Genomic DNA, 144,179 nt, shown 5'->3' on the forward strand with positions numbered 1-144,179 from the left:
GAAAATCAAGATAATCTTTCCCACATAATTTCCCCCACATTTCTTCCCTTGATTGATGGGAGTTAACAGCTCACCCTTGGTAGATCATTTTAAATTCATCAGATAAGTCCTTAGATCAAGATAATCAAATCACCCTAGATCAACCTAGTGGCTAGGTAAAGTGAATGCGCTCTTTAAAACTGAATTTTAACACATTCCCTCCCCCTCAATCTTCACTATATCTGATGTGAGTGCTTCTGCAAGAAAGAGGTAGGAAGGGAACTTGAAATTACTTGAGAGTCTACATCCTGCTCCACGGCCATCCGTAGCACCTTCACATATTTGACATCCTTTCAATTTCCTCAAGTGACTCACCCAGAGTTACACAGCCACAGTAGCTGGTCTCCTAATATCTCTTTCTCAAGGTCTGATAATATTTCTTTCTTTCTTCAATTCATTTGACACATAACGAGAAAGACTGCTGTGCTGGAGATTGTTCCATATTGGTGACAAAAGGAGAGAAAGAGGGAGAGTATCTGCCAGTGACTGAATAGAGGGTTTTATTTTTGTGATCTTTTCCTTTTCTTCCTTCTTTTCAGAGTTCACTTTGGTTGCTTATGCACTATAGGACTGGGAAGGCTTGTGCTTACTTTTCCCTATAAGGATAGAACATCTTGGGAAGCTAAGAGTCAGGCCTGCCTCTTATCTAGAACTGATCAGGAGGGAAAAGGCCTAGAAGCAGCTGGGTTGAAACAAGAGAAGTAAAGGTGGACTTTTTCTCTTTGTCCAACCTTGCCAATGGCAGAGTCAGCTGAGCCTTTCATTTGGCTGTCAGGGAGATGCTAAAAAAGAGAAATCTCTGCCTTTTGAAATGTGGGGGGAAATTGTGTAGGAAAGGTTTATTGGGTTTTTTTTTTTTCTGACTTTTTTCTCAATGTGTATGTGTGTGCAATGGAAGGTGGGGATAAATTAAGGAGCAAATATGGAGATGATATAATAATCTCTCCCTGTTTGCATTACTCAAATTCTACTTTCTTGCTTTTTTGGTGTTTTATTTTCTACTCTATTCAGTTTCCTAAGCCACATATGAACCTCCAAAATATATGTAATCATTTCCAATGATTTATTTATATGTTATAAATATTTGAGTGCCTACTATGTACAAGGCATTATGCTAGGTCCAGCACTAGATAGCTAAGATTTGGTCTACTTCAGGGTCTGCAGTCTCATAGCAAAAGTAACTCACAATCATGTTTGCTGACAGATTGGCAAAAGTAGATTTTACAAGAGAAAACATTTTAATTCTTTAGTGCTCACTGGCAGTATCTAAATGTCACAGACATTTAGCTCAAAGGAAAAACATATTTTGAAATAATGAACAATTAAATGAACACTTTTATCAGAAACAAAGATCTCAGAAGAGTTTGCTCACGTGTGTGTCATAAGTCATGAAAGGAAAAGTGAGTTATGCCCATACCATATGTGAACTATAGAGCTACGTGGTAATGTCATCTGCAATACAGATGCTTCATTTAAATTCAAATTCTAACAGTGATAGTTTCAATAGTTGGTATTGTGGGCTATATACATGACATGAAAAAATCATATTTGAGGAAGTTCCTGAATTCAGTAGATAGCTGACTTAGAGTTGTAAGGTCTCTTCCAACCCTAAGATACTAGATTCTATCAGGACACAAATGTAGTCTTTTGTAATAAGAACTTGAAGGGGAAATATCTACAGTTAAACATTAGTGTTTAATGTTGTATTGTTATCATTTTGGATGATTAAGATGACCATTATTTTGGTTTCATAAAATGTGTTTATCTGTTTATAGTGGTTGACTGGCAAGATCTTATCATTTACTGCCAAATTTCTGGGAGCAAATAAAGGAAAAAAGAGTATCGATCAAAAACTATAAATAAATCATAATCATTATTCCTTCCATGGAGTGAATCATGTCATGGGTAACAATCACAAACACCATCATTCGCTGTTTTATTTTTTATCAGATGCTTAAGTACCTCCCTAAAATAGGATCCAATCAATATGAAACAATTAGAGTTATAGTTTACAAAAGAGTGTCTGAGTTGTTGGGAGCCTCACAAAGGAGGGGAATATTGATGTACTGTTTTAACTATTACTAATCATTTGTCCCCAGTCAGGCAGTCTCCCTGGTGATTCAGTGCAATTGCCTCACTTAGAACAAGCAGATTAGTCTGGCACAGGCATTTGCTTCCTCTCCGAATTCCCTATTTTCCTGGATTTGAGGTCTCTGAGCTGCGCCTTCAGGAAACAGTCAGTCATCAGAGGTCTGCTAGAAAAGAGAACTCGGAGAGGGCCCATTCCCGCTGCTTGCTAAAATGATAGCCTTGTTCTAACCTAACACGTTTCATCTACATAAACTTATTAAGTTCAATTCAATTCAGTTTTGGGAGCCTCTTGTATGGTAGGAGGTATTCAGTCATTGCCAAAGTCAATATATTAAGTCTGATTGTTGAAAGCAGGTAGTTTCCCATAGAACCATGTGTCCCTATTTCCTATTTCAGTCAATTTCTGACTCAGTGGTAGGAAATGCCAAAGGGAGTTGGCAACAACGGCCTTTTCTACTTACAATAGATTTTCTTTTATGTACTTTGGCTATTTCTCCAATGTTGTGTTTAGTGGTATTTCTACTGTGTAATCAGATTGGATAGCTCTATAACAAGGTGCTGATCGGCAAGAGAACTCCACGGTAAATGGTTTCCTCTCTTCCCGCAGTTCCAGAGGCAACTGTGCAGCCAGTCTATTACCCGGGATATGGAGTCCTCAGAAGGAAGTGGGGTTCTCATCAGCATTAGAACTAAGTTTCTAGGACATCCCTGGAATTTGGAAATTCCTTGAGCCTCCAGTGATAAGTTGAGATAAATCAGGCCTCCCAAGGCAGTCTGGATTCAAACATCCTGTTTCTGCACTGCTTCCTCCCCACACCCTCCTTGGCTGGTGAGAAAAAGAAAAACCCCTCCTGAGGCAAAGAAACGAGAACAATTTGCTCTAATTTTTTGCTACATGTTTAAACCTCTGGGCTTCAAGTTGCATGAGTCTCTCTATTTTTTGTTTTGTTATTATTACTATGTCTTTTGACTTTTCCTCTTCTGTGGGGGGATGGTTGATTTTTACAAAGAAAGAAGTATGCGGCTTTATTTTTTCTAATTTATTTTTAACCCATAAAGAAACACTGGAATATTTTTTCTAATTGTTGTTCATTAATTGTATAACCTTGCAAGTGTCACCTGAATTCCTGTATCTTATAGATTCTTTATCTATGAAAAAAAAAGTCAATATCTGTTCCCTTTAATTTGCAGAATATTAACACTGTCAATTATTTTAGGCTATTTAATAGTAAATTTAACATTTTAGGATGCACTATTAGTTTTCAAATATCTAAAAGTTAAATATAAAAATATTTAAACCATACTTACCTTGATTCCCTATGTTTATATTTCATGACACTTGAGATTTTGTGGATGGTAAAATATTTCCCTTGTGTAATATCTAAAATGATGAGTTTTCATATTTTAAATCTTTCTTGAAAAGAAATACCCCCATATTAACTTATATGAAACTAAACTAGTTTCAGCTTTTATGAATAAGTTGCATATTTTTAATTTTCACAAGAAAAATGTTTTAGTTAATGGCTCTTTCTTTTCCATATCATTTCTCAATCCTCTTCCACTGTCCTTCAAAAGAAGAAAAAAAGTACTCAAGGGCTTTTTTTGATGTTTGGATATTACTGTTAACAGGGAAATATTACAGACTGCCTAACCCACTTCATAAAATCCACATCTGAAATCTCAAGCTCCACCTCTGCCACCCAGCCTGACCATGTGTGCTGATTTCTGGCAAAGTAGAAAACAGAAGAGTTCTATGAAAGGTGCCATCTCATTTCTACTGGCACATTCTGAGTTGGCCCTTAAGGAGAGCCTTCATATAGATCTAACACCATTCACAGGTCCTACTTCTTGCCCTAAAAGTAAAAGTACCTGAAAATTGTAACAACCCTCTTACCCTCTCAGCAGACTAAATGTCTAGTAAATGAAGGATAGGATTCAGGACAACAGAGGGACAAATCTCTTCACTGGAGGTCTCATTCTATATTGGAACAGCATGAGTTCCTTAAACCTTGTCTCAGGCCCTTACAGAATTTAAAAATCTTAAGTAATATTACTTCACTTCTCTGAACCTTGGTTTCCTCACTTAAAAAATGAGGGTAACACCTATTTTGCAAAATTGTAATATAGATTAAATTAGTTTGATGTGACATGGCTGCTATAGAAATTCTCATTTTCAGATCACCTATCAGATTATTACAGGTAGTCCTGGTTCGACAACCAAAGCTAAAACGTTGATCCATACTTACCATAAACAATTACAAAAACAAGAATATTCGTATACCATTCCATCATTTACCATGCACGTTCACCTAAAGAATACCTTCACTTATGAGTATTCAGATATTAAGCCTGGGCATTTTGGGGGAATTTTGATTAAAAAACATTAAGCAGTTGTGTGTCAGACTTTCAGCAAACTGACATTCACTAATTATTTAACACATCTACACTGAGCACACATAATATGTGCTAATGCTGCAGTTCTCAACCTTTCAGTCTCAGGACCCCTTTACATTCTTAAAAATCACTGAGGACCCTAAAGAGTCTTTGTTTATGTGGAATATGTCTATTGATATTTACTGTATTGAAAATTAAAACAGAAAGCTTTAAAATATTATTCATTAATTCATTTAAAAATGTCAATCCATTAAAATTCATTAAAATACAATATAAATCCATTACGTATTAACATAAAGAACATATTTTTATGAAAATAACTGTATCTTCCAAAACAAAAAAGAAAATTAGTTTGAAGAGTGTCATTGTTTTACCTTTTTCAAATCCTTTTTGGCTTAATAGAAGATAGCTGGATTATTTGATATGTTTTTGCATTTGATCTGTTGCAATCATCATACTTCATGTAGTTTCTGGGAAAGTCCACTATATGCTTGTGAGAGAATGAGAATGAAAAAGGTAGAAAAAAAAGTCTTATACTGTAATTAAGATATATACCTCATGTTTTTCTGTACATCTTAGAGATCCCCCCACCTCAAGAGTTCTCCATTCCACACTTTAACCACTGTGCCCAGTTATCACTCAAGATAATGAACGAGTAATGATTACCATGTCATGTGCTAGGTGATGGGGCTACACAGGTGAACAAGAGTCCCTGCCCCTTAAGGAGTTTAGACTCCAACAGAAGAAAGACAAATATTTACAAAACTGTGCTATTAGTACCACCATGGGAGTAAATAAATACAAGATACTATGGGAGGTTAGAGGGTACCTAGCCCAATCTTGGGAGATCAGAGAAGGCTTTTAGAGAAAATAATGGCTAAACTGAGACTTAAAGGAAAAGACAGGTAAGGAATGTGAGTATAAAAGGAGAGTGAAATATTCCAGACATCGGGAACAGCAAGGCATGGTAGATAGGCCAAAAATGAGAAAACGTATAAGTAAGTTTCCTGAGGGAAAGTTTTATGACTTGAAAGAGGGGACTGACATAGATTTAAGTTTAGAAAGGTCACTCTGGGTACGATGTAAAGAATGAGTTGTAGTAGAGCTACAGACAGAAAGGCTATTGCAAGAAGTTAAGGCAGGAGATAATATCAGCCTAACTGGAATAGTAATGGAGATGGAGAGAAATGGAGAGATTAGATAGAGCTGAGAAGGAAAAACTGACAGGACTTTGTGATGGCTGTAGGAGGTGAGAGAGGGAGGGGCTGAGAATAATATCCAAATTTCTGGCTTACACAACTGGCTTGATGATGATACCATTCAGAGATTGAAAACATAAAAACAGGCATAATGAAAATAAGTAGTTGAGTTTGGTATATATTGTTTTGAGATGTCTTTGATCATTTAGGACAGATATTTTAAAGACAGCCAGGTATGTAGATTAGTAGTCAGGAGTGAAAACCGAACTAAAAATTTTATTTAGGAGTCTCTAATGTATGTGGAGGTACTTCAAAGGTGCACGGAACGAAAGATAATGCGAAAATTTCCATGCGCTTTTTGAAGACCCCTCATATATGGTTACTGAAGAAGCCACAGGAATGAATGAGACCACAAAGTGACAGTGTAAAAAGCGAGACAGGAACAAACTGACTAGGACAAAACTCCGAGTCACATGTACATGTATGTGACAGGCAGAAAGAGGTCCTGGAAGGTAAAACGAAGAAACCAGAGATGTAGAAGGAAAACTAGGAAAGTGTGGCTTCACAAAGCAAGGGATGTGAATGCAGAAGACCGTGGTCACTGCATTTGAATGCTGCAGAGAGGTCAAGTAGATTGAACAAAGAGATTTTGGTAACTTTGTAGAGAATTTCACTGGAGTGGTACAGGCAGAATCCAGAAGGTTGTTGAATAAATAACCCATTGAGTAAAGTTCTTGGGAAGTTAGGAGGAGACAGAATCCAGAGAACAGTCAGAAAGAGATGGAATACAGGGAATAGGCAGAGAAATGCACCTCAGATTGGGGGTGGGGGCACCTAATCCATTGTGACATTTGAAAGGATGGGTGTGGATGCAGGTAGGCTGATGAGTGTGGAGGCAGGAAGTTGCTGGAGTTCCTCTGATGGCTTCTGTTTTTTGCTGAAAATAAGTAAGGGAGATGGTTTGAAAACATTAAATAAAATCTGAAGTGGCTGTCATGGAAAATGCGAAAGAGAGCTAAAAAGGGAAACAAACATTGCTTGGCAAAGCTGAAGACCCACTTAAGGTTGGACACTGTAAATATGTAGCAGAAAAAACCTACATGGTCTGTCCAGAATTTCAGATCAATTTTCTTTTTTGAACCTGTTTCTCAATCAGGAGGTTAAGATCTAGGCTATATTTTATTAACAAATGTAACACTGTAGACAGTACAAGAGCAAGATCATAAAACCAACACAATTTTCTCTCTCATTTTTTCTCCATCTTCCCATAGAATTTGCATATCATACACACACACACTACAATATTGGCTATCAAACCTCCTATGGAGAAAGTCCCACAGGACATCATAATCTTATTACCTGTAACCTCTCATGTAACCTCCCATGTAATTTCCAATGGAAAGTAGTGAAGCTGTTCCTGTGTATGGTGGTTTGTACGACAGCACGAACAAATCTCAGGTAAGGAACTTATTAGTATTATTTATATTAAAAATTCATCCATTTCCAGAGCATAATATAACACAATTACCCTCTTTCATACCCATTAACAGATCCTGCTCCAAGAAATATATCAATAGAGACAGGAGGCAAAGAATTTTTTCTTTATAGACTATATTATGCTAATAGTAGTATTTAGCTTAATTTAATATTTAAAATGATCTATATGTACCTAATATTTATTAAGCATTTACTATGCACTGAGTTATTAGTATATTTAACTCACACAAACGCCCCATTAGATTAGGAAGATATGTTATCCTCCCTTCTACACTATCTTTTCCGAAATAGTATGTAATAAAATCTCCCAAAGTAAAATTTTCCTTTGGAATTTCAGAATAAAACACAATGATTGGTTGGGCAGATGAGTTGTAACAGAGTTTACGAGCAATTCAGGAAAAATGTACAGTTATGAAACAGCATATATCAAGAAACAAAATACGTTGTTTCTTTAGATAAAATTTCCTTTCTAAAAATTATTTGGGAATATTTCGAGTATACAAAAGAGTATAGAAAGTAATAACAATTGAAGATCCATGTACCCTCCACCTACCTTTTATCTCAACATTTTGCCACATTTTCTGCAGATTACTTTTGGTGGAAATAAAGCATTATAGATACAACCGAACCATTCCTGTTACAGTCCCTTCTCTTCTTCTCTGGAAGTAACCATACAAATATCATTTCCTTATATGATTTTTACAGTTTGAGCTCACATTTTTCTTATTCTTAAACTTCTACTTACGGTATACCATATACAGCTTCCTGCAACTTGCTTTCCCCCCCCAATATTATGTTAATGAACTCTATCCATATTAATTACAGTAGCTTTAGTTCACTGACTTTCATTTAGTATTTTGTGCATGTCAGTTTGCGCAACAATGTAACTTATTCATCCATTCTCCTACTAGTGACGTTTGTTTCACTCATATAAGCTATGCTGCTATGAATGTTCTTGTGCATGCTCATGATAACTTTATATATATGTATATAAAATTCCTTAACATGCAGTTTAACAGGAAAGACAATACATGTGCATGAACGAAGAGCCAAGTGAGGATACTTTCACTAGAAAGCATTTGGGGAAGGTTCCAATGACAGAGCGACATTCCCGCTACAGTACGAGATCACACAGTCTTAGCCTTTCCTTACTCTGCTACCCAATAGTTTCACGTGTGTCCATTCATTTCCTCAACTAGAGCGTAAGCTCCACGAGGACAGAACCGGGCACCCACAAGGTGAGCAATACGAGTGTGGCCGTGGACAGTCTGCAGTGGAGGCTGCAGCCGCCGACCTCTTGGCTGTGCCAAGCCACTAGAAAGTGACAGCGCGAGAGAAGTGTCGCGGCAACCAGGGCCTAATTTCACTTTCCACCCGAAAGTCTAGGAAGCCGAGTAAGCGAGCTGGATCGGGGCACAGACACCTGCCTCGAAGGGTCTCTTCACGTCACTCACAAAGCCGCCAGCTAGAAGCCCAGGCCCCCACAAGACAGTGTCTCGATTCTCTTCTTCGAGCCGCGCCTCTTTGCCTTACGCCAATTCCGTAAGGAGGCGCTGAGGCCAAGCGGGCGGCTCGCGTAGCTCCAAAATCTGACGCGAAATCGCGCGGGGCGGCACTGACGGTGGCCATCTTTAGTTCGGGCAAGACCGCACCCTCGCGCCCCACGCATAACTCCCTCCCAGTGTCCCCAGGATTTTCACCGACTAATGTAACGCGGTTCACTTTAGAGGCAGGGTTGAAGAAACATGGGAAGAGGCCCGACTCTCCACGACACCGGAGGTGCCAAATCCGGTCAACTTAAACATGGCGGCTAACCCAGAGCAGCAAAACGGCGCTGACCCCGATGAAGTCATCTTGAAACGGAGCGAGGCGATGGGGCAGGGGCTGGGGTAATCTCGCGAGATCGAAGCCAGCCTCCGCTCGGCCGGAAGCCCTTTCTGAGGGGGCGGGGGCGGAGGAGGGCGCGGGAGTCTAGCGAGAGCCAGTGAAGGAGTCCGCCTGCTCTCGAGTGCGTAAGCGGGGCTGCGGCGCCGGGCGGCTACGCCGCGGAATCGGCGTAGGCAGCTTTGGAGAATCGGCGGGCTGGGCTGCGCTGCGCCGGGGCTGGGCGCGGAGGGGGGAGGGGATGTCGGTCAGTGTGAGATCCACTGCTGCTGAGGAGAGGAGCGTCAACAGCAGCACCATGGGTGAGTCTCAGCTCGGGCCCGCCGCGACTCCGGGTCGGCGGTGCGGACGCGGGGAGGCTCTGCGGCCGTCAGACCGGGTGGGGGGAACACCCTGAGGCGAGACGGGGGGCAGCGGCGGGGGGAGGTGGGGTGGGGACGGTGGCGGGCCCGGGGTGCGGCGGCGGCGGGCCCGGGGGGAGGGGAGGCGGCGTCGGTGACAGTTTGAATTGAACGTGAGGAGAGCCGAGGCGGCGGCGTTTCCTGTGCCGCGGCGGGCGGGCCCGGGGCGCGGGGAGACATGAGCCGCGCGGCCTCCGCGGCCAGAGCAGCCCGCGCGGGGTCGTCTCAGCCCGGCCCTTCGTTCCGTCTCCTCTCGGGCCCCGGCTCCCGCGGCCCTGCTTCCTCCTGTCGCCGGCCGCGACACCCTCGGCGGAGGTCCCCTCCTGGGGGGACGTGTGTGCGCGCCGCGGCGAGGGTGCTGTGTGGGCCGGCCCCGGGAGGGCGGCGGCGGGAGGGAGGGAGGGAGAAGGATGCAGCGGGCGAGGCGGCGGCGGAGGCGGCGGCTGCAGCCCCAGCAGCCCTCCCCTCCTCTCGGGGCTGCCTTTCCCCGGGCACAGCCCAGAAGGCCGGTGGATGGAGGATCGGGAGCCGGGAGCGGGGTTTGGGCTTAATTTTTAGGGAAAGAGGGAGGAGAACGTCCGGGAAGGGCGCCCTCCGCAGGAGGTGGAAAGGGTGGGAAGGGTCCCTCGGAAAGGGAGGGAGGGAGTGGAGATACGGACTGGGGAAGTTTAAGGAAATTGATTTTTGAAAATATTTCAGTATTCTCAGATATTCTCTTAAGAAGCCCTTTCATTTCCTTTCCTCCCCCACGTATTGGAAAAAGAACAGGCCATTTCATTCACATTTTCCACTCCCGAGTTCCATTTCATACTGTGTATATAGTGTGAAAGAAGCAACTGAAATTTTTCTAACTCATTTCCATTTGCTAAGTTACTTTTTGAGAGTACACTGTTTCACGTCTCGGTTTTTATAGTTGTAGGAAAGAATTTGTGATCTCCAGGTGTTTGCTTAGTTACTGAAATAACTTATTAAATTCTTGCGAGTTAATTGTTATATATAGTTGAACTTGAAGAATTATTTTTTGCCTTTGTTATTTCGATGAAATGGAAGAATATCTTCTTGAGTGCTCTTGAGAACCTAAATGAACAGATAATCTAGATTCGCAAGCATTTCACTTGTTTTACATATTTATGTACATGCAGGGGATGAGTGTATAGTCAGTTTTAACCCCTAATGTTTATGGGCAAGTTGGGGAGGAAGCTCTTTAGACTGTAAGTGTACAGGTCGGGATGAAATTTATGGAATACTGATACACTGAAGTATGGATATAAACAATTACTAAGTCAGTTACTGCTGCCTGGATTCCTTATTCCTCCTAACAGCAAAGGATAGGGAGATGGGAAGGGAGCAGGAAACAATCTTTCATCCCACCCAGCTGTTCAGCGGGTGGGACTAGAGGAGATAGGAGTTGAGAGGGGCTGTGAAAAAGTGTGGAAGTTACAGAGATGATTTGCACGGTAGCATATGTCATTCTGTGATGGGACAACATGATGAAGCCAGGTCCAGTTAATGTGAGTACAATTATTAAGAATATCACTTGTGCTTTTAAGGATTACTGAATTGAAGTTCATACCTGATTAACAATTTATTATGTGTTTATGTTATGTTGATTTTAACTTACAGAAAGGATATATTCTTCTAGTTTAGTTTAACAATTTTTATTTGATGTGTAGATAAGGTTATTTGATACAGTTTGTTATATAATTGGTTGTTTGGATTTGCACATTTTTCCATAGAAAGAGTCTTAAATAAATCCATACCATGATAGTCTGAGATAAGTTAGGACTCCTGACAGACCTTAGAGCAATTTAGAAAGTTATGCTATAACAGCAACAAAGCCTGGGGACGAAGGTGGAAGGAGGAAGAGTTAGATAGGTAGCTTCGAAGGTCTCTGTAATGGGGAATGATCAGATGAGGGGACCAATCAGAATGATAGTGGTAGAGCAGCTTGGTTTCAGACTTATTAAAATTTGGTGGTACACATATTCATTGTATGAGTATTCTGGGAACTGCCAATAGAGTATTGTTACCTAAGTAAATTGCCAGCTGAGAACCATGCTTCATATTTTGACTTAATAAGCTATCTTCAGTTTTTGATTAGAAATTGAAATTTTTAATTTTAACTTTAACGGTTCACATAGTTTACTAAGTTGTGAGACAAAAATTTTTGTGTATTTCTTTTTCTGTACTAAGTTTGGACTGTAAATGATGTGAGGTTCATTGTACAATGGAAAGTGATGTAAAAAAATTGTGTTTTTAAGGAGTAGAATTTTTAGGTAGCTTAATTATGGGTTTGGTTTGCTGGATGAGAGCATACTGTTAAATGTAGATTCTTGGACTCTCCACCAGTATTTTGCAGACTGCAGGTTGCAGCCCATTAGTGGGTATTGCAATCAATTTTGTGAATTTCTACTAATACTTGAAAAAAAGAAAGAAAATAGCAGGACATTGCACTTAGCATAGATATTTTTGAGGCGTGTTAAATTTTGTTTTACAAGTAATGTGTATTGGGTTGGATGTAATATTTTTTTTTTAAACTAGGGATTGTGGCCAAAAGTGCATTATGGTTTTTAAACTTTAGTGAGAAATTGGTAATGGGTCACAAAAATGATTACATCATGTAATGTTGAATATAATAATTTTATCATGATTTGAGCATCACTTATTGCACACATGTAGTCGTATTGAACACTGATATACAATCAATTATGTTTTAATAAAAAAAAATAAAGTTCATGGTAGGAGTTGGAGGTCTTTGAGGAATATGTTTATAAAGGCTGTTAAATCCATGTGGCTTTTCTTATTTTGGAATCATTTATTCTGTACTCTTTTACCTAGTGTGGTTAGACAGATCTGGGGGCCTACTCTTGCTTGAGAGGAGGTTATCCTCCAAAGACAGGTAGAAATCAGGGTGGGTCCTAGTAAAGAATAGCATTCAATGACTGGTCTAGGCCTTGAGGAAAAATGCTTTTTTCTTTGTTTTTGTTTTCTCTTATCTTTTTGCATCATCAGAGATCTGGAGACTAAGTTATGAGCATGGGTCTGGGGGAAAGGGTTCAGAGTGGCAGCTTGGCTTGCTCTCAGTGTTGAAGGCCTTAGGCCAAACACACAAAAAGTTTTTGTGATTCATACTTGGTGCAGTTCAGCTTTCTGGAAGTAAGGATTACACGTAGGGGTTTGAGTTCAAAATCTTAATGATAATGGAAGCATATAGTATAATGATTAAGGACATGGGCTTTGATGCCAGATATGGATTTATATTCTGGCCTTGCTACTTACTAGATGTATCAGTCAGAATAGGTTAGGTTAGTGCTTCTCAGACTGATGAAGGAAGGGCTTTCTTTTTTTTATTTCTAATCCACCGTGGACTGATATCATTGTCAGATATAATAAAAGTACTACAGATATTTTAAAAAATGAAGATGGAATAAGAAAGATACAATAAATGCCCTAACTTTTTATTATTAGATCCAATAGACAACATTATTTTGCTGTAACAATTTCCTTTTTGTACTCTCAATTTCTATACTTCTCTGACATAAACTGATAGACAGTTCACAGACTGGCTCACTTGTACAGACCAAACTTTGAATAGCGCTGGGTCAGACTATGCTGCACTAACAAACAGCCCAAAAAATCTCAGTGGGAGTAGCTAAAGATAAGTTCCTATTTGTTCTGCCATGCTTAAGTTTAGCCACTTTATTTTAGGCCAGCGTTTCTTAACTTCAAAAGTACTGTACTTTGAAGGCTGAGGATAGTAAATAAGTATCCCCTCTGATTGGGGGTATAGCCTGAAGCTGCTCCTGCTTACACTATTTTGAAGTTTTAAAAATCTTAAGTAATCATGAGACATTGGCATTTTATTCTATATTCGTTTGCTTTCTCCTTCCCCACTAATCTGGAAGTAAAAATTGATTCTCCTGAGGATGTAGCATGTTAATTTTGTTGTTTAGTTTAGCTTGGGGTCACAACTGAGTACTTGTGATAGCTTCATTTGAGGTGAGTTTCCAGGTCAGAGTTTTTCAGTCTTGGCACTATTGACATTTGAGGTTTTACAATTCTTTGTTGGGTGGGGGGGGCTATCTTGTACACCGTAGGATGTTTGCCAGCATTCCTGGTCTCTGCCTACCGAGATGTCAGTAGCACATGATAATCCAATCGTGATAATGAAAAAATACCAGCAGACATTGCCCAATGTCACGTGGGGGGTTGGGGGCTTGAATCACACCCCTAGTTGAAAACCACTGCACTAGGTGATGTGATCACGGGCCATTGAAGGATTGTAGAAGATGGCGAAGAAGGAAGAAGTCTTCCTTAACCATTTTACTCCGTAGTTCTTCCTCCTCTAATTCCTGTTACTTAATGTTTTTAGTACTTGTATTAACCAAACTTGGGAATCAGAATCACCTAGGTAGGTGTTTTTTTTTGTTTGTTTGTTTTTTGATAAGTTTGTCATTAATTAATGTATTTTTGCAAAACGTAATCATTAATTACCAGACACACAACATTATGCTATGTCAGTATTTTCTGCAGTATAATTGATGACCCCATATGTGAAAGGTCAACCATGGCCTCGAGTTAAAAATGCAGATTAACTGGTTCTCACTACAGACCAACTGATACACAATCTCTAGGAGAGGGGCTCAGGATTCTGCATTTCCAAGTTTCCCAAATTAAGAAACTTCATTGAGGTATAGCTTTCATACAGTAAAATGCACAGTTTTTTTTTAAAAAAAGATTACTGGTAAGAGTATCTTAACCCTTGGTGTTGTCAGCACCATGCTCTCCCAAGTGAGCTAACTGGCCATCCCTATATAGGGATCCAAACCCATGACCTTGGTGTTATCAGCACCACAGTCTCCTAAGTGAACCACGGGCTGGCACCAAAATGCACAGTTTTTAAGTGTTTAGTTCAATGAATTTTGACATATTCTATATATACACAGATACATCTTGTTGCCTTTATTCCAGTCAAGATACAGAACACTTTCACAATCCCAGGGTTTCTTGTGCCCTGTTGCAGTTATCTCCCTACTGCTCTAGGTAACCATTGATCTCATTTCTAATAGCCATAGATTAGTTTGTTTTTTTTTTTAAACAGCTTTATTGAGATATAATATATACACAGTTGACTCATTTAAAGTGTTTTTTTCTGGGTAGCTTTTAAAGTGTCCCCCCCCCCCGCCCCCAATTTCTTTATTATGTGAGATTTCAGATTTGCAGAAAACTTAAAAGAATAATTTTAAAAAATCACCTTGATATGTTTAAAAGAATACAGATTCTAGTAGTGTTCCAGAGTTTGATAAACAGTAGGCCTGGGATGGGGCCCTCAAAATCTTTGGCTCTGACTGACTGTTTTTTTGGGAAAATCAAAACCATTTTTTCCCAGTTTTACTGTTCTTTATAAGTGTAATTGAAATATCCCTGCAGTGGCAATTTGAAAGTTTTGTAAACTTTGTTCATTGATTTAACAAATATTTGACTCCAACAAATACCATATACCATGAAACAGTCCCAATCAAGAAAGCTGTGGCCTATCCCATGGATCTTATAGTGTTTATGTTTTTATTTCTGAAATTGCTTTTTAAAAATTTTCCTTGGGAGTTTATTTTTGAATAGGTAATATAATCACATGGTTCAAAATTCAAAAGATTAAAAAGATATGTAGTGAAGTCTCTTTCCTGTTCCTATCCCCAAGTCACCCAGTTTTCTACTTCTCAGGCAGCCTCTGTTAACAGTTTCTTGTGTGTTCTTCCAAAGGTATTTTTTGCATATGGAAGTAAGAAACATATATTCTTTCCGCCCTCACCTTTGGTAGCTTACCTTGTTTTTTTTTTCTAATTAGTATATCTTGTATTATTCCATATCAGCACATACAGTGCATTCTTCTTTTTTATAGCTGCATAAATCCATTATATGGCATCTTAGTTCATTTGTGGTGCTATAAAAAAAGCACCTGAGACTGGGTAATTTGTAAAGAAGAGAAATGTATTTCTCACTCTTTTGGAGGCTGGGAAGTCCAAGATCAAGGCACTGGCAGTGGTAGGTTCAGCGTCTGATGAGGGACAAATCTCTGCTTCCAAGATGGCATCTTAAATGCTACTTCCTCTGGAGGGAACGACTGCTGTGTCCTCACGTGGCGGAAATGGCAAAAGGGATGAACAACTTCTTTGCATCTCTTTTATAAGGTCATTAATCTCATTAATACTAAAATTTCAACAAATGAGTTTTGCTATTACAAACCCTGATATGATGAGTAACTTGGGACATTGATCATTTCACATGTGTTAGGATCTCAGTGCTTTTGAAGCAAGGAACTATCAGTTGAAGTGGTAGTATTGATGTTGTCATTACATCAGTAATGTATTCATGTTATATTACTGTAAAATTCATGTTAATATTGGTAATATTGATGTTAAGTCATTGGTTTAGGACTTCAGCATTCAAGTTCATTAATTTAACAGATATATTTTTTACCTTGCTGTGTGCTGGGCACTGGGGAAACTGATTTGAATGTTTTAACAGTAGAAATAGATGCATTGTGGTTAAGAGCTTTGGTTCTGGAGTCAAACCTGTATTCAGATCCCAGCTCTTAAAGCTTAACTGAACCTTGAACAAATAACAGAATTTTTGTTTTCTTCTCCATAAAGTTGGAATCATAAGATTATTGGAGAATTAAATTAGATCATACACGGCAAATCCTTAGCATGATGCCTGCCATATAATAAGCACTCAGATGTTAGCTTTAAAAAAGTCAGAGTATGTTGCAATTGACAGTTTACTTTTCTGCTTCCACTGAGTCTTAAAGTCAAGGACTGTGTTTTGTTCACTTTTGTATCTCCAGACCTGGCATGTACTTAGTAAATAATTTATGATATGATTTAAAGTTATGTAGTGCGTACAGCGAGAGTACAGAGCAGGATACCTTTTCCAAACTGGAGAAGGTGAATCTTTAAAGGTGGGTAGGAGTGTCTCGGTAGAAGAGGAGGAGGAAGGATATTTAGACTAGGCTGAGAAATCATGTTAGTGACAGGTTATGAGGCTAGTGAGGTCAACAGTCCTGGCATACTGTGCTAAGGATTTTTTCTAATCTTTATTGAAGGGTTTTAAAAGAAGAGTGGTAACAGTGAGAATTTTGATAATAATTCTCACTGGAGGGTTGGATAGGCCCCAAGGTGGGGCCAGTGAATTGAGGGAGGTTAATGCAACAGTCCTAGGACTAAAAGATGGACAGAACTAGGACAATTAGCAAATGGCAGTAAGGGGAATGTTATGAGGTATTAGGGAAGATGTCAATGATGAGTAATGAATCCAGAATATGTGAGCTTTATGGTGTGAGTGAATGGGTAATGTGTAGGTATCATTTCTTGAAATGGGTCATTTAAAACTTGAAATTGAGAGGTCTGGGGGACATTAAGTGGGCATGTCTTATAGAGTCTCAATACTAGGAGAGACGTCTAGGATAGAAAATAAACATTTTAATATTATTGTAAATATATTAACTTGTGCTTTGAATTTTTATGTTTAGGAAGTGAATTTGTGAGCAGTGTTGAAGGAAATTGAAATAAAATGATATGTGTGAAACTTCCATGTCCTTCAAAGTCAGACTGAGGTCACCAGTTTCTTGGATAGTTCTAAAATGTTTACTTATTTTAAATTTCTACTGGTACATTTCACAGCGCGTTTGTTTCAAACTAAGGGTTATGTTAGTGTTTCTTTGAACGAATGACATTTTGTATCCTTATATATATTCAAATTGTCCATTCAGATTGTAATCAAAGAGTTTTTCTTTTTGAGGAAGATTTTGGTATGTATTGTGTATCAGTTTTAGGTAAATACTGTAAATATTTTGAGTGTGTTCATTATATGTGTAAGAGGAGGCGAAATCCTCATAGTAATTTTATGTTAGTGCTTTCTATTTATAATATTGTTAAAAAAAAAAAATAACCAGGAGGTCTGGCTGGTTTGCTCAGTTGGTTAGAGTTGGTAACACCAAGGTCAAGGGTTCGGATCTCCCCACAGGCCAGCCACCCAAACAAACAAAAATAACCAGGATATTACCTCATTTGTTACATGTAGCATTCTGGGATGTGGTTTGATCTGTACGTGGAAAAATTTTCCATTAATGAATATACTTTCAAATATCAACATTTTAAACCATTTTTAATAATAAAGTAATTTAATCGATATACGTACTTCCTTTTATGTTTAATTTAAACAAACTAACCATGAAGGGAAAAACTATTAAATTATTTCAATTATTGTGAGCTAATTTGTGTTTTTTCTTAATTACATATATTTTTTTTCACGATCGTAATTAGGGGTATACTAGTGGTTAGTGGCTCTAAACCCTGGTAGGACATTGGAAATGTTTCCAGTGCTTAACACAGTTGGAGGCTCAATTATTCACTAAGTGAGAGGTGGGGTGCAGAAATTTGCACTTTGAGTATTCTAGGTAATTCTGATGAACAACCAGGGTTGTGAAACTCCAGTGTATATATATTGTGAGGCAAAATATATAAAAGTACTTCGTAAACTCTTAATTTTTATACAAAAAGCAAGGTATTATTCACTTAATATGTTAATTACATGCAGATTATTTTAAATATGTATATGGCATTCCAATATTGTTATAATTTGCCTAGCCATTTTATTATTTTGGGAAATTTCATAGTTTCAATATTTTAGAATTATAAATAGCATTTTAAAGGGTATCTTTAAACAAACCTCTTCCCCCTTCCTGTTGTTTTCCTGGGATGTTTTGTTAGTACCATAAACTTGCTTTAACTTACATTTCTTATATTGTTTTAATTTACATTTCTTATATTACTCTAGGGAGATGTTTGCTATGTATAAACTGATTAGCTTCCCTGCTTTCAGTGTAATATACTGGACATTTTAAAATCACCGTCAGTAATATTTGGTTTTGTGCTATGGAGTACAGTGTGGGGTTATTAAGTAATGCAATATGACTTCCTTTTTTAAAAACAAAACAAAACAAAACTGTGGATAGCTTTTGACATTTTTCTGCTTTTCATGGCAGTACCTACCTTCTGTTCTTGAAGTTTGTAGTTACCCAGCTGGCTGTTACAAGTCTTTGTGTTTTGGTTGGTCAGTTTTTTATTTCCTGGTTTATTTCTGTATTGGGGGTCTGCTCTCTCTTAAGCATTGAGCTAGATTTACATTTCTGGTTTCCAGCTGTATTCTATATAATCGATGTGCTAGGTGTAAGGAAAATAAATTTAAGTAGGAATGATTCTTATTCTGTCCATGTATAAAATAATGTACAAATGGAAAGAACTACCAACATGAAAATATGTAGGTCATTGTATCATTGCCAGGAAGGGTGAATCAGAAATAAGAACTTGGCACAAATGGTTGAAATTAGTGATATTATTAGAAACAGTCAGTCCCGTCTAGTTTTGTATTAGAATGTAAAGGTTGGTCTAATACAGAACAATTAGGAGTTACTTTAGGGAGATGATTAATTCAAGTGTGAGCCAACAAGATAACTGGAATGACTTAGCTGGCAAGTAGACCCACCAAAAATACTTACGTTTGTGTTAGAGCATGGTGCTGTCCTTTTAGAAAGATAATTACGTTGACATAGCTCTTTCTTTTGAAATTTGGGATAATTTTAGATTTTCTGAGAAATTTCAGGACCCTATCTTTTTGAAAGTTAAATATTTGGTCAACATGGAGGAAATGTAGAAATTTGCATGTAGCACAAACATGCATATATATATAGCACAGTATATGAAATAAATTCACCGTCAACATTAGAACTGGCTAGGGCTAAGGGAAATATCCAGGGAATAGGGAATTTATGCTTGATGGAAACATCTTTTATTTGAATCTGTGTTGAAAGTTTTTGGGTAGAGCTGGGAGGTTCTGTTGCTTTTTAATTGAAAGATGGGTATTCTAAGTATAGTTTGTCCCTAGTGGATTCCATTTAACAAATGAGAATCTAGCCAAGATGAACAAAGGATCTTCTTTCCCATAGAGTAGTTTCCTCATTGGTCTTATTGTTTCCATTCTCTTCCCACTTCATTTAATAAATCTTCATGAGATTATACCTAAAGCACTATTTTTATAAAATAATTTACCTGTTGTCAAACTTTAAATATCTTTCCATTATTTATATTATTGGCTTCTAGGGTTCTTGTTAAAAATACTCTTTCTTGGGCCCTACCAGCAGTATTTTTATTTCCTACTTCTAGCTTGAACCTGGTATCTGCATTTTTTTTTTCCCCCTTGCTGGTATCTGTCTTCATCAAAAGCTTCCCAGATGCTTCTGATTACAGCCTGGTTTGGGAATCACTCATCTGCAAGACAGAAGTTGGGAGGCCTTAGTAGTAGCTATCATCTGTTGCACAACTGCTATAACAGCTGTCATTTATTGGATTTTTTATATGTAAAGTACCAAATCCTTTATATTAATTATTTCATATATAACTTACAAATAACCTGATAAAGATGTTACTTCAAACTAAGGCTCAGAATCATTCTATAACTTACCCACTAAAGCACAGCTCTAAGTTATAGCAGATACTGGAATTCAGATTTTTAGCTATACTTATACTGCCTTAGGATTGTCTTATATTCTTTAATTAAAAACTTTTAGGCAGTCATTTTAGGGCCTTTTTGAGAGCTTGTTTGGAGGTTCTAGCAGGGGAGCGCAGCTACTCGTATACCCTTGACCGAAGAACGGTCCTCTCCTCTAGCGGGGAAGGTCGTCCTCTTCGACCGAGCGCGCAGCTTCGGGAGGGACGCACATGGAGCGGTGAGGGAGGAAGGGGACACCCGCCTAGCCAGCCAGATCAGCCGAATCAACCCTGGCGATCAATGGGGTGACAGATGTTGCAGCCAGATCGCCCTCACATCCATTTTAGGGCCTTTTTTATTTGGCCTTTCCTCCTACTCAGATGGCATTATGTCTAGAATTCTTGCCTCTGCTTATGATGTTCTTACTTATCTTGAAGTCCCATCAAGGACCAGCTCAAAACAACCCATTCAGGGAAACTTTTCCCAACATATTTGAGTCCTTGATGATCCTTCTTTTACCTTGAACTCCTATAAGACTACTCTTTTAAGCAGGTAACAGCATAGATGCACTGTCAATTTTTTGTGTATTATCAGTTACTTATGTTTAATATTATAAACATTACTGGTAGGGTAGTATTGCAATATTGTGATGGTGGCATGCTTTTTTGAATTCCCACTGATCTCTAGCTTCATTGTCTATAGTACTGATCTTGGATAGAGTGTTGTTTTTATAATGAGAAGGTGAAGACGTTTGCTATGGAAAAAATTAGAATTTGCAGTTTGGAGGTAACAGAAATTCAATTGCTGTAATAGCTCAACCAGGCAGCCTTTTCAAATATTTGGTTATAGAGTAAATTTATAAATATACAGAAACATTTATAGTTTATTAATCATTTCAATACTAATATAATTTGGTTTGCTACACCATTTTTTAAAGTACCTTCCTAGGAACAGTATTAGTCTGCCAGGACTGCCATAACATAATACCACAGGTCGGGTGGCTTAAACAACGGGCATTTATTTTTCACTGTTCTGGAGACTGGAAGTCCAAGATCAAGGTATCAACAAGATTCATTCTTGGTTTCTTCCTCTCTTATATGGATATCAGTCCTATTGGATTAAGGCCCTCCTATTATGACCTCGTTAACCTTAATTACGTCCTTCAAGACCTTCTCTCCAAATATGGTCACACTGGGGGTTAGGGCTTCTCAACATATGAATTTTGAGGGGACACAATTCAGTTCATACCAGGGATCAAATTTCTATTTTCCTATATGGCGTTGTAATACAGGGAAGCTATAGAAAATTTTGAAAGAACAGGTAACAATGTTTTATTTTCATTTATATTTACTTATTTTTATTAGGCAGGCAGTGCTGGGATTATTACCAGTCAAACATTTTATGAGCCATGGAATTGGATATTTTGACAAGAAATGATTTTGATGTCTTTAAGAAGCTAGTTTAAGAGATATATTAGCTACTGGAAATAACTTGTATTATTTTACAAAATTGCTATGTTGTGTTCAGAAAGCTACAGTAAAATACAGAGTTTATGTATGTCGTGTGAGGGCACAGGGTACACTAGTGTTTGATTAAAATGGAATAAAGTTAATCCTTTTAAAATTTTGAGTATGTTCTTGATACTTTATTTTAATATGCTGTTTTCTTCTATATTTTCATGAGAGTTCAGGATTGGAGATGTATTAAGTCATTTCATCTAATCGTGCAAACAGTGCTCTATTTCCCCCTACAGTCAAGTGGATGCCTAACTCTGAACTGTCCAATATGGTAGTCATGAGCATATATGGCTCTTGAGCTCTTGACTGTGACTAATATGAATTGAAATGTGTTGTAAGGGTAAAATGCAGAGGATTTTGAAGAAATTTAGTATGAAAAAATAATATAGAATATCATTAATTTTGTATTGATTGCATGTTGAAATAATACTTTGGATATATTGAGTTAAAGAAAATATATTTTTACAGTTAGTTTAACCTGTTTCTTTTTGCTTTTTAATGTGGCTACTAGAAAATCTAAAATTACATGTGTGGCTTGCTTTGTATTTCTGATGGACAGAGCTGACCTAGCCTATATTAGAAACTCACTACCTTCTGAGGAAGCATATTTCGTCTTTAAGTTGCTCTTGCTGTTCGTTACTTTTTTGCTCCTACTTTTGTATGGAGCTGAATGTTTAAAGGTTCTCATTTATCCCTTGAGACCAAAAAGATAAGTCTAATCTCTTTTTTTAATATTATTTAATAGTTGGAAGACAGAACTCTCAGGTCTCTCTGAGTCTCTGGTAGATAAATATTGTAACCTTTTCTATTTCTTTTAACAAGGTTTATATAGCAGAAGGCTATATGGTCATTACTCCCGTCTTGAACTTTCTTCATTCTATACATATTCCTGCTGACACTAGGAACTGAATGTCTTGTGATCTTAGAATTGCAGATCAGAATAGGTTTATCTTCTTCTCGTTCTACATGCTATGTAAGTCTGTTAATAAGGCCTAAAGTTAAATTACCTTTTAGGGAAACTTAATTTTCTTATTGATTTATGAAGCATACTGTCAACTAACACATCTCCACCTTTTCCTCTTGTTTGCTCTTTTTTTTTTCACCTTGCTTATTCAAAACTTTTTTAAAATTAGAAGAACTTGTTGATTGAGTAGGCGAAATGTGTCCCACCTCCCCTCTTGTTATTTCTGCAGTCCATCCGATTGTTGCAGTTCTGATATTCATAAAATTTTCTTTCTGATTCCAGTTGGGGGGGCATCGCACGTGACTTGGATCCACATATTTCCCATATTGAATTTTATTTGGATTCTGAGTATGCCACATGAAGTATTTGTTACCTTTCTCAGCTTTTATCATTTGCAGGTTTGACAAGTGTACTTTCTGTGTTTTCATAAAATTACTGAATAATGTTATCTGGGCTTTATTGAGGAGATAAGATCTTTGGATCCTTGTGGTGTATAATTCTCTTGAAGTTGACATAGAACTAACCGGCTATTAATCAATCTTGTTTTATTAGTATTCCAGCCTTTATTTCTTTACCTTGCCTATATTCACTTTATAATTGAGATCTTGTCAGAATAATCTCCGACAATTTATTCTTTTGTAGCCTCTAATCTTGTCAGAAAGGGAAACTAAAGAACATCTGACTTATCTGTTAAAAAAGTAAACTCATACTGACTTATGGTGAACATGACTTCATATTTTTTCTACGTGATTTTTTTAAAAAATGGAAATGCTTCAAGTTCCTTAATAATAACTTGGAAAATGGGGAATAGTAGAAAACTGCATTACTCCTAAGCCTGGTTAGCAAAATACAATTGATGTTAAAATTTGGGGGCATTTCCCTTCAGACTTTTTCTTTGTAAACTTTTTAAAAAGTTGTAATGATGGTGGCACACAAATTTTATTTTTCTTGGGTAGAGACTTGGGCTAAGTCATATGGTAGGTGTATGTTTAACTTTTTTAAAAATTGCAAATCTCTTTTCCAACATAGTGATAACATTTTACATTCCCGTCAGCAGTGTATGAGACTTCCAGTTGCTCCAGATACTCACTCGCTTGGAATGGTCACTCTTATTAATTTTAGCCGTTCTAGTAGATTCATTATAATTTTTTTAGTTTTCATTTTTAATTTTAAAAACTTTTTTATTTTCATTTTTTTTGGCACTTGGCTGGTATGGGAATCTGAACCCTTAACCTTGGTGTTATAACACCATGTTTTAACCGTTCATTTTAGTTTTAATTTTTTTTATCTTAACATTTACTTGTACATATTTGTGAAGCACAGTGTGTCATTTCAATCCATGCATATACTGTACAATGATTCACTTAGGCTAGATAGCATAGTTTTGTACCCGTTTTTGTATTTTCTAATATCTAATAATGTTGCGGATCTTCTGTGCTTATTTGCCATCCTTGTATCTTCTTTGGTGGTCTGTTGATATCTTGGGTTCATTTTTAAGTTGGATTATTTGTCTTATTAAGTTTGTAATAATTTTAGATAGTAGTCCTTTGTTGGACTACTAATACCGTTTTTCTCATTATGATGTTATCCACTAATTTTAGCATCTGTCAGCGATTCTTGCCTGTGGCAATTACTGCTGTGCTGTTTATCTTTTTTTTTTTTTTTTTTTGCTGGTATGGGATCTGAATCCTTGATCTTGGTGTTATAACATTATGCTGTAACCAGCTGAGCTAACCACCAGCCCTGCGCAGTTTATCTTAATAGAGATTTTCTGTTTACATCATGCTACATTTTTAAGTTGGGAATCTATTGTAAGGAAGAGCTCTTTCTTTTCATTTATTCATTTATTCATTAATTCAGTCAGTATGATATTAGTATGAACACATGAATATTAATCTTATCATTGTTTTGTTGCTCAAATTGTCCATTGGGAGCTCTTTCAAGTTGGTTCTTGTTCATTCTTTTAAAATGCCCCATCATTCCTTTGAGCACTTCCTCACTTTCTGGTTCATCTTATGTTTTTCCTGCGTAAGCCCTGGAATCAACCATTGTCCAAGGAGTCCAGGTTCCTTTTATTTGAGAGTAGTATTTAGCAACCAAGATTTGAACACTAGAAGTGCTCATTGCTATTGGGGTGTCATTACTTCTAGGTGTTTTGAACAGGCAGAGGTAGAAGATATATGTATTTATATACATACACAGTTCTATTTTATTTTTATACGTGTGTGTAAATATTTATGTATATGTATATTAAAAACCATGAATTTATATGGGTACACCTATTCCAGTCTATTAATGCAGGGTTCAGTCTACCCTTTCTCTTTTCCTTATTTGTAACTCCTTTCTCAAACATTGATAAACCTGACTCTCATCCACAGTTTGTTTGCATATTTGTTAAATTCTATTGTACACATACATGTAGCTTCAGAACTGCTGTTATAAATATATTTACTTAACAAGAGTGTAGTATTTGTGTATAATTCTTTTTGTCTTTAGCCTTACACTATACAGTCAAAATATTGTTTTCCAAAGTTACTTATGTTCTTTTCTTTCCTACCCCCTTAAGTGTCTGTCATTCATTTGAATTATAGTTTCATTTGTTACTGTTACTATTCTATATTGGATTCTTCTCACATCCTGGCTGATTTTGCTTTTTTAAAATTTTTTAATTTTATTATTACTTTATTATTATTATTTTATTATTATTTGTTTACTGCTGTTAATAGTCAACTCTATAAAACAGTAAAAATATCCCTCCCACCTTTCTTTTACTTTATTCTAATTCCACCTGTCTTTCTACCACTTTCCCACCCATGCATAGAGGTAACCAATCTCATGAGTTTCTGGTTTATTCTTCCTATCTTTTTCCACAACTTAGTAAGATACATGTAAGAAAGGAGATATAAACATTATATATGAAAAGTAGTGTATTACATACTATGTGCTTGTTTTTATAACAGTCTTATTGAAATATAATGTACATACTGTAAAATTCACCCCTTTAAAGTATACAATTCTGTGGTTTTTGGTATATTTAAGGTTGCACAGCCATTGCTGCTGTTTACTTTTAGGACATTTTTATCAGCTCAAAAAAAGACACCCTGTTCTTATTAGGAATAAAGACACCCTGTTCTCATTAGGAATCAATCCTCATTCCTTCCTTTTCCCAGGTCCTGGCAACCACTAATGTACTTTTTCTCTGAATTTGCCTATCCTGGACATTTCATATACATGGAATCATAGAATATGTAGTCTTTTGTGACCAGCTTCTTTCACTGAGCATAATATTTTCAAGGTTCATCCATGTTGTAGCAAAGCTCAATAGTACTTTATTCCATCTTACTGCTGGAAATTATTGCATTGTATAGATATTGACACATTTTGTTTTAGTCACTCATCAGTTGATATAGACATTTGGGTTTTTTCTGCTTTTTGACTATTATGAATAATGCTGCTGTGAACATTGGAGTACACATTTTTGTGTGGACATACGTTTCCAGTTCTCTTGGACATATACTTAGGAATAGAATCCCCAGATCATAGGGTAAGTCTAGTTTAACTTTCTGGAGAACTGAACTGCCAAACTATTGCCTAAGCAGCTGTACCATTTTACATTTCCCACTAGCACTATATAAGGATTACATTTTCTCCCCATCTTTGTCTACACTTGTTATTGTCTGTCTTTTTTGTTTTAACTGTCCTGCTGGGAATGAGGTGGTATTGTTGTGGTTTTAATTTATATTTCCCTAATGACTAATGATGTTGAACATCTTTTCATGTGCTTATTGGCAATTCGTGTATCTTTTTTTACAGGAATGTCTATTAAAATGCTTTGCCCAGTTTTTAATCAGGTTGTCTTTCTGTTGCTCAGTTGTAAGAATTCTTTATATATTCTGGATATAAGATTTTTATTAAATGGATGATTTGCAAATGTTTTCTACAGTTTTACAGGTTGTCTTTTCGTTTTCTTGATGGCGTTCTGTGTAGTACAGATGTTTTTCATTTTTGATGAAATCCACCTTATTTACTTTTTTAATTGCTTGTGCTTTTGGTGACATATTTAAGAAACCATTTCTAATACAAGGTCATGAAGATTTATACCCATGTTTTCTTCTAAGAGTTTTATAGTTTTAGATCTTACATTTATGTCTTTGGTCCATTTTGAATTAATTTTTGCAAGTGATGTGAGGTAGGAAAACAAAACTTTATTTTTTTGTATGTGAATGCCCAGTAGTCTGAGCACTTTTTGTTGAAAAGGTTTGTCTTTTTCCATTGTCTTGGTTTGGTAATTGTATGGGAAAACAGTTGACCATAAATGTAAGGGTTTATTTCTGGATTCTCAGTTGTATTCCATTGATCTATGTCTATCCTTATGGCAGTACCAAACTGTTTTGATGACTGTAACTTAATAGGAAGTTTTGAAGTTAGGAAGTATGAGTCCTCCAACTTTGTTCTGTTTCAAGATTGTCTTGGCTGTTCTGGGTCCCTTGAGTTTTTATATGCATTACAGTTTGTCAACTTCTGCAAAGAAGCCAAACTGCTTTTGATAAGCATAGCATTAAATGTATAGATCAATTTGGGGAGTATTGCCATCTTAACTATATTAAGTCTCCCAGTCCATGAACAGAAATATCTTTCATTTATTTAGGTCTTAATGTATCTACTAGAATATTTACAGTTACATATGTGGTTCACCTTATATTTCCGTGGGACAGTGCTAGTCTAGGCTCTAGGCCATTCTTGCTTAAAAAGAACGCTGCTTCTTTAAAAACTTATACTGTTTAGCAACAGCATTTTCTTCCCCTTCTTAAATTTGTCAGTTACCACATCCCTGTTTTCTCTTGTTAGTTAAAGATGGTGCCTGACATTCAGTTTTTCTTTCTGCTCCAAGCTACATCATCATTCTGGGGCATTTTTAGTGCCCATATGTAAAACTCTTTCAGTAAGTTAGCCTCAGTTTCTTGGTTGTGCTTGAGCCATCATTTTAATGACCCTATGGGGTCATGGTCTGGAACTGTTCCACCTCTAAAATCTTAATTGTATGGCCCAGTCTAACCACACCTTCACAGTCTTTTAGTTGTTTTACTTCCTTACTTCCTACCTTCCATCCTTGATTCCCTCTATTTTTGTTCACTGAATTGTTTCAGCTATACTTGACAACTTCTCTGGATCCCTTGTACTTTTGTGCACCTTTCCTGCAAAATAACAGTTTCAAACGCATCCTATAGCCTATTGTCTTATACTCAAGTTATGGATTGTTACTGGAGAAAAAGGTCACATGGCTTCAGGGATAAATTCAAAGATTTGTTGGGCTGGCTGATTAAGCTCACTTGGTTAGAGCGTGGTATGGATAACACCAAGGTCAAGGGTTCGGATCCCTGCACCGGCCAACTGCCAGACAAAAAAAAAAAAACACACAAAAAAAGATTTGTTGTCTTCAGCATTAACTAGGTGGACAGAACTGCTTGGCTGCCGGCTGTGTATTTCTAGCCTCTCTCCCTGTCCTTGTGGTTGCTGTTTCACATCTTTATCTCTTAGAATTCCTTAGTCTACCCCTAGTGCTCCCTCCTCTCCCTTTTTAGGATTAGCAGGTGGTTTTATCTCTGGTGCTTAGGAAAAATCCTGTCCTTCACTTCATAGACATTATCTGCATTTTTACTTACCTTCTTCTCTTCAGCTACTTGTGTACTTGTCGTTTTCTATTAGCATTTAAATAGGTGCAACTATATGCTTTTAAAAATGCTTAAAAACCCCCCTCGCACACTGTTAATCCTCTAGCTTCTACTTTATTTCTCTTCACAGATAAGCAATCAAAAGGAATTGCTTACACTCACTGCCTGCAGTTTTTCTCTGCTTATTTATTTTTAATGCCTTCTTCCCCTGTCTTCCCACCAGTACAACTCTAATAGTGGTCCCTGATGGCAAGTAGTAGGTTTTTCTGTATCCTTGTATGACTATTCCAGAGTATTTGGTACAGTTGACCACTTCTTGATAAAGGCTGTTACACTTGATCTCCTCTTTGAAATGCTTCTGGGAACTACTTTCCTGATTCTTCTTTTCTCTCACCTTTTCCTAGGTTACTTTAGGTGGTGATGGTGGGATGTTGGTGTTGATCCTTGGCCTGCTTCCTACTCTGTGTACTGTATTTGGATTCAGACACATGGCTTTGATACCATTTAAGTGTTGATGGCTTAAAATGTTTAATATCTGTCTAGCCTAGATGTCTCTAGAATTTCTAACTTTTATGTATGCAGCTGCCTGCTAGGTATCTTGTTTCCCTAAGCTTAGCACCCGAAACTCAAATAATTCCTGCTTTTAACAGTTGATATTACCATTCATCCAGTTGCTCGAACCTAAAATCAGAAATCTGAATCTTACCACCTCCCACAAGTTAGTTACAGAGACCTGCTTTTATCTCTTTAATATCTAACCCAGCATTGTCTGATAGAAATTTAATACAAACCACAGATGCAATTTAAGCTTTTCTAATAGCCACATTTAAAAAATAAACAGATGAAATTAACTTTAGTATATTTAATGTAACCATTAAATCTAAAATTTTATTTCAGCATGGAATTAATGTTATTAATAAAATGTTTTTTATTCTTTTTTTCATACTAAAATTTGGTGACTTTTAACTTACAGTACATTTCAGTTCATACTAGCTAAATTTCAAGTGCTCAATCGCCACATGTAGCTAGTGGCTACCTTAATGGACAGGAGAGTTCTAACTTGTATTTCTCTTAATTCTGACTGTCTCTATTTTGGTTCAAGTCCTTATGGCTCCCCAGGGCTATTGTAGCAGCTCTTGGGATTGCCATTTTCTCTTCCAGTTAGTTCATCTTCAATATTCTTGTCAGTGTTAATTTTCAAAAATATGAACGTACTCTGCATGTGGATTATTGTGATTGTGCATCCTTCTGCTTCAAATCCTTTAATACTCTCCATAAGCTTTCAAGATGGAGTCTAATCTCAGTTGCTTAGTATGGCCAACAAAGTCCTTCATCATTTGGATTTTGCTTAACCCCCCTAAGCTGCAGCTCCTAAACTCTGAAAATGAGTTGTTTTGAACTGTTCCGGTAAAGAACCTTGCTGTCCTCTTGCTTTTGGGCCTTTGCAATTAACAGCTCATCTGCCTGAGACCCATCTTCTTCAGCACCCACTCTCATCTCTCATCAGACTAAGGCCCACTAGTCCTTCAGGATCTGAAGGATTCTACTCCAAGATAGGATGAAGCACCCTTCCTTTTTTGTTCTCATAGCATCCTTCTGTGCTTTCCTTCATCATAGCATTTATCACTTTATTGTAATTGCCCGCTAACTTATCTGACCTCCCCATTAGATTCTTAGCTTCATAAACAGGGACCTTCTTTTTATTAGTTTTTATATCCCTGATTGCTAGCACACACACAGATGCCTGGCATGTAGTAAGGGTCCAATAACTATGTTGAATGAACGAGTGAGATAGTGAGGTTAGTAATTGTAGAAAGTTAAGATCTGAATCCTAAGTTCAGAGCAAAGAAAAGAAATCTGTTTAAATTTTAAGTTATTTCATTTACATATACTTATAGAGTTAAATATTAAAATCTTTTCAATAGATTAACCAAGAGTCTAGAATAGGATTAAGAAGATGAAAATTGGTTCATCAGTACACAGTTGCACATCTCAGTAAAAAGAGAGGAGCTAAAGGCATACAAACTAAAACATGAACCTTTAAAATAGTTGGAGGGTTAGAGACATAAGAACTGATATTTAGGACTTGCCTATGTAATCTTATAATGTTTTAGTGTTCTTGTTATTTTTAATCTAGAATCTAGGTATGTTTAGACCAGTTATATTTTAAATCTTTAAAACATTTACATGGTGAATGAAGTTCTTCAACTTGTCCTTTGTGCTTTGTGAGAGATAGTAGGAATTTGACTAAGCTGGTGGTAGACAGTTTATATCTATGTGTATGATGTCAGTCTTTTGTTAGGAATGCTTAAGAGTAAACTAGTGAATTTCTGCATCAATATCTTTTCCTTTTGTAGCTGTAATTGTTTTTCACATTTAGAATTACTTAAACTTTAGCAGAAATAAGTTTAATTATTTTTGTCAGAGTGTAAAGCAATATACAATATACATATGGTATATTTTAAAATTCAGAGGGAGCACATTGAACTTAATGTTATTTAGGTAAGATCAGATGTCTGTGTTTTAAAGTTACTGATGTAGACCTTGGATCTTTGTAGCCTGGTTGATTGATTGATTGGCAGCTGGCCAATAAGGAGATCTAAACCTTTGATCTTGCTGATTTATTTTCTAATTGTAGCTACTAAGGGGAGAAACAATTCTGGGCATATTACAGTAATTTGGGGTGTGTATTATTATTCCTAACCATTTAGTTTTTTTGCTGAACATCTCATTTTGTGAAGATAGGGAAGAGTTGAAGGTTTGTAGCAGATCCTTCCAGGACCATGTTTTAATTTTTCTCAAATTCTGGTTTTTATTAGGCTTCCATTCTGTTACAGCCACACTCAGTTTTTTGTTGCTACCAAAAAGCATATTTATCAGTTTTCAAAATAAGTTGCTACTTTCCTTTATTGGAAAATTTGTTACAGCAAATACTAATATTCAAAGCTTTAAAAATGATAATGGGATTTTAGATATCAAGATTTGGGTAACTTTATTCTTTAGAACAAGAAAAAGTAGCAAGAGGAACATAAAGAATTCTTAAAAAGTTTCAATAATCTATAGACCCTGTTTGGAGTATCTTGTTCTTCAAATATATTTGATTTGATATCTAGAAATAAGGCTAGAGAAGTTCAACACTGAAGTTACTGGATATTGTATTTAAGTCGATTTTTCCTTCATGCAACAGTTATTATAGTTTGAGTTTTCTTAAATGTGAATTTGACATAGAATATTTGACATTTTAATTAAAGGATTTTTAAAATATGAGCTTTTAGAAAAGATGACTTGATAAATGTTTCTTCTTACATAACTTATATTTGAAATCAAGGAATACTTTCAAGACCTAAGGGTATTTTGGTAGTAGCCTGGGCAAATATGTTTTTATTTATATTCACATACTTATAAATGCCACAATTGTATTACCCACATCTATAAATGTTTCCTTATCCAGGGTTTATATTTCACACTGGCACTCTGAAGATTTTATTTGTGCAGAAAAGGAATCAGTGGGTGGTTAAATCTTCTGAATTACAGGCTGTGGTTGATTTTAGAATTTGGGATAAGGAGAGATTCTTATGAGACTTGAAGAGTCTGTATATTTTATTCAGCCAATGTTATAGTATTAGTATATTCTCTAAATAGTATTTTGGTACCAAGTATTTTCAGGTTTTTTTTTTTTTTTATTTGATGGGGCACTTTTATATGAATTCTGGGATAATTTGTTTTGAAGAAGTAGCCAAACCAATCTGCCTTTCATTTTTGGACAAAGTTTCTTCCTTAGAAGAAATTTTCCTTTGAGTGTAGTCGTTCACCTTTTTTGGAAGCTGCATATTAGCACTTTGTTAGGAATGTGGAGATGAAGATGACATGTTTCTCTCCCTCTGGGAAATCAGTCATATGGGGGAACTGACAAGTAAAATATTTAAAAATTAAAATAATTCAATTTTTAAAATCATTTAAAGTGTTGCAATAATTATGTGCAAAGAATTGTCTACTCGAAATCAACTGGTCACTCCTCTTCCTCACTATGTTGCTAAGACTGCTCCAGGACTCTGTCTGGATCCTCTTCTTCTTTTTTTTTTTAATCTAAAGTCTCTCTTTGGGAATCAAATCCCCTCCCAATAAAATCTATACGCAGATGATTCCTCAGTCTATATTTTCAGCACCAATCAACCCTGGAGTTTCTGAACTCAGAAACTGGTTTATCCTTCTTATATAAATACATAATAGGCATTCAAGCTTATGTATTCAAAACTGTTTTTGGTTTTGACTGTTTTGGCCCTCACCACTCAATCTTTTCCACCCACATTGCTCTCTATTTCCCTAAGAAGTATCACCAGCCATTGAGTTGTTCAAGCCAAAAACCTAGGAGTTATTTTTGGTTTCTGTTTTCTTCACCTGTCACATCAGATCCATCAGCAATATCCTGTCAACTCTACCTTCAAAACATACTCTGAATCCTTCTCTCTCATTGCCTCCATACCATCTTAGTACAATATACTCTTTCTTTTTCGGACTATTGTAGTAGGCTCCTTACTAGTTTCTACTCCCTCACTCAGCAGTGAGAGCTATCTTTAAAACACTAATCAGGTCACTTGCCTATGAAAAACCCTCTGTGGCTTCCCATCATGCCTAAAATAATGTCCAAACTTTCTGCTTAGGCTGAGTCCCACATGATCTAGCCCCTGCTTGCCTCCCTGGCCTTGTTCCTATCACTCATCCCCTTGTCCACAATTCCACTTCATTATTGTTGACATACCTTCTTTTTGTTGCTGAAAGTACCAAGTTCATCCCCACTTTAGGGCCCACCCCCTTACCTGGAGTGCTTTTGTCCCTTTTCTTAATTCAATCCTAAAATACTACTGTGTGCCAAAGACTGTTCTAGTTGCTGAGAATAAAGCAATGAATAAGACACAGGGGCAGTCCCTGGGGCGTTTTTGTTAATGTCTTTTGTCTGGTGGGTTCCTTGAAGGTACAACCTTCATATTCTCTGAAACTTGTTCAACTCTCCCACATGGCTTCTTTTTTGATGCCACAATTTATGTAATTCACTTAATTTCTGCCTTAATGAAGTTTGTATTTTAGTTGAGGGCAGCGTGGGGTGGAGATTACAATAAACAAGATGAGTAAAATGTATATTAGATGATGGTTAAGTGCTAAGGAGAAACATAAAGGAAGCAGCCAAGTGTTGGGGTGAGGAGTGCAGTTGTAATTTTAAATAGGATGGTCAGGGCAGGCCTCTCTGTGAAGGTGACATTTGGGTCATCATCATTGTCATCATCGTCATCGTCATCATCTTCATCATCATCATTTGTTCCAGGCAGGGAAAGCAACAAGTGCAAAAATGAAGTGAAAGCATGCCTGGTGTGTTTGGGGAATAGGTAACAGTAGGGCCAGATCTTGCAAGGCCTTGTTAGCTAGTGGTTCTCAGTTTTGGCTGCAGATTGGAACTATCCGAGGAGCTTTAAAAAATACTGATGGATGGGTTCTACTGCCAGAGATTGATTTAATTGGTCTTGGGGTGCAACCAGGGCATTGGGATTTTATAAAAGCTTCCCAGGTGATTCTAAGATGCAGCTAAGATTGAGAACCACTGTAGGCCAGTATTAGGACTTCAGCTTTTACTTTTGAGGGAAATGGGAACTAGTTGGAGGGTTTTGTCACAGGAAAAGTAATTTTGTAATTAATTGACTTCAAAATTGGATTTTCATTTATTAAATTTAATTACTTTAACTACAAAACCACAATGATGCCTTAACTGCCTCAAATTGTTTGAAGTAGATTGTGATTTAACTCATATATTTGTATCATTATAAAGATGTGCATTTTTAGGACTGTCTGTTTTCTCTATGCTTATTAGTTGCCTTTCAGTTTTCACAGTTCATAGTTACCTCATCTTTCCATATGTTACTACTTACCCTTTTTAGCTTCCTTCCTTTTCCTAATATACAAGTCTACATTTCTTCCAATTCTGAACTTCTTCACTTTAATTCATAGAACTTGATACAGCATTGTATAAAAAGATTTTAGTTAAAATATTCGCATTTATCTGATCTGGGCTGTCTTAATCCACTAAATAACAAAGCAAAATTATATGAAATTACATTTTTTTCCCTCTTAGAATTTAAAACTTGGTTCCTGTATACTTTTCCTGAAGCTTTATACTTTTACATCTTTTCTGCCATTTTCTGTAAGATTTCAGGTACAGGATGTAATGTATATTATATATTATATCTTTATAATCCTTATATCTTTATAAAACGATAGGAGGTCTTTTGTTCTATATTTCAGCTCCTGGAGAGCTGCTGAAAATAGATTTCAACTCCCTGGGTCTTAAAGCCCGCAAAAATTACTTTGTCATGTGTAGAAAAAGGTCTGCCCTCAATTTATTTGTAATTTACTTCTAATTTGTTGAGTTACATGTAAGTAATTTTCATTTTTTCCTCTGTCTTTTGCTGTGTTTCAACGGATTTGCCTCTACTGTTTTGACTGAATATATCATTACAATTCTTGGAATTCCTCATTTACTATTCCTCTGTGGATTTGTTCTGTTGGAATCTGGAACACTGGAATGATGGAAATGTGTTCTTTACAAAGTAGCTGTGAGTATACTGCATAATTTTTACAAAGCCTTTTTTCAGTCTAAGTTAACTTAAATTTAACTTACAGTTAGATGAAATATGAACCAAGGAAACCTTAAATTTAATACATATTTATAGCTCTATTTGTAGAAAGCTTCCAAATATTTGACTTTACTGCATCTGATCCGTCTCCCAATTATTATGTTTAAAATTAGCTTTTGAACTTAATTGGCTAACTTAGCTTATCAGCATTTGGCTTAAAAATTAGTTTATATGATTTAAAAAAGGGAGATTATGGATGGAATATTTAGCTTACATCTGTGATACTAGGGAAGACCTCTGTTCTTTTTTAAATCCAAATGTGTTGAATTGATGCTTTCATCTCATGAGTTTTTTAAAAACGAGAATTTAAATGTGGCAAAAGCTTTTAAGAGAAATGTATACCTCTTAGGAACATTTTGCCATTGTATTTTAATGATGAATAAGACCTATCTCTAAAGTAAAATTAACCAGTAAGATTCTACTCTCTCAGATGGTCTGAACTATGGACAGTATTTCTCACAATTGGGTAAGTTAAAAATCAGACTTATTTACTACACCAATTTAGAAGTAGATTTCTTTGAATTACTCATGAAACTATTGTCAAGATCATCAAAGAATCAAAAACTGTATAGAAAGCAGAATTATAATATACTTTAAAACTTGGATAAATCTGATTTCCCTGAAGATGGAAGCAGCAGAATCATTTGAAAACTTAAATTGGCATAATTGGACCTGGCATAACAGCTTGAAAGGTATTATTTGCTGATTGACATTAATCATAAGAGTCTTCAAGAATTTATGAAAAATTACTTTAAAATTAATATTTTGATTTCATTTCATGAATATGAAGACAAATTTCAAGAAACTTATACCTGTGGTAGTAAGTCAGTGTGAGTAAAGGGGATAAGTTAAAAAGGGTTCTTAATATAATTTCAAGGGGATTTTTTTTATTGTGAAAAATCCTTTGTTATTTTGTTGTTTTAGTTGGTTGGTCAGAATCTTACTGTTCCTAACTCAGTTGAAATTGTTGTTCTGAGGCAGGTCTCTTTAATTTTTATTTTATTTGCTTGGGCTTTTATAATTAACCATTGTACTGTCAGTCAACTCATGTTCAGTTCATTCTGCTGTTAATTAATCCTTTTATTAGTAACCTTGTAAAAGCAGTTTGATTTGCTAGGAATAATAGTTTGTGTAATTTTCAAAAATGGGTTAATGAAGGGAATTTGAAATGTGTGACAGAATTGTACTGTTGATACATGAATAACTGGGGTCTTTTTGCTTTTCTCAGCAACAGAAGAACCTTGAAGGCTATGTGGGATTTGCCAATCTCCCAAATCAAGTATACAGAAAATCGGTGAAGAGAGGGTTTGAATTCACACTTATGGTAGTAGGTAAGATATGATTTCTCACTAAAATGGAATTTTGGTGTAAGGTTTAAACTGTTAATCAACTGAATAAATTTGAGAAAATAGTAGCCCAAATAACTGCAGTGATCATATCTTATTTTCACTTATGTGAATACATTTTTGAATTTAACTTGGTGGCATAATGAGATTTATATATCCTCTTGCATCTTTTTTTTAAAGGTGAAAACTGAAAAAAATTGAGAAGCAGTGGGTGATAGTTGTGAAGTAGAACACTAGAATTCACTTCGACTGATAGTGCTACAAAAAAAAGCATCTGGTGGTTACTTATTACTCCAGGATAATTTTGTTCTGTGGCATTTAACTTAAACAAATATGTGCTCTGAGTTTTAATAAGAAAGGTGGTGTAGAGGATCATAATAATGCGAATGATTACCCTTGGAATTCCATTCATTGTGGATGAGCCCTGAAGTGAGTAGAGGGAGACTTGCTGTGTTCTCAATTCAGTCTCATTTTTCTTTTGTGTTTTATCCTGTTTGCACCTTACCTTGCCTATGGTTCATTTGAAGATTTTATTAAAGATTATTTTGACTATAGGCTGGTAACATCATCATTATATATGAAGAAACATACTATACTGTACCTTTACCATATGTAAAATTAGTAATCTTCAATGACAGTCTTATTCTTAAATGACTGTATAATTTCATCTCATACAGGCTGACTTTAGAATCTGAATCATGCATATGATGCAACTTTGTTATATTTCTCTATTATTTGTGCTAAGAAAGTGAAAGGCAGAATAGTGGCTTAACTATCCTTGACAAAGAAAATTCAGTTGTTGATGGGCTTCTTCGGTAGTATACATTAAATTTTGTTAATTATATTCCAATATCTGGTATCTTTATTTTGGTGTTAAATTAGGTTGATTGAGTTAACTGTGGAATACTTCTTCATTGAGAGGAAGGATATGTTATCTATAGACCAGAATATTTTACCTGTTGGTTAGTTTGTGGGTGTTTGGAAGTTGCATGCGTTGTAGTAGTTGACATAGTTAATACATGGTACAAAGTTTGCAAATTTGATACTCGGTAGAGTTGGTTAACTTGCTTGTCTCTGGTTGAGTAGAAGTGTAGTATACCTAGCTGACAAATTGCTGTTGTGGAGCAGAGGTGGGCCTATACAGATGGATGAAATAATGCAGAGTGTATTTTTCCTTCTGTAGTTTGGTAAGATCATCATTATATGAACAAACACTACAACTTACCTTTACATATGTAATATTAGTAATCTTAAATGATAGACTGTATACAAATATAAGATCATTTTTTAAATTGCAAGAAAACCTAGGTCAATTAGGAGAACTATAACAATTAAAAATTTTTCTTTTGATATTAGAATTTTAGTTTAAAGAATAACTTCTTAAACATATAACTTAGTAGAATAATGTCTGGTGATCAAGGCCAGATAGTTGGTTTCAAATCCTTGTGGTGTTTTTCCAGATGAAAAAGATCTAGAAGTCATCATATTTAGAGGAATTATGCAGTCTCTATATGTATCTTATTTATTAGCTTTTCTGATCAATACTTTTGTGAAATACTGCTTTTGTTTTTTCTCTTCTTACATGATAAGACCTCAACAGAGGATAAAGGAAAATAGGTGTTAATACCCTTACTCTGTTTTCCCACTGCACTTTGAACATTGTTTAATTAGTTATATTTATAGATTGGTTGAGTGCAGGGACTAAATCTTTTCATCTACTTAGGGATAGTACCTAACACCACGTAGTCACCTTATCAGTAAGTGTCTAATATGTTAATCTGTTTTTCAGACTTTAGGCTGAATCTAGCAGCATTGTTTTCAGATCATAGAAAGCTAAAACCAACCAACATTGATACAAACTAAGAATCTATAACAGTGTTTTCTTTATGAAATTCTTTGTGCTTCATTGGAAAACCTTTATTCAATGACCTTGCCTCATAAGCAATATTTATTGAGTACTTACTTAAGTGACTTTTATGTATGAAAGAGGTATGGTATGTATTGCCATATTTTCTCTTTTAATAGTAATTAAAATGTATATTTATAAATTTATAGTTTATGTGACAACATAAACAACACATAAAAAGTAACATTCCCTGGAAATAAATACAAGCCAGTATAATCATACAGAAATTAAGAGTCATAGAAGTTTAAGTGTATAAGAAAGCTTGACCTTGGTTGGAGATTATTAATTGCCTTATTTTGAGGAGGAGATATTAGGGCAGATTTTTTTTTTTTTTTTCCGTGACCGGCACTCAGCCAGTGAGTGCACTGGCCATTCCTACATAGGATCCGAACCCGCAGCAGGAGCGTTGCCGTGCTCCCAGAGCCGCACTCTCCCGAGTGCTCCACGGGCTCGGCCCAAGGGCAGATTTTTAAAGAATATATTTGGATTAGAGATTACTAGGAAAATAAGTCAACTCAACACTTACATAATGTATGTACCTGTACTTTGTGGATATTAACTCATATAATCCTTACAACAACCTTATGAAGTAGGTATTGCTATCCCATTTTAGAGATGAAGAAACTGAGGCATAGAGAGATTAGGTCACATTGCTAGCAGATGGCTAAACCCAGGACCAAACCTAGTCTGCTTCTCAGTCCACCATGCAGAGGCTCATTTGAGGATACTGGTTATAGTGCAGAGTTCAGTTAGCATGCATACATGACTTCAACTAGATGTTCTGTTTTCCCTAAAAAAAAAAAAGAGAGAGAGAGAGAGTGAATAACTGAGAATGAGAACTAGAGAACTCAAATAGTATGAGGGATATTTTTCTGCCATTCCACTGAAATGAGTGTCTGGCCTAGAGTGGGCATGAAGTGGGTGAGGTAGATTTGCTATTCCCCTAATCATTTTCAGTTTCCACATACTTTCATATAGTGTGAGCATCTCACCTTGCTGAATGTTAGTATGGTGACAGTATGACACATATGTAAATCAGTCACTTTTTAATGTGCTCAAAGAAGCACTTACCTGTTTTAGTGCAGGAGGAAAACAGTTTGTTAGTTTTTATGTAACTGTGCCTTATGAGTAGTATAGGGAATTATCAAGATTAATTTTCATTGCACATTGACTTTAATATCTGATCCCTAAGGTGTGACTTTACAGTTGGAAATAAGTCTGGAAAGGTAGATTTGCTCGGATTTTGGAGACCTTGATTGCCACCATGATGAGGAAATTGGGATTCTTGATTTTAACTCTTTATTTAAATTATACTTTAAAACCCAATGTCAGGCATATCAAATAATGAAGACACTTGGTCTCTATTCAGTGATGGTGGCAAACGTGTTTGGCTTGGAACTTGACTATAATATATGGTTTGGCTTAAATCCATATGGATTTTGTGAGGTAGGAATCTTGTTTATTTTTTAAAAAATTGTTTAAGTAGTCCTCTCAAAACCATTTATTACCTATTTATTACCTATTTGGGTTGGAACTTGTCTGCTCCCTAGTTAGATTTGACTATAATGGAAAATAAAATACTAATTATAAAATTCTGATTTTACTAGAATCATTCAAGGAGATGGACCTCAGAAGACTGAAATATTTTGAAAAATAGGTGGTATTAAACTTATTATTTTGCATTCTTTGAAGATAAAATCCAAAGTTTAAATCATTTCTGTAAATCTTGTGATTTGCAAAATTTTTGTGGTAGAGGCTTTTTTATATTTAATGATATGTCATAATGTATTTGACCTATACCAAATGTCAGTGTCTTTAGTAGCAGATTGGCTTTTCTGGTTTTTTTTCAGTAGGAGAGGGCTTAGAACATGTTGGTTTAGCCATTTTGGAGATTCAAGTTTATCATAATAAACTTGTTTATGCCTTATTAGAAAAAGTTTAGGAGGTATTTAATCAGCGATAGGATATACAATGACTGTCAGAGTTGTTGTTTTTCCCCCACCACCTTGTTGGTGTTTGGATTGATGTAATAGTATCCTGAGTTACTTGAAAAAATTGAAAGGTAATATTGGCTCATTTTGTATCTGGGCTATTGGGCATTTAGTGATATTTTTAAGATAGAATGTTTACTTGAAATACTTTGAGTAATGTTTTTAAACTTTCTTCTTTGAGCTTATGTATTTTTATTTTACTTTTAATAATAGAAGTAATTTAACCAATGATGATTACACAGCATTGTGAATATACTAAAAACCACTGAATTGTACACTTTAACATGGTGAATATTGTCTCATTTTTTTTTAAAGTAGTAATCTAGCCAAAGAGAAAGTTTAGAAGAAAAAAAAATTACATAATTCCACATATCCACTTTTGTGCATTCCTTCCAGGTGTTTCATCTGCATATTTTTATTATTTATTTATTTACTTATTTTTTTGGCAGCTGGCCAGTACGTGGATCTAAATCCTTGACCTTGGTGTTGTAACACCATGTTCTAACCAACTGAGCTATCTGGCCAGCCCCAATCTGCATTATTTTAAAAGTGCTTTTGTATAAAGTTAACATGTGTTATTGCAGAAATTAGGAAGTGCAGAAAAGCAAATTGAAAATAAATATTACCATTTGTCACCCAATGATAACTCTTAGGTATAGAAATGTAGTAATTTTGTTTGTGTGTATCTGTCATGTTCTTTGATTGCCTTTTTAAGTTTAGCAATAAATTGTGATTATCTTGCGATGTCATAAGTTCTTTGATAACCTAGTTATTGGTTGAATTATAGTTTTTAACGGCTTGCAGAGGTTGGATATACCATAATTTGCCATAATGTCAGGATAGTTACAATTGTTAGCTAATAGTGATACATAATAACATGGCTATAGTTATATCTTTGCTTAGATTTTAAATTATTTCCTTAGGATAAAGCTTTGGAAGTTTGAATTGCTGTGCTTTTTAAGATTTATGCACTGTTTTAATACCAAACTGCCCTAAAATGGGTTGTGTACCATTTTGCATATTCACCAAGTATGGACAGCATCCCTTTCTCTGCTTGCTGCCAAAATTAGATATTATAGTCTCCCTTTGCTAATTTAATGCATAATGCCATAGGATCTTGTCTTTATCTGTATGTTATTGTTGCTGGTTAACCTTTTTTTTTCATGCTTATCTTTAGTATTGCTTCTTTTGTAAATGGTGTATATTCCAGTCAATTTTTTAAAACTTTTTTTTTTTCTTGATGATATGTAGGTACATCATCATCATTATTTTGTTAGGCATTGACATTTTTTTCCAAAATTTTTTGTGTTGTGTTTCGTTTTAGCTTGATTTTTGTATTGTCCATTCTGTCTTTTTTATGGCTTTTGTCCTTTTTTTTTTTTTCGTCTTTTTCGTGACCGGCAGTGAGTACACTGGCCATTCCTATATAGGATCCGAACCTGCGGCGGGAGCATTGCTGCGCTCCCAGCGCTGCACTCTCCCAAGTGCGCCACAGGCTCGGCCCATGGCTTTTGTCCTTGATGCCCTCTCCCTTGAGTCAAGGTTATTAGGGATTTCACTTTATTTAAGCAATTTAAGCATATGGACTAAAGGCTTAATTTTTTTATTGTGAAATCTCAAATCCATATGGATTTTTTGGATATAAGTTGTGAGGCAGGAATCTATGTTTATTTTTTTAAAAGTGGTTAAGTAGTCCTCTCTACCCTCCTTGAAATTCTAACCTCCTTTGGTGCTGGACCGTCTGTAGTCATAGTAGCTAGGAAGGAAGAGGTAGTATTATCATCTCATTTTTAAAACTATATTTCAAAGATACATGATATAACCACCTAGGAAAACGCTGGACCCTCTTGACCCACAGTAGTATTTGACCTCCATGCCCCAGCCTAGGGAAGATTTCAGAATTGCACATTAAGGATCAAGAAAGATCCCCCTTCCTTGTCAACAGGAAGACAGCAGAATCTCCTGTGTGAATAAAGAAGTTGTGTTAACATGTGCTACCTTCATGACCTTCTCTTTAAAGTTCTAGCACCTTTCTTTTCATTCAGTACCTTGTTCTTTTTAAATTTAATACTGATAGACTATGTGGACTTCTTATTTCTGTCCCAAAGTCTATCTAATTAAAATCAACAAACTCTAATTAGCAGTAAAGTGCTAGGAATTATGGACCAAGTTTATGATATAAAAATGAAAATGACCACTTCTACCCTCAAAGAAATTTCCAGAGAAGCACACACTGCTAGTTACAACTTAAATTCTATAATAGTATATATTTAAACTGCATGTAAACACTCAGGAGAGTTATTATTTGGATTTAGTATAGTAACAACTCATTGGTCTGATGGGATAAATTAGAATCCTGAAACCAGTAATTCACTATTGTGTTTTAATTTGAAATTTACAATTTATTTTGGCAATTTTGTGAAAGAGCTCATTATACTCATATACTTGATTTCTGTTCTTGTCACACCATGAAAATCAGCCTTCTGTTTTTAAACTAACATTAAATCTACCTTATAATACCTAATTAGTACAGTAGCTGTTACGTTAAAAAGAAGGTGGTGCTTAGCGTAGTTTAAAACGTCAATTTCAGCCACAAATGAGCTGTGTGACCTTGGACGATCACTTTGAATCTCAGTTTCCATATCACAACAGTCTTCATAGCCAGGCACTGTGCTGTGATTAAATAAAGTAATAAAGCAGCCATGGTAGAATTCCTTAAAATCCTGGGGCTGTGGGATGGTGTTGGAGTGGAGGCCTTTGCACAGTAATGCAGTGTGCTGTGTGTGACCACCCCTCCCTCTCAGAGAGCTTGAGATAATTGTGTATAGGAATGTACCTAGTGTATACACTGTATACAGAATGGACCTAGTAAATCTGTAAATTGTGTAAATGTTAATTTTAAGCATATTTTTACTAGTGAATTTTCATGACTCACTTTTAAGATTCAAAACCGGGAATGAAGAAAAGAGATCAGGGATGGAGGAGAATGATGTAGCAACTAACAGGCTAAATGTTTGATTAATCCTTCTTTTGGACATCTGTTCTTGTTTAACTCCTTTGATTGTAAACATCCAGGGCAAACATGTAGTGTGCTCTTTGCAATTCAGTATAGATTGCTAGGCAAGAATCTTTTCTGGTGACAGTAAGATTTAGCAATTTTTCTTTTTTTTAAAATTGGTTATGAATATTCATGAGATACAGAGCTGATTGTCCCCCCTCGTGCCCTAGATGTAAAGGCCAGATCCATACTGGCAGCATGCCCATTACCACAAATTGCGATTGTGCCCCACGTCCCTCACCCGATTATCCCCAAACTCCCTCCTCCTCCCCTTTTCCCCCACTCCACTTTGTATCTCTAGGTATGTTCTCTCTCCCTCTGCAAGTCCAGCACACCATTGTGGTCTTTCTTTCCTTCCTTTCTCTCTTAGCTCTCACTTATGAGTGAGTACATGCAGTATTTATCTGTCTGTGCTTTGTTTATTTCACTCAACATAAGTTCCTCCAAGCTAACTATGCATCCAACAAGGGATTAATATCCATAATCTACAAGGAATTCAAGCAGTTACACAACAAAAAAACAAATAACCCATCTTAAAAATGTGCAAAGGAACTCAATAGACATTTTTCAAAGGAAGACATACAAATGGCCAACAGGTACATGAAAAAATGCTCAACATCATTAGTCATCAGGGAAATGCAAATTAAAACCACATTGAGATACCACCTCACCCCAGTTAGACTGGCTATACTCAAAAAGAGGGTGAATAACAAATGCTGGCAAGGATGTGGAGAGAAGGGAATGCTCCTGCACTGTTGGTGGAACTGTAAATTAGTACAACCACTATGGAAAACAGTATGGAGTTTTCTCAGACAACTACAGATAGATCTTCCATATGATCCATCAGTCCCACTTCTGGGTATATACCCAGAGGAATGGAAATCATCATGTGGAAAGGATACCTGCACTCCCATGTTCATTGCAGCTCTGTTTACAATAGCCAAGGTATGAAACCAACCTAAATGTCCATCGATGGATGATTGGATAAGGAAACTGTGGTATATATACACCATGGAATACTACTGTGCCATAAAAAAAGAGTGAAATTCCCTCAGATTTAGCAATTTGAAAGGTTCTTACAAACAAAATATGATTTTTTTTTTTACCTGCACATGCCGTGCAGATAAGTATTTTTCTCAAGTTACTTATATGATATCAGTAAATTAGTCTTAAGGGTATGCTTATTTTATAATTGCTAAATATTAATGCTGTTCCTTGCAAACCTTTGGTGTATCTTGTTTTCCCTTGACTATGTCAGATATTCAATGTCAGTGATATAAAGAACCTTAGAGACTGTTTTTATTAAAAGTTGACAGTAAGATTTTAATTTTGAGCCTATTTTATATGTGTTGGTGTTTGCTTTTGTTGTTGAATAGTGTTTTAATAAAATTAGATTTAAAGTCATTCAGAAGGTAACAGTTGTTTTTCTTGGTTCAGGCCATTACTATATAGAGAATTTTGGTCTTAGGAACAAACTTCATAAAATTTTTGTCATCTAAAAAGGCCGAGCAAGCAAAGAAGTGAAATGAGCTACATTTTGATTATTGTATGACAGTGTTTATCTGGCCCCTTTAATCAAAATCATCTGGGTTACCTATGCCAGGTATACATTCCTGGAGATGTGGGAATCTGCATTTTGACAGGAGCCACTCCTTATTCCCTTTTCTAAAGTTTAAGGAGTACTACTCTCAGTATACTTAAATATTCAGAGAAAGGAATTAAATCATTGTTTGAAATACAGTTTTTTTGGATAACTCAAGTTTTTTGATATAACAAAGATGTTAAGATATATGGTTTAAAATTATTCTTTCTCTAAAAAAGACTGCTTATTAAAAAATGTTTTTCTTTTAGGAAAGTAATAGGGAAAAGTAAATAGCGTTTTAAAGAGAGGCGATGACCATTAAATTTTGGTGTATTTTCTGTTTGTCTTATGCATAGCAGTAATGCCATATTCATTTTTATATACTTTCTTCACCAAATGCTATGGCAAGCATTTCCCATGTCAAAGAGGTTTTTAAAAGTTAATTTTCAATGGCTGAATAATAATTTCGTGAGTGTATCATAATGAATTAGCCTATCTCCCATTGTTGGACCTGAAAAGTTCCCCAACTCTCACACACACTTTTTTATTGTTGAAAATATTATTGCAGTGTTTTTCTCTATGTGTTTGATTCCAAGAGGTAGATGACATGCTAAAGGAAGTGATTTGAAAATGTCATACCAACTAGTATATTTCCCATAAGTGTGTGAATGCTCTTGTTTATCTTGTCCTTGCCAATATTTGGCCTCTTAAAGGCCAAATAAAGTAAAATGACGTTGCTAATTTGGTAGTAGGAAAACGTTTTCACATTTTAATTTACATGCCTTTGATTTTTGATTTGAGATTTTTTTGTCTAGCTTTTTATTAAGTGTATTCACACTGCTAACAACAATTCTATTGTTTTATTTATTGTGAATGTTACAATTATGCATACTCATGTATTTTATAAGAAGTAACTATGGGCTGAGCCCGTGGCGCACTTGGTAGAGTGCTGCGCTGGGAGCGCAGCGACGCTCCCGCCGCGGGTTCGGATCCTATATAGGACTGACCGGTGCACTCACTGCCGGTCACGAAAAAACGACAAAAAAAAAAAATAATAAAATAAAATGATAAAAAAAAAAAAAAAAAAAAGAAGTATCTATGATACAGATTCACATGAACACTGTTGTGATTCTCACAACCCTCCAGTGGTCATAAAGAGATACATTTTGGTATATGAAATTTATAGAGTGTAAAAATTGAAAGAATCTATGGGCCATCTTTGTTTAGACAAAGACAATTAGAGACTGCCCACTTATGCTTTGAAAGCCACTCATTAGCACCACTATTGTAGAACATGCTCTCTGCTCAAGAATATGTCAACACCTTGCTTCCCTTCTTCTGTCCACCAGATATCCAAGTAAAATCATTTTAGTATTCCCCCATCTCCTTTCCTGACATTATCCTTTACTTACCCCCAAGTGTTCCTACTGTGCCCAGTGGACTTAAGGTGCCCTCGGCCTTCATGGAGTCCTTCACTCTATTTTCCCAAAATTTCTACTTTCGCTGATTCAGATAATCCAAAACTAGCCCTATTTCCATCCAAACTAAAGCTCTTATTTCCTAGTGAGTGCTGGCTACAACTTAGAGGGAAAGTCTTATTTTTTCCAAGATATGAAAGTTTAATAGTCATCACAGAATACTTGATTTTTAAGGGGAAATATTTATTATGATCAATTAGAATTTCAGGTAATAATGGAAAGAATTTAGAGGAACATTGAGGGAAGAGCTTTAAACAGTATCTGTATTAGTGATGGTACTCCAGAGAGACAGAATCAATAGGTTATTTATAATTATACGAGAGGGATTTATTAGGGGAATTAGCTCAGATGACTATGAAGAAAAGTCCCGTGATAGGCCGTCTGTAAACTGGATGCCGGTAGCATGGCTCAGTCCAAGTCCGAAGGCCTCAGGAAACCAAAACCAGGGAAGCTGATGGTGTCCTTGGTGTAAGTTTTGGAACCCAAAAGCTGAAGAGTCTCGAGCTCTGATGTCCATGGACAGGAGCGAAGACTGTATCCCAGCTCCAGTGGATTGAGAGAGGGCTTCACCTCTTTCCTCTGTCTTTTGTTCTCTCTGGACCCCCAGCGGATTGGATGGTTCCCACCCACACTGAGGGTGGGTCTTTCACACCCAGGCCACTCAGACTCTCATGCTAATCTCTGCTGGAAACACCCTCATGGACACACCTGAAAAGATTGCTTTACCAGGTTTCTCAGCATTCCTTCGTCTAACCAAGTTGACATCTAGAATTAACCTTCACAGTATCCAAACTGTCAATTTGAGCTCTTTTCAGGTTAGTAAAAGAACTTACAGAAACTTGATGTACATCTTATGAAAGGTTACAGACCCTAGCCTAAGTCAGGCAATACATTTTACCAAAAATTGTGGTAAATCATTTTTGAATAATTAATAGTGAAGAAAAGTTAGATTTTTCTTATAACATTAAGGATTTAAAAATGTAGTTATCCATTTGGATTGGGCTGTATAAAGAGTACTTTTATCTCTGAGGATAGCGAGAAAGGTCATACATAACATACTCCTTAGGGCCTCCCAGCACTGGATGTGTGGCAAGTGAAAGCTTTGCAAATGAGGTAGTTATTGAGTGGCTGGTTGGAATGTTTCCCACTAGCAACATAGCAGAATTGTTATTTAGCTCTTAGTGCTGGTGGTCAATTACTGTAATTAGAGTAAGTAAACTTGTTTAAAGATAATTGCAGAGCCAGGTCATAGAGAACCTGTTTAGCTTGTATTTTAGGATTAGCATGTACATCAGTCTGTATGTTAAAAGATAACCCTAATAGATTTGGAGGAATTGAAATAGTCTTATAGCAAATCCCAGATCACATACGTATGGAACTTCTTGAAAATAATCAGTGGATAATGTAGCTTAGACTGTTCTTGATAGACTAAATCTTCACCAGATAAGCATATTAAAAAGCAAAATAAAGAACAACACTTTCTCTTGGCAAACATATTTTTATCTACCTTACAGGTGGTATATATTCATTTTACAGCCAAATGTAAAGGAAGAATAAATCTCTATTTTTTATTTCCCACCCATTACTTCTCATCATTTGGTTTCTTCTTTAATGGAAAACTGCTTTTACTAAAGGTCAGCAAAAGGCCTGCTGTTTGTCCACTAGTCATTTTTTTCTGTAATCTCCTCTTTTGACATTGTTGACCATTTGTTTTCTTGAAATTCTTCTTTACTTTTTGTGATATTGCCTCCTGGCTTACCTGATTGTTTTGAAGCCTGCTTTATTAGGATCCTTGCTCAGTGGCCATCATTAAATATTGGTATAATCTGGCACACTGCCCTATGTCATCTTTTGTTGGCTAGAATTTCAAATTTCATCTACCTTTCAAAAGCATTTTGGGAAGCTTCTTCAAAATTTACCTGGAAACACTTGCCTGAATATTCTGGGCTTTGGGTCTAGGGTGGGGTATAGTCGTCTATTTAGGAATAGCTCCTTAGGTGACACTAATATGCAGTCTGGGTAAGAACTATAGTTTGGCACTGTTTCATCTCTACCTCAGTTAAAATTAACACCTATATCTTAATAATAGGTAACATTTGAGGTGCTTTTTAAAATGTCAGATGTTTTGCTAATTAATAAAATAAGTGTCTTGATTGAAGTGATATATTTGTATTATGATTGTTAGGTTTTGAATTTGGACAAAACTAATTTCAAAACCTAGGAAAAATGAGGGAAGGAATGCAAGAAACAAGATTAAAAAGTTCCACAATGTGGTCACCAGCTCCTCTCAAACACCAGGTTTTCCTCTTGCCTCAATTCCAACATGGTCAGACATCCTTAAAGGACTTAAAGATCTGGTTCTTTAAAATCTGTTGCTTTCTTTTCCATTACTATTACTATTACTATTACTATTACTATTACTATTACTATTACTATTACTATTACTATTACTATTACTATTCCCTTCACTATTTCTTTCCCATAACTATTGCTGCAAGATGGTAAAAGAAGCTTCTTCTACCTACAAATATTCTAGAAAGTCAAAATGCTTACTGAAATGATACTACATCTTTCAGAGCCTCATTGAAATGTGACTTCCTTTCCAAGCTGGTGTGATTTCTCAGTTTTCTGAAATTCTATTGCTCTTGGGTGTTTCATTCATGGTCTTGATCAAATTCTGCCTTGTATTATGGTTACTTGTTTGATAAGATTACAAAGTATTGAGTTTAGGCGTCCTCTTCTACCTTTTAGGTTTTGAATTGCTGTGTCCTTTACTTTTCCCGTTTGAAACTGTTGTGTTAGAGCAGTGAAAGCAGTGGGCCTGCCCTCACTATCAAGACTTAAGTGGGCCAGGACAAAGAGGGCTCTGGCCTGCTCAGACTCTGGGAAGTATAGCATGGTAGTTAAGGACATGAGCTTTGCCGTTCATGTTGAGATATACCTCTGCTCTTTGGTAGAGATTTTTGTTTTTTGCAAATTACTTAACTTCTCAGAGCTTTTGCTTACTCTTCTGTAAAACTATGTAAATCTTACATAAAGTTTTTTAATGATTAAAGTTGTTGAATGCATGTAAAGTGCTTAGCTTCGTGTCTTATAGTTGTTGAATAGAAGGGTTGAGTATTACTATTGTTGAAGATATGGTGAAATATCACATATCAAAAATAGTCCAACCTAGTTAACCAGATTGGGAAAGTACCTGGGAATTTTGGGACAGAATCCTAACGGGTAAATGAGAGTGGGTATTTAGAGAGGCAGTTAGAGCATGAGCTCTAGAGCCTGACTGCCTGATGTCAAATACTGACTCTGCCATTTATTAGCTGCATGACACTGGACAAGTTATTTCACTTTTTTGTGCCTGAGGTTTTCGCCTAAAAATCATAATAATGGTAATAGTATCTACTTCATGGAATTATAAAGATTAAATGTCAGTGCTTGTGAAGTGCTGACACACAGAAGAATTTATAACTTATTATCTGTCATTGTCATCATCATCATTTTTGAAGCATAGCATTTCAGTGCTAGCAGATTCAGAGATTCAGAATTTGAAGAATGCTTTCCAGGGGACATTTGTCAATGTCTGGAGTCCTTTCTGGTTGTCACAACTGGGGAGGAAAGGTTGCTACTGGCATCTAGTGTGTAAAGGCCAGCGATACTGCCAAGCATCCTTTAATGAGTAAGACAACCCCCATATTAAAGAGTTGTCCAACCCAGAATGTCAATAGTGCCAAGATTGAGAATCTCTGTAATACAGCCATTCTCATTGACAGCATCTGCAATAGCCTGGGCCTGTGCTTCCTTTTCATTTACTCTTTAGTCTCTTATTGGGCTCAATACTCATTTTTTTTCTAACATTGTGTTTGTAAAGGATCCCAGTACTCCTAGTCATTGTATTTGCAAATAGCCTGTTCTCAGACATTCTTCTTAACTTCTTTGTAGTATAATTTCTTATAGAAAAACTGATGATGTGAAGAGGGAAAATTAAAATTTTTCATAACTTTTCCCATCTAGAAATAACCACTGTTAGAAAGTTGGTGTGTTCCCTTTTTAGTACCCCCCCCCCAAAAAGGAAGAACACTTTATAAAAATAAACATTTTTATTTTTAAAAAAATCTAAATTTTAAAATCATTCGGGGAAAAGCGAAATTCCTTTTTTTCTCCCTTCTTCAGTCCCATTCCCTTCTCTAGAGATAAGCATTAAGTTGGTTCAAGTCTTCTTGCATTTTTCTATAATTTTATATATTTCTAGTCATTCCCATGTAGATTTTTTTGTATGAACAGTACCATGCTATAAGTAGCATTCAGGGAATGTTTTTTTTCTCTATCATTTAGTACATAGTACATATATTCATGTCCATAGTACATTCTTTGCAGCTACATGGTATTCTGTGGTATGTCTTTATCATGATCTATACAGTCTGCTATTGATGGATGTGAATGTTCACAGTTACAAACCATATTTAATTAAGGTCCTTAGATGTTTCGGCACACATATAAATGCTTGTGTAATGTACATTTCTGGAAGTGAAATTGCTGGGTCAAAAGGCAAATAAGTGGATTTAAATTTTGATAGACTACCAAGTTGTTCTTCAGAAAAGCTCTTTCAGTTTACAGTTTCACCAAGAGCCACAAATGTACTTCAAAAAGTTCATGGAAAGATTTGTATTGTCTTTCAGTTCTATTTTTCCGTGAGTTTTTTGAAGTACCCTCATATATGACTTCCAGTCTCTTTACATGCAGAACCAGAAAAAGTAGACTGAATATTTAACCACTTTTTGTACATTCCTTTTACCTCTTTACCTTGAATGAAATTTAGCCATTTGAGGACCATTTCTGCTACAGCTTATAATTCTTTCAAGGGGGAACTTTGTTGTCTTACCTCATGAGCCTCAAGGTGGGAGATGGTCTTGGTTACTTTCCTTATTTCTCCTTCAAGCTTGAGCTAAAGCCTCCTGTTCCTTTGGGACCCTGCAATTTAGAAGGAAATTTAAATCACTTTAGTTTAGAATAATTTATTCTAAAAATTAAGCGTCAAGTTCTAAATTATAGGGAAAAAATTAAGGTCTCTTTTCTTTGATTTGGCTTTTGTAATTGGGTTTGAGTCTAGAGGAAGAAGTGTTTTGATTTTCCTTCTAACATATGACCTACTATGAAACATATATTCAGATTTGATTTGGGGGAGGTAAGAAATAGTACAGTAGATGAACATTTTGATTGAGACATTTTTTTTAGAAGTATTGATGGAGGAAATGTGTATCTTAACATTCACAAAATTGAGCAGTTCTTCTAATAGTCTTATTATGAAAGGTTTACTTTGTCCAGAGTCAACTTGGAAATAACTACAAATTAATTAGAAATAACTACAATCATAAATGTGGAGATGATAACTAGAGAAACATTTGTTATACATGAGCAGTGTTAAATTGGATTCTGATAGTATCTTTTCCTTGGCCAATGATACCCTGTATTGTTCAAAGTGTTTACTTTGATAGAGATCACCCAGGTAGTGTAGTCATAGTTCACATTGTAGGTCTGTCTAAAAAATATAAAAAAATACAGAAGAAGCTGGTAAAATAGGAAGCTTAATTATTTCCCTTTAAATTGCAGTTTTCCCATATACACATGCTAACATTTTTTTAAATTTCCGTGACTATTTGTAAAGTTTCTTGAAATAACAATATAGCTTGAATTTCAGCAAGATGACCTATCTCTTATTTCTATAACCAACCTTAGGAGATACCATATGGGAATTGAATTTGAAAGCTTTGGTCCATAATTTCACTATAAGTAGTTTAGGAATTGATGGAAATTAGTTTATTTAGATATCTCCCGTTATGTCAGAAATTACTCATAACTAAGTTTTAGTTCAGAGTATACAGGATTTTATTTCACATAGTCAATATCAAGAGTTTAAAAGATACAGAAAAAAAATCCAGTGGGGAAAAAATCTAATCTTAAGTGAAAGTGAGTTTGGCTTTTTGGATTCCACACATAAGTGAGAACATGCAGTGTTTGTCTTTCTGTGTTTGTCTTATTTGATTGGGTATTTATTGATTTTTAAAGAGTATTAAAAAAGCAGAAGGCACTTAGAAGTTTCATTGTAGTATGAAGTACATGCTGTTTAGAGTTAAGGGAGAAAACTTCATCATTGTTCCTCAAAAGGAGAATTGCTTAAAAAAAAAAAAAAGAGAGGGCAAATAGTCCAGTTCTTAAATAGGACAATCATGAGCCTAAGTTCTTTAGAGTTAGATATATACTTAATTTCATTACATATTTTTATTTACATATTTGTCAACTGTAGAATAATTTGTTGAAATTTCTCTGCACAATTGTTGAGACAAAGAAGCCTATAAAAATAGAGACGCACAAATAAATACTATATCATGCTAGTATTATTTTGCTATATACTAAAGGAGGAAAGAAACTTAGAGTTATTAAATCAGCTATGACAATATAATACCTAAAATATGAAATTGACTCTTACCTCCTTTTTAAACTTAGCTGAAGAAATTGACCAAATTTCTTTCCAAGGTAATTATGGCAGTACATATCAAAGTAAGCAGCCTAAAATATTAAATCCCAACAGTTCTCGGGACTTAAAAGTGGGTTTCACTTGATATTTATGAAATATTTCAAATTTTGAGGGTTTATTTTGTGATCATATTTTAAAAACTAGCAATTTTGGGGGGAGTTGGTTTTACCAGTAAATAATATTTTTATGGGGAGGAGAGGTAAAACCTCCTTAATTTGGACGAATTGGATGGGAAGTTTTCTTTCTTTCTTTTTTTTTTGAATTGACAAAATTTGCATATGAGGGGTCTTCAAACAGTTCATGGAAAGATTTGTATCGTCTTTTAATTCTGTTTTTCCACAAACTTTTTGAAGTGCCCTCATGTAGCATGATGTTTGGATATACATATATATTGTGGAATGGCTAAATCAAGCTAATTACCTCATATACATACTTTTTGTGTCTAGAATACTTAAAATCTACTCCTTTAGCAATTTTCAAGGATAAAGTATATTGTTATTAACAGTAGTCACCATGAAATATAGTAGATCTCTTGAACTTATTCTTCTTGTCTAGCTGAAATTTTGTCTCCTAGTCCCCCAGCCTCTTGTAACCACCCAGCAATCCCCCCTACCCACCTAGCCTCTCGTAACCTCCATTCTACTCCTTCCTTCTATGAGTTTGGCTTTTTGGATTCCACACGTAAGTGAGAACATGCAGTGTTTGTCTTTCTGTGTTTTTCTTATTTCACTTGACATATGTCTTCCAGGTTCATCCATGTTGTCGCAAATGGCAAAGAAATCTTTCTTTTTTGAATAGTATTTCATTGTGTATACATACCACGTTTTCTTTATCCATCCATTGCATTGATGGCCACTTAGCTTGATTTTGTGTCTTGGCTGTTGTGAGTAATGCCACAATGAACATGGGAGTACAGATATCTCTTCAACATACTGATTTCATTTCCTTTGGTTATATACCCAGTAGTGGGATTGCTGGATCATATGGTAGTTCTGTTTTTAATATTTTGAGGAACTTCCATGCTGTTTTCTATAATGGCTGTACTAATTTATATTCCCGTCAACAGTGGACAAGGGTTCCCTTATTTCCACATCCTCCCCAACACTTACCTCTTGTCTTTTGTGAGATGTGCGGTAATGTCTCATTGTGGTTTAAATTTGCATTTCCCTGGTGATTAGTGATGTTGAGCACTTTTTCATTTACCTGTTGATTATTTATATGTCTTCTATGAGAAATTTCTATTCAAGTCCCTTGCCCATTTTTAATCGGGTTATTTGTTTTCTTGCTACTGAGTTGTTTGAGTTCCTTATATATTTTTGATATTAACTCCTTATCAGATTTTTGGTTTGCAAGTATTTTCTCCTATTCCATAGGTTGTCTCTTCACTCTGTTGATTTTTTCCATTGTTCTGCAAAAGGTTTTTACTCAAAAAAGGGATTGTCAAATATGCTGTTTATTGTGTTAAGATACATTCCTTCTATACCTAATTTGTTGAGAGTTTTTAATCATGAAAGAATGTTGAATTTGTCAAATGTTTTCCTGCATCCATTGAGACAATCATATGGTTTTTCTCCCTCATTGTTATTTTTTTGCTATCAGACTCACTGATTTGAGTATGTTGAACTATCCTTGCACTCAAGGAATAAATCCCACTCAGCCATGTGTGTTATCCTTGTAATGGGCTGTTGAATTCTGTTTGCTAATATTTTGTTGAAGAGTTTTACATCAGTAGTCATTAGGGATATTGGTCTTTAATTTTTTATCTTTGTCTGGCTTTTTATCAGGATGATGATGGCCTCATAGAATAAATTTGGTAGTATTCTTTTCTCTTTAATTTCTTGGAGGAGTTTAAGGATTGGTTTTAATTCTTCCTTAAATATTGGGTAGAATTCACCAGTGAAGCTATCTCTTCCAGGGCTTTTGTTTGCTGAAGGTTTTTGATTACTGCTCCCATCAACTTGCTAGTTACAGGTGTGTTACATAGTTTCTTCTTCATAATTTAGGCTTTATAGGTTTTATATTTCTAGGAATTTGTTTTACCTAGGTTACCCAATTTGTTGGCATATATTTGCTTGTAGTACTCTCTTATCCTTATTCTGTCCCTGCTTTCATTTATGATTTTAGTAATTTGAGTCTTCTTTTATTCTCTGTCTAGTTTTAAAGATTTGTCAATTTTTTTGATCCTTTTGAAAAACTAACTTTTAGTTTTCTTGATTTTTTTTTTTTTTTAAGTCTCTTTTAATTTACCTTTGCTCTAGTCTTTATTATTTCCTTCTTTTTGCTAGCTTTGGGTTTAGTTTGCCCTTTTTCTAGTTCCTTAAGGTGTAAAGGTAGGTTGTTGATTTAAAATCTTTATTTTTATGTGAGCATTTACAGCTATAAGTTTCTCTCTTACCACTGCTTTTTTCTGCGTTCTATAAGTTTTGGTATGTTTTGTTTTCATTTTCTGTTTGTCTCAAGATATTCTAATTACCCTTGTGCTTTCTTTTTTGACCTATTTGTTTGAGTGTGGTGTTTAATTTACAAAAATTTGTAAAATTTTCAGTTTTCCTTCTGTTGTTGATTTTTAGTTTCATTCCATTGTGTTGGGAAAATACACTTTGTTTGATTTCAGTTTTTTTTTAACTTACTAAGACTGGTTTCTTTTATTTATTTCTGAAAAATATTCTGTGTGCACTAGAGAAAAATGTTCTGCTGTTGTTGGATTCAGTGTTTTCTCTGTCTGTTAGGTTCAGTTAGTTTATAATGTTGTTTAAATCTTCAGTTTCCTTACTTACCTTCTGTCTGGTTGTTTTATTCATTATTGAAATTAGAGTATCAAAGTATCTATTATTGTAGAACTGTCTATTTCTCCCTTCAATTCTATAAATGTTTGCTTCACATATTTTGTGTTTCTGATTCTTTATAATTGTTATGTCTTCTTGGTGAATTGACCCGTTTATCAATATATAAAATCCTTCTTTGTCTCTCATCACAGTTTTTGGCTTAAGTCTATTTTCTTTTTTTCTTTCTTTGTCCAGGGGAGGCCAAGGGGGCCCTATGGTGTGCGCTTCCTTCCTTCCTTCCTTCCTTCCTTCCTTCCTTCCTTCCTTCTTTCCATCCTTCCTTCCATCCTTCCATCTTGGGGTCCCAGTGTACACCAGGACACAGATGCCCTTAGAGTCAGGGCAGATCAGTCCCATACCTGGGGTCTCTTAGAGGCAGTCCAGGATAGGCCAAACGGGCCCTACGGTGTGCTCTTTCTTCCTTCCTTCCTTCCTTTCTTCCTCTTTTGTTCCTTTCTTGTTTCTTTCCTGGGAGCCTGAGGGGACGGCAGTCCAATGGCACCCTTATTGGTGGGGCAGACCATATGGGCCTTAGGGTAACTCTTTTTTTTTTTTTTTTCTTCCTTTCTTTATTTTCTGTCATTCTCTCTCTCTCTTTCTATCTTTCATAATTTCTGTCTGTCTGACTTTTTTCTTCCATTCTTTCTTTCTTCCTTTCTTCCTTTTTCTTTCTTTCTTTCTTTGTGGTCTTGAGGAGTCCAGGAGAAGGGCGCACTTTGTGTCAGGACAAACCAGTCCAGGCCAGGGTATCTCTTAGAGGGAGGCCTGGCCAGGCCAAGGGTCTCTTGAGAGGCAGGCCAGGCTAGGCCAAGGGAACCATACAGTGGACTCTTTCTTTCTTTTTGGTTAGTGTCTGCATGGAATTTCCTTTTCCAGCCTTTTACTTTCAACCTATGTGTGTCCTTAGTTCTAAAGTGAATCTTTTATAGATAGCATGTCATTGAGCATGTCTTTTTATTCATTGTGACAATCTATGCTTTAGTTGGGGGGTTAATCAGTTTACATGTAAATACTAATAAGGAATAACTAACTTGCCATTTTGTTATCTATTTTCTGTATGTAGCTGTTTTGTCCCTCCTTTTCTCTATTACTGCCTTCTTTTCTGTTTGATTTTTTTATATTAATACATTTTGGTTTCCTTCTTTCTTTTTTTTTTTTTTGGTATATTCTATAGATATTTTCTTTGAGTTTTATCATAGGGATTATATGTAACATCCTAAAGTTATTACAATCTAATTTTTTATGCCAGTTTAACTCCAATTACATTGAAAAACTACCCCTATACTGCCGTGCCCTCCCTTCTTTGTTACTGATGTCACAGATTGCATTGTTACACATTGTGTACCCCTTAATAGATTTATAATTTGTTTTTTATACATTTGCCATTTAAATCTTAGAGAAAATGTAAGGTGGAGTTACAAACCAAAATTACAATAATACTGGTTTTTATTTTTACCTATGCATTTACCTTTATCAGAGATGTTTATATCTTCATATTGCTCTGAGTTACTGTCTAGGGTCCTTTCATTTCAACCTGTAGGACTCCTTTTAGCATTTTTGGTAAGATATGTGTAGTGGTAATAAACTCTCTCAGCTTTAGTTTATCTGGGAATGTCTTTATTTCTACATCATTTTTTTATGGACAGTTTTGCCAGATGTAGAATTCTCATTTGACAGTTATTTTCTTCTAGCACTTTAAATGTATGATCCCACTGTTTTGTGGTGTCCAAGGTTTCTGCTGAAAAATTGGCTTATAATCTTGAGGATTCCTTTTATGTGATCAGTTGCTTTTCATTTGCTGCTTTCAAGGTTCTTTGTCTTGGCTTTTGACAGTTTGATTAAAATATGTCTTGGTGTTGGTTATGGATTTTTCTTACCTGGAGTTTTGTTGAGATTCTTGGATTTATAGATTCATCATTTTCATCACATTTGGGAAGTTTCAGTCACTGTTTCTTCAAATAATTTTTGTGTCCTTTTCTCTTCTCCTTCTGAAACTCCCATAGTGTATATATTGGTGTAATTGATGGTGTTTCATAGTCCCTTAGGCTATGTTCATTCTTTTTTCTCTCTGCTCAGATTTGATAATTTCAATTATCTTTTCCTCAAGTTTGCTGATTCTTTTTTCTGCCTACTCAGTTTTGCTTTTGAACCTTTTCTAGTGAGTTTTTCCACTTAATTATTGTATATTTTTAGCTCCAGAATTTCTGATTTGATCCTTTTTATAACTTTTATCTCTTTGTTGATATTCTCACTTTGTTCATTTGTTTTACTGATTTTCATTTGTTCTTTGTCCATTTTTTTAAAAAGATCTTTGAATGTGTTTAACATAGTTGTTTTAAAGTCTTTGTCTAATATGTCTAATATCTTTGCTTCTTCAGGGATGGTTTCTAGAAATTGGCTTTGTTCCTTTGAATGGGCCATGTTTTCCTGTATCTTTGCATGCCTTGTGATTTTTTTGTTGAAATTTCTGCATTTGAAAAAGTCACCTCTTCCAGTCTTTGTAGCTGGCTAAGTGCTGGGGTAGTCCTCTGCTGATTAGCTGGGCATGCCCTGAGCCTAGCGATCAGCCCAAGGTTAAAGCTTAAAGTCTTCTCAGGACTTTTCTGAGCATACTTGTTGCCTGGGCCTGTGTGTGGCTTTCTTAATTTTCCCTGTATACAGGGCTGCTTTTGAATGTCTTCATTTCCCAGAGTCTCATCCCAGCCTCTCCTGGATCCTTAGATGGTCTGATGTGTCTGTTCATCATAATCTTTTGCTACAGTCATCTGCAGATTTGTAATCCCCCTGCAGTTTTCATAAAAGGTGCCCACTGCTTCTCCAACATGAGACTCAAGTTAGGCAAGACAAGAACCAGTCCTTCTGGCAGACTCACAGAGGCTAAAAAATATTGCAAGTAAGGTCTGCTCTCTTTCCTTCTGTTTGAGGGAAGGAATTGGGATCTGAGCTGCTTTCTTCTTGAGACCCAGACAACCGTGGAAGGGGCAGGGCAAGAGCAGAGAAAATGCCACCAAATTTTTTCATGTGGCTTTTCTTGACTGGGCATTTGCTTTGTGGCTGTAGACCTTTGACTGTTTTTTACAGCTCCTATGAGGTTAATCCACTGATTTCAGACTGACTTTGATGTTATGTAAGGGAATGAGGGCATGGAGTTTTTTAATTTGCCATTTTGCTGATGCCACTCAAGAATGCTTTTTAAATTACGAATCAATAGAATCTTACTGAAGGAAATTTAGAGCACACAGAAATGTAGAAAGCTAAGGAAAAAGAAAAATCTCAACCACACTTCTGCCACCCCACAATAGCCACTGTCTACATTTTGGTGTGTCACCTTTCAGGCTTTTATTTTTCTTCATTTCTCTTTTCCCTTTGTCCTGCTTCCTCTTGTTCTCCCATTCCCCCAATAAAAAGGGAAAATAAATGTATAAAAAATAAACTCTAAATATAATTTTAGTCAGTACAGTGTCAATTTTATTTATTTTTTGTTTTTAACTTCCTAAAATATTTTTGTAAGTACTTAAATTTCCATTTATGTTTCTAAAAGAAAATATTGTAGTTGTTTTTGATAACAACAAAATGCTTGGGTTTTATTCTAGTTTTTCTTCTCTTATTCATGGTATAATAGTTAGGAAAGAAGCAGGTGTGGACAGCCTAAAAGTTACTTTCCTGTGACTTAGACATTTTTGGTATTTTTACATCTAGTAAAAAATGGCATCCCCTCAGTCAGAGGGACATGCCCAGACCACCTAGAAAGGATCTTACCTCTTTTGAGAGCTAATATAAAAAGAACTCAGCCTGAACATATAAATATTGTGACATCAGTTATTTAGGCTTAAAAGTTACTATTGTCCAAAGTGAATTATGAATAGTAAATACTTTAACCCTGTGCCATATTAATTAATTATCATAATATAATTTTTAATTTATTTTAACCTTGTATTAAAGTGTACCTTGAAGCCATTTGTATTTTGGTTAAAAACTAACTGTACACTTGGTGCTGTGTTCTAGACTAGATATAGAGGGCCAAAGAAGAGTATATGATCAGAATTGATATCATACCTGAGCTTCCTCCATTCCTATCTCCTACCTCAAATAGAAGCAGTATAAAAATTAATTATATAAGATTTTTGGGAGTCTGGTTTATGGATAAGGTACCCTTATACTTAAGCTGATTAGTAAATGGGTGAGTAAATTAAAAAGTATTTTTTGTGACTTAGAGTTTTATGCTGAGGTGCAGTGTAATTAATTTTTCTTCTTTGTATCAGCAGATTTCTACTTTATATAACTGCATGATTTCTTGCTTTGGTTACTCATTATTGTCTATACTAAAGATTCATGCTTTTGCTTTTTGTTTAACTGAAACAGTAATATATAATCTATTAAAAATGTAGATTATTGTGTTAGATACCTCACTTTTAAAGAACCACAGATGGTAAAATTATAAAGCTGAAAAGATTCCTTGGAAATGTGAGTCTAGTTTGGTAGATAAGAAATTGAGGACAGAATACTTATTCTAGTAGGGAATCTTTGTAACATATTTCTAATGTCACTTGCCTGTCTCAGCAAGAAGCATTTGCATAAAGCAGGTTTGATTATAACATTGGTTGAATGTTTAAAGTGGGTAAAGTGGCTGAATTTAACAGATTTTTCCCCCCGTTTCTTTTAGGTGAGTCTGGACTGGGAAAGTCAACATTAATCAACTCATTATTCCTCACAGACTTGTATTCTCCAGAGTATCCAGGTCCTTCCCATAGAATAAAAAAGACTGTACAGGTATGTATATTGTAGTATTGTTAATTGGTGATAAGCTGGAATAATGTAACTGCACACAAAAGACGTGTTGTTACTTTTAGCATGCTTGCCTGGAGGTAGGATGCAAATTTGGCCTTAGCCAATATAAAGTGGTAAAGAAGACTGTTCATAAAATTGAAAAGGAGTGTAGCTGATCAGAGGAATTATCTTGACTAGAACCTTCCAAATTTGTCCAGAGGACCCTCCTAGAGATGACACTGCAACATAGTAAATAGTACCCCACAGTTTTGCTGTCCAGTATGGTAGCCAAATGCCACATGTGGCTAGTTAAGTCTAAATCAATTAAAATTAAATTAAAAATTTTCTCAATCTCAGCAGACACATTTCAAGTGCTTGATAGCCACATGTGGAAGTGGCTACCATTTTGGGCAGCATATAAGTAGAATATTTCCACCATTGCAGAAAGTTCTGTTGGGCAGCATTGAGAAAATCTGATTTATAGAAAATCTATTGTTATTTAAACATAGTTTTCTGTATTAGTCAGTGGGATGACACTGTGATAGTTGAATGGCAATAGCAATTTTGTAAGACTTCCAAGCTATGTGTGGTCTAATTTAGTACTTCTCAATCTTTAGTATACATTCAGATCAGCTGGAGGTCTTGTTAAATTAAGTTCCTGTTCTAGTAGGCTTGAGGTGGGCTGAATTTCTGCATTTCTAACAAGATCCCAGGTGGTGCTGATGCTGCTATCTGGTGGATCATACTTTATATAGCAAAAGGCTAGACTCTAGGCTCTAGATGTGCAAGCAGCCTGTAGCCACATGTGGCTATTGAGCTTTTGAAATGTGGTTTGTCCAAATTGAGATGTTCTGCAATATAAAATACACCCCACATTTTGAAAACAGAATGTAATGTATCTCATTAATAACTTTTTATATTGATTATGTGTTGCAGTGATAATATTTTGGATATATTGAGTTAAATTTCACCCTTTTATTTTTTAATGTGACTGCTAAAAAATTTAGAATTACTTATGTGGCTCACATCATGTTTTTGTCTGGCAGCATTGCTCTAAACTATTGATTGGAAAAATTATTGGTGGACTGATGCAGTAATACACAGCTCATGAAACAGAAAGGAGGGGAGTGAACAGTTCTGGCTGGAGTAGGCTTTTCATTGAGGCAGTGATGCTTAAAGTTGGATTTGAAGGAGTGATAGTGATTATACCAGTGCACAGGATGGAAGGACAGACTGGATAGTATGGGCAGAAACTTACATGTATTGAACTGCAAGATGTGGTTTAGTAATTAGATCCCTAAGGAGTAATTTTGTGAAGTGAATATCTTATTTCTCTTATTAAAGTTATTCTTTAATTTTAGGATAGGTTTTTGTTTTTGTTTTCGTTTTTTTTGTAACCTTCATAGAACTTGAGATTAAATTATCTTCAAAAATGTCATCTAAAAACTTGATCCTACGTGGCTTATTTATTTTGTCATCAGTATTGGAAATTTTAATACTGAGGAAGAAGATAAACTTTTAACTTTTTAAATTTGGGTGTTTAAACTCAAGATCAGTAAACTTGGTATGTAGAAATTTTAAATGAACTCCACAGTGTAGAGATCTAAGTTCATAAATATTTCGTGTAAAAAAAAATCTGTTAGCTATTAACTGTCATGTGCCTACCAGTAGTGTTCTTGGTGATTATTTTTGGTGAGGAAATTATTCTGAGTTTTCTTTGTTCTAGTGCTTAACATAATGCCAGGCCTACATTAATAATAAAATTTAACACTTAGTGTTAACACTATCATCTTCCAGGTACTATTCTGAGCACTTTAGATGCGTTAACTTATTTGATTCTTACAACTTTATGAGTTAGGCAGTATTATTATCCCGATTTTACAATAGAGAAATTGAGGCACAGAGATGGTGATATGCCTGAGATCACGTAGTTGGTGAGTGGCAGAGATAAGATTCAAGTGCAAGCAGTCTGGTACAGTCTGTACTCTGTCAAACTATATTATCTCTGTACTGTAGATACATAACAAGTGTTAGTTGAATGGATTAGCCATTTCTTAACAAGTGTATTAGCTTTTGTTTACTATATCTTCCCCCTTTCAGGTAATGTTTGGTCCAACAAATTGTTAATTTTCTTTTGGTTTATTCTGCATTTTTCTTTTCATAGTGACATAGTTCTCCCAATTAGGCAGTGTAGACAAAATGAAGGCAAAATGATTTGATCAGTGAAGCCGTATCTTTACTATAGATATATGATGTGAAGGTATTTGAAAAAGTTTATGGAAAGATTCATATTTTTCCACAAATTCAATTTTTCCACAAATTTTTTGATGTACTTTTGTATGCGAAGGTAGTTAAAAGAACATAGAAAATACCTATATAGACCTTATGATCTGTCTGATACTAGCTAGTAAGAGATACTTAAAAGTATTTTTTTGTTTTGTTTTGTTTATTTATTTGGCAGCTGGCCAGTAAGGGGATCCAAACCGTTGACTTTGATGTTATCAACACCACATTCTAACCAAGTGAGCTAACAGGCCAGCCCTATTTTTAAAATCTCAAATGGTGTTTGCTGTGGCTTATTAGGTTTGGATATGCAAGCTGGACTCAGGGAGGTATTGATTTTCCTTTAGGTATTAGTTGTGAAATTCCACTAAACTCCTAGGTAGGTGATGGAAGCCATTGCGCTCACGTAACTTTTGTACCTTACCATGTTTTATTTTATTTTATTTATTTATTTATTTATTTTGTAGCTGGCTGGTATGTGGATCTGAACCTGTGACCTTGTTGTCACCATTTATTTTAAACAAAGACAATAGAACTATATTTTTAGCTCTTTCGATTTACCCATGCAGGAGTTTTGCCAGTGTTTAAACAGATAAAAGCATTGGCATATGTAGTCTCAGGACTTAAGCACAAAGACATCTAGTTTGATATGCTTTGCAACAAAATATTTATTCAGACAATGAGAGATTGCTTGTAATGTGGTTATAACTGTGCTTATTCTGTCATGGTCCACATATTGCAAAAAAGTCTGTTAAATAGGATTTATATAAAACTGTCATTGCTGATTCGTCACATTGTGAGATTGTGAATATTTTTTACTTTTTATTATATCTTCTCAGTTTTATAGTGCACATGCTTTTATAATCAGAAAAATGCCTTTCAGGGAAAAAGGCACAAATTTAAGTGTAGAGTTTTATGAATTTTTACATATGTACACATATATCCAGGTAACCACCATCGATATCAAGATATACTGTAGTGCATTTCCAGCACCCCAGAAGGATGCCTTGTGCTTCCTCTCATTCAATATTACACCCCCGCCAAAAGATAAACACCTCACTGACTTCTACTTCCATAGACAAATTTTGTCTGTTCTTGATCTTCATACAGATATACTCTATACTTTTGTATATGCTTTCTTTTAATGAAGGTTATGTCTCTTATTTATGTTGGGCGTAGTTGTAGTTCTTTTTCATTGCTATATAATATTCTACTGTCTGAATATATTACATTATATCCCTCCTATTTTAGATAAGCATTTGGATTTTCAGTTTTTTACTAATATGAATATTCTTGTACATGTCTTTTTGTGGACATAGGCACTCACTGCTGTTATATGTGTATGTGCATAAAGATATAAAGACATTTCATTGCTTCCCTTTATTTTCTGTGATCTCTAGTGAGATTGAACATATCTTTATACTAAGATTTGTCCAGATTTCATTGAAGCGCTTTGATCATTTTAATATTTCCTGCCTTTTTCTCCTTGATATGCAGAAATCCCTTCTCTAAATAGTAATCTCTGACATTTTAGACATTGCAGATAACTTCTCCCAGGCTAGCATGTTAAAGAAGATGTGACAAGCCCTTAATTTATTAGAATTCTTTTTACATTAGCCTAGTTTCCAAATAAATTTTCTAGAATCATTTTACATTCCTTTAAAGTTATCCTCAAAAGCGTCCTCTTCTATTGTGAATATCTTCCTGACTCTCCCTATCTTGAGAACAAAGTAGTAATGGGGGCTGAGTATCCCCAGTAAGATTTTTAAGACAAAGGACTGTTAAATCTCCCATCTTTATCAAAAGTAAGACCTATAACATCTGAGAACCCAATTGATACTGACTAGAATTCCAAAGAAGTCTTCTTTCCTGACCGACCCTTACAGATATTCCTTTATCTACTGTAAACACGTTGAAGATCATCTAAACTGTTTTGCACATTTACCCAGGAAAGAACATGACAGATTATCAGCATGGCCAGAATCATTCAAGAGGTCTGAATGTAGTTAGAAAATATAATGTCATCATCTTTTACAGTTGGGTGGATCCTCACCAAACCCAGTAGTCTAGCCGATGATCTGCCTTGGAAGCTCATAAATTCTCTCAGGCAAGGGTCACCATTATTATATCTCAGCCCAGACATATTAGACTGGTAAAAGCACACAATCCTGAGTTTCAAAAGGCAAATGTCTGCAATTTTCCTGACCTGAAGTCTTTCTGGAACACTTCCAAGGAAAGAAAAGAAAAATCATCTGTGATATGGCTGAATAGGGAGTGAAATTTTAATAAAGACCACAATTTTATATTCTCTCTGAGCGTTACCCATTTACAAGAGATTTCTTAGTGTAGAAATTTGTTCATATTCACAGTCTTGGAGGGAAGGAGAAGCTGTTTACATTGAAAACAGAGCTGATTCTGATCCTCTCCTACATCAGTGGTTCTGATTCTAGTGAAGTTTTCAGTATTGGATAGAAGATCTCTGATATTAATTCTTACCCTCCTATCTTGGGCCTCAAGACCTTGTGCTGTGATTTCCAGATATGAGGTGACACCAGTCATGGAGTTCTTTTATACCAGTGGTTCAAACTTGAGGATGCATCACAGTTACATGCAAGGCTTGTTAAAATACAGGTTGTTGAGGCCCTTTCCCAAAGTTTGCTATGTAGCAGGTTTTAGACAAGGCCCAAAGAGTTTGCATTTCTATGAAGTTCCCAGATTGTGCTACTGTCAATCTGGGTTCTCTACTTTGAGAACCATTGCTCTGTAGTGTTCCTGGTCTGCTGCAAACTAGTTTTATTCTATCTCTGTGGGAGGGAAAGTAGAAGAAGGAAGTGTTTTTCCTTAGTTCTTTCAGAATATTTTTAATTGAATGAAATAGTATCATGTTACTTGCATTTTCATTCATACATATATATTTCCAGTAGACTGATTAAAATGAAGTGAAGGAATTGGACATTTGAGCGCCACTTCATATTTTTATCTCAAATATAAATCCCCAGATTGACAAAGTTTTTAAGAAATACTGCATACAATTTGTATATGGTAATAATTAAATTTTATTTTATAATTTTGTTGCATTTGAAAATTTTTAAATCATATTTTATGTTAGTGAGAGGTTATTGTCTTTCTTTCCTTGGGAAAAACGATTCTTTTGAAATTAAGCTCATTTCAATTTTCTCTTAATATATCCTATTAAGAAATTTTTTTTGTGAAATGGCAATGTTTATTTATTTAATTTTTTAAGTTCTTAGTCAGCAACTTTATGTTGGTCCCCTTTAAAACTTTTCTTGATCTGTGAAGTCCTGAAAATCACTGTTGTAAACTAAGTGAGCACAAAAATTTTGGAGGTGAGAATAAGTGAAAGCTGTAATCCTATCCCAAAGATAACACGTTTTATAGACTCCTTGAAAACTTTTTATGGAGCCCAGTTAGGAAACTCTCCTGTCCATATTGGTGCAATTTTGATAGTTTTTTGAACCAGTCATTCACATTTGAATGCTTGTTTTATACCGGGCTTGGGGGCTACAGTGATGATGGACACAGTCAAAGTTCTCAAGATCTCACAATCATGTGAAAAATATAGACAAAAAGTTATCATTTAGTGAGAAAGATGCTACTGTAAGATATAATCAAGGTGACCTTAGAAAGAGATTTTAGTGAAGTGGTAGGGGTGGAGGGCAAGATGGCAGTGGGTCAAAAAGTGAATGGTGAGATAGTGAGGATGGGAGACAGCTTTGAAGGAAGGGATATAGGGATACCTGGAAGTGAGTGTAGAGGACCAAGAGAATAGTTTATTTCCAAAAGAGACCTGAGCAAGGTTATATCCTGTGGGGAGTCAGTCTCTAACGGGTGAGAGGTTGAAGATATAGGGGAATAGTGTAAACAGTTGTCAGTGTGACTCTAAAATGGAAAGTGATCAGATCCCCAGCATAGATTGAGAAATTAGCTTTGGGAAGTAAAAGATCTATTCTACACAGTAGGAAAGGCACAGTGGTTATTCAAACAAATTGAGAATCTGTCATCCTTAAGTGGAGGTGAGGTAGTTTGCTGAGCATGGCAGACATGGTAGGGTAGAGGGCTTGTGAAGAGCCATGGTAGGAAATAGGAGAGGCTTGAGACTAAGGGGCACGTAAGAGAGGGGTATTTGACAGCAGGGAATTCCCACTGAGTTTGAAGGTCATGAATTTTATGGTGTAGGAACAGAAATATAGGTAGATGGATTAATCCAGATTGGGATCTGAGTTGGAAAGGGAAAGAAATAAAGGTTTGGGGAGGGGGTTGATAATAGAAAATATAAGGGTCCAGGAACTTTAGGTTTCAGTATAAGGAGACAGAAGCCATGAAAGGGTAGTGGTTCAGAGAATCGAAGGCAGAGTATGAGTCTTTGGATCAACTTCTCAACAAACTAGTTCTGGGTCATGATAAGAAGAAAATATTTTTTAGGCATAACTGTTCTACTATTGGTCATTTTCTCTTTCACTTTCTTTCTTTCTTTCTTTCTTTCTTTTTTTTTAAGATGACCGGTAAGGGGATCTTAACCCTTGACTTGGTGTTGTCAGCACCACACTCTCCGAAGTGAGTGAACCGGCCATCCCTATATGGAATCTGAACCTGTAGCCTTGGTGTTATCAGCACCGCACTCTCCTGAGTGAGCCATGGGCCGGCCCCTCTTTCACCTTCTTATGGAACATGATAAAGCATTTAAGATAATGTTTGTTTTTTGATCCATTAAGTAATCAAAATAAATAGTTCCTGTGTTTGAACTAAGTGGAACATCTCAGGCTGTTCAAGTGTCTTCAGAGCTTTGGCCATAATGCCACCTGAGCAAGTGTAGGTAGATGTGAGCTCTTGACAGAAAATTGTAACCCTCTCTTTAAAATCTTATGTACATAATTAAATAACACTTTTTATTGGTAGTAATAAATAGCTCCTACACATTAGGTTAGAAAAGTTTAGTATGTTTAGCAGTCTTTCTGTTATGAAGCTGTATAATAAACATGGACGGTTTCACTTTTTTTTTTTCCTCAGATGAAAAAACTAAACAGTATTAGAAAAATGAGCACCCTATTCTGGAGTCTGGGAAGCCAGAAAAGACCTAAATAAATTAATTATATATAAACAGTATAGTGGGCTTTAGTTTTATTTTTCATGGGAGAAACAGTTGAAAATGCCCTTGACTCATTCTTTCAGTATTAAATTATGCATTTAATCTTAGAGAACTCTGAGTGATGCCATAAAATATGCTGATTTGACCTCCTTAAAGAAAGTGCATGGGAAAGTAGCCATTTGGAATAGATTTGTTAAGAAAAGTTTGAAATTCCTGGACTTGAACTAATTTGTTTTCCATGGATCCCATGAGGATACTTGCAAAACCAGATGATAGGATACAGTTGGATCCTGTGAATGGCACTAGTTTACAGTTATGTTTTCTGGATCTTTTCCATATGTTGCTGGCTTCTTTGTATTTCACCATGTATGGATGCACAGAATTCCATAGGCCAAAGAAAAGCTTTATACACAGATTCTATAAAGTATATAAAAGTCTCCAATTTTCTTATCAAGTCAATAAGTAAGTTGTTGAACTGATTTTTTTTTTTTTAAACGAGGAAACATCTTAAAATTTAAGCTGTTATGTTAAGGTGTGGGATTAGTATACAGCATATTACAGAAGGTAGAATGGGCTTTGTTTAGTGATAAAAGAACCAGAAATAGTTTAAAGTAAAATCGGGAGATGATTTATGTAGAATACACCAACTATATTTTGCATCAGTTTCTACATTACTATGTCATTTAAAAGAATTATTAGGTAGAGGGGTGTATGATTACTTTGGATATTTCTGCTTCAGTGACGGTTATCATAAATAAACAACCTGTTTTTATGAAGGAGACGGGAGTGAATTCAATATATATATTGAGATGTTAGATATGACCAGGTTGTCCTTTGACTAGAGGACCACCAGATAAAATGTGAACTTCCTAAGCCAGATGAAATGGTATCATTTCATTAAAAATTTTATCATTAAAATTTTTTTAGTTTTGATATCTAATACTGATTAATCTGATTATTTTCTCTGAGTTATTTTGCTTCCCTAATATTATTAGGGTAACTTGATATCAGACAAGCTGTTATCTTAGTTGTGTGGTATATAACAGTGGTTTCTCAAATAATGTCCATCCATCATTGATATAAAGAGGATCAAAAAATATTACAACTCTTATTAATCAATGTTTACTTTCTTCATCGATAGAGAAATTAATATGCTTTGACATTTAATATTCAGATTACCAATAGTATGTATTTGGTAGATAAGTAAATATATTTGAGATGTTCAAAATTTCACTGATGTTTTATAACAGGATCAAAGCAATTTGAAGAATATTGATCTAAAGGATAAGACCTTGGTCTCTTAATTGTCTGAAAGATAAGAAGCCCCTCCATAGACATGCGTGTTCATATCTCAGGCAATATTTTTCAGTTTTAATAAGTTTTGTTCTTTTTTTTTTTTTTTTTTAAGATGACCGGTAAGGGGATCTTAACCCTTGACTTGGTGTTGTCAGCACCACGCTCTCCCAAGTGAGCTAACCAGCCATCCTTATATAGGGATCCAAACCCATGGCCTTGGTGTTATTAGCACCACTCTCTCCCAAGTGAGCCACGGGCCGGCCCCATAAGTTTTGTTCTTGATAATAAAATTCTTTTTAAAAAAACCTCTTGTTGCTATAGACCTGCACTGTTTAATTTGGTAGTCACTAGCCACATGTGGCTATTTAAATTTAAGTTAATTCAAATTAAATAAAATTAAACATTCAGCTCCTCAGTTGCACTACTCACATTTCAAGGACTAACTAGCCATCTGAGCAAGTGGTATTGGACAGTGTGAATACAGAACAAGTCTGTCTTCTCTGAAAGTGCTGTTACAGTGTTGCTACAGACTTCCTTGCTCAGCAGTCTTAGTCTGGGCTTCTGTCTCTTTATGCATCAGCTAGCATTTGTAAAAAATGCCAAAAGGAAAAAGACATCCTTATTTCCATAGTCTCTAAAAGTGCACCAAACTGTTTCTATCCAGACATTAGTCACTGTTCCTTTCCTGGCCCTATTAATCATCATAAATTGTTGAAGTTACTTTTCATGTGCCCATGATAACTTTAAGTCTGGTAGTACTTAATTTATGCCATCTTTTGGCATTTAACACTCAAAGTTTGAGTATAATTCTTGTCTTTTAAGTTAGCCTGTCAGCATACCTGGGGCCTCTAGCCTTAGGAAGCATCAATGTGTTTTGAATGAAATTCTGTCTTTTTCTGGGGGAATTATTCTACCTTTCTATTTGAATCAGTGTTTATCTCAGGCTCCTGAAAATTGATAGTTTGCATTTAGCAGTAGCCGATGCCCAGGATGAACCATACATACCTTCTGATACAGAACTTAGGGTTACAGAAAATCTTAAATTGTGCTAGGAACTGTTATTGTTTAAGTCTGATACCCCTTCTCAAAAGGAACATTTTAAAAATTCTAAAGAGAACTGAGGGTTTTAATCAGAGTTAGTGGGGTTTCACCCTTCCAGAATACATTTTTTTCACTGTCTGGATCTTTGCTGATTGCATTGTCCAGAATGTGGAGTATCACATTTAAGAAGATTTAATCTTAACCATAACATAAATACAATTTTAATTACAACCATGCTGAGAAAGTTTTAGGAATGGTAATAAGTTCACTTGAGTAATTGGTTTGGACCAAACCAGATGGAGATAGTCCAGGAAGACATTTACTATAAATGGTAGATTAGATGTGCTTGTCTGATAAATCACATTTGAACTCTGTAAATTACTGAATCACTCAAACAAATTGCTTATTCGTATTACTAGATGTGCATTCATGTTATGTAAGTATTCTGTGGCTTTAGTGGCTATTCCTATTTTATTGGTTCCTGTTTCCTTCTTTATATCTAGTATGGGCCAATAAACCCACTATGAGTTTTCCAAAACTCTTTACATATGTGCTTTTCCTTCATGTAACGAGGACTTCCAAGTCCACGATCATTGATACTAAAGAAAATGTGAGGGTGGATAGATTTAATTTTTAAACAGCTTGCCAATTCGTTTTGATAAATGCAGATGTCCCTACCTTGTACCCCCTGCAGGAAACCACTGGTGTAAATGCATGATGTTAACATCACCAATGACTCTTACAGGTGGAACAATCCAAAGTTTTAATCAAAGAAGGTGGTGTTCAGTTGCTGCTCACAATAGTTGATACCCCAGGATTTGGAGATGCAGTGGATAATAGTAATTGGTAAGAAGGGTTGGTTTGTCCTCACTGCTTTCCAGTGCGTTTGGGATTTCCTGGGTGGTTACATTTTTTCCTGCTTAACATTTTGAAACTTCTCATTCTAGCAAAGGTCACTGAACTTAAGTGATATGACTTGGGATTGTATACCAACTTTACCACTTGTTTGCCAATGTTGCTCAACTTCTTTGAGCCAATTTCATTTTTGATAAAATGGAGATAATACCTCTCTAAAATTATTTTTAAGACATTCTAAAACAACATAGCTAGGCACAAGAATTCTCATAAGAAATTTAAAACTTTCACTTCTCTATAATTTTATTTATTTGTATAAATTATTCTCTGTCACATCCTAATTTAAACCTGATTTTTAGACCTTCAGTTTTTCCATAAATCATAAGGGAAGAAAACACCGTGAAATTTTAGTCTGAAGTAATTATCTTAGTATTTTATAAACAATATTTTTATTTTTATTTGAGTTTCACATTGTTTTTGAGGTAATTTTCTGTAAAATCTCAGAATACCTAAGTTCATCATGAGGTTTCTAATTGTTTAAAGTAATCTCTTCATTTGAAATTTAAAACTTTGTAATATAATTGTTTTCATATTATAAAATGTCTTAGCATTGACATACTTACCAATGCAAATAATATGCTAATAATAACTAATTTAGCTAGGTTTTAATACCAAACAATTTATTTTCTTTCATTTGGAAAATTTTGAAATAATGAATCAAGATTTATTCAACATAATTTATACCTGTTTTTGAATCAATATGTAATTTGAAATGTCTTTCACTGGTAGGTTGGTTTTGCCTATTTGAAAATATTGATTATTGTTCTTTAACAGTCATCCGTTGTTCATTCATATGTAGAATTGCAACGTAATTGTTTTATCTGCATTCTGTAGCTGGCAGCCTGTTATCGACTACATTGATAGTAAATTTGAGGACTACCTAAATGCGGAATCGAGAGTGAACAGACGTCAGATGCCTGATAGCAGGGTGCAGTGTTGTTTATACTTCATCGCTCCTTCGGGACATGGGTCAGTACCTTAATGCTTCTGATACTTTTTTGTTTGTTTGTTTACTATTATTCACCTTTGTGTTCATATTTTAGTAATTCTTATGTCTATGGAATACTTATAATTATACCAGTTATAAAATACCAAATTCCGTGTAGATAGAAATGGCTTAGAAAAAAACCTTTTTAAGTCTTATATAAGCTAACATGACTTTACTCCTTAGTTTCTTGTACATAGGATTTTACTTGCTTTCTAGAAAGGAACCAGTGTTTCCACCGTGCTTTGAGGTCTCAGTGTGGCTAATTTAGCTTTCATTTTTGACTGCTCTTTGCCACTAATTGAACTACCAAATAAGGAGAAGAATCTGTAACAATTAGATTTAAGCAGATTCTAAGAAACTCCAAAGATGTTATTTAGTATAGATAGAGAAGGTTATCAAAAATGCTTAAGTGCCGGTGTTCTCTTGTGCCATTTCTTTCATCAATAAATTTGTTTGGCTTCTCTTTCACCTTAGTTACCACAGCCACATTGTTGAGGTATCGTGTTGTCAGTGCCAACCTTCTACTTATTAGGAGTTAAAAGCTAAGTGTCTAAACATTCATCTGATCTTACTGTTCTCTTTGGTAGTAGTTAGCCAGTACTCCCTTTCATTGTTCCTTGTACTTCCTCTGTCATTTTGAGTAGATATACATTATGTGTCATTGTCCACTGCAGATGTTTGTAATTATTCTTCTTCAGTCTTTTTCTTTGAGTAAATGACTCAGCATGATTCAGCCAGCTGATGATTGTAACTCTACCATCTCTCCACCAAAAGGACCTGGACTGTTACATAGCATCAGACTAAATAGCATTGTCATTTAACACCCATATTACAGTACTGTAGACTAATTCCTTCATAAGTGTACCTTTCTTTTCTATTTTCGGCTTCTCTCTCCATCCTTTTCCTAGATAGGTTGATACCCATTATCACTGTCTTTCTTGGTTGAGCATGAGCCTTAATTAATTACAGTTACCATTTTTGCACTGTCAAATTGAAGTAGTGAAAATGTTTTTTCTTTTATGTCTAATATTCTTCTACAGTATTATTATAATCACTAAACTGACTCATCTACTTAAAAGGTTCTAAAAAAAAATCTCAAAAATTATAACACATTATATGGCCTTTTATGAGTACTTGTGTAGCTTCTTCTTGAGTTATTATTATTATTATTATTATTTTTTGAAATCATTCTGGCTTAACTTGTTAGGGCTTATTTTCTGGAAGCCAGCAGAGTGAAATCTTAATCTGCAGCATTGGCTTATAACCAGTTTTATTATTTTAGATCTTTTGGACTCTCTCCAAGTTTTAATAATTCTCATGAAATCACATTCCTCCCATCCCCCTGGGATAAAATCTATTTCTTAAAATTCCATGGGAAATAAGAGGCTTTTCTTAAGAAAAAATAATTTTAACACAATTCAAATGATGTGCAGTAGCATTAGACTATTGTTTATCACAGGAGATGTGAGTTTAAAATTTTTGTTTTCTATGTATAAAATGTTTTTAGACAGTTTCTCAGCTTAACTATTTTTAGAAATGGAGCAAAATTTTGCCCATTGGTATGTGATGCGGGGATTAAGTGAAAGAATATGACAATAAATTTTATGTAGAGAGTTCCAAACCTCCTGCTCACTACAGACTGAAATTCTATGCAGTCTGATAGATGAACCAGGGCCTTTCTATCTTGTCTGGGTAGTACCTGGATTTCCTTTTTAGAGGCGTCCCATTTTCAGAATAATTATAAATTGGTCCAACAGTATATTTTCATTGCCTCCTACCTCACCCTGTCAAATGTCATCACTGGATGTGGGGCTAATTTATGATTTCAGCTATTAAGGCTTTTTCCTGGTTCACTGTTTGGTAATTGCTATTAAAATTAAAAACTGACTTGGAACTTGAATTTTGAGATGGTGTTTTATCCCTTTAATATTGATTGTAACTTTAAAAAAAGTGAGTATCATTCAGTGAGTTTTATATAGAAGCTTTGTTCCCCTTAGAAATACATACTTAAAAAAAAAAAGTTTGTTGTTTGCCCTTATTTATTATGCTATAGACTTTGAGGTTAAATAGTCTTTTCCATCTAATGTGGGTTTAACTTCTACAAATTCTGAAAAGGACTTCCTATTGTTTAAAAACAACATTTATAAACTAAATTTGACTAATAGATGAACTGATATAAAACTAAATGGGCAGAGGAAAAAATTCAAATAGAATGTGATGTACATGTGAAATAAATGTTTTTTGCTGTTGACATTTTATAAGTTTCTGAAGTTTGTATGCTAATTTAAAAGAGTAGGCAGGTTTTATCAGGATATTTATAAGGTTTTACCTTTTTCCTGAAGTTTTATTTTTAAACTGATTTAAATGATCTTTGACCCATTTGTTTTATATTTAAGAAGTTAACTCTCCCCCCCCAATTTTCTTGTCATGTTTATTTTTAAATGTCTTTTTCTTTAAAAGTTGGGATATTATAATAAATATTTACCAAGTATTGTTTTGCTTTTAAATGTAAAATCTTAACTTGGATTTTGACTTTAATATTTTGTATTAAATGCTTCCAAAACTTATAAAATTTTGAGAGTAATTGAAGTATGCTTTTTTGTCACTGGTTTAACCCGGTTTATACCTTTGTATGAGCCTACAATATAGCTTAATTAGGCAGTGGTAATTAAAATTTGTCATGAGTATAAATTGGAAAGTAAATCATAAAAATTTAGAAATCTGAGATTGAATAGGCTATGACTTTTATATTTAGTGTTGTATGTAATGATTAATGAAAAGAAGCAAAACTTAAATTTTTTTCAAAGGTAGATAGGTTCTTTTAGTTAACACTAATTAGGTAAGGGCACTGTTTGCAGGTAATATAAATAGTGTGGTGGTATTCCAGCCATACTCTTTTCCAGTGTTCCCTATTCTCTGAATGCCAGTATCAAATTTCAAAGGATTCAAGATAAGGAGAATTAGAATAGGTAGCAACTGTCTTAATTCTTCATATCTCCTTCTCCCACTTCTCACATGTGGCTCTCTGCTTCACTATCACACTGAGGTATAGTATATGTTAGTAAAAAGGAAAACTTCATTAGTCTCTGAGCCCTAATCTTCCCAATTTAAAATATATATTTATTTCTCTTTATTTTAAAATATTAGTCTATTTAATTATCAGTCAATATCAGTCAATAAAATTAATAACAAAATTAGACCTTTATTCCAATTTTCTCATGATTTTATAAATGTTAAGGAATACCACTTTAGAACGGTATTTCTGTGTAAAATATTCTCATTATCTTTATTTATTCTTGTAGAACATTAATTTTCAGTCCACAATAATATTCTGGATGTGAGGACTTTTCTTTGGTTTTCATTTAGAGTTACAAAAGCACTTAAGGAGAATCACAACAGCTTACTTTTTTTGTCAACAAATTTTTGGGCACCTTAAGTGTTAGATACTGTGTCAGGTGCTGAGGAGACAGATGAGTGAGATAAAACCCTCTCTCTGGAGTATCTTTTAGTGAGAAGATGGGAAAATCAAATACCAGTGCTCCTCCACTTACAATGGGATCAAGCTCTGATAAACCCATTGTAAGCTGAAAGTATCAGAAGTCGAAAATGCATTTAATACTCCTAACCTACCGAGCATCATAGCTTAGCTTAGCTTAGCCTACTGTAAATGTGCTCAGAACACTTACATTAGTATACAGTTGGGCAAAATTATCTTACACAAAGCCTATTTTATAATAAAGGTTGAACATTTCATGTAATTTATTGAGTACTGTACTGAAAGTGAAGAATAGAATGGTTGCGTGGGTACTGGAAGTAGGGTTTCTATTGAATGCATATATCTGTCCCACCGTTATAAAGTTGAAATCATAAGTTGAGCCATTGTAAGTCAAGAACTGTCTGTACAGAGGCAGACAATTACTATACAGCACATTAAGTGTTGTGACCACTTAGAAAGATGTCTAGTCTTAGGTTAGAGAAGGAATCCCAGAGAAAATTGGATTTTAAGCCAGGTCCAAGTAGAATTAGGCAGTACAAGTAGAAGAGGGATGGAAATGGAGGGTGTTTCAGGCAAGGTGGTAGCTCGTGGTCAGAGGAGCAAAATATGGTGCTTTTGAGGAATTATGAGTTCAAAAAGACTGGCACATTGGAAGTAGGAGATGACAAGAGATAGGCTAGGAGTGCTATGAGATGAGGACCGCTGGAGAATCAATGCGTTCACAAGCCTTGTAGGACACGCTAGCTAAGGAATCTGGGAATAAATCAACTTTGGATTAGAAGGACCACTCTTGTTGCAGTGTGGATGGTTTGGAGGGAAACCAGATAGGCTCATGTCCATTCCAAAGGTCTTGATGGCCTGAACTAAAGTAATGGAAGTGGAGGTAAAAATATAAATACGTTTATTTAGTCAGCAGGTCTTGGTGAATCGTTAGAAATGAGGAATAGAAAATTGGGTAGATTGTAGATGGGAAGCATAGAATGGGGGCTTCAGATGAGCTTTTATTTCAAGGAGCCCGTAGGATGTCCAGGTAGCATATTCATTGGGTAAACACAAATCTGCAACTTAAAGAGTGAGATCTGGGCTGGGTATGAAGAATTGGGAGTCATTGGCCCATAGAGGATAGTTGATATCCATTGCAGTGATGATAATCATTCAGAACATAGAGTAAGAAGAGGAGGGCCTAGTAGAGAATTCTGAGGAGCATAAAGAGACTAGCTTACAAAGAGGATCCTAAAAAGTACTCTTAAGGGAAAAGAGCTAGTGTGGAAGTAGTAATGTCAGTTGCAGCATAATAGACAAATTACTAATGGTAAGCACTGTGGTGAAAGTGTTTGGTGATCTTCTTGAAGTATAGTGGTAAAGTGGAGGCAGCGGCCAGATAGTAATGGACAAAAGGGATGTTGAAGATTCTCTTCTGAGCATTTTGTTTGAGAAAGATAGCTGGTAGCAAGAACTGAATGTGGAGTTGAAAGAGGACTACTATTTTTCATTTTTGACAAAATAACCTTGCAAATCTTGAGTAAGAAATATAGAGGCAGGGCCGAGCCCGTGGCGCACTCGGTAGAGTGCTGCGCTGGGAGCGCGGCGACGCTCCCGCCGCGGGTTCGGATCCTATATAAGAATGACCAGTGCACTCACTGGCTGAGTGCCGGTCACGAAAAAACGACAAACAAAATAAAAAAAAATTAAATTAAATTAAAAAAAAAAAAAAAAAAGAAATATAGAGGCAATTTTAGGAAATTCTCCTAGGAGCTTTTGTAGTTTTAACAATTCCTCTTTAGAGCCAAAACCCTATGACTGCAGGGTATACAAGAGCAGGAATCAAAGCCTCCGTAGTCATTCCAAAGCTTCTTGAAACCCTGTTCTACCTATCTGTTGCTGGACTAGTAACATCTTTAGAGAGAGTGTTTTTGATAAGTAAAGTGGTTCCATTGTATTTAATTTAGAATTGGGGATGTGATAAATCTATGCCCCCAAACTGATCAATTCAGTCATACTGAATACTGTTTATTTCAGACTTAAACCATTGGATATTGAGTTTATGAAGCGTTTGCATGAAAAAGTGAATATCATCCCACTTATTGCCAAAGCAGACACTCTCACACCGGAGGAATGCCAACAGTTTAAAAAACAGGTAAGCAGAATGAATTAACTCTTGCATTTCTTGTATCGTTCATGTAATTTGCAGTTATTTTACTATTTTTAAAGTAATGTGTTGTAATCTACTTTTCTTCCTGCTTTACTGTATTATCCTTTATACTATATTAAAAATAACTCTTGAAAATAATTTTCTGCCTTAGCTTTCTCCTCAAAGCTCTTATCCATAATCATAGCACCCTAATCTTTTGTCAATTTTTAAATAAGGCTGTTTTAAATGTTGGGTTTTTTTAATAACCACCATCACCCCTCCCCACAGCCCTTAGAATTATTTTCCTAGAATGAATTCCCAGGAAGAGGATTACTCTTTCAAAGGGTATAATTATTTTTATGGCTCTTCCCCCCCGCCCCCCACCTCCAATTTTGCTATGGTGTTTTCCCAAAAAATCAATCAAATTGATTGATTCCTTTTTTTTAATGGGTATATCTGTTTCACTCTAACTTTGCTAGCATTATTTGTAATTTTTATTTTTAAAACTTTTTTGTAAATGTGGTGCCTAATTATTTCTTTAACTTTTAACTTTATTTTCCAGAAAGGCTGGATGTTTTTTAAAGCAGGGGTTATTTTTAAAATTTATTTTGTGAACATCCTGTTCAAATCTTTTGTATTCTTGAGTAATAGTACTTGGTATTGCCTGTATGCATTAAATGGGTTATTTTTATTCTGAGTGTAGTTCTCTCTCAATTCCACAAGTCTCTCATTTCTCTTTTGTTCCTTATATCTTAATTTTGTTTTCATTGCACTTCAGGAGCTATATATAGTTTAAGCTTTTTTTCTAAATTAATGCCCAGTTATCTCAATAATACTGAGTTAAATGACACATTTTTATCATTTTGTTATATTTGGTTTGTTATATATTACATTTTATGAAATATAGGGTCAATTTTTGGAACCTCTCTTCTATTCCCATAGTCTGTTTTTTTAGGCCAGTGTTATATTTTTTAAATCACAGCAACTTTGTATAATATTTAAAAATAGATCTTAGTCTTAATTATCCTACTCTCCTTATAGCCCACTTACGAAATACTCTATATTTCACCTTTTTCAGTGAATTTTAGAATACCTTGAAACCTGTTACAAAAAGAAAAACCTGTTGAAATTTGCTTTGAAGTTGTGTTAAATCCAAATTTTGAGAATGTTTTAGTACATTGTTTTTACTATATTTAGTATTTCCACCAGAAGTATATTTTTATTTATTTTACATTTATTCACTCTTATTTTTATTTTGAAATGTGTTATTTCTGAGTTCCAAATACTAATTATATAATGCATTTCTCCCCTTCTATTTTGAATTGTACATATCTTGATTTGGATTTGTATTGAGAACTTGGAGATAAAGAAAAGATGAATAAGTAATGATTTGTACTTCCAAATTGGTCACATTCTAGTGGTTGTACAATTTTCTTTTTTGTATGCTTAGAATAATGGTTCCTAACCAAGGGTGCCTATCAGAATTATATAGGCAACTTCTTCAAAATGAGTTGTTGGATCTTATCCCTACTAGTTGGTTCTGTAGATTGAAATGGGGCTTTGGCATTGGTTATTTTGAAGATGTTCACTCAGATCATTTTAATATACAACCTCTAACTAACCACTGCTCTTAGAGCTAGCTATACACTACTACTTTTCTTTTTCTCTCTTAGTCATGTATTTGTCACCTCATTATTTATTCTCATTTTTTAATATGTAGGTACATACCCTAATTGTGAAAGATGCGTGGTCCTCTTTTTTCCAGTGACAATTTTTACTTGTTTACTTCTGTCTAGTATAGTAACCATGTAACACATTTTTAGGGTCTTTTTACTGCCGCTGAGGACCGCTCCCATGAGAGCAGCACCAAAATATAATAGGCAGGGAAGCTAGTTCTAGGTCTATTAGCCATTAGTTTGTCATGAGTTGGAATAGTGCAGGTAATTAAAAATTATTTGGATGTCTGTACTCTGTTTAGAATTGGGAGCGGTTTGGGATAAGATAATTTAATTTGAGCTAGGTCATTTCTGATGTTATTAATAAGTTGTCATCTTTGGCTTACTGCATTCACCTTATTAACTCTTGAGCTCCTTAATTTCTCCCTGTGTGCTTGTCCAATATTATATCTGTTGTTGCTCCTTAATTTGTGAATATGCGCATGTGGACATGCAAGAATATTTTCTGATCAATGTGCAGGTTTTTCTCCTGGGGCCAGTGCTATACTTAGTTTTACTTACCCTTGCCAAATTCTACTAAAAATTTCAGGGGAGCCCTGTTGATTCAACTGAATAAGACAGTTGGTGAGTTACACCTAGAGAAAGAATCTCAGTCATTTTAAATAAATGACCTAAAGCCATTATAGTAGAAATCAACCAGAGAAATCTCTTCTAGAATCTTACATCATTTTTGGAACTCTTTTGGTATGATGACTTTACAGCTTCTGAAAGTAATTGGATTGGGTATTTATATATCAACTTTATAGTTTAAAAAAAAAAAAGACCAGTCACAGTACTTTGATTTTAGATTATAGTTTTGTATCATTGAAAAACAGTGAAGGACCTAGAATTGAAGACTCATACAGGAATCCAAGAACTGAATAATAAAAATAAGGCTCATGTGTGGGGCTCTTTTGCTAATTACTTCTTCCATTTTAGATAATGAAAGAAATCCAAGAACATAAAATTAAAATATATGAATTTCCAGAAACAGATGATGAAGAAGAAAATAAGCTTGTTAAAAAGATAAAGGTAGGTTCATTCCTGTACATACACTAAAATAATTGGGGACTGTAAAAACATACTATAATATCCACAGAAAAGACCAAAAATATCAGTGTTTAAAGTAGCTGGCTTACAAAATGCATAGGGAGATTATTTAGTGTTGAATTCAACTTTTCAGTTAACTTTGTTGATTAACTGTTATATATATAATAAGGCATTGTATGGGCTAGAGAGGTGAATAATTGGTTTCACGCTATGTAATTTTTCCCTTTTAAAAAACAAGCGATGAGAAGGGAGAGGAAACATTCTGTTGTTCTAATCTTTGTTTTAAGAGCCAGACAAAAATGTGTTTCTTTTGTACCTTTATAAAACCCAAAGAAAAATCCACACCAACGTAATTTTCTATATTTTAATTTATCCCGGATTCTTAAGTACCCTGCACCTAAAAACGGTGTACTGAATAATGGCATTATGTAGGCAAATAATCTGTTTATCTTAGAACAATGAAATATTTATAAGTGTTCAGTAAAGAATTTCTGAGGTTTTATAAAATAGCTACTTGTATTTCTGGGATCACCAAGAATTTTGAAAGGTTATATTCTGAGTTACTATGGATGAATACAAATCCAAACACCTGGATCTGAAGTTCCACAATTAGAGCTTAGCAAATATAATATTCCTTGCTTCCATTACTGTTAGGGTTGGACTGTGATCGGGTAGGTGGGCTAGTCACAAGCTTCATTTTTTTCCTCTAAATGCCAGTATGTTTTTTACCCTTTTCCCTCCAGTATGGTACAGCTTTTTGGAATAATATTTAGCAAATAATTTGACCATTATGTACCTTAGTATTCTTAAATTTTTAGGTAAAATATAATTTTATTCATTGTTTACCTTGGTGGTCTTACCATGTAATGGCAATGGTGTTTATTGAATGGCCTGTAAAATCAAATGTAGAAACTATCAAAGTAATTTTTTTTTTTTTTTTTGCAAATCTGTTGAGTAATGTAACTCTTGAATTTGTGAGGACTATAGAGATGTATCTGAACAAGAATACTTTGTTTTATAGGATCGTTTACCTCTTGCTGTGGTAGGTAGTAATACTATCATTGAAGTTAATGGCAAACGGGTCAGAGGAAGGCAGTATCCTTGGGGTGTTGCTGAAGGTAAGGTTTTCTTCAGTGAGTGATTTTCTAAAAGATCTCACAAATGTGATCAAAATTTGTATTTATAGTAAGTAGTATAACATGCTTACTGCATGTTGATATATTCTAGATTTTAAAGGATAGGTCTGATTTCAGTTTCTTTTTGTCTCGTTTTCCTCATAAGTACGTTTCTGTTTTTCAGAACTTGTTTCCTACTAAGTCAGGCAACTATGTGTTAAATCCTAAAGTTGTAATAACTTAGAAGTCAGTTGTCACTGCTCCACCCTCCCATCCCCATTATTAAATCTATTTCTGTTTTTTTGTTTGAAAACATACTTACAAATCATGAGTTCTTTACATAGGGCCAAAATATTGTTTCAAGGGAATCTAATAAACCTGAAATTGAACATTTTGGAGAGAAGGCCCGTCACTTTTATCTGAGTCTTAGATAGGTCAGAGACCTAGTAGTGATTGGAAACAACATTTATAAACCCTGTTACAACATTCACAGTCTCCTTTCCTCGGGGCAAAAGTCACCATCTTTGACAGAATGAGTAAAAAAATTCGTTATTAAGAGATCTTCTTTATTAGTTTGGTAAAGAGTTTAAAATACCAGTAAAACCTTAGTTATAACATCAAACCTCAGAAGTCTTCTTGCAATAGAAGTATTTTCTCAAATTCATGTATATTATATTGGTTTAATCTAATATTTAATCTTCTGTATTATAGTAAGTTGGAACCAAGATTAAGGCATGATTGTCTTATGTATTTGTTGATATTATTATTTTGAGCAATTCTGTAATTTTTAGTATATTGTTCCAAGTTACTGTTCTTATCAGTAATTTTCCCCACCAATAACCCTGTATGTACCTAGTTCCCAGCTCTCTGTCATATTCACGCAACCTTCTGTTCCTGAGCTGAGGCTTTAGAACTTATACAGCCATTAGAAATATGCACTGGAGAAATTGCTTTGTATTTCTAGTTTGCTGTCAACCTCTGCTTCCAAGTAGCATTGTTATTAGTGATACATTTTTAAGAAATAAAGAACTTTAAAATTATTGGCTCACCTTTTCATTTTGGTTACCTTAAGGAGGTTTTTCTAAAGTGATTCTGCCCTCACCCACACCACTAAAATTTTTAAATGTATTTTCTCAATAATGAGAAAATACATGATTTCCTTTTTTAAAATTTCAAAATTGTTTCCAGAGAGCTCATTTGTTTGGTTTGCATATCTGTCACTGAGGATTAAACTCCAGTAAAATAAAATTATAGTACACTTGTCTGTCATGCCCTTGAGTACTATGTTAGTGCTAAACCTTAATGAAAATTGATCTAAGTTAGTTTAGTATATTCTGTGTTTTTACCCCCATGTTCCTGTGAAATTTCCTTTAAAAGACTGGGTTTAGTGGAAATAATATATGTGGTTTCTTTTTTTCTTATAGTTGAAAATGGTGAGCATTGTGATTTTACAATTCTAAGAAATATGTTGATAAGGTAAGTGTGAGCAATAATGAAAATAGTTTTTTCTTTCCCTGAATCAAGTTAGAGTTGGACAGATTTACTTTTTGCCTCCTGTAAATGTAGCTCTTTTAAATTGATATCTTTAATCTAGCAGAGAAGTAACCACTGCATGGAGACAACTTGGATTCGTTCTCTAAGGATGTGAAGTCATTGGCAAAAATATGAAATACTTTATTATTATATTTAATGTTGAGGTTTAATACTGAAATAGCTATGGAAAGTGGAATAAAAAAGGCTTTTGTTGCTTGATGTGAAAAGCTTGGGAAAACTGTAGAATGGAAGGCTACGTTTTGATTCAGTAGCTAGACTTTGAATGTTAAAAGGTACACAGCTTGGTAACTGATGACACAGCATACTGGAACACAGCAAGCAAAACTGATCTTCCTACTGGGCCAGAAAACATTCCTAAATTGTGCCTTGTGCTCCTACTGAACAAGAAAAAAAGCCTATGATAACAGGGCATTGAGGTCATCCTGATTAGAGGGGCCAGTACTTGAACCGGAAAAGCAGCATGCAGGAATCATGAAGAAAAAGTTGAATGGGACTATAGAGACATTACTGGGTAAGAACAGAAAGGGGATCAAAATGAACCTCAGTATTCTCATGTTGAGACATGTTCCTTCCTCTTCCTACGTCATCCCCTTTTTCCTCTTCTCCCCTCCTCATCCAGCTTCTCCAGGCCCTTACCACATATCCTGTTCAACCTCCAGTTCTGGATGCCTGTCTTAAGTTCATGTCTATTCATTTTCATACGACTGCCCACTTTCTCAATACACAGGAATCTCTTTAGCTATGTAGAGGTAGTAACATACATATGCATGATAATTGGAAATAGTGGAGTAACAAGGTCATTCTCACAAGTGAGTGAAAATTTAAGAGAGTCAGACTGATACCTCAAGAAATACACTAGAGATGAGAGTGAATTTTGAAATCAAATTGGCATGTAATTGGTCTTTTTTCAAAGGAACATATGACCAGGTGTTTTGGGTAGGAAGTACAAGATAGAGTTAATTCAGCCGGTGGGGTTACCAGGCCTCACATAGTAGAAGAGCAAATGCATATGAGAGGGTCATCCTTTGGATTTTCAGAATACAACACTAAAGGTTCCATTACATATTGTTCCCATTCTCTTCCCTTCTTAAGGTGTGACTTCAAAAGAACTAATAATGTTATGTTATAACAATATGTATGTAGGGAATATCTAATAAATATTAATTACCATTGTGTTCCCACTGGTTTTTAAAATTTTTATGGTACTTGTTCAGTGCTTGACACAGTGCTGTTCTGTAAGTTTTTTTGTATTTTTAAAGTATACAATCAATAATTGCCTACACAGCTGAAACACTGTAGAAGAGAAGGCTAGTTACTGAGACACAGGCTACTTTGAATGTTTGAAGGTGCACAGCTGGCAGCTGGTGAGGGGAACTTCTAGTACAGAAGCATTAGAGAGGAAATTGACCATGCCTGCAGGAAGATTGCATATAGCAAAGCAAGACATTTATGCATGTATGGAAATAATAAAAAATTCTAAAGCTATGTATTAAAAGAAAGATACATATTTAATGTAGCTCATATCTTTAAGACAAACACTTGAAGGAAGGAAGGATCAGTACCAATATTGCATATGACTGTAAATCCCAAGTAATTGAAATATTTCAGGTCAAAGTTAGGCATAATGGTTGCTTCTAAAAAAAGAGGTAAGTTCAGAGAAGTGTGTCATTTTGCTAATTAAGAGAACTGGCTGCTATAAGCAAACCAAGGAAGACAATGGAAAGAAGGAAGATTATACAGACATTTTCTGGGTGGGGGGGAGGGTGGTGCAGAAATCAAATAGGGAAGAAAAACAAAAGAGGAGAGAGCTATGATATCAGCAATGGGAAGTAGAAGAGATGAATAAATTCCTGAAACTGTGGGTGAAACAGTATTGCTAATTATCAAATTTTTTTAATAATTATTTTTGATACTTATTTATAATTATTATATTTGATAATTTTGATAAGAATGAAGGAGTGGGTTGAATCTTAAAAGAATAAAGCATATTTAATCAAAAGGATAAAGTAAAGCATATTTAATTAAATGGAAATAAAGACTTTTATATCCTGAAAAAATGAGAATCAGATGTTCATTTTATAGAAAGGGAAAACCTTTCATTATCTAAAATGTTAGGTGACACTAGCAAAATAGCTTAACAATAAGTTCGTCTTATTTTTATTTTATACATCGTGTATTTCACCTACTAAGTACTCTTCCTTGGGTCCTTTAATGATTTTTCAATGATGCAGGGGTGACTTGTGATATATAATAATTAAAATTACAAGATTGTATTATATTGGCACAGGTATTTGTTTTTATTAATTGCAACTTAGAGAAACTGGTAACGGTAATTCCAAAAAGTCAACAGTGTTTATTATCTGAGCTTCAATCTTTAGTTATCAGTTTTTTTAAAAGTTCCTATTATCTGCTATCTGCAGTGACAGTACAAAAGGTAATGGCATGTTCATTGTAAAGGAGAGTTTACAGTATAGTTGAAGAGATAATACAGTATAGTTGAAGAGATAATACAGTATAGTTGAAGAGATAATAGTTGAGAGACAACCAAGGAAAAAATTGAAGTACCTTGACTTCAAGACTGGGAAGAGGGCTTCCAGGGCATTAGAACTCTTTGGAGAGAGAGTGACAGATTAACATGAGTATTCAGTCTCAGCTACCAGACATACTACTACTACTTGACTAAAGTGTAGAGCTTTAGATATAAATGTTGTGGTCATAAGAGAGGATGAATTCATTAAAGGACAGAGTATAAAGGGAGACAAAACATGTGGAAACCCCAAACTCAGAAATAGGGGGATTAAACTTCATGGAAATGTCAGGTGGTAGGAGATGAATCAGAGTAATTTAATGTCACATCATATTCACAAAGGGGGAGAGAGAGCTTCAAGAAGCCAGATTGTGAAGTAATAGTAAATATTTTCTGGATATAAGGAAAGATAAAAACAGTACACCTTTATGTTTGTCTCCCGGAAGGGAGTTTGGGTAAAGTGGTGAAGATAGACGATGGCAGATGCAGGAAGTTCCAGGTGGAATGGATGATGAGAAAAGGGAGGATCAAATGCTGCAGAGCGAGCACTGCCACATCATGTACATCTAGAACACTGCGTTGGTAAAGGATATCCATAGAGCAGCTCAGGTGTTTCCAGCATCTTGAATCATTTAAGAATAATGAAATCATCTCATATGTATTGTAGTTTATCTCATATGTATTGATTTTATATATAATAAAAGTGCTATGAGCAAAAAAGGATTTAATCAAAATACCACATTCCCTGGACAGTTTGAATAAACTGAAATTTACTTTTTTTTTTTTTTTTTTTAGTATTACATTCTTTTTATTACGATCGTTTTTTTTTTTTTTTTTTGCCCTTTGGTAATTATTATTGAAATTTGCTCTTAACTAAAATTCCCCAACAACTTGATATGTGAGCTGAAGTGTCCCTTTGTATTGACTTAGTAAAAACTCAGATATTATCTTAGTAGTATTGCTAAAAGAAAAGCAATTTCTTTTAGTTTTTATGAGCTGCAGTAATAACTAATCCACTCTCACTTCTCCAGTAAAGTTAAATCTGTACTATGAAGAAGAATACTCTTGTAGAAAGGTCATGCTTCAGTAATTGCATTGAGAGATTTATGGCTTTTAAAATCTCATTTGGAACCTAAATTTAATGTCAAGTTAGCGCATTTTATCTTCATCTGCTTTGCATGTAAATGAAGACAGATGAATGCCACCTTCCTTAGGAATAGTCTTGTTTGTTTTAAGTTAGATATTTTGTTTTGGTAAAATTTTGAACTTAGATCAGAGTTTTTTAAATAGAAACAAACTCTTGCTATTTATTTGTGACAGGACACACATGCAGGACTTGAAAGATGTTACCAATAATGTGCACTATGAGAACTATAGAAGCAGAAAACTGGCAGCTGTGACTTACAATGGAGTTGATAACAACAAGAATAAAGGGCAGCTTACTAAGTAAGTATATATTTTTTCCTCCAGAAAAGATATTATTTATGTCATGAATGATTATATTGTTTCATTTTCATCAAATTCCTCCTGGCCACTCAGTACAAAATTTGGAAAATGTTCTCTTTGCACAACAGCAGAAATTTATATTGTTAAACTTTGTCTTGGCAGTTTTATTTTTTACTGTTTAATTGTTAGAGAAGTTACTGTTTTATTTTCTTGTTCCTTAAGTGAAAGAGCGATGCGTTCTCTTCTGGTCATTTGCCATCCTCATACACTACACATTTAATAGATCTCCAGCTCCTTTTAGCAATAAATTGTTTTGAGGAAAGAGAGCAGTTACTACCAAGATCTCTTAACCCATTTTACTTTTAAGAGAAACATTGCACATTCTTTTTAAGGAGAGTAAACCTAGAACTTCTACCTTTTAGTAGAAGCTTTTTAAAATAAACCATTTTGATAGGGTTTTCCCTAACAATTATATGGAAACAAAGAACAGGCCCAGATAAAAGGAATATTTAGATGAATGTAATCTTGGTTACTGTTTCTATTTCTGATGTGTATTTCCAGGGAGCAAATTAGCTGGAGGTTGGGTTTCTTCTGTTGGTTATTAGAGTGGTATAAGTGACCACCAAGTGTATAGCTTTGCCCTACTGAGTTCATATCTTAAGCTGTGGTGGTTTCATGACAGAGTGGAAAGAATGTATGTGCGAGGAATCTGGTAGGGTTCTTGGTAACTGTGTCTGTGCCCTACTTTTCCTTTATTTGGGATTGTGGAAGATCATAACTGTTACAAAAACCATTTAAAATAGTGTACATTTGTAGCTAGATATTATCTGCCTTTAGAGGATAATCCTGCAAGATTATCTGTATAAATAATGAGAAAGACAAGTACTTAAAGTAGCAATACTGTGTTTTATGGTGGTCAGTGTTCCTTACAATGGAATAGAAAAAAATGTCCCTGTTATACATTTAAAATACAAGATTCTATTTTAAGTAGGGTTCAGTGCATGAGAAAAAGGCAAGATTTTTTATCTTTCTTTTTAGCAAAATTTATATTGAACTACTTTAGCACAAGATATAAGGATTCATGTAATAAATATTGTTCATAAGATCCTAATCCATTTTAAATGCATTTTCATTAGTTTATGGACTTCTTAACTGTTTAAAAGAAAAACATACACAAAGTCAATTATAATTTTATATGTTAAAGGCAAATGCACTCCCAGTACATATTTTTCATTAAATGTATGCACTTAATGTTTAATTTTTTTCTTGTAAACATTTATTCATGTCCTAGACATAAGGAATTGTTTATTTGTTCCCATATTTTAAATAATAAGGCTTTTAAAGTAGTGCTATTGGGATATTCCTACTGTTAGATGCAAGTAAGATAATTCAGAGGAAAATAATAAACCTTACAGTACTGTTAAAAAATCTTCTGCATATACAGAATTCTGTTGTGTATGGGATACTTGAAATAAACTATAAGCTAGGCAAAAACATAAAAAGTAGAATTCTGTTGGAAATGTTTCTCTTAATGAGAGATGAATCGTGGCCAAACTTTCCCTATGCAAATAAAAAAAGAAAAAGTTTATACTGCTAAAAAGCAAATTGCTCCAAGAGCTAGCACATTATTTTATGTTAATAGTAAGTAGAAAAATAAACATCTTTAAAGATTGAACCAACTGAGGAATGGCTGTAATTGGAATAGGTATTTGATATGATTTGACAAATTAGGTTTTTACTACTTCATTGAATAACACATAATGGAATCTGAAAGAAGTTACGTGAAAGTTTTATCCATTGGGTGTATTTTATGTTGTCTTGAAAATGTTTGCAATTACAAAAAACATTACAGGTAAGTTTTTTAAAAAGTTATTATCAGCAGCTTATGGTGCTTTAGCTGTTAATAAGGAATTTTCTTTATAGCTAAGTACACATCCATGAATAACTGAAAAGAAAGGCTGGTGTTTAAATGTGTGAAGTAAGCAAGTGTGAGTTTAGGCTTCTTACTGGTGTTCTCTTCTTTTTGCTCTCCTGGGACTATCCCTCCATAGCAATTCATCCTTTGATAGTAGTAGTGGGGAAAGGTTTAGTTTTCAAGGATCCTGGATGGAAGAGACAGAGTCATTAAACAAAAACTGCCAATACTCCAACCACTTCACTCTACTGGGTATGAACTCAGAGCATCTCAACATGGCCCCAAATACCACATTTGCTCTTAATAGAAACGTCTGTAATATTGGGAGATACAAATGCTCTGTGGGTTTATTTTATTGTACTTTAATTAATCACAAAAGGAGACTTCTCTTTTTGTCACCTGGAGGTTTCCAAACTCTGGGACATTGTACTTCAGGTAAGAGATGGGTGAGAGGTAGGAATGGGTCTTCCGTAAAGTGAGAGGTGGACTATCTGTAACTTGGGAATTTTCAGGCAGATCACTTTAGGCAAGAGTTTGTATGAAGTTGAGAACTCAAGTAACTCTTAGAAAACTTCATATAAATGGAGTCCCCAGACCACTGAACTACACAATCCTTTTTTAAAATGTGATTTTATCACTTATTAAATTACTTTTTATGGTCTCTAAAAAGGGCACCTGTAGGCAGTTAGAGAAAAAAACAAATAATCGTCTCCTGATTGTTGATGGGCCTGTGTTTTTTCATTGCCCTTAAACATTACTTGTACATAAATATATATGTGTATGTTCGTATGTTTGTGTATGTATAATTTATAGTTAAATTAACCTTTGTATGGCAATGTACACTCCACAAAGTGCTGATCACAGTTTGGTTTATGATATAAGCTAAACTTTTTTTTAATGTTAGGCATTGAATAGTAAAGTAGGTTTATTTGTTATATATTTAATTTTCTAAGGCAGTTTTGAGCAAACTGTAGAGTGTACCCTGAACCATGGAATAAAAATAAAAATATTTTGTTTAGATGTCTGAAATTGTGCCTTTCTGTTATGTTAATGGTCCTAGAACTATTATATTTTGGAAGGACTTAAAACAAGAATTAGACTGTGTGATTCAAATCTGAAAAATAGCTAAGCTTGTCTAGTTGAACACTACTTTGTCTCAAGGCCAGAGTCTGGAGAAGTGGGTGCTACTCTTAAGAGCTATCTATCTAGGTAATACCTATTTCTGGCCAAGGAAATATCAAGTCATCTATTTTAAGTACTTCTCAAATCCTTAGGAAGAATGTATCTTGCCCATCCCTGTGTGGAGGGTGGTGGGTGGTTGGAAGCCATGAAAGGGTGACCTCCTAGATCAAAGAAGATTCAGGGAGGGGTTGTAAAGGAAAGGGTAGAAGAGTTGGCCATATCCAGATTGCTCATCTCTTAGAAAAAGGAGTTGTAACACCAAGGTCAAGGGTGAGGATCCCCATATCTACTAGCCACAAATTTTTTTTTTTTAAAAGGAGATGGTCACCAATAAGAGGAGGGTTATCCTTTTTTGCTAAACCTGCTTCTTAAAGTTTTATCTGCTTCTTTCTTCCTTGATCTTCCTTGTACCCCTTTCTTAAAATCATATTTGATTGGTGACTCTTGTCTATCATTGGCACCAATTATGACAATGTATATCTTGCTCCAAGTTGGGGCATATCCTATTACCACTCTCCCATATGTATATTTTTCCGTTCTCTATTGCCTTCTCCATCTGTGCTCTTGGGAAAACTTTATACGTACCTGAGTTTCCAGATATGACTAAAAATACAGGTTTCAAAGTCTGATCCTCGGAACTGCTTTTTTGCATGACAAAATTTTCATTGACTTAAAGAGAAATAAAGATAATTTTTGGAAAATTTTAAGTTTTTCCAAAAAATTAAATCTATTTAGTTATGTCCTGTGCTCTTTGTTCAAATGCTCCTTCATGAAAATATAATGATGGTAGTTGGAGTTTTGTTTTGTTTTATGTTTGATTTTAATGCTCTCACTTGGCAAAACAAAACGTTGGCAGCCGTTTTCCAAAATTTTTGGAAATTTTTATTCGTCTTTGAAATCTATTTAAATGAAATGCTTTTGGAAAATTTTGTATGAAAATTGCAAAATGTCTAAATACATAGTGGCCTAACAATCATTGGAGCAAAAGTATGTAAATGTACTTGCTTAAAGTGTTCTTTAGGAAAGACCACACATAATTTAAATGAAATATGGTTGTCTTCCTTTACTCTCAAAGTGTGTGGGTCGTGTAACACAAGCACAGTACAACCTTACTATGCCAGCCTTTTGTGGCCCTTGCTGTGATTTTGTTATTGGTTACATGACAGGGTGAGTTATCTGGTGGCTTACAGGAATTTAACCCTGTAAAAAGAACCCTAGAAGGAGCTAAATTATATCTTTGGGAATTTAATTTGATATTCAAGTTATGTTATAGCGTTTTTCTTCTTTTTTTTCCTTTTACCAGGCCTTTTCATATCTTTGTCTGGGTTGCTTTTAATTTTTCTGACAAGTTTAGGTTTATAAGCTTTTAGCATATTTATATATGTGGGGAAGAATTTCCCATTAAAAAGCAGACAGGCAATGATATCACTTAAATGGTTTTTCAAGTTTTACTTGGAGAAAAAGGTAACACTAATGTGATGACAAAAAGTGATCCTTTTTCCTGCATTTTCTTCATTGTAAGCACAATTTTATATTACAGTTTTCTAAATAGCACTTTAATAAAGATGGCTAGAAGTGGAGTGCTAAAAATTAAAGAGATTTGAAAGATCATTTTTACTGGTGAGGCTTCAAAAAATCCATTTTAGATATGTGTGAACATTTTCTCATAATACTTGAATATCAGTTCATTTGGTCAGGAGTCAAGTATTTTTACTAGGCTAAAAAAAGTATCTGCAATATCAAATCTGCAATTTCTTTTGAAGGTACACATATTTAGTAGGTTTAGAACTTTGGACAGGCTGTCAGAAGATAATTGCAGAGCACATTTATTTTTATTCGTGATTTGATGTAGTGTTACTAACAATTTGGGAAGTAAATTAACTAGCTTTAACAAATTTTACCGTAAACCTTTGGTTTTTAGGGCACATACCTTAATTATTTAATTGTGAACGCTATACATTTGCCTTTAATTGCTGCTTTTAGTGTGGCTTACTTTGTGTGCTAAGTCTGTATTTTTGTTCTTTTAGATATGATACAGCTGGATACATATAAGATATAGGCAGTTTTACTGTGCAGAGATTTTTAATATTTAAATTTTGAATTTAAAAGATTTTAAAACATCATTGTGTATTTCTCTGTAGTCTCCTATTTTTCCCCAAGAATTATTTAAATAATAATTTAGATGACAATGTTTAGGTAAGTCGGTTTTCATGCCCAAATCACTATGCATTCTTTATATTTACATGAATTGTCTGCTCCCTCTCAAGGGTAAAGTAAAATCAGTATTTTATGGATAGGTTATTATAAGTAGAAATATATATTTAAGATAATCACAGTTCTCTCTAAATTCTGAGTTCTAATTTACTTAATATATTTATAATCTTGAACTATTTGTTTTCAAATAACAACTATACTTTTGCATAATCTAAGTTGTTTGAATATACTTATTGAATTACTTAAAACTATCAATTTAAAAGTAGTTATTAGATTATTTCGAGAGTCTAAAAATGTTTTTTGGGGTATGGGGGGAAACAGATTTATAAAGCCTTTGAAAATTTGACAAAAGCTTTGGACCTTCTCACTGGAAAAATACACTGTAACATACACATTTGATATGTCGTTTCAGGGCAGTCACTGACATTCTGCCCAAGAGATCAGAGGCCCCTATATTAAAAACACCCGCTATTGATATGAGGAATACGTTTTTAAGAAGGATCTCATCAGCTTTTAACATGATATTGACACTTGAAAATTTATTTCAACTGACCTCACATGTTTAAAGCAGGTCCTTTTTCTAAGTTAATATGTCTGGTTTAGTTTCATTTCCAGAACTTCCGATTAATTGCTTAATTGATAAAATATACTGCAGGTTTGCATATATAAGTAAGTTTTCTTTTGGTGAAGAAATATCCTTGAATTAAATAACATTTTATTCTAATTTATGCTAATTATAAAACAGATTGTCTTGATCACAGCAGTACATAACATCTTTGTTCTTCCTTTTTACTAAGAAATTGGTAGCCAATGTTCTGTCCTCTTTGCTCTTGTTTAGTATTTTCTATATAGCTCTCTTATTTTCCTTTTTGATAGGGAAGAGTACTGTGATGGTCAGAAATACTTGGCCTAATAAGGAGAGAAGTCACCATAATCAGTGTGTGTCAAGTCAGAGTTAAAGTGACTAGCTGTTGAAGTTATGCATGAAATCCAAGGCTTGGTTTTTGTTTTCAAGCCATAAGTTAATTCTTTTTTTGTAAAAGCCACTTCATTGATGTGAAATTCACCCATTTAAAATGTATAACTCAGTGGTCAAAGCCTGTTTTTATGGAGGGAAAATAAACATGTTTTATCAACAAAGAGAAGGGCCTGCCTCTCTTAAGTTGTCCCAGTTTATTGAATAATTTTAGAGATCCTCAAAAGCCACAGAGCCCACTTTTTCTACCCTGGGTTGTAGAGGGTACTGATACTTTGGTATTCTCTTAAGAATGCTAGCTTGAACCTAAAGCTCACCTGTAAATATTTCTCAGTGTGAAAATTTTGAACACAGTTGTGTGAAGAGATTGAGCCCATGGACTTTATCAGTGGAGTGCACTTTTTTTTATTTAACTATGCTTGTGTATTTTCTGGTATTTTAAATATAATATCAAAGTATTTATTTGCTTCTGATTACATCTAATGTGTGTGTGTGTTTTTCAATCACTGAACATTTTTAAAACTTAAGACACTGAAATATTTAAGTGGAATGAATTTTCATCATAAAGGGCCTAGAAATATTCTGCATGCCTAAATAGTGTTCTGTGTAATTGTTGATTGGTAATTGTTTCCAGCATATGAATTCGGTTACCAAAATAAGTTTGAATTATTGTAAATTAACTGTGTAGTTGTGATGCCAGTACTTGTTTTAGAAAAACAGATTATAGCACTTGAAATTTTAGTAAAACTAAAAATATCTCCTTATACAGTTTATTTTGTGTGTCATCTTTAGATTTGATATGCACGAGGTTTAGAGAAACATCCCCTAACCATGCCTTTGTTAGATTTTTTTCATAATAATTATTCACCAGAGATTCAAGTTAGATATGAAACCTTATAGAAGAGAGCTGTAGATTATAAATACATTCTTAAATTTTAAATTATCTAGAGAATTTATAACCTATCTGTACATAAAACTTCAAATCGGTGTTCTGTGTCATTTAAAAAGATGTCAAAATAATTAAAAAATTATTTTGAAACTTGCTTTCAAAAAGAACACAGAGCATTTAATAACAGCTTGTATAACATCTCATTTGTTTTTATCAGCTGTTTCAGAGTTTTATATTACAGTTTTTATTTACAGATGTTTAATGATTATCCTTAATGTTCGTGACAGGAGCCCTCTGGCACAGATGGAGGAAGAAAGGAGGGAGCATGTAGCTAAGATGAAGAAGATGGAGATGGAGATGGAGCAGGTGTTTGAGATGAAGGTCAAAGAAAAAGTTCAAAAACTGAAGGACTCTGAAGCAGAGGTAATCAGTCTATATTTCATCTCATAGACGTAGTGTTCCTTTTTAAATCTCTTCAGTAAAGCTTATAGATGATATAACCTTTCTACAATTTTTTTCAAAATTAATATACTCAAAATGGAGGAAAAAAAGCAAACACTTTATAGTTATATAATATATACTTCAGTATGTAAGTGCTTGGACATAGTATACTAGGTAGGAAAATATAATAATAGAATGCTTATAATGCATTATTAGAGTTGCAGTTATAATGAGCATGTGTGAGTTATGAAAAATAAAATTTTAATCCATTCCATACATGCGGTATAAGAAAACTAAATATCAGAGTTTGGGGTGGATGTAAGAATAAAAACTGGTGTTAGGATAATAATAATTGACCAGACATATTTGTATATGAATGAAAAAGAAGGAAATAACCTTAGATGAACTAAGGACATGCCTGAATAAATTACAGACAGTCAAAGGTGAGGAAATGAGGGAATATGGTATTTTTGCAAACTAGTGGGCCTTATTTATAACGTAGTGTCAGAGTAGTTCCACTGTTACAGCACTGAGCAGGGTAGTGACAAAGCATCCCAGCAGACATGTCTACTATCTTGAAATCCCTCTAGATGTTGAGGCATATATTTAGTAATCAAAAAAACTTTGAAGACTTTCCTTCAATAGGTGACAAGAAAGAAAAGATGAGAAAAAGATATACTCAACATAAGAATTCAGAGAGTAGTTAGTTTGATAGATGTCTGAAAATAGTAGAAGACGACTGTGGATAAACTCAAAATAAGTCAACGATTTCAATATGAGGTTTTCTCAAAATAGATTTGTTATTATAATTAAATTCTAAAATAATAAAAAAAAAATTTAAATATAAGGATGACACTAATATGAAATATTTTTAAAACAACCTTTTATGATAAAATTTAGTGATTACTGTGTTTTGGCTAACCTAATATGGCTTAAATAATGTAATATTATTTGTATCTAAATATATTAAAAAGAGATTCAGATTTCTTCTGTTATGTCCTTATAGTTGATCTACTGTTATATTTGTCATGAGTTTAATTTAGCAGGGATATGAAGTAATTTCTCCTGGTTTGAGACTGCTGAGCACTGGAGGTCTAGCATCCCTGGTGCCTGCCACTAAAGCCAGTGTCAGTGTCTTCCTGATCATTAGGCAGATCAAAATGTGCATGCACCCCCAATCGAGAATCACTGTCTCATGTTCTTACTTTCTCACGTTTTCTTAGTAACTTGTTTGCTGTAATCAGGAAGATTTTGCCTCAGGTTTGGCATGTTTGCTTAAGTGTGTATTAGGTGGTTTTGTTTGTAGGAATTGCGTGAAATATTTGCAATAGAAATAAATATGAAGTTACTCTTTGTGAATTTATAAAATAATTAAGAAAACAAATGGTATGCAAAATTATATTATAATCCAAATTCAAGATGTTAACTCACTGATATAATAAAAACCTTAATAGAACATAATTCCTGGACAACTGAATACTTTGAACAGTCCTTAGATATTCAGTGTAGTAGGATATAATCTGACTTTTAAACTTGTTGACTGTTTTCTTCAGAAATAGATTAGTGCTTAAATGAAATTATTTACCTAATGACTCATTAGACTTAAGTTCCTTATTTCTGCCGTTACCTTTCCTGAGCGTTTCCCACCTCTCAGCCAGCATTTTGTACAGCGTTAACTCTCAGCATAGGAAGGATCGCCTGCATTACAATCACTAGAGCTTGTTGAAAATTCACATTTCTAGACTTAACACCTGAGATTCTAATTCAGTACATTGGGGTGAGGTCCAGGATTCTGTATTTTTAACAAGCACCCCAAGTGATTTGAAGACCAGCATCAGTGTTTGAGAACCACTGCCATACGTGAATGGGGACCTTACTGGGATCTTGGAGCTCTTAGGTCCTTAACTACCTGCTTTCTTTTTGCCTGTTTCAGCTTTCTGAACCTAAAGTTAGATTTAGGTTCAAGTCCTGGTTCTGCCCCTTTTTGGCTAGTGATGTTGGGCAAGTCACTTAAACTCTGCAACTGTTTTCTCATCTGTATAGTGGGAGCAATGATGTCTCCCCTGCCTAGCCTTCAACATGTTTGTGAATAAAGAAAGATGAGATAAGATAATAGTTGTCCATTATAAAGTGCTACACACCTGTAAGTTTGTTGCCTTTTTTCTTTCCCCTGTTTCCCAAGATTTTTCTCTTGGTTCATGGCCATTTGGTTGGCAGGTCCTAAAGTACAAGGAATCCTCAACAGTGCTTTCTAGGTATTCTGAATTTATAGCAGGATAACTCAGTGCTCATACTCTTAACATTAGGATGCCTGGATGAAACATACTTCCACTCCTGGTTTCTTAAGAAGTTTTATTTTGTATATTGTGCTGTGATTTAGCTCCAGCGGCGCCATGAGCAAATGAAAAAGAATTTGGAAGCACAGCACAAGGAATTAGAGGAAAAACGTCGTCAGTTTGAGGATGAGAAAGCAAACTGGGAAGCTCAGCAACGTATTTTAGAACAACAGAACTCTTCGAGGTAACTAATATCAGATTCCTAAGAAATGTATTTATTAATGTTTTAAGGAATTTCTTTTCTATTTATTTTAAAAACATTAGAATAGCATTTAAAAAGCCATGGCCCATTATCATGCATCTCAAGCACAGTTATTTCTTGGATGAATGTATTTGTATGGATAGGTACAATTTGTGTACTATAACAGTATTTTTTCAATGCAGACATTTTCCATGACTTAATCTTCATAATTATAATTTAGCAGCTTCATAACATTCTCCCTGGGTAACTCACCGTAATCGATTTCTTACCTCCTCCCTGCAATTATTGGACATAAGGGTTGTTTTCAATTTTTGGTGTGCACAGAGAACATGCTACAGAGATATTGTATACATACAGAGCTATGATTTGTGTTGAATTATTTCTTAGAATAAAATCCTTAAGATAAAAAGTTGGAAATCTGTTTTCTAATACAGCTAATGAGTGCACTCCTTAATTTATACAAAATACAATATTCATACTTTGGTTTTCTTCTTTTCCTCATTTGTCCCATTTAAAACTGGTAAGTTGCATCCATATAAATATTCTATAATTTATCCTCGTTACTAAACATTTTCAAGATTAGACATTTGTTCTATAAACCATCCTTCTATTAATTTTTTTCCAAAGAAGACAGAAAAGCAAATGTACTTCAGAAAGCAAATGGCAGTAGGAGAAGAGGGCATCCTATTTAACGTCAGTTGATCTTTTTCAGTTTGTGCTGTTTGCATTTGGGAGGAAGTGTCCTTGCATATTAAAATGGGGTTTTCAAGTAATTTTTACTGCTTATCTGGGAATTTTGTCAAATATTTGATTGTCTAAGAAAACAGTGTTAGAGACTAGCATTGTCTTCATTGTTTACTTCTAACTCTTTAAATTTTTTAAATGAAAAAGTAGTGTTTGAAAATCCAACATAGATATAGTTGGGTTAGCTTTTTCTACCATATGTTGACTATCATGTTTATGACCTAGTCACTCATCTTCATTATTTTTCTCTAATCATTTAGAACCTTGGAAAAGAACAAGAAGAAAGGGAAGATCTTTTAAACTCTCTATTGACCACCAGTGACGTATTAGTTGCCAATATGCCAGCTTGGACATCAGTGTTTGTTGGATCCGTTTGACCAATTTGCACCAGTTTTATCCATAATGATGGATTTAACAGCATGACAAAAATTATTTTTTTGTTGTTGTTCTTGATGGAGATTAAGATACCTTGAATTGTCTAGGATGTTGTGTACTTAGAAAGTAACAGCTCTAAGTACCTTTCCTATGTTTTCTTTTTCTTTTCTTTTTTTTTTTTTTCATTAAACAGATATCTTTGGTTTAATGCAAGAGAACATTTTACTGTTGTACAATCATGTTCTGGTGGTTTGATTGTTTATAGGATATTCCAAAATAAAAGGACTCTGGAAGGTTTTCACTGAGGATAAATTGCCATAGTATGATGCGAACTATGCTTCTCTATGATAATTATAATACAAAGGTTCCATTCAGTGCAGCATATACAATAATGTAATTTAGTCTAACACAGTTGACCCTATTTTTGACACTTCCATTGTTTAAAAATACACATGGAAAAAAAACCTATATGCTTACAGTGCACCTAGAGCTTTTTTATAACAACCTTTTTTGTTTGTTTTGGATCCTTTAAATATATATTATTCTCATTTAGTGCCCTCTTTAGCCAGAATTTCATTACTTCTTCATTTTTGTAATAACATTTAATTTAGATATTTTCCATATATTGGTCCTGCTAAAATAGAATATAGCATATTTCATATGGTAGGAACCAACAAGGGAACTTTCCTTTAACTCCCTTTTTACACTTTATGGTAAGTAGCAGGGGGGAAAATGCATTTATAGGTCATTTCTAGGCAAAGTTGTGAAGCTAATGACCAACGTGTTTCTACCTATATGCAGTCTCTTTATTTTACTAGAAATGGGAATTCATGGCCTCTTGAAGAGAAAAAAAGTCACCATTCTGCATTTAGCTGTATTCATATATTGCATTTCTGTATTTTTTGTTTGTATTGTAAAAAATTCACATAATAAACAATGTTGTGATGTAATAGAGTGTGGGGTCTTAAATATTCTACAGTTGATACACAAGAGTAGAAAATGTTTTGGAAGAAACTTTTCAACTTGATTTTGCCTCCTCTACGATGATAGCTCTTGTGTGTTTGTCTCATTTAGATAGCATATGTGCTGATTTTATAACCGAAGAGATACAGTATCTCTCTATCCATTGCTATCTCATAATATGTTTATTTGTCTGAGAATGATTTCCAGTTCATTTAGATTAGCTATCCTCTCAAGTCCCTGGAAACTGAATTTTTTTTTAACTGAAAAGAGGATGATATCATTTCTTTTCACCAAGGTCATATGATACAGATTTTAATGTAATGCTTTATGATATTTTAAGCATAATTAGTGCAATCCAGTTTGTTACCTTGAAATGTTTTCCCATGTCTATTTACTTTTTTAAATTAATGACTCAAGCAGAAGGAAGTAAATGATAATTCTAATTAGCCAATATGTTTTACTTTAGAGTCTGAAAGATTTAAATAAATGAGGATGGTAGAAAGATAATTACTGCTTTTCAAAGATGTTTAGATCTAAATTTTAAAATATGTATTAGGAAAATTATTCATATTATAGAATCTTGACTTTGCATAAAAATGAACTCTAGGGTAACTATTATTTAAAGTAGATCTCAGGGGCCTTAAAACCATGAATTAGGAATACTACAATAAACATTTATCCTTTTTTGATGGTCATTTCTAGTTAAAATTGTCTTGGAAAAGTTTTGTTAATCCTAAAATGCTATCTCCTTTTGGAAAACATAACACAGTACAGGTTGCTTTTTAAACTTAAATTGCAGTGGGACTGTATGTTTACTAACATAGAAGTGAGAGTTTGTTCCTCTGCACCTACCCAGAAATATGGTTGTTATTCTAAGACCAGAATCAGATGTTCAGGAATAATTATAATTAAATAGCAGGGATTTTTTTGTTTGGGTGTTTTTCCTTTTTTGTTTTTTCAGTTCTTGTGTTGAGAGATTGGGTTAACACCTCTAGCCAAAAATGTTTTGTTTTAGGGAGCTAAGAACAAATCTACTGAATTTGGAGAATGCAAAATGAAAAAGTATATAGACTGCCTGCCTAACTGGTGAAGTATTAGTGCTTCTGGAAAATAGTTACCACTTAAAAATTCTGTGTATTATGATAAATTTATGACACCTTTCTTCTACTATTCTAATGAAAACTTTAACAAGTCTTTAATCTGTGTCATGCCCAGGGTTTTGCCTGAATCTGACATACAACTTTACTGTGTCTATTGATGGTTAACTCCAAGCTTTTCAAGCTTAGTGAGGGCTATTTTTGCTGTGGATTTTTGAGAATTGCATTCACAATACATGTACAATTCAGGAAGGCATAAGGAAATTCAAGCCTGTAAAAAGCAAAACAGGCAGTGCGTGTGTCCACTATCAGAGGCTTGGTTAACCACTACCTTTCTGCTAATTAAGTGGGGCGACCAGTAATCACTAATCCCAGTGAACTGCTTGGGCACCATGTGGTAGAGTTTTACCGCCACCTAGTGGAATGGGATCTAATTGTTTCCTCATCAGGTTCACAAGTAACCGGTCAAGTTAGTAATGAATTGGACATACATCTTATTTCTGTGTAGCTCGGGTTGTGATCTTGAAAGCTAAGGAGATACAGACTAAGGCCTCTCAGGTGTCACATTATCACCTGCACATTCTGACCCACCACACCTTTCATATATTTTATCCTCTTGGAGAAACTCTGATGATGTAGGAGAGAAATCATAATATAGTAGGTGAGAAGGAAGAAAGAGGAAAGATGGTATGATAGCCACAAATGGTGCAAGAGCAAAATGTTGACTCAGGAAGTTGTCCAGATCACTGTCTCCAAACCTGATCCTGTTTCCTTATTAAAATACTTTTGAGCACGTATCCATAATGATATGTATAAATAAGTGTACTACTATGCTTATTTGAATGGTATGAAACAAAACTTGAAAGTGTGAAATAAAGTTAGCACTCTTTTCCCAATCCCCAATGAATTATTAGTACTCTGCACTTTGGAGGGCATTGATTTAGGTAGTATGTGGTTAGTTAATATTATATTATTGTGAATCTTCAAGAAAAGTTCTAATGAAGACTGCTGTAGCATCCTACTTGATTTGAAAGGGAAGTTTGCCACTCCAGTAAATTGAAATTCTTTCTAATAAAAAGCTTGCACGTGTAAGCAAAAGTCAATGTATTTCAGGACTTTTTCCCTGTCCCTTTCATAATAATAGCTATCTATAACTACTATTCCAAACAGTAAGCTAAGTTCTTTATGTGCATTATCTTCATTTAATCATTTCATTTAACAATAGTATCATTCTTTTACAGATGTGGAAACTAAAGTTTGGAGATGGTTAGTAACTTATCCAATAGACAGATGGTAACTGGCAGAGCTGGAGTTTGAACAGGTCTTGGTAATCAAGGCCTGTGTGCTTCAGTCTCGTACTATACTACCACACTTCTGAAGCATGATGTTCTGCACGGTTTAGCACAGGACAGATGCTCACTAGGCAGCCTGGAGGAGTAGAAAGCAACAGACACAAATTATCTAGGTTCAAATCACAGCTCTGTGTGAATAAGGTATGTTACTTTTCCTTTCTGAATGTTTGTTTCCTCAGCTGTGAAATAAGGCCTATACCTCCGTTGCTAGTTTGGGGTGTCATGGATTACATTGTGACACCACACTTGAAGGCATCTTTGAGAGATTATCCTTGAATGTTGATGGAAGTGAGGATCTGCTAGGGCCATGACAAACCAAAAAGTATTGTTTCTCCCCACTTTCAGATGGTTCATTTTTGATAAAGTGTGCCTGGTGCCACGATGTCTCTAGATCTGCTTCTCTGTACACAGAGATAACCTTTTGGAATTAATGTAATTTCAGCAGAAGGGCACTCCATGGGAATAACGTGACTTTGGTCAAGAAAATGAAGGTGTTAGTAATGGGAGTTATAAAATATGTCATTCTTTTCAAGTAATGCTGAGATGGTTTATCAGAGTCTCGCATCTGTCATGAAAACATTGCTGCTTTTCAATCAAACTTGGTTCCAATAATTTGGGATCAATCCATACAGTGTTCAAATGTTAGTGTCAGCCATTTTCAGCAGAAAATAGGGATTGACAATTTCCTGTGTTCTTTAGAAGCCTTTCAGAGCTTCATGGGAAGAATGAAGACTATTCTTGGCTTGAATATTTGCCCCATGGGGTGCTGGAGCCAGCCAAACAGCCTTGGATTAGCAAAGGGGGTTCAAGTGAAAGGAGACCTTGTTCTGTGCCAGGCTCTCAAAGGGTAGCCTGAAACCCTACTGGCCACACAGAACTTCTGTTTTAGATGCAGAGTCTGTGGATCTGCTGATGTCTGATGCCACTTGGCCTTTCTGAAATCCTTTGGAGTGGGGAAAGGGTTAGCAGACACCTCTGAGAGCAGAGCTCTGTGGTATAAGGTGGGGTTTAGTGGAGGGGAGATGGACACTGCCAACGAACTTCTATTTTCTTGTTTTCTCCCTCTTCCAGGTGGCCCCGCTTAGCTCTCCATCTTCCAGGTGTGTTGGAAGGAGCAGCATTTGCCCTATTTACAAGTAAATAGCAGAGCACAGAATCCCCATGGTTGAGGGGCTGGCTCTCACCCAAGTATGGGGTACCCAACTAAGTTGGTCTGGCAAAGGTTTACAACTTTTTTTTCCTCATTTTATTCCATTGTCTTTGAATTTCACTGGTCTCTTTCATATTTAAATATATGCTTCACTCTAATGCAGGCATAGAAAACTTCCCTGTCCTAGATAAGCCAGTAATTTAAGCAACTTGGCAAATGGTGGGTGAAGCAGTGGGTACCCTGGCATGGACCATGGTGTTAATGTGAGCTTCTCCCCACTGCTTTTCAGAAGTCGGGGAATATATTTTGTCTGTTTGAGAGTAGGGAAAGCTGTCAGTGTTTTTCCTAGGGATAAATCACAACATGATTATACAAATCTATGGCCTATCATGGTTTATTTTTTAAAAATCAAACTAATGTTGCAATCAACATTTCAGGAACATAGTTCTTTGACTCAGACACCAAAATGCAGTCATCCTTAGATCTTCAGCTTTCTGGGCAGAGGTGCCAGGAACTCAGATTGGCATTTTCTTACCCGAACCCCCACCTCATTAATGCCTAATTAGACCCCATCCCTCATAAGTGCTTGGAAGATGGAGTAGAGGTCACTGATGAAAATTCACCTTCCGTCATCTCTCTGTCTAGGTGGGATTGGCCTGATTATAGATTATGTCCTGAAGAGGAGATGAGCTTTCTCTCCAACTTTTACTGCAGCATCTGTCAAACTCATTACCAAATACGGACATTTTAGACAATATTCAAACTGGGAAAAATACCTGTTTATCGAGGGAGAGAGAACTCACTTGGAAATCAGAGGGAAGAAGACAAAATCAGAAAAGTGCAGCAACGAGTGTTTGTGGGGTACTTGCTCTGTGCCAAATACAGAGAGTTCATATATAGATTCATAAAAACATGCGGGCTCAAATTTTACTGTATGATTATATAACACTTGTATTAGTTATCCATTGTTGCGTAACAAATGCCCCCCAATCTTAGCAGCAATAACATTTGTTACCTCAGTTTGTGCAGGTCAGGAATTGAGCAGTTTAGTGGGTGGTTCTGGCTAGGGGTTGCAGTAAAGATGTTGGCCGAGGCTGTGATCAACCGAGGGCTTGAATGGGGCTGGAGGATCTGCCTCCAAGATGGCTCACCATTGTCACTGGCAAGTTTATGTTAGGAGGCTCCAGTCCCTTGCCACATGGACTTCTCCTCCACAGGGCTGCTTGGGTGTCCTTGTGACTTGGTGGCGGCTGGCTTTCTTCCAGAGCAAGTGATCCAAGACAGCAAGGCGCAAGCCACAATGTCTTTTATGACCTAGCTTCAGAAGTCCCACATCTCCCAACATGCTGTCTCTTATGCAGCCCAACCCTGTTCAATATAGGAAGGGGCTGTATGGAGCTGGCGTACTAGAAGGCTGCTACCACAACATTTTATCCATTTTCTGGTTAATAATTTTTCATTTCTGCAAATAATGCTACAGTGAACACTTATGTATATATCTTCTTGCCCAAATATGCAGTTTCTTTAGGCTTGTGTATCAACGTGAACAAAGTCAGCAAAATCCATGGCTTTTAGGTTTATAAATCTCTGTCAAGTTTTTTGGGATGCATCATGCAGAATATTTTATCTCCTCTCCACGCAGACCAGATGTCCCACAGGCCAGCTTATTATCCCTGCAGTCTCTTGACTGAAGACGACAGTAGTATTTGTCCCTGTGCCTTGGAGTTTGAAAAGTCCTAGGGAAGAACTGCAGCAGTCCCAGTGTGGTGGGTGGTGCATATGTGGTCACCGAGAACCACAATGAGCCAGATAACATCCCCACTGCCCAAACTTGTCCCTGCTATGGACTGGGGGTAAATGAGGTGCCAGTTCTGCAGCCAACCCAAACCTTTGAATAAGCTCAACTCAGCCACACTTCGTGTGTCGGCTCCAGGCAGAACAAGTGGACCATCCTGGGGCTCTTTCTGGGTTGAGTGTGGACCTACACCCCTTACCCACTCCCAGGCAGCCTTTGAACCTGGGCCTTCGTGAGACTCCAGCCCTCCTTGCTGCCCAGCCTGGATGTAGGTTTACACTGCCCCTACTCCATGGGCTAAAGCCCACATGCATCCGAAGCCCACATCCCAGCATGCGCCCTCCCCGCCCCCCATGGGTGGCCTCCTGCTGCCACCTCAAACATTGTCAAGTGCCTCTTCCTCATTTACAGATTGAACTTTTTTCTTCTTTTAATTTTGAATTTTGGCATAATTTGAGACTTACAAAAAGGTTGGCCCCCAAAAGCACTTTTTTTCCTGAGCCATTTTTAAGTAATTTGCAGTCCTGGCATCCCTTACTAAATACTTGAGTGTATTTCCTAGAAGCAAGGAGACTCATATATAATGAAGGTCAAACTGTGATGAAATTTAATGAGCTTTTAGTAAAACTTAAAAATATTTATAGATCTTTTTTGTTACCTTATCTTTAAATATTTATGTACCATGCATTTTGCTTTATGGCCTAAAACTCTCAGTTTGGGCTGTTGTGCTTGCGTTTTCTTCCAAATGAATTTAAAGTGGGGTCACCCGAGGGTTTAAGCCCTGTGGGTTTACCGGACGGAATGGGCGGCAGGGTCGACGCCAGAGTGCAGGGTCCAGGCCCCCGGCCCGCCTGTCTCCGTCGTGCGGGGCAGCCTCATTCTTCGCGTTCATTCGCTCGCCCCCTCGAACGTCTCCGAGCGCGGGGTCATCGCGGAGCTTGGGCGGCCCCTCTGCACGGGGCTCGCGGTGCACGACGCTCCTGCGCTCAGGGGCCCGCGGCCCTGACGAGCCCAGGGAATCCCGAGTGTGACACGCAGGGCAGGGTCACAGTCCGAACAAAATGGGATGCGGCCAACATTGGCGGTCCCTCCTGACGGCCGGTGAAGGCCCAACCCCCAGGCTCCGTCCCCACGTCCTAGGGGGCCCCGGCCCCGTCGCGACCCCGTCGCCGCCTCCCGGGAGGCTTCAGCGGGACCGAGGTGGTGGCCCCCGCGCCGCCCAAGCGCCTGCTCCCCCCGCCTCGCGTCTCTCGGGTCGAGCGGGGGCTCCGCTTGTCCCCTCGCTCCTGCCTTATCCCCCGGGGCCGCCATGCGAGCGTCAGCGGCGGCGGTGGCCGTCGGGACAGAAGGGGGCGCCCGCGGGAGGGGCGGCCTGGATGACGCAGCCGCCGTGGGACGCTCGCGCTCGACCGTCGCTTTTCACGTCGTTTCAGAAACGCTTCGCGGCTGTCTGTCTGTCTGTCCACCGATCTTTCCGTTTGTTTATGAGTTTTTAAAATATGACAGAAGAAACAGACTCTTGAAACGTTGCGATCAAGCATAAATAGGACACGGACAGTGTGGTGGCTCCTCACAAAGTTAAGCAGAGAGCTTCCGTGTGACCCGCCAATTGCACTCGCAGGTGTAGCAGTGGGAGCGGGACCGCGGGAGACATTGCGCTCGAGCGTCACAGCGGCCGGGACAGCGCGGCGCCCGGGCCCCGCGGAGCGCGACGGTGCCGGGGTGTCCGATGCGCGCTGCGGCGCGGCTGGACCCGAGCACGCGGTGGGTGCTGCAGTGAAGGACGCCACACGCAGAAGGACACGTGCTGCGGGAGTCCCCAGACGGAGTCCCGGAACAGGCAAGTGCACAGGGACGACAGCAGACCGGGGGCTCCCCGGGGCGGGCGAGGGGAGCAGGGAGTTGCCTGTGGGGGCGTCGCTGCGTGAGGTGACGAAAGCTTCCGGAAACAGCGGTGGCGGCCGCACAGCACGGTGAATGTGATGAATGCCACTAAAACTGGCTAACGTGGCAAGTTGTACGTGAGACACGCATTGTACCGTAGTGAAGCGAGCGCAGAAAGCACGGTTACCTCTCCGCCACCATGCCAGCTCTCCGAGGCCGGGGCAGGGGTGACTTGCCCCGACGCATGCGCAGGAAGGAGCAGGAGTTGAGCCGAACGCAGACCCGCGGGGTCGCTCGTGGGCAGCCCCTGCAAGCAGCCCGCAGACGCCCGAGTGCGGAGGAGGCTGCACGGGTGAGGCACCCCCGCCGCCCCGCCTCACCTCCCGGGAGCACCCCTGGGGAAGCGCTGCCTCTTAATTCCTCACCCCGTGCTTTCCTCTGCGGATCTGGCGTTGGCCTGGGCCTGGTCTGAGCCCCAGAAGGCTGGCCCCAGGCTTCCCCAGGACACGAGTGACAGCAAGTGCTCCAGATCCCGGGCTGACCGCTTCGCAGCCCAGGTCAGCACGGAGGAGGGACACGGGCGGCTCCCGGAGGCCCCTCTCCCCTGCTCATCTCCACGGAGCTCCCGCCTTCGCTGCGGCCCCTCGCCACCGCCGTCTCCGCCTAGTCCTGTCCTCGCTGCACGGGCACCAGGCCTTGGGGCCCCACGCTCGGCCTCCCCCTCCCGTCACATCCAAGTGCTGCTGATGTCTCCAAAAACTGGGGAGGGGACATGTTTGGAGTTTGATATTTTTTTTAAAGGCAGAATTGCTTATCACAGGAAACCTGGATTTTGTTGGACTTCTTTGCACCTGTTTAGTTTAAAACTGTTTTATTCTGAGCTGCACAGGTGGGGGGAGGGGTGCTAATCTGTAACGCGTTGCAGCCTCTGCATCTCGAGCTGACCCTGCGCAGCCTGCGTGGCGGTCGGTCAGCCGGTCTCTCTGCAGTTGCTGCCTGCTCTCCCCGGGCCGAGAAGAGCGCAGAGGGCAGGAGGAGCGCGCTGCAGCCTGCACCGAGGGAGTCTGCTCCGCGGAAGCGGCCGTGGGGCATCCCACCAGTTTTGCTACGACGCGGGTACGAAAGCAACCAAACCTAGGCGTGAGCGGAGTCATTAACAGACCTGTTGACTTCAGGAATTACAGATCCATCTTCCCCGGGCATCAGTAAGGCATCATCAGTGAAAACACGGCAACTCGGGTCAACCCAAGTCCTACGCCTTAACTTAGGAGGATTGGGATAAGATGCCCCCAAAGTGTCTCCCCCTGTTTCACTAACCTGACACGATAGAAGTGCCATCATAGCTGCAAGTAGCACCTCCGGGATCAGTTGCCCTCCTGTCCTGGTTACCACGTCTTGAGCATCTGACAGGAGTCGTTTGATTTGGCCCCAGGTGACTGGGATGCTCTCCTAGTACCGTGTACTTTTTTACTGGTTGGAGTCGGAGGACTCAGCCCTAGCTGCTTCTTTCTCTCCATCGCTTTCTTGGTTTGGTTTTCTCTGTGGGACCAGGCTCTCTGGGATCCAGCGCGGGCATCTGTATCTCTAGGGAAAACACACACGTGTCCTCTACCCCATGTCAATACCGGGTCGGGCCCTTGCCACTCATTGGTCTGAGGGCCTCTCCAGAGAACCTCGGGCCACGCCTGTCATTCTTGAGGATGCAAACGTTCAGCAGCAGACAGACCATCTACACTTACATGAAGAAAACTCAAAACAAACAAAGCATGGTTTAAAATATTATGCGGTGACTGGGGGTATGTTTCCCCCTTTTGTATTTTAAGTATTTGAGTTTTTAATGTGTTATGAACATGTTTAACAATGTCTTGTCCTTGTGGATTGTAAGGAATACCTGTGTGTAAATCAATATTAAATGAAGAACAAAATGTAACAAAAGCTTTAAAAGTGTAACCTGGAGCATTATCTGTCTTGATACATTTAGGCACTCCCAGAATAGTGAAAGCAAATAAACAATGAGCAATAACATGTTTCGTAGCTTGTTTAGTTCTGGCTGAAGGCACAAGAAAGCAAGAAAATGTATCAATAGTGACATGAACAAAAGAAAGAGAAGCAAAAGAAGAAATATGAGTGACATCCATCTGTCAGTATTGCACAGGCAACAGGCCAGGAGCGTTAGCTCCGTAATGGGGAACTGGGTGACGTAAAGGACAGGATTTACAGGACCGGACCACCTGGTGAACGTCTCTCTGGTAAGGTTGCATCGGCGACATAGCCCTTGAGAATTTTGATGATGAAGGGCATGTGAGTGTTGAGCAGATCGCAAGCAGTGTAAATCTTATGTGTAATTGAATCTGCAAGGGCATTTCCAGACCAAAGAGGACCTGGTAAAGCTGAACGCACAGGAATATGAGCAGCGAAAAAAAGGGCAGGTGTGGTTATGAATTAAAGTTTGTAAGGAGACAAACAGGACAAAATTTAGGGTCAGAAGTGGAATTTATACGAGCTGTTTTAATATCCTGTAAAATAAAAATCAAATATTGACTGTCTGAATATAAATTAAAAGGACTGTTTTGTAATAAAGAAAAAGCATAATAATAACATGAAGTTTAATGCGTTGTGCACAGGAAGCTTGAACACACCTAGAAAAAGGTTGGCCATCAATAATTACTGCCGTTAGTCCAGTGCTGGAACCATCGGTAAACATGAGAGAAGCATTAGGTGAAGGAATCAAAGAAGTATTTTTAGGAAGAATGAAGGAAGCACGCTGAAAAAATCGTGACAGTTTATTCTGAGGGTAATGAACAGAGACTTGACCCGTAAACTTTGTAAAGGCTTTTTGTCAAGCAGCAATAGAGTTCATTAACCATTGAAACCACTGTACTGAGAAAGGAATAACAATATAATGAGGGTTAATTTTAAACAACTGTTGCAATCGATGCCACCCTTTAATGATTAAAGCTGTGAGAAACAGATAATAAGGAGTTAAAATACGAGTCTGATGAGATGGTTTAAAAAGCCACTCCAATGGGCCGTGTTTTTGCCAAATTAATGCAGTGGGAATAATAGGTGTGGGAAATAGGATAAGAAATGTGAGCGAAGATGGGTCTCCATGAAAAACCTGTGATTTGTGAATAGCTAGTTTTACTTTCTGTAATGCATGAATTGTTGCAGGGGTTAAACTTTTGGGAGAATTAGGTGATGAGTCACCTTTAAAATGTCAAGTAAAGGCTGAAGATCCACAGTTGTAAGTCAGGGGGAAGGGTGAAGCCAGTTAATATCTTTTAGTAATTTTTGGAAATCATTAAGTGTCTTTAAGGAATCATGCCTGAGCTGAATATTTTGGGGGTGGATGGTCTTGTTGTCTGTGATATGGCCCAGATAGGAAAAGAGGTGTTGTATTTGAATTTTTTTTTTTTTGAAGATAGAACCAAACCATAAATAGTTAATACTTTGGAAAGGGAATCAAATATTGAAAGTAAATATTGTTGATCTTCCTGAGTAATTGGAATATTGTTTCTTTTTTTATTTGTTGTACCCAAAGGCAAATTTAGGCAGAAGGTTTAGATCAAATTTTGAAAATATATTTATTTTATTAAAACTTTAGAAAATTAAAGTCACATGGACTTAAAAAATATATATTTCTTTATTTAATAAGTGTGCATTAATTATAAGCCAATTTGGTACCATGTAGACAATATAAATATACATATAGACATGATCATGTGAACATGTAGACATAACATGCATTTATGTACATACACACATATATATATACAGACAGATAAAATAGAAAACTCACTAGTGTAAGAAGACAGTTGGATTTAAATTGGTTTTTTTAAATTAAAAAATATCAAAATTTATCTGTGAGGCCTCACCTTGTTTTTTAGAAAAAAAAAAAAGGTAACAAAACAGGTTGATTTTAGTTTTGTTTTTTGTTTTTTAAATGGTTTACGGAGCTTAAGGCCAAATTAAAAAGTAAACAAAGATGAAACCATTGACTCTTGGGGCTCCCTGAGAAAAAACAGTGGATCCAAAAAAGAGGTCCAGTTGGTGCCAGGGCTGTATTTTTCATAAAGCTACAGAATCCATGGCAAAGAAGAGAAACATACATAATTAAGAAAAGAAAACATGTTCAAACAAAACTAACGTTGTAAAGAATATTAACTTTTTAAACTTTAATTTGTCCAATTTAAAGTTCCTTTAGTCATTGGCAAAGATTAAGTTTTATTCTTTTTTTTAAGTGATATGGACATGTCTCTTTAAATCTTTTAAACAAGGAAAATGGGGGGGTGGATTATGTCTGGACTGAGTCCCAGTTTTTACAACAGGAAAGATATGATAGACACATTTTTATTTTTTGTTAGGGTCCTGAATAGATCTTAAAGCAAAATGACGTAAGTTTTAAACTATTAAATAAGAAGTTTTAACAGGACCTGTTGTATTTTTTTTTTTAAACAATGACCAATTTGTTTTCAATCCTCAATATTAAGACTTTTTTGGGATACCAAAGATATTGTTGTTTAATAACAATTAACAATTTTATAAGCAGTTGTTTAATTATCTCACAGTTGGCTGCTTTAAGGAGACATTGGAGCTATAATTCATGTTGAGTTTTCTTTTCAGATAAGGGAGTTCCCATATTTTAAAAGTGAAAGAAAGAGAAATAAAAACTTTCAGGCTGTACAGGGCAGGCTGCACAGGGCAGATAGCAGTCTGGCAGGTTGTGTGGACATTTTTATAAGCCAGCTGTTTAGCTAGTAACATTTCAGCCTTTTTATCTACTATTAGGCGTCTCATGGCCTAGAGCAAATTCACCTTTTCCTGTTAACTTATTAAAAGTAACTTCAAGTCTTTTTTGTGGTTGTGCTCAGCTTGTTCATAAGCACATTCAGAAAACTCTGATTTTCACAAAAGGAATTGACCTCCACTAAGACAGGCTTTTGTTATATTTTTTTCAGTCCACTGGGGGGAGCGCTTTGACCGCCATTGTCTCAAGTAAGCTTAAGGTAAAGGGGGCCGTGGCCCCACACTGTGCCACTCCAGTTTTTAACTCTTACAGAATTTTAAAAGGGAGCAGTTGATACTCTCGTACTGCCTGCTCCTGAGCATTTAAAGACTCAGTAACAGGATAACATCTGTATCCCTGCAAGCCATCTTCCCCTCTGTCCTGTGCCATTAAGAGGGCCTTCTGTAAAGGAGACATTTGAGAGACACAGCATAGGACAGGGTATGTCTGAGGTGCCATGGGGCCGTGGGAAGACAGAGAGGACGCCTTTGAAAACCGTTTATGATTTTCTATGGCGGGACTTCATCAGACGGTCAAAAGCCAACAAAAAATCAGGGGACTTAACAGCCGAAGGTGGGGGGTGGAGGCACTGGCTTGGCAGGAGGTGATTCCACCTCATTATCTATTTTTTTAAAATCCTCTATCTCTTCAGTGCATTCTCTGATCAAAGGTCTTTCAGTGATATCACTGGGGGGGAAAAGCATATCAGAAACTTTAATAGGTTTGGAGACAGGTGAGACCACAGGGGCTTTAGAAGCCTCATGGCCAGGATGTAAACAGTCTCTAAATTTCTTAAAGAAAAAGTATCAACAGGGACCTTAGAAGGACCCAGAACACAATAATGGTTTTGGAGCTGCCTCCCAACATGTTCCCAGGTTTCAATATTGACTGTCCCTTCTTCAGGAAACCAGGGGCAGACTTCTTGAATGTGCTGTAAAATTTTTCTACCTGAACAATAGAGACCTGCAGCCCCGGGCTTGAAGCATAGACTTGAAGACTTGGAGAAAGAAGTCCCGCTTCTTGCTCCTGCCTTGTCCATTAGTTTTACTCCTGAATATTAACTATATGCCTTTTTTCCTAAACAGAATATGTGTGCACACTAAAACATGAAGGTTCTCTTACCTGTTTCCAAGAAGTTTCTCCGTACTCAGGTCCCTGTGTGGGCACCACTTGTTGGAGACCTGTACCCGAGGGGAGACGGTAGAGAATTAATGAGTAAACACATTTATGGGATCAGGAGGGATTTTCCAAGCTGCTGGCCTGAAAAAAAACCCTTAGTTTATTTCAGGTTCTTTTATAAGTCAATAAAAATAACATCTTATACTGATTAAGCCAGTTATGTCTGGTACACATCTGTTTATAGAACACTTTCTGTTGCCATGGCACTTTGAAGGTTCAGGGCTAACTACTTATCAGCAAAGTAAAATCATAAATTCCTCTTTTACAAAGTTCTCAGGGTCCTGGTTTCATTCAAAGTCCAGATCTCAAGAAGAGAGAGGAAGGGGAGACAAGCAGGTGGGCAGCCAGGTTTTGCTGGCACAATTCCAAGACAGCAAGGACCATGTCACCTTGCTGCCTGGTGCTTTACAGGGTGGGGGCAGTGGGTTTATGGCTCATTAGGAAAAAATGAAGGGTATTCTCCTTTTGGGAAGAGAGCCAGACTCTACCGTTCTTCAGGTCTTGACCCCCATCCCCTCGGGCTCCCCACCCCCTTAGGGCCAGAAGAGGAATGTAGTGCCTTTGTGGTTTTAAGACTGATGCCCTGTCATGGCAAAAAGAGGCAGAATAAATGTGTTTTGGAGATGAAAGGGACAGTGGCCTGAGCCTGTCATCTATGGGAAAAACCAGCCTTGAGTACACAAAGGTTGAAAGGTCAGCATGGCCTCTGAGGGGAAGACAGTTGCAAGCACAGGACCCATGTGGAGGGCCTGGGCAGGCCCAGTGGGATGGCATGGGATAGCCCTGAGCCCCCTCCTTGGCAGGGCCCCGCCAGACAGAAGGGAAGCCGTGAATGAGTGCTGTGGGGAGGGGCTGCAGCACTGCTCAGATGGGGGGAGCCACCCTGATGTGGGCACCCCAGATCTGAACTCCTGCAGGACCTCAGGGCTGTGTGACCCCCGTCTCAGCAAGGGTTCTTGTGGGATTCAAAGGAGGAGTCCTCAAATGCTTGCTTTTAAATACCTACCAGTCTTAGTGGGTGGGCGCCAGAACCAGTTCAGAATAAATCAGAGGGAAAAAATCAGACACTGTTTGCATCCTTGTAAGTGAAATGCAGAGATAACGCAGATAACATTGCTTGAGTCTTGGGATCTCAGCAAGTCAGCACCGGACAAAGCTGCTGACATGGTTTTCATCTTGTGGATTTGATTTTCTTGACATCGAACCAAGAGAGGCATGAGGAGAGACAAACCATGCACACAGACAGGGATGGCAGCGAGAGACAGAGCACGGGCCAAAGCCCAAGCCGCTCCCATTAACTAAAATACACAATGACACTGTGTGTTCATAAGGACATTAGAATATGTCTCACACACACTGAGGAGGGAGATGGGCATGGGGGGAAATGGGAATCCATAAGGAAAGAAAATAAGCCAAGAGACAGACCAGCTGCCCTGGCAGAGATGACAGTGTCCTAAGGCTGGGAGGATGACCAGGACAGCTTTCTTCAGAGGTGGCCACAGATGTGAAAGCTTGGCAAAATGACAGGCAGTAACCATGAGGGTCTGTCTGTCCAGAAGCCATCAAACCTACAAGCAATGCCACAAGGCCACAGGGAATTCACTGGGTGCACAGAGAGCTTTCCAGGCCTGGGTCTGCCCTTCTGCTCATTTTAGGTGTCCGGTGTTGACACATTCAAACCCTGGCACCAGGATGATTCAGGAGGGCTCACCTGGCAATTTCTCAGCTTCTCATAAACACAAACAGCCTATATCTGACCAGAATTTCCTTACTGATGTCTTTCGGGATTGACTTTAAAGGTAAATTGTTTTCCTTAACATGTTGAACCCTAACGTGCCCCATTGGAAAAACTCTCTTTTTCTGTGGCCAAACCCTATCAGGTTTTGTGGATTTCACAGAAGAACCAAAGGAGGTCCCAAGGTCATCCCTGAGGCATAGTCTCTGGACCCTCATCTGTGGATTAAAGAGTACCAGGAGAAAAAAATAACAGACATTTTGGGGTATTTGGACATTTAAAAGAGCCCAAGAAATCCAGGCAGTGTAACTCATTTTCACCTCACAGGAGGGACAACCCCTCCCCATGGGTTGAAAGACATTGGGAAGCTAAGAGAGCTGGGATTCAGCACTGTGATGTCCCCAGGGCTACCGGGCTCCCAGCGCAGGGGTAGGTCATCACCCTGGGACCTTGTTCGGTTCTTCTGTGAAATCCACAAACTCTGATAGGGTCTGGGCCACAGAAAAATAGAGTTTTTCCAATGGGGCCTGTTAGGGTTCAACATATTAAGGAAAACTATTTACCTTTAAAGTCATGTTCAGATTGACGCACAGACTCTCCACCAGCTCCTACTCCAGACACCCTCACCCAATAGGGATATGATTTTTTTAAAAGGAAATTCATAAATCCTCTTAATCCTGAGAAGGGCTTGGCTGTGCATTGAGTTCCTGAGAATGAGATTGTAAAGTATCAATACAGATATTTGTATCTAAGCATCAAAATATACCTAGGAAAAAACTTAGAAGGAAATAGCCCAATGTATTAATAGCTTTCCCCCCATCTATGTGATGATTTTAAGGGAAGTTAAATTGTTTCCTTAAAAACAGCTTTTATTGAGATATAATTGATGTTGAATTTTGTTTTAAGCAAACCAAAATATAAACATTAAGATTTAATTTTTAAACTTTAGCAGTGTAAGAAAATAAAATAAAAGGCATCCTAATTGGAGAGGAGCAAACAAAACTGTCTCTACTTGCAGACGACATGATCTTATTTATTTATTTGTTTGTTTATTTTTTCCTGCAGCTGCTGGTACAGGAGTACAAGCCCTTGACCTGGGTGTTACGACACTGAGCTCTAACCAACTGAGCTAACTGGCCAGCCTGACATGATGTTATACATAGAAAATCTAAGGAGTGCACTGAAAACGACTAGAACTAATAATCAAGTGCAGCAAGGTTGCAGCACAACATGCAAACATCCATTTTATTTCTATATACCAGTAACGAATAATCCAAAAATGAAATTTAAAAAACAATTCCATTTACAATATAACCAAAAAGAATAAAATCCTCAGGGATAAATTAAATAAGTGCAAAACATATACCCTGTAACTACAAAACATTGTTGGAAAATGTTAGGAGATTTAAATAAATGGACGGAATCTCACGTTCATTAATCAGAAGGTTAAATTTTGTTAAGACGGAGTACTCCCTAAGCTCATCTACAGACTTAACACAATTCCTGTCAGATCCCCCATTAGCTTCTTTGCAAAAATGAGCAAGCTAGTCCTAATATTCACATGGAAACTCAAGGGACCCGGAATAGTTAAAACAATATCGAAAAAGAAGAACAAAGTTGTGTAGAGCTAGGGCTGGGTCTGGAGCTCACAGACCCCTCCAGCCCATTGTCCAGACTGGGTTACATGCAGATCTATGAGCCAGGTAACTGGCAAAAGGTCCTTGGAGCCTTGGTTGAAGAAAGAATAGTCTTTATTCAGTATGTACATCTCTAAGAGCTAGGCAGCCCAAAGAGAAATTCAAGTGCTACTGGCAAAGTCCAAAGAAAAACCAAGCAGCTGCCAGCAAAGTAAATATGCTCTACTTTTTGACACGAGCTCTGCCGTCCAGCTACTGCTTCACAAACTCAAGAACACACTAGAGCAACAAACTAAAAAGATACGTGGGCATGCGTGTGCACTAACTCCACCCGCACACAACTTGTTTACAAAGAATGTGCCACACCATCTCCAACTGGACCTGAGGTGAGGGCGCCTGACTAAGCTATTCAATTGTCCTCACAAGTTAGAAGAGCCACATTTTCTGATTTCAAAACATCCAAATCTACAGTAATCAAGACAGTGTGGTACTGGCATAAGGACAAACATATACATCAATGGAACAGAACTGAGAATTCAGAAATCCTCACATTTATAGTCAATTGATTTTCAACAAGAGTACCAAAATAGTTCAATAGGGGACCAAATAGTCTTTTCAACAAGTGGTGCTGGGATAATTGGATATCCACATGCAAAAGAATGACCTTGGACTCCTAATTAACTAAAAATGAATCAAAGGCCTACATGTGAGAGCTAAAACTAGAGAACTCTTAGAAGAAAATAGGGACAAATCTTCGTGACCTTGGATTTGACAAAAAGTATGAACAAAAGAGGAAAAAAATAATTGGACTTCATCAAAATAAAAAACTTTTGTGCTTCAAAGGAAACTATCCAGAAAGTAAAAAAAAAAAAGAAAAGAAAAAAAGAAAAGAAAACACACACACAGAACAGAATACAGTATTTGAAAATAATATCTGATAAAAGGACTTGTATGTAGAATATATAAAGAACTCTTGCAATTCAATAATAAGACAAATAACCCAATTAAAAAGTGGGCAAAGGATCTCAGTAGACATTTGTTCAAAAAAGATATACAAATATGTAAGCACATGAAAATATGCTCAACATCACTAGCTATCAGAGAAATGCAAACCAAGACCACAATGGGAGACCATTTCACACCCACTGTGATGGCTTTAGTCAAAGAACCAGATGGTAACAAGTGTTAATGAGGATGTGGAGAAAGGAAAACCCTCATCCATGGCTGGTGGGAGTGCAATGTGGTGCAACTACTTTGGAAAATAATCTGGCAGTTCCTCCAAAAAGTAAGCATAGAGTTACCATTTCCACTTGCCAAAAGACAAACCTAGACAAACCTAGGCACATCGAAATTTGAACAAGTTTATTTGTGCATTCAGTGATTCATGAATCAGGCAGCACCAGACTGCAAGCAGTTCAGCGAAGGGCTGCAAGGGGAAACTTTTATAAGGTGTTCATGAAAGCAAGACAAAGAAAATCTTTGATTGGTTTAAGCGGAAAATCCCTAGTTAGAGGTTAGTTGGCAGTTTCTGATTGGTAAAATTTAGAGGTTAGTGGTTTCTGATTGGCTAAGCTTAAGTTTCAATTTTATTGTTTACACCGAGTTGGATTTTGGTTTGCTTAAGTAAGAACCCAAGATGCTGCAGCTGTCTCAGCCTAATGGCCTCCCAATTAATGATTTTAACACATTCCACGTGTATAACCAAGAGAACCAAAAACGTATCCACACAAAAACTTCACCATGAATGTTCATTTCAGCATTATTTATAATAGCCAGAAGGTAGAAAGAACCCAATGTCTATCAACTGACGTATGTAGCACATCTGTACAATGAAACTTTTGTCATAAAAAGGAATGAAGTATGAAGCATGCTACAACACAGATGAACCTTGAAAACATTATTCCAAATGAAAGGAGCCAGGTGCAAAGGACCACATATCATGTGATTCCATGTATATGAAATATCCAGAACAGGCAAATCTATAAAGACAGAAAGAAGACTCATGGTTGCCTAGGACTGGGAGGTGGGGTGAGGAGATTGGGGAGTGATGACTAAAGGCTACAGGGTTTCTTTCGGGGGTGACAAAAATGTTCTAGAATTTATAGTAGCAATAGTCACATAACTCCATGAATATACTAAAAATCATCAAATTGCACACTTTAACTTGGTGAGTTTTAAGTTATGTAAATATTTCAATAAAACTGTTACAAAAAATGGAGGGGCTAATTATGTTCAAAAGAGTCCTTACTTTAATTCACAACAGAATTCCTTTAACTATCAAAACTTAATAGGTGCATTTTAAATATGTTTTAATTCCTACGTATTTAAGGCATGAATTGCTAGAAGTGTGGGACACATGTGTGGAACAAACTCACTCACCTGCTATCCACAGTATCTGTGAAAAAGATGCCAATTCTTTAATTCAGTCAACCCCCGTGTATGAAAACAAAACAAAACAAAAGGTGTAATCACATAGCCTTTCATAAACACCATCTCCCAAGAATGCCATATTAGGTCATATGAGAACGCTTTTGGCTGCACCCCATCATGGCGCTGGCTACCCTTCTCTTCCGCCTTCTCCTCCCCACCGGAGCCACAATACCTTCCTGCCAGCATGAATCGCACACCAATCAGCACAGGCTCCCTGCTCCTGGCCCCTTAGCAACACAATGCATCCAATCCCCAAACGCCCTGTGTCCTCAGCAAACCTATCATCTCTCTTCTAACCCTATAAAAGCATATGGGCCCGCTGAATAAAAAACCTTCTCTGGCAAGCTGCCTTGCATTTGTGTCTCAAACTTTAACTGGTGCTGAATTTTATTCCTTTCATTGGTGCCAAAACCCGGTATGGGATTGTCCACTGTGGACCCCGTCTCCATCTCAACCAAGGTGGCTCACCCTCGTCCACCTTTTCGGGTGCTGGCTCTTCACCCTCACCACCGCTTCCACCCTTAGGTAAGTCTCCCTTATAAGGCTGCCCCCCTCCTCTGGGCTACAGCGGAGCAGTTATCAACCAACTAGACTCCGACGCCCTTAAGAGGTGTAAAGTTATACCCCATTAAGACATTTATGGTCATGACAGACCCTCCGGCTATCCACTCCCTTCTCTCCAGGAGCCTTTGAGCGTGAGGGTTCAGGGTGGAGGCTCCTTTCTGCTTCTCTCTCTCTCTCTGGATGCTAAAATGGGTTCCAAAAATCCTAGTACTAGGTTCCTCGTGGCCTCTGGCACTGTGCCTCCTGGGAGCTTGAAGTGTGGGTGACGACCCTCACTCTCCTCCTAATCCGGTTCCTATAGAAACTCCGTGGCTCACAAACTCCTTGGGGGATGCCTCCTGGATTTTGCTGACCCACTTCTGGCCCAGGGATTCATTTCCTCATTTTCCCTTTTTCTCTTCCTCTTGATTTCCTTATCTCTGTCCACTTCACAATGGGAGCCTCCTCCTCCCTTCCGGAAACCTCACCCCTTAAATGCTTACTCAGAAACCTTACTGTACTCTCCCTTACACCAGATATTAAGCCAAAGCTCTTGATCAGATTTTGCACTCAAGATGGACCCCAGGACCCCCTGGACAACCAAAACCATTGGCCTTTTGAGGGATCCCTAGACCCAGACCTCCTTCGTGACCTTTTTAACTACTGCCAGTGCCTCAAAAAGTGGAAGGAGATCCTCCCATCTTTGTTCTTCATGCTCTCCCTCCCAAGTCCTCCTGGCCTGTAAGTCTCCACCCCTTCTTGACCCACCTACTTTGGATACCGCCTGCCTCCCTCTGCTCCCACTTCCCCCTCCGCCTCAGTTTCCTCTCCGCCATCTTCCATTTCAGCTTCCCCTTCCACTCCAATTCCACAGCTGCCCCCCGTTTCCCCTCCTCCCACAAAACCTTTTAGTCCTCCACGGACTAGATCACAGGGGCTCCCTCCGGTCCCTCCCACTATTGCACCACTTCGAGAGGTGGCTGGCCCAGAAGGGGTAATCAGAGTTCATGTACCTTTTTCCATCTCTGATCTCACACAATTAGAGAAGAAACTGGGCTCCTTTACCACTGACCCCACCACCTATGTTAGGGAGTTTCAGTGGATCCTGCAGGCTTACAGTCTCACACACCATGACATGTACATGTTGATAGCTAACACTCTCCTTCCTGAGGAGCGAAGGCGTGTATGGGAATTGGCCTGAGCCCATGCAGACGAAACATACAGGACTAATCCTAACCACCCTACAGGTCCCAATGCAGTTCCAGAACAGGATCCCCAATGGGATTATAACACCCCTATTGGCATAAATTCCCATGATGTTTTTGCCTCCTGGCTTGTAGCTGGCCTCAAACAGGCTGCTCAAAAAGTTGTAAATTTCCAAAAGGTGCAGGAAGTAATACAGAAAAAGGAAGAAACCCCTTTCAAATTTTTAGACAGGTTAACCAAGGCCCTTCAACAATATACTAATCTAGACCCAGAAACCCCAGATGGTTGTCATGTTTTATGACCTATTTCCTAGCCCAGAGCTACCCCGACATTAGGGCTAAATTTAAAAAGGCTAGAGCAGGGGCCAGCTACTCCTCAGACTGAAATTCTTATGGTGGTTTTTAAGGTTTTTCATAATAGAGAGGGAAAAAAGGAACGCCACAAGCAGAGAGTTGATCAGGCAAATTTTCAGATGCTTACACAAATAATCCAAGGACAGCCGCAACCCAGGTGCCCACAAACCCATAAGCCGCCCCCTGGAACCTGCTTTAAATGCAGAAAAGAGGGACATTGGGCAAAAGCCTGCCCCTCTCCTCGGCCTCCAACCACTCCCTGTCCCAAATGCCACAAAAGGGGCCACTGGGGATCTGATTGCCCTGCCACCCAAAGGGGAGAGGGGCCAATCACCCCACAATCTAAGCCCAACCTGTTGGGACTAGCAGGAGAAGATTGATGGGGCCCTGGGTCTCTGCTCCCGACCATGACCATCATGACACAGGATCTCAGGGTGCGGCTTGTGGTGGATGGGTGCCTCATTTCCTTCCTCTTAGACACTGGAGCCACTTTTTCGGTCCTGAGGGAGTTCTGAGGCCCAACTACACCTTCCACCTCTCCTATTGTCGGGGTAGGAGGTAAACAGATTTTCCCTTGTAAACCCCCCCCCATTAACATGCACCATGCAAGATGTTTCCACACCCTTCTCACACTCCTTCCTTGTCATGCCCCAATGTCCCATCCCTCTACTGGGAAGAGATATTCTCTCCCTTCTCAGGGTTACAACCAGCATCAGCTCCCATGCCTCACCTACCACACAGGTTTTTATAGCACTCCTGGCCGACGACTCAGACTCACGGCCTCCTTTTCCAACATTAACTGAGCCTGTCAACACAGTTGTCTGGGACACGTCAAGCCCCTCCACTGCAAAGTGTTCTCCAATACACGTTAGGCTTAAGGACCCCACTAAGTTTATGTGCCAGGCCCAGTATCCCCTGACCAGCACAGCCCTTCTTGGCCTTTGCCACATCATTCAGGATTTACAAAAAAGGGCCATCTCCGGCCCACTCACTCGCCTTTCAACACCCCTATACTAGCTGTAAAAAAACCTAACGGGCCCTATCGCTTGGTGCAGGATTTGCGCCTCATTAACTCCTCAGTCATCCCTATCCATCCCCTAGTGCCCAATGTCTATACCCTCCTTTCTAACATCCCAGCCACCACAACCCATTTTTCGGCTTTGGATTTAAAGGATGCTTTCTTCTCTACACCTCTAGTGCCAAGCTCGCAAGATATTTTTGCTTTCACTTGGACTGATCCTCACACCCGCCACTCCCGACAACTTACCTGGACTGTTCTCCCACAGGGATTTCGGGACAGTCCTCACATCTTTGGCCAGGTTTTAGCCCAGGACCTCACTGATTTTTATGCCAACCACCCGATTCCATGCTTCTTCAGTATGTAGGTGACCTTCTCTTGTGCAGCCCCTCGTGGGAGCAATCTCAAACAGATGCCGCTCACCTATTAAATCACTTAGCTAATAAAGGATGTCGGGTCTCCTCACATAAAGCCCAAATTTCCCAGTCAACGGTAACCTACCTCGGCTTTCTCCTTTCCCCGGGGAAAAAGTCAATTACGCTTAACAGAAAACAACTTCTCATGGACCTTCCCATTCCCCAAACAAAGGCTGAAATATTGTCATTTTTGGGATTAGCTGGATACTTCAGAGCCTGGGTCCCAAATTATTCCCTCCTGGCCAGACCTCTGTACAACCTAACTAAGGGTCCCCCTGATGAGCCCCTACTCCCCTCCCCCCGCCATCCCTTTTTAAAATTGCGACAGACCCTTGTACAGGCGCCGGCATTTCATCTCCCTGATCTCTCTAAACCTTTCTTCTTGTACATCCATGAGAAGGGCGGACAGGCACTCGGGGCATTGGGACAGAATTATGGACCCGCCTTTGCTCCCGTAGCATACCTTTCTAAGCAGTTAGATGCCACCGTCCGTGGATGGGCACCCTGCATAGGGCCCTGGCCGCCGGACAGCTCTTACAAAAGGAGGCATACAAATTCACTTTCGGGGCACCATTAACTATCCTTTCCCCCCACCACTTAAAGGATCTCCTGACATACAAGGGACTTCAGTCCCTCCCTCTGTCCAGGGTTTTGTCCCTTCTCACCTCCTTCCTCGAAAACCTTGGCATCACCTTTCTTCCATGCCCCCCCTTAAATCCTGCCACTTTACTTCCCACACCTTGTCCTTCAGGTATAGACAACCCTTCCCATGATTGCCTGGAGGCCCGAGAAAGCTTCCTGCCCTGTCACTCCTCTATTTCAGAAGGACCTCTCTCTCATCCCAATTACATTTGGTTTACGGACGGTAGTTCTTTCAGACAGGACTCTGCACATTATGCAGGATATGCCGTAACCTCTCTCACTGAAATCATAGAAGCCAAACCCCTACCCTCAGGCACTACCAACCAGCAGGCTGAGCTTATAGCAGTTACAAGAGCCTGTATTTTAGCCCAAGGTAAATCGCTAACGCTTTACACTGACTCCAAATATGTTTTCCACACCCTGCTGTCCCATGCTGCTGTGTGGAGGGAACGGGGCCTACTCACCACAAAAGGAAACTCAATCACTAATTCATCCCTTATCACCAAACTTATAGAGGCCTCTCGTCTGCCCGTCTGGCTAGGGGTGGTTCACTGCAAGTCTCATCAGAAAGACAACTCCCCTATCACACAGGGCAATTCCAGGGCCGACGCGGCTGCATGAACAGCGGCCATGAATCCCGAACATAAACCTGCTCGCCTTTTAGCCGCCCTCACTGACATGCCCCCCGCGGACAATACGGCCCTGTTCCAGCTTCTACATGCTCTCTTCCACACTAGCCCCCAAACTTTAACCATCTTTTTACAAACTTTCTTTACGCTCACCCCTTTAGATAAAGCCCTCCTGCAGGAAATTTCCCTTACTTGTAAAGTCTGCCAGGGCTCTAACCCCAACATTCCTTTAAAACCTCAACTTTTCCCCTCCCACCAGGCCAGAGGTCACACACCTGCAGCTGATTGGCAGGTGGATGTCACTAACATGCCGCCTGCACGACGCACCAGGTATCTCCTAGTGTTCGTAGATACCTTCTCTGGATGGGTAGAGGCCTTCCCCACATCTAATAAAAGGGCTATTACAGTGGCGTCCATCCTTCTCTCTCAGATTATCCCTAGGTTTGGAATGCCCACTTCATTACAGTCATACAATGGTCCTGAGTTTATCTCTCAGATTACCCAGAAAGTTTCCCAAGCTCTCTCTTTTCAGTGGCACTTACACTGTCCCTATCGTCCCCAGGCTTCCAGAAAGGTAGAAGATCCAACAGAACTCTTAAAAATATTTTAACAAAATTATCCTTAGAACTACACCTGGACTGGGTTCAGCTACTCCCGTTGGCCTTACTCAGGATAAGGGCTCTTCCAAAAAAACCCTCTCTGTTGTCTCCTTTTGAAATAATGTACGGGAGTCCCCTCTTACCTCCAGGGCTCACTCCCTCACAGGGTCCAAACCGCCAGACCTCAATTGACCTCTCCTTTTCCATCTCCACTCTGAACTTTGGAAATTTCAAGATTGGCTTCTTCCTGACCCTGCTTCCTCTCAGAACTTCTTGCCTCTCCACCCTGGACAACTAGTATATTACAACTAACCGGAAGAAAAATGACCTCTCACGCCCAAGTGGGAGGGCCCCCACCCAGTTATTCTTTGCACCCCTACAGCCGCCAAACTCTTTACCTGGTAACCGTTTTACTCCCTGGATTCACATTTCTAGATTAAAACCAGACACCCGGAACCTCGTCCCCACCGGCGTCCAGGATATCTCAGAAGAGTCCCGAGGCTCCCCTCCATCTACTCCTTCTCCCTCTTATTCTCCGGACCCATCTAATCCCCTGAAATTGCGATTTTCCCGCATTCCTGCTCTTCTTCTCATCAACCACAAGGATGCTCCCTCTTAGTATTCTTAACACTTTTAATATCCTCCTCCCCTTTCTCTTTATACTTCCTCAAAGTTCCTCTTCTTCTCCATCTTACATATGGAGATTTAAGGTGAGAGAGTCATACACACACACAACAAACACCAAAGTCACCCGTTTGGCCGCTACTGCAGACTGCTCCATCAAACGTTGCTCCGAGGCTGTCACTATCACTCTTTCCCATTCCAAGTTAGTTAAACAAGCCAACCGCCCTTACCTTTGCTTCCTCTTTGATCAGACCCGCGATTACTGCCACTGGTGGCCTGACACCTATGGCGGCTGTCCATATTGGTCATGTAAGATCCACTGGGGGTTAGGGTACATGGGACAGCCTACTGGTAGGAGACTTTTTCAATGTGATGGCAAACGACAGTGTTCTTTAACCATCCAGAACCCATGGGAGAGCCGATGGGCTACCAGGGTCCTTGCTTCTGTTTACTGTAATGGCTATGCTTCACACCCCTGCGGAACTCTTGAAATATCCCGTGAGTATGTTCCTCTTCACGACCCTATATCTCATCTCTACAGACATAAAACATCATGAACAGAACATCCTATCCTCTTTAGAAAATGCCCCTTCCCTTCATGCCCCGGGCTCCCCTCTGTATACTTGGTTACAGATCATCTCTGATACCCTGTCCTTTTTAAACCAGACTGTTCCATCCATTTCCCCCAGAAATTGCTTTTTGTGCACCTCCTTGGCTCACCCCCTGCTTGCTGCTGTCCTGGTCAACAACACCGACTCACTCCTTCGTCCAAACCCTTACCAGGCCCCACTGCCCTCTTCACCCCTACACAATGTTCCTTTGTGGGAGCCTGAGGACGGCAACCACACCCTCCTCCCTAGAACATGCACAAACACCACTCATGCATTGCCTGGAAGCTTTTTTGGTGCAATGGAACCTTTATCACCACTTTCCTCCCCAACATAACTTCTCCTTGCCTTCTTGTAGCTGTTGTTCCCCAGCTCACCCTATACATCAGCTCAGAAATGTTTCACCTTCTTAATCCCCCAGACTGACAGAAAAGAGCGGCTTTCCTCCCTGTCTTGGTTGGTATGTCTTTAATCATTTCTGTCGCCAGTGCTGGCCTCTCGGGAGGATCCCTGGGCCACTCTCTGTGGGCTGTTGAAGACATTAAATCCAAGTTAGAAAGGGCCTCACATCCACGGCAGAATCTCTAACCTCCCTACAAAAACAAATAACTTCTTTGGCCCAAGTGACCCTCCAGAACAGGAGAGCCCTTGATCTGCTCACAGCGGAAAAAGGTGGCCCCTGGCTCTTCCTAAGAGAAGAATGTTGTTATTATACTAACGAATCGGGTGTGGTAGAAAATAACATCATTAAACTCACTGAACTAGCTACCAGCCTGCGTGCCCCACCCGACTCCAGCCCATTCTCCTCTCTAATGCCCAACCCTCTCCTAACCTGGGTTTGGCCCATCCTCGGCCCCCTCTCTGTAATCCTTCTGGTATGCCTTTTTTTACCTTGCATACTCAAGATTTTACAAACCCAAGTGGGCAAAATTTCTAACCAGACTTTTAACCAGCTTTTACTTAGAAACTACCAACTCCTGGCTACTGATGAACCCTCCGCCTCTTCTCGGAAACTCCTCACCACATGCTGATGAAACATACAGGACGCGATGGATGCCTTCCTAGAGTCCCTTTCCTCCGACGCCTGGCTACCACACCTGGTTTTCACACATCAGGAGTGGACTCAACAGATTATCGACTTATGGCTGCAGGGAACTTTCATCCATTTCACCCTCCAGGAGGTTCTTTTATATTCCACCATATTATGGGGTCTCCTGACCATATTCCTCCCTGACACTCCAACCCGTTCCCAAACGATGCCCCATACCAGCAGGAAGTAGCCAGAAAGAGAAAAAGGACGTCGCCCCTATTCCAACAAAAAGGGAGGAATATTAGGTCATATGAGAACCCTTTTGGCCACACCCCATCATGGTGCTGGCTACCCTTTTCTTCCACCTTCTCCTTCCCGCCGGTGCCACAATACGTTCCCGCCAGCGCTAATCACACGCCAATCACACAGGCTCCCTGCTCATGGCCCCTTAGCAACGCAATCCATCCAATCCCCGAGCGCCCCGTGTCCTCAGCAAACCTATTAGCTCTCTTCTAACCCTATGAAAGCAGATGTGCCCACTGAATAAAAAACCTTCTCCGGCGAGCTGCCTTGCGTTTGTGTCTCATCCTTTAACTGGTGCTGAATTTTATTCCTTTCACGCCACATCCTCAGAGAAGAGTGTCAGGGGTGTGTGTGTGTGTGTGTGTGTGTGTGTGTGTGTGTGTGTGTGTGTGTGTGTGTGTGTTTATAGCAACCTTTTCAGTGCAGCTCCTCAAGATGGAGTCAGTGCCCTTCTTTGCTGCCAAGGCTGAGCTTAGCGCCACTGACAGTGGCCTGAGACCCCAGTCCTAGTGACAGGTGTAATCAGACAAAGGATGTGGCTTGACAGTTTCCTGAGAGCTCATTCCACTTGTAGGCCACTTTACGCCTCTCCTGGAATGTTGACTGCAAGTTGCCAGATCTAAGTAAACTATGAACTGAATATATTTGCAGAAAAATGTAGGAAAGAGGTGAACCACAGAGCTGAGCCTGCTTGGGAGTCCAACACAACAAATTCACATCCCATGAGTGTTTTGTAAGGAAGAAATAGATCAAATATTTCATATGGTGGTCTGGTACCGCAGGGTCGGGGGACAAGCCAGCACGTGCACCCTGGAATGTAGGACTTCTCACAGATGTAGTTCAATTCCATACAACAGGAGTCAAAGGTCATACCTTCACAATGGGAACTTCCCCAGCCACAGAACTTCAGTGGGTTTTGACTGCTGCATTTTTAGAAAAAATGAAACAAAACAAAATTGTTTATTTCTCCTTAAATTTAAACTTAAATGTCTTTAAGCCCAGTTTTGTTGGCAGATGCTTTTTAGCGAGACTGTTTTATATATATCACACATGTATACATTTCTTGTATGCCACCCACAGGGCAACTCTTCCATCAGTGCCTTTCCTGGGCACTGATGAATTCAGAATTGCACTTAAGAAAGTAGGTGAAATTCTGAATCCCAGAATCTCATCTGAATTCAAAGTAAGGCAGCCATGACAAGTCCGTCAGCATAATCAATGTTTTCTGCACCACGGAGGATTCAGGAGACCTGCATTCTTAGACCCTTCCTCCACCACCATTACCAGCAACCAGACTTAGACCCTCAACTGTGAAACAGGGAGGATCACACCTGCCCAGCCCTCCATGCAGTCTCCGGCAGGCCATGAAAATGGAAATGCTTCATGGGTTGCAAAGGCTGGGTTTGAAGTTTGTCTCCACTATTTGTTGACGGCGGGAGCTTGGAAAAGTTACTCAACCTCAGTGAGGCTTAGATCTTTTATCTGTAAGGAAGGAGACTCGTCTCTGTGCACAGAGGAATTGTAAGGATTTACTGGGATTCAGTGTATTTAAATGCACGGTGAGTGCTAAACGAACAGCACTTTACTGTTGCTCTTACTGCTGTTACACCGAAGTCTGTGGCAGTCGCGCCAACGCTACCATTGGTTTTGTCAGCATCATTCATAAGCTTGGAAGAAAGAAAACATATTTTTGGATCAGAGGGTGGAAAAGGAAAGTTTGAAAACTGTGAAGAAGGAGGAAAACGCATCCTGGGTGCAGGGAACGTTAGGAGGAAATGACCTTTCTGGAGTGAAGGGCTGTAGAGAAACATGGAAAATGGAGCCCAAGAAGTCAGAGGGCTCCAGACAGGGGCCGCCTCTTAAAGCTGGAATGAGACCTTTGATCTTGGACCCGAGGATATCAGCTTCTGTGACTGTATTTTTGATTCTGGCTGGAATGACTGGGGCCCTCCCTGATGCCCTCGTGCGGGGGCTCCCAGCAGCAGAGCTCCTGAGCAAACAGGACGGCAGCAGGGCCCTCCTAGAGAGGGGCCCGGTCGGGTCTCTTTACTCTGCCGAGGGCCCTTGTGGTCAGCTCCGGGGTCACTGGCTCCCCGACATGGTGCCACCTGGGCTCACTCCCCTATTTGTCTATCAGCAGCTCCACCTCCTGGGGACCTGATGCTGCTGGGGGACCAGGTCCTCAGGCATGGGCTAATACCTTGACTATGTATTTATTTTAAAATCGGTTTTTAAAAAAGTAATAGATGATTATTCTTGTGGAAAATTTGGAAAATTCTGCAAATCACAAAGAAGAAATAGAAAGAGTAATTCTACATTTTTGTCTTAATTACTGCATTTTACATGTATATAGTTTTAAAACATAGTTTTGTGATATGCTTTTTTCATTCAACAATAGATATGAACATTTTCTCAAGTCATAGATATTCCTGTACAAACTTTTTGTAAGTTTCACACTGTAATCTACCACATCGATTAAATGAGTTAATACACGCATAGCTCTTAAAACAATGAATGGCACATGGTAAGCACTCAATACATCTTAGCAATTATAATATGGATATGTATGTGAACTACATGTATAATTTAATCAGCCCTTTATTATTGGGCATGTGGGTGTTTTCCACTAATACAAATAATGCTCCAGTGTGCATCCCTGTGAATGAATGTGTGCTCATGTGTCTGACAATTCCCTCAGGATATAGTCCTAGTAGTAGAATGGCTGGATCGCACATTATGGAACTTTTCTGATTACTAACACAGGTTCCTAAATACCTCTATCAACTTACACCTGCTCTATGCTATTTTTAAAAAGTTTTTTTTCTCCTGATGAGGCTAGCTTTGGAGCTGGTTTCACCCCTTGTCTGGCTACTGCAAGGCTAAGGCTAAGGCTGATGTCACAAATCCTACCCACAGTGCCAATTGTCTAGCTCTTGATCCTGTTCGTGATGCCAATTTGTGAAGCTAGGCAATCACACTAATTGTCATGGCTCTTTTACCTGACAGTAATACTGCACCGACTGGGCGGATGGTTGAGCTAGGGCTGGGTCTGGAGCACCCAGATCCCTCAAGCCCATTCACACACTGGGTCACAAGCCCTTCATATGCCAGGCTGGGTCACTAGACCGTTTCACGCAGATTTATAAGCTAGGCAACCGGCCACATGGTCCTCAGAAGCTGCAGGTCTGGAAAACCATGGCCTCACAGAGCGCGTGCCCAAGGCAGTAAAACACCAGCCAAAGCAGTGCCGCCCTGCAGGCACACATACTCCACCCACACACACAATGTTTACCAAACTACCCTGAACTGGCTCCAAGGTGAGGGGAACCTGACCAAATTGTTCCATTTTCCCAACAATCCACCCCTTCAGAGTCCCTTGCTGTACAATCTATGTGTTCAGAATCTTCCACAATGTTCCCTTAGTAAGGATAAGTGACCCTTACATTCACATAACCTATTGCCCATTCAATCTGCCTTAAGGTTTGCAGTTCTGTCCTTTTAACTGTTCTGTCCTTTTAACTGTCAACTGCGTATGTCCTGTTAGTAGTCACCATTGGTATGATCCTCCATGCAAGTCCCGCAGTCATACTGATAGGAAGTTCAATGCATATTTAGCAGGCTGATATGTTGATCATGTGACTCTGGTGCAATGCCTGCAGCCAGAACACTATGGATGAAAAGAGAAAAGAGTTATGGGTACCAATAGGGGAAGTTCTCGCCCCTCTGATAAGATACTTGCCTGTTTGCCATCCGGATTAGGGATGGTTGCAGGAGTAGGTATCTTACCTGGCTCATGCTACCATACTTTATCTGCTAACACTGTTGGATCTGTAAGTTCTACATGTAACAGTATAGGGGAAATCATAATTGGCCATAATGATAATGCAAATATGCCCTTTGGAGTAGAGCGCTCACCTGTTCCAGGCCATGTTACCTTTACTCGGGGAGGCCAGATACTTGTCACCCAAGGTGAAACTTGCAAGCCTTCCTCTAATCCTTTTCCCCAAGGCCCTATTAAACCTACCCAGTGTATATGGGGGGCTTTTATTCTCCAAGGCCATTCCCATTGCACTGTCTGTCCCTGTTGCAAACAGGTTGGGGCTGGTAAGAGAATATTTCCATTCTTGCCGTATCCTGGCTTCAAAAGCTTATCTTTAATAGTGACTTGCAGCTGTATAGGTGCTGCAGCCCCATGCAACAGAGCTTCCACTGGAGAGGGCCCACCCTTGTGGGGTCTTTCATTTAGAATCCTGACTGTCAGCCATAATCTCCATGCCCACCCCTTCAGGGATAGGGGTTGGGTAGATAGCCTTAGTCCCTTTTTTAAAAGGCCATTGTATCGTTCAATCATCCCTGCTGCCTGAGGATGATATGGCACATGTAACTTCCACTGAATGGACAACTGGGAGGCCCACCTCGGAACCCCATGTCCAGTAAAGTGGGTTCCATTATCACTTTCTATAACTATAGGCCGGCCATACATTCAATGCCTTCACAGTGTTTATCTGGTCTGGAGCCTTACAAGGCCATACAAACAGAAGACCAGTAGCCATATCAATAACTGTGATGATGTATCTGAAATTCTCTGACCTTGGCAGTGGTCCAACAAAGTCCACTTGCCATCGAGTCAGGGGCACCCTTCCTTGAGTTATTTGCCCATCTGTATGGGGCACCCACTGGATGTGTGAACTCTCTTAAGCACATACTGGACAAGCACGACAGGCATTCACTGCATCTTCCCATTTTATAGGCAGGGCCTATCTTTAAGCTGCCATCCACATGGTTTTGTTGCCAGCATGCTGCATTTGTCGATGTAACCACTGGACTACATCAGTAGCTGGGGCTCTCTCCAGACATCTTACCTTAGCCAAGGTATCAGCTTCATCATTTTCTGGACTGGCTAAGGGGAAGTGTCCTGTGACATGGAAAAGAGTTACTTTTTTCTCATGCCCCAATTCCCAAAACTCTTGCCACATGGCTTGTCCCCACAAGGGATAGTGGCCTACCATCCACCATTGATATTTCTAAGTAGAAATCCAAAGGGTTAAACCTTTGTACACAGCCTAGCTGTCAGTACAGATGGTTAATGACCCAGGCTCATGTTTTATCACCATCCATACTGCTTTCAATTCAGCTCATTGACTGCTTTGTCCTGTGCCATTTTCATACCACATACTATCTGTTAAGGGCTGGATAGCAACTGCTGTTCAAAATGATGAGGCCCCCATGCTACAGCCATCTGTATACCAAGCTTGCTCTGTGATAGGTCCCTGTCCCTCATGGAAAGGTGTAGCCTCCACCTCCACGGGTAAGGGTTGTGTCAAATTTTCCTCCACACCTCTACTGGGCCTAGCATAGTTTGCAACTCTTTGGACAGAGGACTCGTTGACACAGTGCTCCTTTGTTCTATACATGCTCCCCAGTTAGACAAAGTGGGAGTCTGAGCTACACCCATTTTAGGGTTGGTGGCCCATGTGCACAGCCAACCTATTATGGGGTATGTTGTCCTTACTAGGACTTTGGCAGTTCCTGTGATAGCTTCAGTGGCTATCAGGCCAGAATACACAGATGCTAACTGCTTTTCTATTAGAGAGTAGCACACTTCAGCACCCTTCCAGAGCTGAGACCAGAATCCTACAGGTGTTCACAATCAGTCTTGTCTCTGCCACAGAATCAGTCTTGTCTCTGCCACAAACCCCATCCTAACCCCTCCTGGGTTATATGTACGTCTAACTCAAAAGGCTAAGTGGGATCAGCCTCTTGTAAAGCCTTCACTTGCTGTATTGCCCTTTTTGTAGCCCAATAAGCTTGTTCTACTTCCTCAGTCCAATCCCAGAGGGCTCCTTTCTTTGTCAATGCATATAGTGGAAATGCCATTTTGGCCATATGGGGTACAAAAGCTCTTCAATACCCCAAAAGTCCCAAATATGTCTGTAGCTGAGCTACAGTTGTGGGTCGAGGGTATGCCTGTATCTTGTCTATAATAGCTTCTGGGATGACCCTCATCTTACCCAACCAGACCACTCCCAGGAATTTGACTGACAGCCCAGGTCCTTGCACCTTGGCTGTGTTTATGGCCCACACACATTCTTCCAAATAACTTAGCAGCATTGGAGCTGCCTGGGTTAAATCTGCAAGAGAATCAGAGGTTAGTAACACATCATCAATGTAGTGGAACATTGTAACCGTGCTGGGCCTAGTCCACTTAGCTAGGTCCCCAGCCACTAAACCATGACAGATGGTTGGGCTATGCAGATAACCTTGGGCAATACTTGCAATGTCCACTGCCTCCCTTCCCAGGTGAAGGCAAACTGATCTTGGCTATCAGCTAAGATTGGGATGGCGAAAAAAGCATTTGCAAGGTCCGATACATAATGATAAGTCCCCAGCTGAGTCGTCAGCAGATCCATCAAGTCATGAACTGAAAGCACAGCTACATGCAAAGGAGGAACTACTTTGTTTTGTTCTTGATAATCTACAGTCATTTTTCAGGTACCATCAGGCTTTTTCACTGGCCATACCAGGGCATTAAATGGGCTCTGAGCTGGATGAATAATGCCAAATTTCTCTAACTCCAATATAGTAGCACTTATCTCTGCATGTCCTCCTGGTAGGTGATACTGCTTTACATTAACCATATGTCTTGGCTTGGGTAACACCTGTGGGTCATGTTTAGCATATCCCCATAACACAGGCTTTATTGTCCTTATTCATAGCTGAAATTCTCCAACTGTTTTTTGCAGGTGCAAGCTATATAGTACATCCATACCCAAGATGTGTTCAGCTACAGGAGATATATAAACAGTGTATACACAAGGAAGTAATCTTCCTATGCCGAATTGTCATGACACAGCTTGACCTCAATAGTATGTCCTCCATAGCCATCTATATGAACTGTGGCCCCTGGGAACTTATCTGCATTGCCATATATCAGGCTACATTCTGCACCTGTATCCACCAATGCCAAAACATGCTGCACATTAGTCCTCGACAAATATATTGCCAATTCAACATGAGGCCTCCGGTCCTTGCCTGCCCCCAAAAGACAAGTATCTTGGCCTGTTTCCTAATCAAACTGGAACATTTCATCCACCTCTTCGGGAGAAACCAAAAAGTCCTTTAAATCCACTGAGGGTACCTTGCTACCTGTTTCCTAATGTTTGGTGAAACACTGTTCAGGGCACAATTGCTGCCACAAGGCAAGCAGAACTGCATTTGGCTGCCAGTCAGTTTTCTTTTTATCAACACCTGCTGCAAGCAAGTCAAGCCACATCTGCTTACGGCTAGTCTTGCTTGATCCCTTTGGGTAAAATCCCGAGTATTTCTTGGGGGTTTGGTCTTAGTGACCTTTTGGACCCCTTTTGCTTGTCTTCTATCCTCTACTTTACCCAAGCTGGCTATCATGGTTGTTACCTCATGTATAGGATGAGCAATGTACGGGGCCAGTATGGCCATCAGCGACCCAAAGGACATTGATGGGGCATTCTGCGGCACCATGTCTCTCGTGCTGCCTGTACCGTTCTCATTGACCAGACCACAAGTGTTCACATTAAACATGGACTGCTGCATCCCTAGCTCTAGAATGATTTGGACCAGCTCAGCATACATTTGCCATTTACTAACAATCTTGGGAAGTTCTCCAGCATTTGCCCACACAGTTTGGGCAGCTGTATCCACCCAGTCCGTCAAGGAGTGGCTACCTCACCCAGGTGCATATCTACAGCTATTCTGCAGCTGTTGTCTTGGGGACAGGTGCATGGTGATGGAGGCCAATTTTCCATCTCCTCACCAGAGCACATTATACTATCCACCCCTAGGTCCTATAACCACAGCAGCCAAGCAGCCAGGGTCTCCCCATGTTTCTGCCTGAACTCTCTCCCCAAGTCACCCAGTTCAACCTGGGCATCTGGGACATAGGCAGTGAACTGGGTCACCTGTGGATCTCCCACCAGTTGTCCATCTAGTCCCATAGGCTGCTCATGCCTCAATTTCTTGTGCACAACAGGTCGTGCCTGGAGATGCACGGTTTCCCCCAATGCACCATTTGGTTGGTCATCTTCCATGGTGTGAGGGGCAGGAGTGGCCAGTCACTGCATGTCATCCTCCAGGACATTTATCCGTGCTTCCAGCAACTCTGCTTTCTGCCTCGAGTCTGCCAGTAGGTGCACATCATCCACCAACAACTGTACTTCCTGCTTCAGCTCTTGATCAGTTTGCAGCAGAGTGAGCAAAAGCCAGGCTCCGGTCAGCAGAAAAGTGGCCACCAGGCACCACACACTCAAAGACAGCCACATTTCCTCCCCTTCCCAAGGGGTTTTGCGTTGTAGTACCTGGTCTATGCTGCCTTGCAGTACAGTGTGCAGCAACCAGGTCCCAGTCAATAGAAAGGTGGCCATAGGACACAGCATATTCACGAATAGCCACATTTCCTCTTTCTTCCAAGGGCTTTCAGCTCCTGTATCTGCTCAGAGTCCTGTCACAGGCTGTGCCAAATGTCGCATAATCCTGCCCAACTACACCAATTTGTCTGGCTATTGCGAGGCTAAGGCTAAGGCTGATGTCACGAATCCTACTCACAGTGCCACCTGTCTAGTTCTTAATCCTGTTCATGATGCTAGTTGTTGTGGCTCTTTTACCTGCTGGTAATCCTGCACCGACTGGGCCAACGGTTGAGCTAGGGCTGGGTCTGGAGCTCCCAGACCCCTCAAGTCCATTCACAGACCGGGTCACAAACCCTTCACATGCCAGGCTGGGTCACCAGACCCCTTCATGCAGATCTATAAGTTCAGCAACCAGCCACAGGGTCCTTAGAAGCTGCACGTCTGGAAAAACATGGCTGTGCAGGGTGGGCGCCTGAGGCAGTAAAACACCATCCAAAGCGGTGCCACCCTGCAGGAGGACTTACTCCACCCACACACCCAAACTACCCTGAACTGGCTCCAAGGCGAGGGGAGCCTGACCAAATTGTTCCATTTTCCCAGCACCCCTGAGAAGGGGAGTTCAGCAGCTGACAAAAACATGACTGCCGCCTTTTATGACAGCAGCTGGAAGGTGTGACCCTCAGAGGCTTAATGAAAAGGTCAGACTAGCTTTGTCACCTGAGTAGTTATGAGGCCTCGGGTAAAGTAAGCGACTTCTCTGCATCTCAATTTTTTGACCTGTAAAGTGGCTTTAACAACACCCACAGCCCTTAAAGCTGATGCGAAGGTTAAGTGGAAATTCTGAGGGTCTTCCCTGGTGCTCAGCACACAGGAAGGGCTCTGGCTCGGGCAGGGCACAGGCCTGGCAGGCGTGGACACCACGCAGCTAGCGGCAGCGCCGCAGGAGCAGCAGGAGCCACAGAGCCAGCGACGGCCCTACAGAGCTGGGGCTCAGGCTCCCAGAGCTCTGGAGCCCGGTGTACAGACTGGGCCACAAACCCTGCACAGGCAGGTCACCAGCCGGGTGATGGGCACTGGTCCTGGGAGCCATGGGTGAAGAAATAACAGGCTTTACTCAGAGCCAGGAGCAGCCGCCCTAGCGGCTTCCCCGAGCGTCTGTAGAAGCTTCGAGTATCGGAGCCATTAGTCCTTCATACTCAAGTCCACCCTCCAGAAACGCCTTCACGGACGTAGATCCCAACCCGGATCCAGGCAGCGGCGTCATGACACCTCAGCGCCAGAAAGCTCCCGAGGAAAGATGGCGGGAGGGGGCGGGGCCGCGCATGCGCCACCGCCTCAGATGCTAGCAAGACTCCGAACGTTCCAGGGGCCCTGGCCGTTTTCTTATATTTTCCCCAGGAGTCCTCACAGCCCCCACCGGCTACAGCCGGGCAGAGATCACACTGCGGTGCAGGGGACACGGCGGTGCAGGGGCTGCCCCCGCCCCAAGCAGCGCGGACGGGAGGACACAGGCCGCGCCCTCCCGCGCCGCTTCCTGGCCGGCGTGGCGGACGTTCAGAACGTCGCCGGCTACCTCTCCCCACAGCCACGCACGTGACAGGGACCGAGCGCCGCCGCCCTCGCGCTCCCGCCAGGCCGGGCCGTCCTGCAGGTGGGTTTGGTCCAGCCGCGGTGGGCACGAGGCGGAGTTGGCAGGACCGAGCCTCCTCGGCCGACTTTCTGCCACACGCACAGTTTGTCTAGTCATGTTTCATACACGTGTTACTCACGGCAGCATAGCATGGGTTTGTTATTTTTAATGAATTAATATGTATTTTTAAAATCTTTCTGGCGGGGGAGGCAGCGGGCTGGTTTGGGGATCCAAGTATACGTAGTTTTTTTGATTCTCGATTTTACTTTCTCATGGTAAACAGGGGTCGGTTTAGCCCATGTGAGCAAAAGCTCTGGGGTCCTCGGATTTTCTAGAGTGTAAATGGATCCTGACACGGAAAGTGTAAGAACCACTGCTCTCATCCATAAACATCCGCGTTCCTCATCTTAGGTCTTCAGCAGTTTCAGTGAAGCTTTCTGAGGTGATCCAAAGCCTGTACATCTTTGATTAGAGGTATTGCTATGTATTTAAAATTTTCCTGATGCTATAAGAAATGCTATATTTAAAATTATATTTAAAAAATCGTTCTAGGTGTATAGGAATGCATGCTTTTTCTGTATTTTATATCCAGTAACCTTGCTAAATGCACATATAAATGGTAGTAAATATAGTGCTTTGAGGTTTGTTTCTTACGGGCAAACTAGAAATAGAAGAGAACTTTTTTTTTAACCTGATGAAGGGTATCTGCAAATAAAAAATTAAGCAAAAATCGTACATAATTATGAAATGACAAAAATAATTCCCTTTCATAAGCAGAGAGAAAACCCATGAATGTAAGGAATGTAGTGGAGCCTTCGGAGACTCTCCCTTGCACAGAATGTGAGAATTCGCACTGCAGAGAAGCCCTGGGAATGTCAGCAGTGTGGGAAGCTCTTCTGGAGGCTCCTGTCCTTACAAAAACACACGGGAGGGAAGCTGTCAGCAAGGAACCTGGGAAAGCTCTCAGCGGGCTGTTTACTGTACACAGCAAACTTCATACCACTAGAAATTTTGTCAAAGTCTTGAATATGCTGTTGGCTTTATTAGTGCCATATGCTTAAAGTAGACCTCAGCCATATCCAGTTTTTTCTGAGAAAAACATTTAGGAGAGAAACATTCGATTAGGTTTTACTTTGCAAGGGTGGTTGTAACCAATTGCCACAAAATTGGTGGCTTAATAAAACAGATTTATTCTCTCATAGTTTTGGAGGTTAGAATTGCAAAATCAAGATATTTTTTAGGTCCGTTTCTTCTGGAAGTTCTGAGGGAGAGTCCCATCTCTCCAAGCTTCTGGTGGCTGCCCACAGTCCCTGGGCTTGTAGATGCATAACTCCCATCTCTGCCTCCGTGTTCCTGTCACTTTCCTCTGGGTTTTATCCTCTTCTCTTACAAGTCATTGGATCCAGGGCCCACCCTAACCCACGATGATCTCATCTTGAGGTCCTTAATTACACCTGCAAAGACTCTTTACAAATAAGGTTGCACTTGCAAGTTTTGGGTGGACATAGCTTTTGGGGGGGGCCGCCATTTTCTCCACCACATACACAGCCAGGCAAATTATATGACTTTTGGTATATAAAGTTTGAATCATGAATTGCTTGTACAAAAATTTATTTACACTGTGAAGTCTTTTGGGCCCATAGATCTTTTTTTGGAAGTGTGTTTTTAATATGTATCTGTTGGAATCTTAGATGGTTTTATTTATTTCTAATTTTCGTTATGTTCCAAACATGTGGCTATTATGATGAGACTTTGGTATCATTAGGACTTTATTTATTGGCCTAATGTCACAGATACTGGAATTTATATACCTGATATCCATCCTCTATTTCCTCCTTTCTAAGAAAAGCAATATTTTGGGGACTCAGTCTTTAGTGTTAAAGCTGCATATCGAGCATGTTTTTCTAGTCAGTGGGCACAGCATTCCATTGTCCTTATGGAAATTGCTCAATGCGAGGCTGTTCAAAGAGGACACCCTCAGCAGACGCATTTTCCTCTTTTGCCCTTTTCTGTTTGTTTTAGCTCCTAGCTGAGAATTGGACACAAGGTTTTCAGTTAGAAAGAGACCTAAGGGGCTGGCCAGTTAGCTTAGTTTTGGTGTTGTAACACTAAGATCAAGGGTTCAGATCACCACATCAGCCAGCTGCCAAAAAAAAAAAAAAAAAGAGAGAGAGAGAGAGACCTTGTTACTTGAAGATGATAAAAGCTAGAGTAGATGTGTGGTGCTGGATTACCCACATCCACATGGGTACGTGTTCTACGTTTCACAGAATCTCTTTCCTGTATTGTTCCAACTGGAGTTGGTCAGAAGCATGACTTGCATGAGATCTGAAGGCAGAAATGAAGAGTATGTCATACTTAGTTTTTGGAATTATCACGCAGGGAGACAGGTGCAGAAGGGCTCGATGGGCACCCATTCCCAGTTGACTTTGCTGCTTTCTGGGCCTGCTAATAAAGTGTCCACAAACCGAACACCAGGTGCAGTCCTGTGTCACTTAACAGCAGAGATATGTTCTGACAAATGCATCATTAGGTGATTTTGTCATTGCGTGAACATCGTAGCGTGTACTCACAGGAACCTAGATGGTATATTCTGCACACCTACACTATCTAGAATAGCCTGTGGCTCTCAGGCTACAAATCTGCACAACATGTTACTGTGCCGAATACTGTAGGTAACTGCAGCACAATGGTAAGTATTTGTGTATGTAAAAATACCGAAGCATAGAGAAGGTGCAGCGAAAATATGGTATGAAAGGTAAAAAATGACACACCCTGTAGGGCACTTACCCCGAGTGGAGCTTGCAGGACTGGAAGTTGCTCGGGGAGACAGTGAGTGAGCGGTGCGTGAACGTGAGGGCCAAGGACATTACTCTTATCTTTGTAAACACTGTACACTTAGGCTACACTAAACTTATTAAAAAATAAAGCTATTGTGCCATGATGTCACTAGGCAATAGGGATATTTCAGCTCCATTATAATCTTATGAGACTACCATGATACATGCCTGTATCTGCCTTCCATCCCCCAGTGCTGGTGTATTCCACAGTCATGTCCAGTAGCTCCCCTGGCCAGTAGATCCACTTCCATGCTTATCCATCCACAGTGTCAACCCAGGCCACTGATTTTTACCTCTTTGGTTGGTGACCTTTTCTAATGCTCTGACTCCCCTTTTCTCCAGTTCTTACCATGTTTGCATTTCGTCTAATTTCTGTAGTAAATATCTTCTTCCTGCAGTGCGTCTAGTGGCCTTGGATTCCTGACTCCACCCTGAAAGTTAAAATTATGGCATCAGAAACACATAGTAAGGCTTTGTTTCCTGATTGCAGTGTTGAGTGGTTGGTTACATTTACCCTGTATTTTTTGTTCCTCAAAAATTCCAAGTGAGAAATAGGCACCTTGTAGATCTATGAAGCAGACTGTAGGAGTTTCCGTTATTCATAGCTGAAATGCCGTCTCCAAACAATAAACCCAATATTTGTTCAATTATTCTGATATTTATGTTTGCAAAAATAACTTACATTATTTTTTTTTTTGGACAAACACAAAGTTCCCTACATATTTCTCAGAAAAATTATAGTAAAACTGTTTTTGTATTTAGTGTATACTTAAAATTTTAACTATCATGTACTGAGAAAGGATTTGTTAAAATATCCCAATATAATTATGGATTGTCAGATCAATTTTTAATTTTATCTTTTTAAACATTATGTTCTGTGGCTATATTGTGTGTTTTTGAATTTTCCATGTGAAAATTTTAATTCTTATAATTTTAATCTCGTTAGAATGACTTATTCCTTCATAAGAAGAAAAGCTAACACTACATATGTCAATACCCACCAGCCAAAAACTGTGAGAAACACCTGTAGCTGAACCAGGTTGGGTTTGTTGACTTATTTCAGTGGGGCAACTGCAGCATGAGGACCGATGGGACGTCTCAGAAACTGCATATTAGAGAGGACCCACAGGTACTGGACTTCCATTGATTTGGGGGAGGTGTCAAGGATCAGACTGTGCTCTGGGTGGATGTCGTCAGGAGGTGTGGGGTAAAGCATTAGGTCAGAGGTTTTGATTGCTCAAGCCCTGCACTTTCCACAGAAAGCATCGGTCAGTCGTTGACCAGCTCCTAGTTGACATCCACGCCTTCACCAGACAGGCTTTCCTAACGGTGACTTAGGGTAAACACCTGTTTTTGTATCCCTGAGGCCATAGATAATGCTGTGTGGGTTTGACCTAAGGAGGGAAGCTGGAGACTGACTAGCTAATGTCAATTGTGTGGGTGCTGCGTGGCCACATGACTGACCTCCAATAAAAACCCTGGGCACTTAGCCTCTGATGAGCTTCTCTGATAGCACTGCATGGTAGTCACTCGTCATTGCTGGGAGTTGCTGTTCATGTGACTCCACTGAGACAGGACAACTGGTTTCTCCTGAACTTCGCCCTGAGTGTGCCTTTCCCCATTGGTGACTGTAATCTCTATCCTCTCACCATAAGCATGAGTATAACGGCTCTTGTGAATCCTGTCAGTCCTTCTAGTGAATCACCCTCATTTTAGTACCCTTTTATAGAAGGAGGTGGAAGATTCTTGTTTAGTGATGCAAGAAGCCCAAAAGCAGCACCTTTGCTCTTTGCAGGTGTGACTTCCACATGCTCAGTCTTCTGGCACAGGTTCGGGCAGAGGAGAAACGTGATATCTTTTTGCTTAATTCAACAGCAAACGAAGCCAACTTTGTGTCGTTTTTTCCAGTATTGACATTTTTTATAACACTGCAAATATTTCAATGTAATTTGATATTCGTTATTTCACTTGCTTCTCCCCTCCCCATTTCTACCAACCCCCCCATGCTAGAAAGTTAAGCACGGGCGGCACAGTCTTGCAGAAGCTAACGGAGCTAATGATAATAGTAGGATGTCAGTTTTGAAGACAATGTGCTTTAGGAGCTATACTGCCACTGTAGAAACTTCAAACTGTAGAAATTGAAAACTCAGAAATCTAAAATTCACTGAAAGGCAAGTATCGTTAGTTACCTAATCTTAAAAACCAGTCATCAAATATTATAAATCTGACTCAAAATGCTACACAGTGTCTGATTCCATTTATACAGCATTTTGGAAAAAGCTAAGCTTTAGGCATCTAGAACAGATAAAGGTCTAAGGGTGGGGAAGACTTGACTGCAAACGAGCAGCCCTAGAGTGATTATTTGGGGGTGATGAGCTAGTCTGTCATGATTGTGCTACCCCTGTATGCACTTGTGAAAACTCACGGAATTACTCTAAAAAGACTGAATTGTACTGTTGTGCATATTCATAAATGGTAGAGAACACACACTATGTGGACTAAGAGGAAACTTAAACTCACCCAAACCTTGATTTTTAGGTAAGAAAAACCAATTCATTCCACGTCCTTGGCAACCTTGTAGACAATGGTAGATACAGGAAGGAAGGATCTTGAGCCATCAGGCCTTTCTTGGAACCCAGTGTGGCACAGGACACGCCCTGCAGGACCACGCCTGCCCTCACCTCAGACACACACCCAAAGAGATGTGAGAAGGCATCTGTGCCCCCAGGTTCTGGGGTCCGAGCTCTGGAAATATTGTGGGTCTGGAAATGTAAAGTTCCCTACGAGGGTCCTCCTGGGTGGAACTCTAATGCTTAGCTTCCCAGGCCCTGAGGGTTCTTTAGGGATCGACCAGATGCCTGGAATCACTGCTTAAAAGTGTCTTGAACTTGATGGTGCTTATGCCGAAAACTAAAGTGTAATTTTTTATTTTTGTCTTTTAATTCCATTTTTCCGTGAACTTTTTTGAAGTCTCTTGTATATGTATTGCAAATTTCTTCTTTCGTCCTGCTGGTGGTCTTTTCACTCTTGTTAAAATGTACCCCCAAAAGAGACACTAAAACTCTCAAACAGAACCAAACGTCCATAGCAGAACGAGGGGTTAGACACACATTCCTCTGCTTACAAAATATGTTATTCTCATGAAGCTTTTCTTTTCTGTAACTAAGTGTGTGCAGTCGGGGAAGGTGGCAGCTTCTCAAGCTGTGGCATCCCAGGCAGGCGTTTTCTGAGGAGCCACCCAGAAGCTGAAGCTGCCATAATCAATATACGAACACTCCATCATCCTCACAGCGCAACTTCCTATTGCCCTTTTGTAGACAAGCCTTCCCTGCTCTTAATGCCTGATCTGTTCCTGATCCTCATACCTTTGCTGTTTCCAGAATGTCATATAAATGTAGACTCTTGAATACCATGTTTAAAACACGATGACCATTTGGAGAATTGTATAATTATATTTGTCCAAGTTGTCTTGAGCTTGTAAAGTTTCAACAGTGCTCAATACATGTGGTAGCACACATTAGGCCTTCAACATGGAGGTATTTCATTATTATCGTGGGGTGTGTAACTTAAGCAGGACTCTGCCCTCTGTGCTTAACTTCCATCATTTGTACAATGAGAGGGATGCCCGGGAGGGTTGATCAAATGAGGTGATGGGTTGTGGAGTGACACCAATGTCCGCAGTGCTATGAAAACCCAAGTTAACCTGCAAAATGGGCAAAGACTGGATTTCAGTTGTCCTTTAACTAAACACAAAGCTTTTTATATATTTTTCTTTTCTAATATATGCTGCAAGTCTAAGCATATGGAAATAATACCTGTGAAAAGCAAAATGGGCATTTTGGGATTTGTGGATCATTAAAACAAAAGTTTACATTTAAATTAAAAACCTTCTTTTAACTTTTGAAAATTGAATTTTCCCTAATTGGGATATTACTCAGAATAATAACACTGTCTGCAGCTCCCTTCAGTCATTCCTCACCTAATTACCCTTCCAGTATCCACAGCTCTGCCTTCCACTTGCTTCTGCCAGGAGATCAGAGTGGGCTTGCGCAGACAACACTAGTCGCAGGAGAAGAACTGCAGGGGCTAGAACTGTGCAGACCCTTCCTCAAACTGTGAAAACTCTAGTTTTCTGCAGAACAAATTTTGACCATGTGTATGAGTAGCAGAATGAAAATGCCAAATATATCAGACAATCTGAAACTAAAGTTGACAAGGACGTTCATCACAAACACCACGCTGTAGCCTGAATCAGTGTGAAGCATCCAGTCCCAGACACGAGTGTCCAATCTCATAAATACATATGATAGGTTCTGAAATTTTTAACTTTTACAAAAATGAGGCCAAACTATGACCATAATTTCATTTTTGTGGAGACCAGTTACTGTTAACTACATGAGTGGAGAATGATTTCTATATCAGTACCCACTATTTACTAACACTCATGAGAAGTTCTGCCTTGGTATTGTCCAAAAAGTTTTAAATTGTTTTATTAGGATGTTTTTATATCTTTTACTAGCCATATTCAATACTTAGTTAAATTGGTAAAACCAATTTTTAAGTTTTTACTATTATGAATTACTAAAGTTATTTGATCAACTTGGAACAATATAAGATCAATTTACTAGAAAGAAAAATGCCTAAACCCAAATGTTCCTGGGAATATTGATTCAGAATGTGTGATGCTTAAATTCACAAAGTTACAAAGTTGACTTGAAAATTTATAATTTTAATATTTTAATAGATTCTTTCAGTAAATGAAAAATAGAGATTGACATGTTTGTATACAGATCATTTGAAAACAGTTAATAGGCTATTTCTCAGAAACATTTTACACGTTTATATAGTATACAACTTATTTGAAAACAGTTAATAGGACGTTTCTCAGAAAAAGGTGCTTTTGTTTTCATTATAATCAAAGGTAATAACTGAACACATACTAAAGGATTGTACTCAGCTCCGGGTAACAAAATCCCCACAGTCTGCCCAGTATGTCAGTAATGTGCTGATTTATCTCGTGGAGGTACTGAGTCAGGGTAGCCT

General features: G+C 38.1%; 1 protein-coding gene and 1 long non-coding RNA gene across 3 annotated transcripts in view; both read left to right on the forward strand.

Annotated features, from left to right (window-relative positions):
* Nucleotides 1-34,759: 34,759 nt before the first annotated feature.
* SEPTIN7 (septin 7) lies at nt 34,760-99,256 on the forward strand. Of its 2 annotated transcripts, none has more exons than XM_063115472.1 (13): nt 34,760-34,805; nt 36,115-36,217; nt 60,265-60,371; nt 70,841-70,941; nt 71,845-71,979; nt 77,514-77,631; nt 80,280-80,372; nt 81,412-81,508; nt 82,930-82,981; nt 86,907-87,032; nt 94,496-94,631; nt 97,030-97,169; nt 98,192-99,256. In XM_063115472.1, the coding sequence occupies exons 2-13, from the start codon at nt 36,208-36,210 to the stop codon at nt 98,229-98,231; spliced, it is 1,155 nt and encodes a 384-aa protein (XP_062971542.1). In that variant the 5' UTR covers nt 34,760-34,805; nt 36,115-36,207; the 3' UTR covers nt 98,232-99,256. The 2 variants fall into 2 exon arrangements, with proteins under 2 accessions (XP_062971542.1, XP_062971541.1); XM_063115471.1 differs by lacking the exon at nt 34,760-34,805 and adding an exon at nt 35,317-35,352.
* Nucleotides 99,257-136,006: 36,750 nt separating this feature from the next.
* Nucleotides 136,007-144,179, forward strand: part of LOC134391248 (uncharacterized) — an 11,216-nt gene continuing 3,043 nt past the window's right edge. Inside the window, exons 1-2 of the long non-coding RNA XR_010024926.1 lie at nt 136,007-136,317; nt 136,580-136,770. This is a non-coding gene — a long non-coding RNA (uncharacterized LOC134391248). The remainder of the gene's footprint in view (nt 136,318-136,579; nt 136,771-144,179) is intronic.

Source organism: Cynocephalus volans, chromosome 11, assembly GCF_027409185.1.
Source record: "Cynocephalus volans isolate mCynVol1 chromosome 11, mCynVol1.pri, whole genome shotgun sequence".
NCBI classification, from domain to species: Eukaryota; Metazoa; Chordata; class Mammalia; order Dermoptera; family Cynocephalidae; genus Cynocephalus; species Cynocephalus volans.

What these genes read in the sequence shown, in the direction of transcription:
- SEPTIN7 (XM_063115471.1), top strand. Translation starts at nt 35,329, where the DNA reads ATGGACAGTATTTCTCACAATTGG. An exon ending in GCCAACAGTTTAAAAAACAG is followed by an intron (nt 77,632 to 80,279) that starts GTAAGCAGAATG and finishes CTTCCATTTTAG; the next exon opens with ATAATGAAAGAAATCCAAGA. An exon ending in AGCTTGTTAAAAAGATAAAG is followed by an intron (nt 80,373 to 81,411) that starts GTAGGTTCATTC and finishes TTTGTTTTATAG; the next exon opens with GATCGTTTACCTCTTGCTGT.